The sequence below is a fragment of the Toxorhynchites rutilus genome, chromosome 3 (assembly GCF_029784135.1).
Source record: "Toxorhynchites rutilus septentrionalis strain SRP chromosome 3, ASM2978413v1, whole genome shotgun sequence".
In the NCBI taxonomy this organism is placed as follows: domain Eukaryota; kingdom Metazoa; phylum Arthropoda; class Insecta; order Diptera; family Culicidae; genus Toxorhynchites; species Toxorhynchites rutilus.
In genome coordinates, this window is record NC_073746.1 from 291,027,546 (window position 1) to 291,164,691 (window position 137,146).

General features: G+C 38.0%; 8 protein-coding genes across 11 annotated transcripts; 3 read left to right on the forward strand and 5 right to left on the reverse strand.

Annotated features, from left to right (window-relative positions):
- Positions 1-3,341: 3,341 nt before the first annotated feature.
- On the reverse strand, positions 3,342-5,189 carry LOC129774941 (uncharacterized). The gene is made up of 4 exons (XM_055779042.1): positions 4,265-5,189; positions 4,117-4,198; positions 3,895-4,049; positions 3,342-3,824 (listed from the first exon to the last, which is right to left on the reverse strand). Exons 3-4 carry the CDS (start codon positions 3,913-3,915, stop codon positions 3,396-3,398), a joined length of 450 nt encoding a protein of 149 aa, XP_055635017.1. The 5' UTR covers positions 3,916-4,049; positions 4,117-4,198; positions 4,265-5,189; the 3' UTR covers positions 3,342-3,395.
- Positions 5,190-57,862: 52,673 nt separating this feature from the next.
- On the reverse strand, positions 57,863-70,814 carry LOC129774939 (zinc finger protein 501-like). Of its 2 annotated transcripts, XM_055779039.1 has the most exons (10): positions 70,663-70,814; positions 69,547-69,908; positions 69,224-69,307; positions 69,084-69,167; positions 68,945-69,028; positions 68,805-68,888; positions 68,665-68,748; positions 58,554-58,637; positions 58,414-58,497; positions 57,863-58,361 (listed from the first exon to the last, which is right to left on the reverse strand). In XM_055779039.1, exons 1-10 carry the CDS (start codon positions 70,683-70,685, stop codon positions 58,213-58,215), a joined length of 1,122 nt encoding a protein of 373 aa, XP_055635014.1. In that variant the 5' UTR covers positions 70,686-70,814; the 3' UTR covers positions 57,863-58,212. The 2 variants fall into 2 exon arrangements, with proteins under 2 accessions (XP_055635014.1, XP_055635015.1); XM_055779040.1 differs by lacking the exon at positions 68,805-68,888.
- A 4,829-nt stretch (positions 70,815-75,643) lies between these two features.
- On the reverse strand, positions 75,644-92,584 carry LOC129775885 (muscle M-line assembly protein unc-89-like). Of its 3 annotated transcripts, none has more exons than XM_055781065.1 (3): positions 92,482-92,584; positions 77,582-78,509; positions 75,644-77,100 (listed from the first exon to the last, which is right to left on the reverse strand). In XM_055781065.1, the coding sequence occupies exons 1-3, from the start codon at positions 92,524-92,526 to the stop codon at positions 77,045-77,047; spliced, it is 1,029 nt and encodes a 342-aa protein (XP_055637040.1). In that variant the 5' UTR covers positions 92,527-92,584; the 3' UTR covers positions 75,644-77,044. The 3 variants fall into 3 exon arrangements, with proteins under 3 accessions (XP_055637040.1, XP_055637039.1, XP_055637038.1); XM_055781064.1 differs by lacking the exon at positions 92,482-92,584 and adding an exon at positions 87,743-88,014 and having other exon boundaries at positions 75,644-77,097; XM_055781063.1 differs by lacking the exon at positions 92,482-92,584 and adding an exon at positions 87,743-88,014.
- Positions 92,585-92,623: 39 nt separating this feature from the next.
- On the reverse strand, positions 92,624-94,278 carry LOC129775883 (cleavage stimulation factor subunit 1). Its single transcript, XM_055781062.1, has 2 exons — positions 94,054-94,278; positions 92,624-93,976 (listed from the first exon to the last, which is right to left on the reverse strand). Exons 1-2 carry the CDS (start codon positions 94,128-94,130, stop codon positions 92,770-92,772), a joined length of 1,284 nt encoding a protein of 427 aa, XP_055637037.1. The 5' UTR covers positions 94,131-94,278; the 3' UTR covers positions 92,624-92,769.
- Positions 94,279-96,537: 2,259 nt separating this feature from the next.
- Positions 96,538-97,515, forward strand: LOC129780301 (uncharacterized). Its single transcript, XM_055788382.1, has 2 exons — positions 96,538-96,938; positions 96,974-97,515. Exons 1-2 carry the CDS (start codon positions 96,555-96,557, stop codon positions 96,977-96,979), a joined length of 390 nt encoding a protein of 129 aa, XP_055644357.1. The 5' UTR covers positions 96,538-96,554; the 3' UTR covers positions 96,980-97,515.
- A 6,966-nt stretch (positions 97,516-104,481) lies between these two features.
- Positions 104,482-105,113, forward strand: LOC129776598 (28S ribosomal protein S33, mitochondrial). Its single transcript, XM_055782331.1, has one exon. It carries the CDS (start codon positions 104,612-104,614, stop codon positions 104,945-104,947), a length of 336 nt encoding a protein of 111 aa, XP_055638306.1. The 5' UTR covers positions 104,482-104,611; the 3' UTR covers positions 104,948-105,113.
- On the reverse strand, positions 104,527-120,665 carry LOC129776597 (eukaryotic translation initiation factor 2-alpha kinase). Its single transcript, XM_055782330.1, has 3 exons — positions 120,211-120,665; positions 105,525-108,399; positions 104,527-105,464 (listed from the first exon to the last, which is right to left on the reverse strand). The coding sequence occupies exons 1-3, from the start codon at positions 120,387-120,389 to the stop codon at positions 105,162-105,164; spliced, it is 3,357 nt and encodes a 1,118-aa protein (XP_055638305.1). The 5' UTR covers positions 120,390-120,665; the 3' UTR covers positions 104,527-105,161.
- Positions 120,666-132,178: 11,513 nt separating this feature from the next.
- LOC129776038 (general transcription factor IIF subunit 1) lies at positions 132,179-134,527 on the forward strand. The gene is made up of 3 exons (XM_055781406.1): positions 132,179-132,534; positions 132,599-134,082; positions 134,152-134,527. The coding sequence occupies exons 1-3, from the start codon at positions 132,520-132,522 to the stop codon at positions 134,360-134,362; spliced, it is 1,710 nt and encodes a 569-aa protein (XP_055637381.1). The 5' UTR covers positions 132,179-132,519; the 3' UTR covers positions 134,363-134,527.
- The last annotated feature ends 2,619 nt before the right edge of the window (positions 134,528-137,146 follow it).

Consider the following 137,146-nt stretch of genomic DNA (forward strand, 5'->3'; position numbering starts at 1 on the left):
ATCAAACTACTATAAATCATGTAAAAGGCAATTTCATTTATATGTTTCGAAACATTCGAAGGCCCTATTTGACACAGGAGCGCTGAATTAGAGCATTCAAAAAAGTGGGCAAACCTTGATCATATTTTCGACTGAACAAACCAAGATCATTTACCCTACTCGAAAAAAAATTAGAGGAACAAAGTGCGAGGTCAGAAATTTTAAGTGATTTTTGACACGATGTAACTTCGTGAAAAATCAACGCACATCGATGGGATGTACCTCATTTTTAAGCTACAACCTTCAGGTATTAAAGGGTGTGTCACATCAAATTGCATCATGGAAAAAACGCTGTAGAAATTTAATTTTTTGGAATTATATCTTCAGCTTTCGCTTATAATCAGATAAGAGTGTATAGATCACGTTGGCCATGCTTCACTGTCAATTTTTCGTAAATTTGGAAAAATGTCGTCGAACGAAAAAGAGCGTCGCGAATTAATCCTGTGCACTCATTTCGCGAATCCGGAGTTGTCACATCGGGACATCGGTAAGATGCTGGGAATCGTCCAATCCATGGTCAGCAGAGTACTAAAACGATACTTCGAGAACCTAACCATCGACCGGAAGGTGAAGAACGGCAAAAATGGATGCTCCGTCAGTGAGATAGATCACAAGCGCGTAGTTAAGCAGTTTAGACGTGATCCGAGAAGTTCGGTCCGGTCAAAGCGGACTTTCGTCAGCTGCCGGGCCTGTTGTTCTTCTCCGCAGAGGACAAATTCAGCGTTCCGGAGGAGATTCGCAAGCAGAAACTATCCAAGTTTGCCAAAAAGTACATGGTGTGGCAAGCGATCTGCTCTTGCGCAAAGCGGAGCGCCCCCTTCGTGATGACCGGCACGGTAAACGGGCAGGTTTACCTTAAGGAGTGCCTACAGAAGCGCTTATTACCACTATTGAAGCAGCACGAGGGCCCGACCATCTTCTGGCCGGATCTCGCTTCGTGCCACTATTCAAAGGACGTGTTGGAGTGGTACGAAGCCAACGGGGTCACCTTCGTGCCAAAGGAAATGAATTGAGCTTCGCCCAATAGAGAAATATTGGGCGATTATGAAGCAGGCCCTCCGGAAGAACCCAAAAGTTGTCAAATCGGAGGCGGACTTCAAGAGAAAATGGATTTCTGTTCAAAAAAAACTACAACCTGACGTTGTACAGAACCTTATGGACGGGGTAAAGAGGAAGGTGCGAGCATACGGGCTTGGGCTCGAAGTATGAATAAAAAGAAAATGCCAAAAGTTGTTTAATAGTTTTTATTTTACTGTCTAAAATTTTCAAAAGGATCGGTCTACTGGGCGAATTTCTACAGCGTTTTTTCCGTGATGCAATTTGATGTGACACACCCTTTAGTAAATTTACAAAAAGGCAAAATGAGATTGAAAACGTACTTTGGAACACCTGCTACAGAGTAAGTGCTGGTTGTTCCAGGTCTACAAGTATGAAACCGGATGATTGAAGAAAACACATTCATTGTATTAAAATAAAAAAAAATCTACTTTATTCAAGGTGTTTCCATCGCATAGCTATGCATTTTTTCCATCTCTCTGGCAATTTGTGGATGCCGCGCCAAAAGAACTGTTCATCTGTAGTAGAAAACCATTCATCAAGCCATTTTCCCACATTTTCATAAGAATTAAAGCGCTGTTCAGCAAGTGTGTGTCCCATCAATGCAAATAGGTGGTAGTCAAAAAGAGTCAAGTCTGGTGGATAAGCCACATGTGGAAACACTTCTCAACAAAAAGACTAAAACGTTTCCTTGACCGGTGTTGCAGTGTGTGATAGACCATTATCTTGCGACAAAATCACTGTGTTGAATTTTTTGGTATTCTGATCGTTTTTTACCAAAGCTCGATTCAAATTAATCAATTACTGTCAGTTGTCAGTTCAGTATTATCGGTTTCAAATAGTTTGAGCGATCGTGCAACCGATGTTGATGGTTCCTCTGGACTTACCCAAGATCTTTGACGCTTAGAATTCTCGAAATGAATGCACTTTTCATGGCCAGTCACAATCCGATGGAAATATGATTTCCTTTGGACATGGCGAGAATAATTTCACATGTGATTTTCCGGCTTTCCTGCTGTGTATCGTTTATATCGTTCAATTTCAATTTTGCAGCAGTGTTTTTTCCAGCCACAAAAGTCAGCATGTTCAAACCTATTCTGCAGAGAAAAACTTGAAAATCCACTTGAAAAAAACAGAAAATCTTTCGCTAGATGTCAAAACAAGGCAATATTGCCAACAAAGCATTATGCTGAGGATTATATTGACAATTAGCGCCTGCATCTTTCGTGATTGAAGAATCCAAAAAGAAAAAAGCACAGGAATATTGGCGAGTCAAGATTCATTAGGATGAAAAATGCCAAAGAAGGTGTTTTAACGCTAAAAACAATGGACTAGCGTGATACATACCCTTGAGCATGTAAGAATGTTTTTGCGTTACTTTCCTGTATTATGTTGGCAGCTTCGATACTCTGGAGGTTCACGTTGACGTTGACGAAGAAAACAAAACTAAACAATTGGACAAAGCTAGTTCTATTCTATATGATATAGAAAATTTATACATCATATAATATATATCATGTATTTTATATGTTATTATGCTTCCGAGAAATTCTAAATAACGATATACAGATTTCAAGTTCGGTTGATACGGAATGTGATGCCGGGTACTTAAAGCAGTTTCTGCAGTATTCCGCACGAGGTCACTCAACTTGTTGGCTGAAGAAAAACACATGGCAAACACTACCTATGTGAAACAATATGAAATCTTTTTTTTTGTTCCAGTCTGATGCTTAAAAAATGTTCTGAACTTTAAAAATATGTATTGTAATTAAAATGAACTATTGTGGCTGAAGAAATTACAAATTCAATTTATAGCAACTAATAATATCCGAGAAGAAACTTCAATGAACCACCGCAAATTCCTGTTCCATACAAATTTTATACACAAACCTTGGCATCATCTCAGATCAAAACTTATTAGCGGGATCGTCGGAAACACATTGCGTAAATCCGATGAAGGTTTAATTCACTTTACGAAAACGATTCATAACACAACTCACGTAAATGATGTCACAGTAAATTAGGACACAGTTCAAGCATACTTTACATGCTGAAGACCACCGTTTAATAGCACTAATTCCCATGAGGAAAACCTATGGAACTGATGTGACCCTGAGTACAGTTGAGAACGGTGTGTAAGGATGCTTTTAAAATTTATCATCATTGAAAGAAACCCATTCGAGACCGATGAGGCTGTATCTAAACACGAAAAACGCACTCACAACACTGTATCCTTTAACGGTGACAAATTAATTTTATTATGTTATTCTACATATTATGTGAACAAAATCTATTCTTTTTTAATAACCAACAGGGGTTCCATATGAGTCACTGACACCACTTGAAGCTTGTTCCGCGCCACCTTGCCAGTATTCGGCTACCTGGATACTTTGCTTGGGCTCGGCTAGTTCGATACCAATTACACGACCGTGTGAGCTACTACCAGCTGGAGGACCATAAGAATCTTGCGGTGCAGCACCACCACTATGTGCATTTTGGCTCGAGGACGTACTCTCGTGTTGCAGCAATAAAGTTTTAATTGACTGGAGTAACTGTGGATCCACGTTTTGACCCTCAGATGTCTGCGCACCAACAGAAACTTGTTGGTAACCCCCGCTGGTGGCTCCTATTCCGCCATGTCCGCCTCCGCCACCATTTCGTCGATTAGGGTATCCGCCAAACACAGGAGGTTCAGCTAATACTACTCCTACAACCACCAAAGTGACGCACTACACGAAACGGACGAAAATTTAAAACAAAAATCAGTTCTCGAAAACACTAACGGAACGTTCAACTCACCACCGCACTAATGCCTAACATTTTCGTTCTGTTCTGCAACTGTTGCGTCTGTCGAAGAACACAACTGAATGCTTGAGTTTAGCATTTAACCAACTAACTTTATACTAAAGGTGAAAAACAATTTCCATGGAACCCCGATTGCGATTCCACCCCCCCTAATTGGCAATGAAGATTTAGAATGAGTAAAAATTTTAATTGTTGAATTTAATTATTTCTTGTTACGATCAAAATAATTAGTCGTTAGATCCCTTGCTTAAGCCGTTTCTAGTAAATGCTGATTAATTCCTTCTAATTTTCTATCCATCTGTAAATCATCTCTTAGAATTGAGTTTTTTTTTTTTTTTGCACGATCTGAATCTGATTAACTTACCAAACACAGCTGTCTGTACTTATTTCGAGCACGTTCGTCAAATTCGCGCGGCCCCGAAATGAGGACAGTACTATAAAAACCAAAAAACATAGCGCAATTGTCTACAAGTAGCTTCCACTGTCTGACACTTTTCGTTTTGGATAGTAAGAAGCAGGGCGGAAGACGGCGGATTTCGTTAGTACATTGCTGCAAAACATAATGTTGCTAAAGCGATGCATCTCTAATGAATCACTACCATGTTTAGTCGATGCTCCAACGACAACACAACATTCGTATGCAACAAGTTGTAGGGGAACCGTAGGTACGACGGACAGGCTGTTGATCAAATGGTTTACTATTGGATTTCATGATATATAAGAGGTGCACGAAAGGACATACGGTTTGTGCTTTTTGACGTGGGACTACGTCTAACCAGAATATATGGGGGGTAAAATGAAAACCTAAACACAGAACATGCAGGGAAAAATGAAAGATTTCGAATGCTTATAACTCGAACATTTCTTACTGGATCGGAAAGATGTTTGCATCAATTGACAGGGAATATTTCTACGCATCCATCGAAATTAATAAAACGTCATTTTTCATTAGATAAATAATTGAATAACTGTAAAATATTAAGCGTTATCTAAACACCCTAACTGCCTCGTTTTAATTGGCCCGATTTACGGTTTCCCCAACACAGCCATCAAAACCAATCAGCCTCAGGGAAATCGGCATTGCAAACACATGCAAGTAAGGGGACTTTTGTTCTCACCGAAATGTGTTCCCTAACACAGACTTCAAAACCAAGCAACGTTCGGGAAATTGGCATTGCAAATTCATGCAGACACTAGAGGCGAATGAACTTTCAAGTTTAAAGCCTCCATAGTATGAAAAGTAGAAGTTGAAGTTGTCTATTCCTGCAAGCCGGGAGCACTTCTGCACCTGCATTTTTTTTTTTTGCACTTTGAAAAGTGTTTTACTAACACGGATTACAAAAATGGGTACGAAAACAAACTTGAAAACTCTTGAAACTCGGTTATTCAAGATTGTATTGAAGGATATGCCTGTCATTAAATTTACTTGTAACGAAGAACAAAATCTATCACAATGCATGAATTGGCATTTTTTCAATCTTTTTACTCACAAAGCAAATATATTTAATTCAATTGAGCTCGGAAATTATTTCATTCAATCATGGTAGGTAGTCCCACGTCAACCTTGCGGTTATATCATAGATATAACCTACCCATTTTTTGTTCATTCTCTCTGTTTACATTTTAATTGCTGGATAATGATCATAGAGTTCCGATATGACAATGAGCGATTGTTGAGTAGTTTCCACACATGAAACATCGTTTCGGCAAAATCGTCTTACCTTTCGTTCCCCTATATGTACTAGAATTTACTTCAAACGTTGTGAAGATGCACATAGTTCAAGCTGGCTAGTTGCAAAATCACGGTGGACAGATGAATCTCCGGCTTTGAGCAATATTCGTGTCCACTTGGTGCTGCCCGAGGTAGCCTTCAACTAGCCTCCACATACAAATCGTGAGGATTGTTGGGATATGCGTCAATCCATTCACTCTGTTTAATAGATGCTCCTTAGTTCCCAGCTGCAGAACTGACGTACACTCATGAAGAGATGTGTTTTTACAGATACTGAACGGTGCTGCAAACGTTATAAGCCTATAATTCACATAAAATAGATACAGAGCATTCAGTTCCGACTGCTTCTAGTTTTCGTTGTACAAATTTTCATTTTTTTGTCATTCACTTGAATGATTGAAAAAAATCAATCAATGAGTCTATGTCTATCATTTAAATGATTTTGCCAATTTCGATATGTTCACATTTGATAAAAAAAAAGATGAGTACAAGAACATGTAATTATTATTCCATTTGCACGGATGAACAATATTTATTCGATTCGCATATCACAAAAAACAAACAGCGATCCATATACGCCATAAAACATCATACGATACTGTGGAAGTTTTCGGTATGAACAAAAACCATTTATACACTGAAATTACACGTCAATAATTGTTTGAATTGCAACAATAGCGGCGCTCACACGTTTTTACACCGTGTCCAAAATTTTCTCATACAAATTCAAACTTCGTTAATTGTACATAAGATGGTAAGGTAATATTATGTTGATCATTTACAGCATATGTTTCGGAATTACATCGCCTTAACGTTCTTGACCAGCTTCAAGCGTTTTTCATCGACATTTCGTCCCAAATTCGGCCAAATTCGGAAAATCACGAAACTGGGTCAAAGTAGACACATTTTGCTCGTATACCTTCGACAGCATGTATGACCATGCGAAATAAACCAAAGGGGGTTAGATCTGGTGAACTAGGAGGCCATTAATTTTTGATCAAAAAGTCGATCAATTTTTCCCCGACACCAGTTCTGAAGCAGATTCGCAGTATGAGAAGGTGCTCCGTCCTTCTGAAACCGGTAATGATCATTCATGTACAATCTTTCCATGCTTGGTTTTATGGCATTCTGAAAAACATCAGTTTTATAATACAAAGCGTTAATTTTTAACGCATCTATATATATATATATATATATATATATATATATATATATATATATATATATATATATATATATATATATAAATGGATTTCTGTCTGTCTGTCTGATTCTTATGGACTCGGAAACTACTGAACCGATCGACATGAAAATTTGAATGTAGGGGTGTTTGTGGTCGGGGAAGGTTCTTATGATAGTTCGAGACCCATCACCCCTCTCTAAGGGGGGGCTGCCATACAAATGAACCACACATTTCTGCATTACTCGAGAATTAATCAAGCAAATGGAACGAAATTTGACATGTAGAGGTTTTAGGGTACAATAAATGATTCAATGGTGGTCAGATACTCCTCCACCCTATTTAAAGAGGGCTGCCATACAATGTAAGACAAATTTCTGCATAACTCGAAAACTAATCAAGCAAATGGAGCCAAATTTGGCATGCGAAGGTTTTAGGGGACATGAAACGTTTTTATGGTAGTTCGATACACCTACCCCCTCTTTAAGGGCATGGGGGCTGCCATACAAATGAAATTAATCGAGCAAATGGAGTCGAATTCGGGATCTGAGGGTTTTTGGGTACGAGAAATGTTTCTTTGATGGTATGACACCCCTTCCTCCTCTGGAAAGAAGAGAGGGTCCCATGAAAATGATGCACATATTTTAACCAAAATTCAATTCGCATGTGTTCTACAATTACATATTGACAAGCGTTGTTAGTCCATTTGATGTTTGCGGTAACGATCTTCGTTCGAAAGTGGAAATGGATTTTAATGTGATAAAAAGCACTCCTACATCGTCTTCTATCGAATACGTTGATAAGAGCTAAACTTGAGAAAGGAATTGTCCGATTGAGGGCTGTCTTCACTCTATCTTATTTTCAGTATAAAACATGTATAAAACATATTCCATGTAACGGAGAAACGTGTTATTTGTTGGTGGATGAAAAATCTTGCACGTGAATTGTGTCTGAAAATAATCTGATATTATAATGTCGAGTTTTGGTAGAAGTACTGAAATTTCATATTAAAAAATAATTTTAGAGGATAGATTAGAAGATCAATCAATGAATAGTTCTGCGATTGAACCCATGAACGTGCGCTTAGTAAGAAAACTTGGATTCGATAACGAAAAATTAATTTTGGGCGGGGCGAAGTTTGACGGATCAGCTAGTTTGTAAATAAAAACGAGTGGTAGTTTGCCGCGATTGCAAATACCTCCCTAAACAATCACGAATGTGGTGCTTTGGAACCGTGGAATGTTTCTGTCACTGTTTGTAATATTCCTCGAACTATAGGCTCACAATCTGTCATTTTGGATGTTGTGAGACAAATAACTTTTCATCCGAAAAGACAAAGTCTTGTCCACCGTGTCGTAATAGTAGCTTGCTCTTTAAAACTGTTCCTTCTTCGAAACTTCCAAAACTACATGAACTTCACGTTTCAAAAAAGCTCCCAGGCATCCCAGGTTATGTTTGAGCACCTTGTGCGTTGTCGATTCCGAAACACTAAGATCAGTAGTCGGATCTTCTCTGGTCATCCAACGAGGAAGTCTCACGGTTCCTCCTTATGGTTCGATGAACAAAATCACGCTTCATTACTAGGTTTTTCAAGCTTATGGAAATAGCGCCTGGACGCACTTCTTCCAGAAACTTGTTTTTTGTCACCACACCACGAACTTTGACATCATTGATGAATAGTGGACCCTGAATGAAAATAATCGAACAGATCCGTGAATGGTTTGTGTAAACATAGTGCAATATTACATCAATACTAAGATAGTGTATGCGCTGCTGTTTCACCAGTACATCGAGGTAAAAAATATGTATGAGAATACGTCGTACACGGCGTATATAGTTCTGATTAGGATTTTGAACTGCAGACTCTTGCTCACACTTCTCTTACACATTACATCATCATGAGGCTCGAAAATTCTCCTAAAACTTCCCAGAAGACAATGAATGCTGTTTCTTCTGGTCTAGTCGTAAAGCTCTTCAATATCAAGTCATAGTACAATAAGTATATCCTTTAAACGGAATTGAATCGGTAAATATCAGTAGAGTAGCCGTATATTTTGCTAATTTGTGCAAACAATTTCAAGTAAGGTAAATGATGTTGGTTTGTCCAGTCGAAAATATGATCTTGATTTGTTCACTTTTTGAATGCTCTAGATCAGGGGTTTTCAAATGGCGCTCCGCGGGAAATTTGTGCTTCGCGAATTTATAGCAAATGCTCCCACTCGAAAACCGACCTCGAAAAAAACATTCATTAATTTAATTTCACTGGGCATATAGTGATTTATCTTGTTTACTCCAGGTCAAATGTAGTGTAACTGCGACACGCAACCGAAATAGAGTGGTTTCCTGTTGGGTAATAACAATGCAAATAGGATTTGTTTTATTGATTAAAAAATTCAAGTGCTCCGTCAAATATTTTTGCTATGAAAAGTGCTCTGCCTTAAAAAAGATCTGAAAACCCCTGCTCTAGATCAGCGCACCTGTGTCAAATCAGGTATTCAAATGTTTCTAAACATATAAATAAAATTATTCATACGATATGTTTAGGGATTCACATGTTTTAATGGTTTATAAAACCCACCTCTATTAGTGTCAACGCGCACCTTATTTGAGCTAAATTTTAATCAATCTCTAGATGATTATTTGGAACGTATTCAGACCTTTTCTGGATCATAACACTTACAAAAATTGTAAACATCATGCTTGCACACCATTTGTATCAGATTTATATATCTAAATCATGTAAATAATGCATTTCGATGACTTAAATTCTGATCATGGTTTGTCCGATTCACTGATGTTGGTTTGTCCACATGATTACTATGGCGACCGCTTTGCGTGCTGCAGCTTATTTGTTTTGTGTTGTTATCCTTCACGCGGAACAGAAATAAGTGTTGATTGTTATTCACCTTTAAAATGCTCAAGAAAAGGCAACATTCTGCAGAAAGCTTCAACTATGAATGTATCAATATGATGACACACTTTTGAAGAAAATCGTTGAAAAAACATAAAAAATTGAACTATTTGAACGCCTTATGGTATTATTAGCCACTATACATGGTATGATTAAATAACGAGACTGGTTACGAAAAAGGGTTATATTTTAAAAATTATGTTACAACGATATGCTCCCCTTCAATATACTCCCCTTGGTTCCTCACACGACTTTCCATACGTTTTTTCCATTGTTCGACGCCTCTTCTACGGACTGAAATCGGGTACCTTTCAACACGGATATGATCTTGGAGAATAGAAAAAAGTTGCATGGGGCTAGATCTGGCGTGTACGGAGCATGTTCGAGCACTGGAATGCCCTTATCGGCTAAAAATTGCTTCACCGACAGCGCGTTATGGGCAGGTGCGTTGTCATTCGTGTTTTCCGTCACACATGATTTCCGACGCGCACTACAAACCACGTTCCATTCAAACCACTGCTGCTCGCAAACTACTATAGTGACAAAAACGTGTTTTCGTACGTTTATAGCAGACACTTCAAGCTACCGAACGCACTATTCGTTTCCCCCGCTACCCCTCTTGGGCGCCCTCCAGGCACGCAGTCTCGTTATTTAATAGCCATACCTCGTAGACTTGGGGATCTTCAACAAACCCTTACTCATCTTGATTACATGTGATTTTCATGAAGCATTTCCTAGTCGCGTGAAAACGCCCAAAATCGGACAAACCAACATCATTTACCTTAACAGCTTAATAGTTAATAGGTTATTTCAATAAAAAGCACTCAGCCTGGCTGATCAGCACTTTTGGTGTTATGAAGAAGTAACAAATTAAAATGTTTTGAATTGCTGATTTTTTTCAATTGTGGTCAGATTCCTTTACAACGGTTATGAATCAGCCATTCCATGCCAAACCGATATAGTGGTTTTCAGATTTTCGTGAAAAGTGATAATTTTGTTCTTTATCACAAAACATTAGACCCGTATTTTTTACATTTCATTAGAGTGATCATTTCCATTTTAGGGTGGTCCGAAAAATCTTGTTTTTTCAACTTTTTCCCAACAATGACTTTTTTCAAAAAATCATAACTTTTGAATCACTGAATCGATTCAGATGATCGACATATCAAATAGGAGCTAAAGGGTGTGTCACATCAAATTGCATCACGGAAAAAACGCTGTAGAAATTTAATTTTTAGGAATTATATCTTCAGCTTTCGCTTATAATCAGATAAGAGTGTATAGATCACGTTGGCCATGCTTCACTGTCAATTTTTCGTAAATTTGGAAAAATGTCGTCGAACGAAAAAGAGCGTCGTGAATTAATCCTGCGCACTCATTTCGAGAATCCGGAGTTGTCACATCGGGACATCGGAAAGATGCTGAGAATCGTCCAATCCACGGTCAGCAGAGTACTAAAACGATACTTCGAGAACCTAACCATCGACCGGAAGGTGAAGAACGGCAAAAATGGATGCTCCGTCAGTGAAAAAGATCACAAGCGCGTAGTTAAGCAGTTTAGACGTGATCGGAGAAGTTCGGTCCGGGATGTCGCCAATAAGCTGAATTTGTCGAGTTCATTAGTCCAGCGGACCAAGCAGCGGGAGGGCCTGCGTACATACAAGGTTCAGAAGGCTCCTAACCGCGACGAAAGGCAAAACATGGTGGGGAAGACGCGAGCCCGGAAGCTGTACACCGAAATGCTGACGAAGCCGCATTGCCTGGTAATGGACGACCTACGTTAAAGCGGACTTTCGTCAGCTGCCGGGCCTGTTGTTCTTCTCCGCAGAGGACAAATTCAGCGATCCGGAGGAGATTCGCAAGCAGAAACTATCCAAGTTTGCCAAAAAGTACATGGTGTGGCAATCGATCTGCTCTTGCGGAAAGCGGAACGCCCCCTTCGTGATGACCGGCACGGTAAACGGGCAGGTTTACCTTAAGGAGTGCCTACAGAAGCGCTTACTACCACTATTGAAGCAGCACGAGGGCCCGACCATCTTCTGGCCGGATCTCGCTTCGTGCCACTATTCAAAGGACGTGTTGGAGTGGTACGAAGTCAACGGGGTCACCTTCATGCCAAAGGAAATGAACCCGCCCAACGCGCCGGAGCTTCGCCCAATAGAGAAATATTGGGCGATTATGAAGCAGGCCCTCCGGAAGAACCCAAAAGTTGTCAAATCGGAGGTGGACTTCAAGAGAAAATGGATTTCTGTTCAAAAAAACTACAACCTGACGTTGTACAGAACCTTATGGACGGGGTAAAGAGGAAGGTGCGAGCATACGGGCTTGGGCTTGAAGTATGAATAAAAAGAAAATGCCAATAGTTGTTAAATAGTTTTTATTTTGCTGTCTAAAATTTTCAAAAGGATCGGTCTACTGGGCGAATTTCTACAGCGTTTTTTCCGTGATGCAATTTGATGTGACACACCCTTTAGTCATATCTTAACCCTCCTGTATTGCATGCAAAATCGTAACACGTATACTCGCGCACGGTGTCACAGACCGAAAATTGAACTTCTCTGTAATGTTGCCATCGTGCATTTTTCAGGCTTTAATGGCATTTATTTGAAGAAGAGAGTATGATGGAATGAAAAAACTCCAAAACATATGTTTTCTTTGCCTTTATTATGTTTTAATAGTCATCTAATTCAGCCTCATCAAAATAGAGTAATTTTAGATACTCCAACACAAATAACGAAATTCGAATTTTTCACTGTTATTAATTAAAAGTAAGCAACTGAATATAATTCATGGAAGTATAAAGAGCTATAAAATAACATAAAAACGTATTAATCGATTGTGGTTTCATTGGAGTAAGAATCAGAACATAGCATAACTGCATGCTCGAAACGAACATATTTCTTACATTTCATGCAGTTGTTGCGTGTGTTTCGGGTCTTTTATCGAAGAGAAGAATGTATAACGACCTTCTAGGTAATTAACAGATGATAAAGGTTCTGGAATATAAAATTTGCATATTTCTAGTATTCTTTGTCTCTGTTTTCTTGGTAAACTAAGAATTAATGCCTTTTTTTAGATTGGGCATAAAAAGATGATATAAAAGGATTTCTAGGAACTTCCTTTTCTTTTTCTTGTTTTCTTGTCGATATTGTACATTATAAATATCCCCGATACTGTAACTGTTAAACATTACCATAAGATACCGATTAGTTTATAGTTTACTGTTTACAATTCTTCCACAAGTGAAATTCTTTCACAAGTGTGTATATGTATGCCCTTTATATTTAGCGAATAACTATACGAAAGTCAAACATTTATATTTTGCTTATGAACGTGAATCTAGCGACGAATATATCGACGAATAGTTCATATATGGATCCGTTCAATCCTGTTACAAAAGGGACTGAAATCAAATAAGAATAGTCCGGTAATGATCTTATGCATAATATTTAATAAGCATTCCACGCCACTAACATTAGTTTAAACATTTCATTCAACAATATTCTAGAATATGAAAAAAGGCACTTGTCCAAAAAAGTTACTCCTATACTCGCGTCGGTGTGTCAGACCGTAAGTGTTAAAAAAGTGACATACGTCCCCTTTGAACCAACACATGCGATACGCTAAACGATGACGAACGACGAATAACGAAGCTAGAGAGAAACGCAAAGTCGAAGTGTTGATATTTTCTGAGAAATGAACGAATTATTGATTTCTCGGTCTGACAGACCAATGCGCGAGTATAGGAGTGTTAAAAACGAAAAAATAGCATCAAGAAAAAATAATTGACGTTGAAGCCCATTGGCTTCAATTTGATATGACGATCATCTGAAACGGTTCATTAGTTCAAAAGTTATGAATTTTTAAAAAAAGTCATTTTCGGGAAAAGTGGAAATAATTGATTTTTCGAACCACCCTAAAATGGAAGTGGTCGCCCTAACGAAAAAATAGAAAAATACTAGTCTAATGATTTGTGATAAAGAACAAAATTACCACTTTTCACGAAAATCTGAAAGCCACTATATCGGTTTGGCATGGAATGGCTGTATATATGGTTCGTTCTCGGATGTATTTCAAAATTTTACTTCTTTCTAGTAGAATTTCTGACTACTTTCTATACATACATTAAGTATCTTTGAGAGCTGAGACCGACACTGATATTGTGCGAACGCTCTTGATGCGGGCTAAATGGTAATCGCAGCAAGAAAAAATAGGGGCTCGGCGTGTTAAGTGGTTACGATTTACCAGAGTATTTATTTTGGCGAACCCAACGCGGCATCACTATATGTCAAACTTTGTTAACGCTTTCTTATAAAAATATTTGGAAAAAAATTTGATAACTCGAAATATGTCCCTTTTGACATGTTATTAGTTATAAAGTTTTTTAATATTAAATTCAGTTTTTGAGTAAAATTTTCCAATGGTATATTTAAGATGTTATTTTTACAACCTTTTTTATTTAGTTTTTCCTTCAGTTGTTCATTGATTTCCCAACAACTTTACTGTACATCATATTTACTTTACGATACGTGACGATTATTGAAAAAAATGGTGAATGATTTTGTACACGTCTTATAAAAAAAATCAGTCTTATAAAAAAAAATCAGTCGTAATGAAAAAAAGTCATCTGATAATAAAAATTGAGATTTTGGGTAGCTTCCACCTTATTCACAAGGATTAAAAAAAAAATCGGAGAGATGAAAAATTTGTTGTTTTAATTCTGATTTGACGTAAAATGTACTCTATGTACAAAATATACTGGAGTCTCTTTTTACGCGGGGGATACGTTCCGCGTAAAAGAAAACCGCGTAAATTCCAAAATCCACGTAGAAAAAACCGCGTAAATTCCAAAATCCGCGTGAAAATAAACTGGGTAATTTTCAAAATCCGTGTAAAAATCTAACAAACAGTGAATTTGTAATTTAAAATGCAACCCATATTCTAACAACTGATTACCTCCATTTTTTTGCATGCAATAATCATGCTGTTTGTATCTTCTTTTAATTCTCAGCTACTAATCAGTGATACAATACAGACTTATTTCGTGAAATGTCACATCAATTAGCATATTGAATTTTTACGCGGTTAACGCGAGCCGCGTTGAAAAAACGCGTAAATTTCGAAATCAGCGTAAAAAAAACCGAGTAAATTCCGAAATCCGCGTAAAAAACCGCGTAAATTCAGAAGTTCGCGTAAAAATAAACCGCGTAAATTCCAAAAACCGCGTAAAATAAAACCGCGTATAAAAAAACCGCGTGAAAAAGCGACTTTAGTGTACACTAATTGGTTTTGGTTTTCCAGGTGCGGCTATTAACCATAGACTACGAATTTGTTGTGTCTAGAGTGTTTTTTATGTTAAGTGTTTTGTTTTGTTTTATTTTATAGGTGTAACTACCCGTGAATAAAATTTGGTTCGTTGAATATTCATGAATAATAAATAAGATTAAATTAAAAAATAATGGATTTTCTACATTATCTAATGTTTCAAGTGAGTGGTTCATATTCAGCAACAACTCACATTACAAATCGTGATGAGCTTGATTTGATTATTTCCATAGTCAATAAATATATCAAACAACTGGAAAAGATCTCCCTAAATTATCACATAGAAAATTAGGAGAACCTGTGAAGTTCGTGATTTCATCAACGCACAATAATGTTTATGCTTGTTCAAATATTCGGCCGAGCATACCAGACAAATATAGTTAGTGTTCATTTTTAATCAGAAATGGGCATCAACGGACGGCATTTTAGCCTAAAACAACACTAAAACAACAAGGGGAACTACGAAAAGTGCAAAAAAAATTTATGTTCCGAGGATATCCCACGTTTTCTTAAACACGACATAGTGGAATTGTTTTTAAAAACATCGTGAAGCAAAACATGTGCGATGAGTGAATCTTTTCGTTTAAATTAATTTGAGTTTGTACATTGGCCGCATTACTTTCGCTTTCAATTCAGTAGCTATTTGATCCGAGCTCCATATTTGGAGCAAAGGCTGAATGTGGCCAAATTCTCACATCTTCCAGTAACCATTCAAGGTTCTTGAGGTACACGATTCGTCTTCTTGTTTATTATCAATTATGTCGGTTTTGTAGAAAAACGAGCGCTGCTTCGGGAACAAAGTTTCACTCCTTGAAGGAACATCCGGGATGAACAGAAATTTGAACACAATTTCAGTCAGCAGTGATTATGTATTGATTCTTGAACATCTTCATGATTTTGAAAAATAAATTTAATTTAAGTAATATCAAACTGCATAAGAACATTCCAAATCATTTACAAATGTTTTACGTTAGTGTTGGTACGATTTTTACAAGTTCACATCGATAGTGCCGTTCGCTAATACGGTATGTGTTTTTGCACTGTAACGCTAATGAACTACGTTTTGCTTTCAATGGCGAATCGTGCCGGCAGATATTAATCTAGTTTATAATGTCAGTGGTGAGGAGCTCAAACTGTGCGCTGAGAAATCTGCTTTCTCGGCATAATGCCATCCCCAGCACTGGGCTGGGAGAAATGTTTGACTTTCCCAGCGATTCACTTTGACTACGAAAAAAAATAAGTCGGCTCGAACCTGGCAGATTCGCTGAATGCATCGCTCACCACTGTGCCATTTTTGGTAGATATAAAGTGAACGAATGATTTGTATTCATGCACTGCGTGATCGCTGCCCATGATGTTACCGCTAGGGTAACATCCAATGCATATAGCTGCTGCTCAGTATTCCATCAATACGAGAACAAAAAACATGGTTCGTTAAAAAATGATAAAAATGTCGGAAAAAATATCACTTCCAAAACATCCTCTCAATTGATAAACGGAGCAATGGATTTGAACAGTCAGTATCAGGATTGAAGTGTATTAGTCTGCGCCAGGTTTATATGCCAAAAAAATTATGAAAGCCATTCGGAAAGTTGGAAAATTTGAAAGTCATTTTTTCGGCTAATTTTGCATATCTATATAAATAAAAATAATTTGGTGTCCGTTCCTCACGGTTTAACTCAAGAACGGAGCAACGGGTTTGAACAGTCAGTATCAGGATAAAATAAAATTGAATGTAATTGAAAAGCAATTGTGGGCGGGACGAAGTTTGTCGGGTCAGCTAATTAACAATAATAATCAGAAAAAGCTACAAACTCTTAGATGTCATCTTGAATTCTGCCCAAGCATATGTTTCGTTAGTCAAAATATATCAAATTCGATAATCAAAAACCACGAACGGGCAGTTTTATCCAAGGTCTTTTTTGTTTGGCCATATATGCCTAGCTAGTATCATTTTTTAATTGATGAATAATAATAAAACATCCAACCATATTGAACCTAGTCTGCAGCCACGACCTTTATAAATTAATCTGTGACTTCTCCGAAGCCGAAGCTGAAGCAAATGTTACAAGCTTTCAGGTGATGGGTGCGTAAACGATGACCATGTCCAAAAAGGGAGAGAGCAGACCAATGTATAACCTGTTGCCCGTAATCAACCAAAGCTACTCGATCCAATCCCACCATCACACATTTAATTGTATTGAATTCTCGTTACCAAAAGGTCATTGCCAAAGTTGAAGCACATTTTCGGTTGATTTACAACACATGGGAAGTAATGGTGACAAGTGCTGACAAAGTAGTTACTTGTTGCTTGTGTGATATGAAGCCCTCACTAAGTATTCACTCCAACATTAGAATTCTTCTTCATCCTCAATGACACTGCATCATCTTCAATCAGTTAAGTTTTCTATGCCAAAAACGCGCGAGAATACGCGTGTACCAGTGCAAGTTGATGGTGGAGCATACGGAAAACATACTCCAATGATAAAATCATGGGAGTACTGATTCAGAAGTTTTAAAACTGGTAGTTTCATATCAACGATGACGAGAAAATGGCCACAAAAACACTCTGTTTGGGAGATTTTTTTCATAGCTTTCAGATTCTTTCGGGTCGTCCGAGTTGTGTTAGATCATTATTGGGAGTGCTTTTCAAATGATGCAAACGTTTAACTAATATTTCCAATGACGTTCAATTAATGCTGTCGATTCAAGCGGCCAAACACGTTGTGGCTCACTTTCGAACTGATCCTCATCTATTCAAAAAGAGAACGTTACTTAGCTGTCTCCTATAAATTCATTCATCTTTCGCAAATGCGCACTTGTCCAGTCCTCCAACCTTTCCCTCGTGTACTTGGTGACCGTGACGATGCATCTCCACGATACGTCATCCTCAATGGAAATTGACTTAATTAAAGCAAAATGACGGACTCGGACGGACGAAAGAAAAGGTCATTACATGAAAATGCAACCGGTTACAAGCACGACAAAGCGGTTCAAGGAAATCAACACTTGACGGTACCGATGTGTCATCTCAGAAGGATTGATTACAGGTCACGATTTTCTCCAAAAATAAAAATAAATCAAGTTGAGGCTCCAATCAATCATCCGCAGGTATAATTTATATAACGACAGTTCGAAAACATCCCCTCAGATGTATTTTGTATGTGTATTACTATCCCCATTAAATAGTTATATGCGCGTACTATTTAGTCATGTGATTTCGCTATAAATTCAAACGCAACACTTGAACAATCAATGACTTTGCAGTGGAATAGAATCTCCTAAAACAATGTTATTGAATGAAAAATATCAACATATATACTTCAATCAAGCCAGCATCACGTTGAAGTAGTAAAATAACAACGAACCAACGGAAAACCATAAACGATACGCATGCCTGGAATACGAGAGAAATATGAAACCAGCGGCCTATGCACGAGTTGTGTATGCTTCTTGCCTTACACGCGCATACATAAACGTTGGGAACCAACCAATATGTGGGTTTGGCAAGGCTTCTTCGCCAATGAAACCGCCAGTCGTCCCCGACGATTAGGTATAAGATATGATCATACAAACGAATGATTTCGTAAGCAGCGTGCACCGGTCTGAATAGTTTGATCAATCATATTAGAAAGGCTCGTCCGCAGATTTTCGATGTGTTCACTGGCACGGAGAAAACGAAGATTGATTTCTGCGAACAGCGGATACATTTGAATAGGGTCTAGGATTCCAATTTACTTTCTTTGTTCCCTAGATCCAAAGCTGACGAATTTCATGTCAACTCGTCTAAGGGGCAGCAGTGGAACATGTGGAACACCACATTGAACATTGAACATTCTATAAAGAATAAGAACATCCTATCTTTCTGGCAATTTACGGATTCTGTCGCGAAAGAAGCGTTCATTTTTTGAAGCCCAGAATGAGCAATATGCGGTCGAGCGTTGTCATGAAAGAATATAATCGATTCGTGTCTGAACTGGACTTTTCCGGCAATAGCTCGCTTTGAACGGATCAATTGTTGCTTGTAGAAGTCTCCATTGATCGTTTGACCAGGTTTTGGTAGCTTATAGTGGATTACACTTTTTTGACCCCACCAAATAGAAAGCATTAATTTGACACCATGGATTTTCGCCTTCGGCGTTGATGTTCCTGATTGGCCGGGCTTTACATACGATCTTTTGCGTTTTTGATTGGCGTAATGAGTCCATTTTTCGTCCCCGGCTCGTCTCTCGCTTTCAGTGCCTATGGAACATAATTTCCTTGCTTTTAGGTGTATCTTGCGACTTCCAGTCGTTTAGAAATAGCTTGTCAAGTTACTCCCAGTGATTATGCAAGCTCTGTTTGGGTTCGACACGAATCTTGATCGAGTAATGTCTTTAATTTTTCGTCTTTTCGGCGCCACATTATGTAGAAAAAAATCAAGCTGGGCCATCTTCGCCAGCTAACGAGGACAATAGATGTTCTGCTGGAACGTTATTTGTGATGTAATTTCGCATACCAGTCGCATAGCTGTCCCGATGTTTCATTTTTGTCGCTGCACCAGTGTATGGTACTATGTGTGTTCTCTGTTGCCCGCTTGTTTGGTGCTGGTTAAATAGTGATAAACGCAAGATGTCTAGAGGTGCGCTACAACTGACGCAACAGTACAACAACGGGAAGCATGATACTTGATGCTTGCAAATATTGTCATTTTTGTTTTTTTTTCATGAGTTGCAAAGATATATTGAAGGGTTAAGGAATGTGGAATAACGGTGCTGGTGTGTCCATGTGGCCATGTGTGTCAAATTCAAAAAAAGATCACCGGGATAGCGTTCGTGATAAATACTCTGTACAATGCGTGCATTGACATAAAGAAACAAATTGCGACATATGACCAGATTGTGTATTGTTCTCGCAAAAAAAACATGAATGAATCATCAATCATCTCTCCCCAACTGCTTCCACAAAACCACGCAAGCCATTTACTCTCTACAGGATCACCGAAATATTCCAATTATATCTGAAATGATGAACAAGCAACGTAAATAAAACGATTGCGTAGTTCTACCTGAATAATGCAGTCGTGTCTTGGATACAGCACCCTCTAATTTCGCTGGAATTATTACTCATGAAAATAGAAATCCCGGGAAATGTGTAGTTTGGTGCTGTTTGTGGTCCGGAGAAATCATTGGCCCGTACTTCCTTGAAGATGAAGATTAGAACAACTTTTCTATCAATGCACAATGGTCCAGGAGATGCATTTAAGTGGAAATTACCATTTAGAGCTCGACAAAAACTGTCTTCGACAAAGTTGTTACATATGATAGAGCGCTCATTTTTATGTTATCAAAAATAGGGTGACCAAAATTGTGAATGGAATAAAAAATATAACTTTCTTATCTTTAGAGATAGAGGTTCTGATAGATATTTTGCGACGCAGAACATGTCAATATCTTAATCCTGCTCAAAGTTGTTGATGGGTTTTCATCCAAAAACTCATGATTTCAATTTTAATTTACTCAAACACAAAAAATAACATAGTTTTCAAAATCACATATTACATAGAGTGAAATCTGTTCTTTCAAATTCCGTCAACAAACATTTTTTATGTTTGCCCCAGAAAGAATGACAAACAAATGAATAGAGCGTGTTTTTGGGAAGAAATATCAATAACATTGAGTAAAGTTGAGATATTGACAAGTTCTGCATAGAAAAATGTTTGTATCAGTAAGATCTAAAAGTCTTCCGAAGACAGTTTGCATGTAAAATTTGGAATATAAATGTTAGAGCAAAAAAAATCATGGTGACCCTAACGTAACTTAGAAAAAAGGCGCTATATCGGTTATTTCAAGAGATAGAGAAAAACTTTGTTCTGCTAAGATGTCTCAAATAATTGCCAATTCACTGCTGGACTATTTTTATGGGGGTAACTTTGTTAAATCCCAACAATAAATTAATTCATTTATTTTTAAACATTTTCCTGTGTTTTTCTTTAAATTAAAAATCAAACGCTAAAAAAATCACCTTTTGTAAACAAATTTGTAAATTTGTTTTTTGATTAGAGAACGAAAACAAAGACTGGATAACAAAATTTGATTGGAGAAGTGTCACTTAAAGGGGTATTCTAGTGTAGAGACACGAATTTCGGACGTTTTTTCGAGTTACAAAAATTAAACAAAGAATATTTGACTATCCGTTATATCATTATTTGTTCGTCTATCTTTTAACAATAAAACAAAAATTAAACGTAGGAAAAATATTCATAACTAGAATAGTTAGTAGCTGATGAAGTGAGAGGGTTGAAAAAAAATTTGTACCATGGCGTACACGATTCCACCCCTCCTGGTTATCTGAAACAAAAAAAAAACCAATAGATTCTGAATCAGTAAAGATGCCGCTATCGCATGAACCTCAGATAAGTCAAAAACAACTGTTTTGACAAATTGGTGGCAGTTTAAAAAACAAAATGCAGTCCAAAACGTTTTTCTTACGTTTCACGATCGCTTAAAAATAGTAATTTTTTAAAAAAATATCGTTTTTTATAGGTTCATGCGATAGAGGGATGCCTGCAGATTGTATCCATATAAATTCGACATGAATAGGTTCAGTAGAACTTGAGATATCGTGTATGCCAGTTTGAAAAAAACTAGTTTCGAGAAAAACGCGTTTCAAGTTCATTGTTATGGCCGTAGCAGGTTAGATACCGCATCTCTAAAATGGCTCTAACTCGGTAAATAATAGAATTATCAAAAAGTCCTTTCTAGGGTATATTCTTGAAACTACAGAAATAAGCAGGTGACTAGAATACTGCCTTAAGACACCCGTCACCCGCTCACGCTTCGTCACTATTTCAACTTAAACTCATCATTATAATACAAAATCTTTATCAGACACAGTTTTCCTTTAATTATTTTCACAATTTGCGAAAAAATGTTTTGCTTTATCATATAAAGGATCATCCATCAGCGAGTTCACAGATTTGTGTCTTCGTGTGAACGAACTTTAAACCCTTTAAACATTTTTATGATCCATCAATATCCAAACGTTAGTCAAATTCAACATGTTCATCATGGTGAAGTACTCGAACGCCTTGCCGTTCATGAAATTTTACGTGATTGGATTTCTTTTTATGAGTCTATATCAAGTCGCTGGTCAATGTCAACAAGCCAGCGACTTTAGAAGACCAACATTCCGATCGAAATGCGTGGCCGAGTAGTGGAAAATAGGGTCCAACGGGGACGCTGTAAACGTGACCGTTGTGGTCATATGACCGAAATCGAATTTTATTCTTAGAATGTAAGAGTTGAACAACAACCAGAATCAATTTGAACTCAACATCTTAAAAAACCTGTGTTTGATCTAAGGGGGGGACCCCGGTCTGGAGGGTCGTCAAAATCAAATTTTATTTTTTGCATTTTTGGGAAGCTTATACCCTCAGAAATGTTGTTCTGTTGTTTTTAAAAACTCCTATATAACGCTTCAGGTATTGTCCTAAAGTTTTAAAATATGCATTGGAAATCGTTCTGCGACACGTTGCTACATAACCGATACCACCAGCAAAGTACCGATTTTCAGCCAGCATCTACGCATCCTGATGTCAATAGCGTAATGCCTGTAAATGTAAATGTAAATGTTAAAATGTAGCTTATACCTCAAAGAGTGTCAGGGCTTTCATTATTCAATTATTTATAACATTAAGGTGTAGTAAATTTACATTTCAAAATGAAGTGTTTGGAATTTGAGACTGTGCGGAATATGAGACAAAACGGTATCTTGAAATCCTGGTCACACGGTGATTCCGAGTACTGGTAATTCAGCTAAAACATTCAGCGATTTTGTAATTCACGAACAGTATTGATTGTAGCTGCAAGAAGTTCGGTTTTCCCCTATTGAATGACAGTTGACTAAGTTGATGTTCCGTCAAAAGTCGAAAAGTCGTAATCTACAAAACATAATTATGAAATAGCGTAATATACGTTATTCGTGTACTCAAAAAATGGAAAATACATCTTCAAATATACCAAATATAATCAGAATACCCGAACACTTCACTTTATTCCTAACATCCTAAAAAAAATCACAAAACTTAATTATTTTTTTACCTTCCAGACAAGGGATCCCCCCTTGGAAAAAGAGTTGACAAGTCCTTAATGAAAGATCCGTTAGAATACACATTCGATACGGAAAAGTTAATTTTTATTCATTTTTATTCTTCCTGATCATTTTTTTTTTCATTTTCGCCGTCCAAATTTGAAGACGAATCCATCAATGCCTTCAACCCGAATACCGTTTTGTCTCAAATTCCGTACACTTAAGCTTTGATGGCCATTAAACAGCGTCTCATTGCTCAAAATGGTACTTTTTCGCGAAATTGATTTGATTTTTGGATACAATAGAGCCTTCCTTTTTCATTTGACTTCAAAAATATTGATTTACAAATATATTTTCATGGTGAAAAACTAAAAATTACATTAATCACATTTGTCTCAAATTCCGAACACCATTTATGTCATTGAATCATATTCCGAAAACTTTTGTCTCAAATTGCGAACAGCAAAAATGCATTTGTTTAAAAAATTCATAACTTTTGAATTACTGGACCGATTTAGATGATTGATTGATCAAATTAAAGCAAATAAGCTAGTCTTTTGTGGAGAAATATTTTACTCGCAATAAAATAGGATTTGGTTTTCGTAATTATCGATTGTGTTCGTTTTTTCTAGTTTACATGGTTTCTGGACCAAGGGCGCTATATATTTTTATATTTTTTCTTGTAAGCTGGGGATTTTTTAACATAACATATCCAAAAATCAGAGGTGTGTTTTTTATTGTTTTTGAGCTATTATTTTTCAAAGTTAACATAATTTAGTCTTCGTTCGATATTCCTATGCGACTAGACGAGTTCTATGCGAATAGGATTCCATTTTTTTGCAAATTTAATATTTTTTCGAAGAAAACTTGCTCATTGACTTAAATTTGATATGTCGATTATCCAAATCTGTTAGGAAGTTCAAAAGTTATGAACTTTTGAAAAACGTAATTTTTGGGAAAAAAGAAACATGATTTTTAGACCATCGATTAACTTTGAAAATTTATAATTCAGAAACAAACAAAAAACACATTTCTGATTTTTGGATATGTTATGTTTCAGTTATGTTATGTTTACCTCAGCTTTAAAGAAAAAATAGAAAAAGAATATAGCGCCCTTCAAATTGCTGATGTAGTATTTTCTCAAAAAAGACCAACTAGCTGGTTTAATTTGATATGTCGATCATCTGAATCGGTCCAGTAATTCAAAAGTTATGGTTTTTTGAAAAAAAGTCATTTTTGGAAAAAAAAAATGAGAAAAAAATTAATTTTTGGACCACCCTAAAATGGAAATGGTCACCCTAACAAAAAATAAGAAAATACGGGTCTGAAATTTTGCGATGAAGAACAAAACTACCACTTTTCACGGAAATCGTAGAACCACTATATCGAGTTGGCATGGAATGGCTGTATAATCGAATCAGTATATAATCGGGTTCGACGTGTTGCTATAAACCTGGCTAAGAAAATCAATGTTACTCTCGTTGGTTTGCACCTGCGACCTGCGTTTTGCAAGGAAAGAGCTTGCAAACATTTGTTAAAACATGGCTCCAGAATTGGATTGTCCTTGTACCCCAATTTGTGAATTATCGCAAACATTTTCTTTCGGAATTAGATTCATGCGTCGAAACTTGATTCAAATTACGAACACTACTTTAACGCTAATTTTAATAAAGATTTCTGCATATTTTTTTTACAATTTATAGTAGACTAGCTAACCCGGCAAACTTCGCCCCGCCCATTTACTTGATTAATTCTCGAGTAATGCAGAAATTTGTGTTTTATTTGTATGGCAGCCACCCCTAAGAGAGGGGGGAGGGGTATCTAACCACCATAGAAACATTTATTGCACCCTAAAGTTTCCATATGCCTAATTTGGTTTAATTTGCTTGATTAATTCTCGGGTAATGCAAAAATTTGTGTTTCATTTGTACGGCAGCCCCCTCTAAGAGAGGGGGAAGGAGTATCTTAACACCATAGAAACATTTATTGCATCCTAAAACCTCCACATGCCAAATTTGGTTTCATTTGCTTGATTAATTCTCGAGTAATACAGAAATTTGTGTTTCATTTGTATGGCAGCCCCCCCTTTGAGTGGGGGAAGGACTGTCTAACCATCATAGAAACATTTATTGCACCCTAAAACTTTCACATGCCAACTTTGGTTTCGTTTGATTGATTAATTTCCGAGTAATGCAAAAAATTGTGTTTCATTTGTATGGCAGCCCCCTCTAAGAGAGGGGGAAGGAGTATCTTATCACCATAGAAACATTTATTGCATCCTAAAACCTCCACATGCCAAATTTGGTCTCATTTGCTTGATTAATTCTCGAGTAATACAGAAATTTGTGTTTCATTTGTATGGCAGCCCTTCCTTTGAGTGGGGGAAGGACTGTCTAACCATCATAGAAACATTTATTGCACCCTAAAACTTTCACATGCCAACTTTGGTTTCGTTTGCTTGGTTAATTTCCGAGTAATGCAGAAATTTGTGTTTCATTTGTATGGCAGCCCCCCCCCCTTAGAGAGGGGGAGGGGTCTCAAAATATCACAAAAACTTTCCCCGGCCCCAGAAACCCCTACATACCAATTTTCATGTCGATCGGTTCAGTAGTTTCCGAGTCTATAAGAATCAGACAGACAGACAGACATCACTCCATTTTTATATATATAGATAGATTCGTAACGAAATTCTTACCGAACGAACATATAAACAGCAATTAAAATAGTTTTAACTACAAACATTGAAAAATTCACGATGCTTGTTTTCTACGGAATTTGCTAATGCAAACATTTTATCACTGGTTTTCGATAGTCACTTTTTTGTAAATGTTTAGTATTATAAATTGTAGGCAGTATCGATACCTGTAAATGAATTTTAAAATGAAACCTATAAATAGAATGTTAGGGTTTTCATTATGCAGTTATTTATAACATCAAAGTTCAGTAAATTCCCATTTAAAAATAATGTGTTCGGGATTTGAATCAATCCTGAACTCTACTTCAATACTGATTTTGAAAAATATTTCTGCGCAAAATATAATTTTGTTCATCCATTTATAATGGTCCCTCACCTTTTGTAGCCCTTAACATGAAAACAGCAAACAAAATAGTTTCAAAAAACTACAAAAACTGAAAAATTAACGATGCTCATCTTTTTTTTTTTGTTATTGGTTTTGACTTACACTTTCTTGCAAATGCTTAATATTATGAATTATAGGCTGTATCGATACCTGTAAATGATGTGAAAATGTAGCCTATAACCCAAAAAATGTCAAGGATCTCATTATTAAACTATTTATAACATTAAAGTTCAGTAAATTTTCATTTTAAATTAAGTGTTTGGAATAAAATATCATTTTTGTTCATCCATTTATTGCAGACACCTATTCTAGCACTTAACATGAAAAAAAGCAAATAAAACAATTTAAATAACTACAAAAACTGAAAAATTAACGATGCTTGTTTTTTACGCAATTTGCTAACGCAAGCATTTTACCTTTGGTTTTGACTGTCACTTTTTTGCAAATGTTCAATATTTCAAATTATAAGTTATATCAATGCCTGTAAATGTAAATGTAAATGTTAAAATGTAGCTTATACCTCAAAGAGTGTCAGGGCTTTCATTATTCAATTATTTATAACATTAAGGTGTAGTAAATTTACATTTCAAAATGAAGTGTTTGGAATTTGAGACTGTGCGGAATATGAGACAAAACGGTATCTTGAAATCCTGGTCACACGGTGATTCCGAGTACTGGTAATTCAGCTAAAACATTCAGCGATTTTGTAATTCACGAACAGTATTGATTGTAGCTGCAAGAAGTTCGGTTTTCCCCTGTTGAATGACAGTTGACTAAGTTGATGTTCCGTCAAAAGTCGAAAAGTCGTAATCTACAAAACATAATTCGAAAAGACGTTGTGTCTTCAAACATGCTGATCTCCGCTCAACTTCAGAGTTTAAGAACCGCACTGGTGTATAATTTGTCTCCCCCCGGGGGGCATCCGACAACTGTGTATGCACAATAGTGGATAGTGGAGAGCCAGATGATGTAACCATGCCAAAGTGATGGTCGTACTATCTCTCCTGGACCAGTCGGCTGCAGCCGTGCCAATGTGATGATGAGTAAATTAACCGTTCGTGAGTACCGAACACGTTTCGTTGGTTGAATTTTGGCCAGATATCATCCGCTCCATAATCCACTACACCACACGATTGTTGCATCACCTAGTGCTCCCTTATGCTTTCCCATTCGTAGGGTCTCGAAATTTATTGGATTATATTTGTATACCAATTTAAAAGTGGAGGTTTGCAAAAAAAACGCACGTTAAAATCAATGAGCAATGAACTTATTTTGGAAGACATGATACCGAAAGTTGAATGAGCAACGAGTGAAATAATTAAATATTTAAGGGGTGATCATAAACATGATGTGTCTTCTGCAGAATACAGAAAGGAAAGTTTTTCGAAAAACGCGATGGTGGTTTTCATTCAAATCAAACGAGAACTTTCACATAGCGATCAACGAATGGAATAATGGACCGGTGAATACAAAGTCTATGAACCAAATCTGAAAGACGACCTTTGTAGGGTTCCCGCGAGTAAACCATACAGGCTCTTGGTACACATTTTGCCAACGGTTTTGGATGATGATGATGATGATGATGACGATGATGCTGATGAAGTAGGGAGTTCGCACCGCTTGATGAAAATATTGTATAACCCAAATGACTGGTAGGAAGGAAAATATACACACTAAGTGATGCCGAGCGCTTTGTACCGATTTGATGAAAATATTGTATAATATAAACCACGGGTGGGAAGGAAAATATACACACCAACTGATGACGAGTAACGGGGTTATAGACTGCTAAAACAGCATACGATGATATGAAAATAAAGGTGTCTTCATGACTCACTTGACGGTGGTATAAATTCACACCACCCCCACCTCAGGTAGAAATGAAAATTCAATGGGATGCAGCAAAAAAAGAGAAAAAATCTCACGCTGTTGTTGATTAAAACGATTTTCGGGCGAATTTTGGACCAGGTGGAATGCTTAAGCACTCTTCTCATCCGGGTTTAATTAAGTCAATTAATTTAATATTGATAGGCTACATTAAATAAGATCAGCAGAGCCGAAAATGTTTCCTTACAAAACATTGCATATCATGTTGTTCCAATATTCTTCTCGTTTTCATATAGTAACTGACTGTTGATTTCTAATTGTTATAATAAATCTCTATCTTCTAACCTCATAGAAAATAAAATTAATTTCATATGTTAGTGGTACGAGGGTCACTATTTATATTTCGGGAATAGGAACAAAAACAAATAGTTAAGCTGCGAATATATTTTTATTGTTTTTCAAAGTACTTGCCACGATGATCGATACACTTTTGCATGCGCTTAAACCAATTTTCAAAGCATTTATTCCAGTCGACACGAGCCTTTTTTTTTGAGCGATTGTCAAATTATGTGGGATCCAACGTGAACATAATTTTCGCACAACTAAGTGTTCATGTAAAATCGCATATATGCTGGTGGAACTAATGCTTAGGGATGCCTCAATCTCACAATAGGTTACATGACGATCTTGCTTAATCATTTCGTGCACAGCATCGATGTTTTCTGGCACTACAGTCGATTTTGGACGACCTTCACGAAACTCGTCGGACAGCGAACTACGACCACGATTGAATTCACTATACCAGCGATACACAGTGGTTTTTGATGGAGCTTCATCGCCAAAAGTCAAATTAAGTTGATTGACGCACTCTTGTTGTGATAATCCACGTCGAAAGTCGTAAAAAATCATCGCACGAAAATGTTCACGATTCAGTTCCATTTTTTTGCCGAGACCAAACTTTCAACTAAATATAAAATAAACAAATAGCGTCCGTATGACAAAATGTTCTGAGTACGTATATCGTCAAAAATGTCAAACTTTACGATGGAACCGTCAGATGGACTCACATGACATCAGTGTTGCCAATTCCCGAAATATAAATAGTGACCCTCGTACTTGGTAACCGTCTTGATTTTCTCGATAAAAATCCTTCATAGAGTATGAAGAAGCTTCCAATATTTATGGTGACGGATAAGGATCACATCTCTGGAGAAAACAGATGAATCAAATCATGCTCTGAAATAAATCCCACATCAACCATCAATCCACAACAATGGTTCTAATCAAATTTACATAGAAATAAAAAAATTCTCCGTTGTACAGGGGAACTTCGATATAACGTACCCTCGATATAAGGTTAAGGTTGATTTCTGTTAGAATCCGGAATTCCAGATCATTTTATACCAGCGGTCGTAGTAGGCGTATCTCGAACATTTTGACAGCAAATTGTTTGGAAACCCTGTAACATTCGACGGTAAAAAATTTCACGTTGGCCCGTATTGTCAGGTATTCAAATCGAAAGCGCTGAAGGTGACTAAATCGACAGTAAATGATTTTTTTTATTAATCCGTTTATTTTTACAGGCTCAGTTACATAAGTTTAAAGCGCCAAACTCTTAAATATATTTCTACTAGCATATATTAACATGTTTCCTTAATTCTATGGTTAATAAAATAGGAAAACGATTACTCAAGGTCGACTCGAATTTAGAAGGGTGACACATTTTCATTAGGAAAAGGATGGGATGTAAGACAGTAAATGATGAACTGGAACATTTTCATAAACGCACGTTGTTCTGATGGATCAGTGGACTGATCTTAGTGAAACATACGATCGGAAGCTGAGGTTTGAGGTAATGAGATAATTAACGCAAACTCTCGGACTACGACATCGCCACAAACACAACTTTAACCAAAGTCCATATCCGGAGAATCCATATGCGAAAAGGCAAGCCTGCAAGCAAACAAACAGGACCCTGAAGCAAAATTTGGGAGCCAAAAGACCACTTTTACCTTGAAAGTTCTACAGCAAGGTTTTGGCGAAGTACGAAGGATGCTTGCTGATGGATGACGAAATATACATAAAGATGGATTTTGGACAGCTGCCAGGCCTGATATTCTAGAAGGGCACTGCCAGACGAGACATTCCCAGCAAACTTAAGTTCGTTTTCGCTGATAAATATGCCAGTAAGTGCATGATTTTGCAAGGGATTCGTAGCTGTGGATAGGAAACCAAAAATTTCATCACAAACAAGACAATGAACTCGAGAATGTATAGGGAAGAGTGCCTTCAGAAACGTCCAGTGAAGTTTTGGCCAGATATGGTAAAATGCCGCTATAGTCCAAGGGTGCTTCAGTGATCCCCGTGACAATGGAATCGATTACATTGATAAAAGCCCCAATCCTCCCAATTGCCGCCAATTCCGCACAATCGAAAAATATTGGGCGATTGTGAAGCGCAATTGCGGAATGAGTGCCAAGGTGGCTCGCGATGCTGAAAACATGAAGAGATCGTGGAATAAAATGGCTGCTGAGGTTGACCAACAACTTTGATGAAGCGTATTCAAAGAAAAGTATGAAAATTCATCAACACTGTAAAGGAATAATTTTTAAAATAAATTATCTATATTCTGATATAGAAACCTTTTTGGTACCTTTAATCAATCCTTAGATACAATTGGTTTTATGATTCCGGATTCTAAATGAATCAAGCTTTAATCAACAGTATAATCATGAGAAAGTTTAACTTCATCTTCTAGTTGAACTTTTCCATCATTATTTATTTATCTTACCCAAACAGCAACACAAAAAAGTAATATAAACTATATTTCTTAGTTTTTTATTATGCTTCGATATAACGTACAATTCGATACAACGTACGATTTTGAAAGTAGAATGTACGTTATACCGAAGTTTCCCTGTATTCCGTTGGGCCGATTTGTGAGTTAATTGTTGTCAAAACAACTGATTATACCTTGCATCACCTTTCGCTATTCTGAACCATTAGTGTCGTTCAATTCGATTGAATTGAAATCTGTACGATTTATCCAGCTTCACATCGCTCTCAGCTTCATTTTGAAGCTAATTACCATCCACTATAACCTGATCCTCCGAACAAAAAAAATCATTTCGCTCCCGCTGCAAAATATAGAAAATTGTTTAAGAGGGGGTCTCTGATTGAAAGGTAAAATATGGCCAAAGTTTACTGCAGGTCGGTAGTAGATTCATATACAGAGTGTTAAATATATATATAAATATATATATATAAACACGTTGATATACAAAAGCGGTGAAAAACGTTCAGAAATCACAAGAAGTTTAAAAAATGTGTCATTGTATTTACAATATTTCAAAATATGTTACATCTTTGGGCCCTCGATTGAGCTTAGCAGTTAACAGAACTTGAGTGTCGTTATATTGTTAGACTCCCCCTAGAGAGATTACCCCTGTCGAGTTTCACTTTAATCTCAACACATATACTGCAATCCGTTCCTTGCAGACACCACAAAAAATTAACCCTCCGGTGTTAAGATGTATTGCGACATCATTGCATAAACGATTGGCCGATTGGAAAGGTAAGATGAAGAGTAATAGGGTTTGACCGCGCAGCAAATAACTAATTGACTAACGGGAGGATATATAACCAACTTGTTTCGATATTATTTTTTTCGGACCTATCCGCCATTCATGATTTGGTGATTAGCGGCGTCGAAGTTGTGAATCATTGTCAAGCCAGCCATTGCTGTAAGGTGACGTTAATTTCTCTTCGACACCAAACACTTTTGTTTTCCAGAAGTGAAGAAGTGACATCGTTTGTAGCGCAAGCTTTTTGGTCAATGTTTTGTCTGTGTCAAGGTCTTTTCAAATGCCCCGCAGCAACAAAAGACAAGCTATTAGTCGACCGCTGGATTGAGCTCTTCACTAATTACTAATTAATTACTAAATCCTAAGTTCTCCAATACTTTATAAAAAATATGTTTCATACTAAATTATCAGCATGGTAAATATACATTATTTTTGCAAACGCCGTAAATGGTGTTTAGGAAGTACCATCCGTCCTAATTATGTCAGATTCGTTGCTTCCACCTTGATAATAAAGCTAATAGTCAATAAAGCTGTAAAGCAATTCCACGGCAATTTTTTTTTATCTGTATTACAGTGATTTTCAACTCATTTGGCTGGTTTGTCACTTTTTACTTCCATTTTTGGAAGAATGTCGGGAGTGAGAATTGAACTCGTGACCTTTAGCGTGAGAGGCATGGATGTTACCACTACGCCAGATCGCCTCCACTCCACGGCAAATTAACTGGCCGCTGAGCCAGAGATTTTAATTATGACTGTTTTTTTATAACCTTTTTTTTTACAAAACAAAAATCAAAAGTTAAAATCCAGATGTCTGATTAAAATATGATGTACAGCAAAGTTGTTGGGAAATTAATAAACTATTTTTGAAAAATAACTTGAGAAAACAAACTATTTTTTTAAGTAATCTTTCAGTAAGGGTGTCAAATCACAAAACACGTTTGTAAAGGGTGTGTCACATCAAATTGCATCACGGAGAAAACGCTGTAGAAATTTAATTTTTAGGAATTATATCTTCAGCTTTCGCTTATAATCAGATAAGAGTGTATAGATCACGTTGGCCATGCTTCACTGTCAATTTTTCGTAAATTTGGAAAAATGTCGTCGAACGAAAAAGAGCGTCGTGAATTAATCCTGTGCACTCATTTCGAGAATCCGGAGTTGTCACATCGGGACATCGATAAGATGCTGGGAATCGTTCAATCCACGGTCAGCAGAGTACTAAAACGATACTTCGAGAACCTAACCATCGACCGGAAGGTGAAGAACGGCAAAAATGGATGCTCCGTCAGTGGAAAAGATCACAAGCGCGTATTTAAGCAGTTTAGACGTGATCCGAGAAGTTCGGTCCGGGATGTCGCCAATAAGCTGAATTTGTCAAGTTCATTCGTCCAGCGGACCAAGCAGCGGGAAGGCCTGCGTACATACAAGGTTCAGAAGGCTCCTAACCGCGACGAATGGCAAAACATGGTGGGGAAGACGCAAGCCCGGAAGCTGTACACCGAAATGCTGACGAAGCCGCATTGCCTGGTAATGGACGACGAAACCTACGTCAAAGCGGACTTTCGTCAGCTGCCGGGACTGTTGTTCTTCTCCGCAGAGGACAAATTCAACGTTCCGGGGGAGATTCACAAGCAGAAACAATCCAAGTTTGCCAAAAAGTACATGGTGTGGCAAGCGATCTGCTCTTGCGGAAAGCGGAGCGCCCCCTTCGTGATGACCGGCACGGTAAACGGGCAGGTTTACCTTAAGGAGTGCCTACAGAAGCGCTTACTACAACTATTGAAGCAGCACGAGGGCCCGACCATCTTCTGGCCGGATCTCGCTTCGTGCCACTATTCATAGGACGTGTTGGAGTGGTACGAAGCCAATGGGGTCACCTTCGTGCCAAAGGAAATGAACCCGCCCAACGCGCCGGAGCTTCGCCCAATAGAGAAATATTGGGCGATTATGAAGCAGGCCCTCCGGAAGAACCCAAAAGTTGTCAAATCGGAGGCGGACTTCAAGAGAAAATGGATTTCTGTTCAAAAAAAACTACAACCTGACGTTGTACAGAACCTTATGGACGGGGTAAAGAGGAAGGTGCGAGCATACGGGCTTGGGCTCGAAGTATGAATAAAAAGAAAATACCAAAAGTTGTTTAATAGTTTTTTTTTTTACTGTCTAAAATTTTCAAAAGGATCGGTCTACTGGGCGAATTTCTACAGCGTTTTTTCCGTGATGCAATTTGATGTGACACACCCTTTATGAAATAAAGTTAACGTTAATAGCTCTTTTCACTACAATCGAATTTCAATTATTTGAATACGAATGAATCGAAAATTCTCGAAGATTTGTTTAATATGTTTGTTGCTGCAAAAGCATATTCGCTGAAAACCCTACCTATAATTAAAGACACGTCTATCAACATCGCTCAACCGATCCAAGCCGTCAAACTCCAATGAACAATAGAAGGTTTATCCAGTACTTAGTTGAAGAAAACGTGCGTCATTAAATTTGTAGAATTACTCTCAAAATATTTTGTTAGCAAAAAAGAGTGAGAAATTTGAGAAATTTACATTAAATCAGTCTGTGTTGAGATTACAGATTTTCACACTGAAAGCCAAGTACACTGAGGTTTCTACATCAAAAGAGGCACTTGATAGTACAGGTTAGAAATAGGAATTACATGATCATGAATTTACGCTTGAAGTAAAGGGCCTGGCCGGGTAAGGAAGTAAAAAGTGCCCCCAAACCAAATCACTAGCCGTATGGCAAATATTGTAAAGGATATTAAATAAGAAATTTTGGCGGTTTATTTGAACCCCTATCTGGTTTGACGTAGGATCTATAGTGAAAAACGTACTTTTCGTTAATTTCACGCCATCCTCAAAAGATCCGAGATAAAAATTTGAAAAAAATACTGAATGTGCATCTTACTACGATGTATCAAAAAAAATTATCAAAAAAAAATTTCATCAAAAATTTTAGTACTAAAAAAAATAATGAAATCTTGAAAATTTTTTTTTTGGGATTTAGAGATTCAGTACTACTCTAATTCATATTTTAATGTGTTTCTACGGCTTTTCTAGATATGTGTGATTTTTTTCAGATTTTTTTCAGTGTTGCGCGGTATCAAAAAATTTTTTTTTTATGTTTCCAAAGAGTGGTTAGGTAAGGGAGTAAAAAGTGCCCCCAAACCAAATCACTAGCTGTATGGCAAATATTGTAAAGGATGTTAAATAAGAAATTTTGGTGGTTTATTTGAACCCCTATGTGGTTTGACGTAGGATCTATAGTGAAAAACGTACTTTTTCGTTTATTTCACGCCATCCTCAATAGATCTGAGATAAAAATTTGAAAAAAATACTGAATGTACATCCTACCATGGTGTATCAAGAAAAATTATCAAAAAAAATTTCATCAAAAATTTTTGTACTAAAAAAATATTAAAATTTTGAAAATTTTTTTTTTTGGATTTAGAGATTCAGTACTACTCTAATTCATATTCAAATGTACTCTTACGGCTTTTCTAGATTTATAAATATCTTCAAACTGTTTTTTTTTTCAAATATCTAATACTAAAAATAAAATGAAAAAAAATACACAGTACAAAAAAATGTTATAGATTTTCTGGCATTTCGAAATTTTGAAAAAAAAAATATAACTTTGAGACCCACTCCTGCTCAAATTTTTATTTAAATGCGTTCGTATGTGTCTTTTTTCTACATGTGGCGTAATTTTTCCTGAATTTTTAAGAGCATTGTGTGACACAAAATAATTTTCTTCATCGTCTGCATTATTATTTTTATTTTTTTGAAATCGATTATTTTATTGTATTCGTGGTTTTCAATTGAAAGATTAAAATAAAAAAACAAATCGAATTTGTGGTCTCAAAGTTATATTTTTTTTCAAAATTTCGAAATGCCAGAAAATCTATAACATTTTTTTGTACTGTGTATTTTTCTTTTTTATTATTTTATTTTTATTATTAGATATTTAAAAAAAAACAGCTTGACGATATTTATCAATCTAGAAAAGCCGTAAGAGCACATTTAAATATGAATTAGAGTAGTATTGAATCTCTAAATCCCAAAAAAAAATTTTCAAATTTTCATAATTTTTTTTTAATACTAAAATTTTTGATGAATTATTTTTTTGATAATTTTTCTTGATACACCGTGGTAAGATGCACATTCAGTATTTTTTTCAAATTTTTATCTCGGATCTATTGAGGATGGCGTGAAATGCACGAAAAAGTACGTTTGTCACTATAGATCCTACGTCAAACCACATAGGGGTTCAAATAAACCGCCAAAATTTCTTATTTAATATCCTTTACAATATTTGCCATACAGCTAGTGATTTGGTTTGGGGGCACTTTTTACTCCCTTACCTAACCACTCTTTGGAAACATAAAAAAAAAATTTTTTGATACCGCGCAACACTGAAAAAAATCTGAAAAAAATCACACATATCTAGAAAAGCCGTAGAAACACATTAAAATATGAATTAGAGTAGTACTGAATCTCTAAATCCCAAAAAAAAAATTTTCAAGATTTCATTATTTTTTTTAGTACTAAAATTTTTGATGAAATTTTTTTTTGATAATTTTTTTTGATACATCGTAGTAAGATGCACATTCAGTATTTTTTTCAAATTTTTATCTCGGATCTTTTGAGGATGGCGTGAAATTAACGAAAAGTACGTTTTTCACTATAGATCCTACGTCAAACCACATAGGGGTTCAAATAAACCACCAAAATTTCTTATTTAATATCCTTTACTATATTTGCCATACAGCTAGTGATTTGGTTTGGGGGCACTTTTTACTCCCTTACCCGGCCAGGCCCTTTCCGTAATTTCTGTAATGTATGTATTTTCTGTATGTAATTTACTTAACTTTAATTCATATAGGCCACAAATACGAGTTAGTGGTGTCGCGGGCTGTAAACAAAAATTAAAAAATAAGATGTCCAAGACAGAACCGCATTAGAACCGCAACATAGAACTACAAAATGATTGCCGGCGAGAACAAACATAATAATAAAACTCTTGGATATAAATATTTGTCAGTGAAGGCAAGGGCCGGTAAATGAATACTGTCACTGAATGAGGAGCGCGAACGTTTCGCCAAGCAATATTTGTTTTTGTCATTGTGAAATTAATTCTAAGCATTAACATGTACTGTTGATTGCTCGCTGCACTGAAACTAGAATACAGATCTTCTTTAATATCCAAGTAGTTTTTGAGTATCTTTTAGCAAAATTACGCAGAACGGCAACAGAAAATCAGAACCAAAACTATTGAGTGGTGACTGCGGAGGCGAAAGCAATAGCATCGGAACAAATTTACATCTTCAGTTTTCCACCGAAGAACACAACTCTCAACGCTGAATAATATCTTACTTTTAACTCGGAAATAATAATTTGAATCTCGAAAAAATTGAATGAACGATTGAAAAATATTCGCAAATAAGTCATGAACGATTTATCTGTCATCCAGCTAGCGACCGGACGACAGCAAGTCTTTCCAAATGGTATTTCTCAAGGCCTAATTGTTTAGTTGAGTTTTCCAAATTGGTTTTTTCAATGCTAGAAACGAACCAATTGAGTAAGCTTAAAGCCTCTATAATTTAAAACAACATCATTATACCAATAAAAATCCAAATATACTACTGAATTCACAGAAATTTCCTCAAGGTGAAGGTGGATGGAAGCCACAAATGGCTGCCACAATACCGCTCATTTCTTTCATCTCCCTCCCTCGCCCATCGTCTGATATGCAAAAAAACATCAATAATTTTGCGAAACAGTTTGTAGAATATGATCGTTTTCGCACAATTTCGCATCAAGTAATATCAACCAAACTCTAATCGATTACTCACAAGATATTAAATTTGCATCTGCCGTCGCAATGTACAATGAAAACCGTCGGAAAACTCGAGCTAATGCTCTGAAAGTTAAATTTTCATTTTTCAGTTCTCCGCAATGGTTTTGTTTGTATTGATGAAAGCATCGTTATTCTTTTGACACTGATGCCAGACATCATCATAACAAGCTATAAAAACCACTCAATAAAATGTTATTCCTGAGTCATAACGTTTCATGTCATGAAAATCAATAAAATAAAATTGTGTTGATATCAATACAATTATTACTTTTACGAAAATATTAAGGAATTATCAACTATAATCAACTGTTAAATAGTCTGCTTTGGTCTCCTCAAACACATTGGTTTTTTAATTTACTGATTATAATATGTATATTTAAATTTGGCGTTGCTACAGATCGCAATTCTTTTTTTGCTATTGTTATGCCCTGGACCAGATACTTTACAGTAAAACCTGTTTTTGTGCGGATTTTTTTTTTGTGCGATTTTCTGTTCTTCGATGGTTTATATGCATTTAAGTGCGGAAAAAGCATATTCGCGTCTCAATTATCCACTTCTGAAGTCATTCACCTCCTCTCATCAAATGCTCTAAGTCTAAGTTCTAAGTTCTTCTAAGTTTTTCTAAGTTTTTGCATGACATGATTTCTAACAGCAACACGTTTCGACATGCAACTAAAAGCATAAAACAGCCACGCGCAACCGAAAAGGCAAAGTGTCCCGTCGCAAAGCAAGGAAACAAAAGGAAATTGAACGGTGAATGGCGTGGATTTGAGTTATTTTTCTTGGGGGAAACTTTTTTTATGCGGTCCTTATCTATCGCACAAAAAAAAATTATTTTTTTTTCAAAATGTGTACCGAACACGATATTTTAAAGCTGCTGGTGAAGTTTGCACGATTTTTTTTATGCGACTTTTTTGTGTGGTCCCTATCCCCCGCACAAAAAAAGGTTTGCCTGTATAGATTTTTGTGATTTTTAATAATTTGCTTAAGAATCAGTTTTGAGCTAGCGAAACAATTTTTTGGGCCACTAAGTAATCATACATCTTTTATTATTCGAATGAAGTGATTAACATACCGCTTTGTTCAACCGACAAAGAGATATTAACGCTCAAAACTTTGCTCCTCAAACGAAAGGCTTGCGTTTTAGAAATTTTAACCTAACACCCCCTAACATAGATTCAAATATGATGTGATGCAAAAATACAGAGACACTCTTCATCAGACGGCATGCAATTCGACGTGGTGCCCCCACCGAACAAAATTGCCCAATATTTTGCGATATCTATCTTTCATTCCTCCTTAGACCCGAGTAAAACCGCTGTGTGTGACATTGGCATTGAGAAAGACTGCTGTCTGATAGTTGAAGCAAGACGACTTGAATGATGATGATAATGATGTTCATCGGTTAATTAGCGTCTGAACTTGAAAAAGACCGACTTGGAAAAGTAAACTAAACACTCGGCCTTAAGAAAGATCAAGCATCGCTGCCGTCTGGTCGTTAGATAACTGATGAATTGTGAATACTGTAATTTTAAATAGCGAATGGCTTGTTCATACTCAATGAATATAATATAGCGGAGCTTTGATTGCAATATTTTCTATCCACATTATCCGAAGAACGTATGTTATGCATTTCAAGTGACCGATCTACGCTCACCTGATTAGCTGTGATATTTAAAAATTGTACGTCGGTCACGGGAACACGATAGGAAAATGTGTTTTCTTTCAATTTTCGTTAAGATCAATCATAATCGAAATGTATAATGTAGAGAAAAAACTTTAGAGAATTTCCGATTGTATTGGAATTCAAACAATCACATTCTATTTTTTACTATTTTTTTAAAAAAAACTTGACCTGTTTTATAATTTGGTACTTTTACTGAAAGACGTATTTAGTATCATGCCAAAAAATAGGTAATGATTTCATATTCATATTTTCGTATCCATATTTTCATTTTTATTCACTAACGTCAACAAGATCAGCCCTGATGATCGGATTGAATATATTCAATGGATATAATATTTAATCTACTAATACCACTTAACGTGTAATAATGTGTAATGTGTATATCTCCATTATTCTCATCTTATGTTTGTTAGATGATTTCTTAAGTTTTCATGATTGTTACACATACAAAATGGAAACGGGCCAGGCGGGCCAACCAATAGAGCCCGCAGGTTGAGTATGGCTGGTATAGGCAGACTGAGAAGGTAACCTGCACTGTGTATAAGCGATATAGGACATAATCCCCTTTATTGTGCGCCGCGAGTGACGGGAGACAACAAAGTTCCTCGTTTCATTCTGGAACCTTACTTTTTAACTCCTACTTGATACCCGAGTCAATAACATATGAGGACACGATTTTAAATCTCATCCAATGAAAAACTATAGTCACGCCATTCGCCTCCGAGACTTAAGCATCTCACGTCATTCGCCGCGCGATTTTGAGCAGTATTTTAAGCACACATGAATATTCATACATGCTTGGTCATATCACTCCTGCCTGTAAACAAGTGTTCAAAGCAGTAAAGACGTCGTTACTAAATAGCTCAATGAATTATGAAGTATCGCAACATGCGCAACGATGTTCAACATGCTGCGATGTACATGCACCTACACAGGGATGTCAATCGCTCCAAAACAACAAAAGCGTTTGCTTACATGCATATACAGTCAATCGCAAAATTGAGTGTACGCATGCTATTTGACGATACTTTCCATTGCAAAATATTTTTAATATATTTATTCTTTTGATGCATATTGATTACTCATACATTTAACAAGCTATACGTGGAATGGAATTCCGCGAAAAGTTTTTTGGCCAATTATTTAACCCTACAAGATGAAAAAGTTCACTTTGAGGCATTGCAAAATTGAGTGTACACTAGAGTGCCAATGAAAATGGCCATCTCGAATGTTCAAAGCGAACTTGATTAAAAATGTTGATTCTCACGAAAAACTACCCTATGCAAAATATCAATCGGACTTCATTTACTAGTGTCGCAATGCGGTAAAAGTTTGAGTTTTTTGAAAACCGAAAAATCACCCAAGGGGGGAAATCGGGGTTTTCGGAAAAAAATTGTTGATGCCAAATGTCTTCAAATTGCATGAAACGTCGAGATCTACTGTCATCTCAAAAACTTTTTTTTGTCAAAAAATCGACGCTCTGGAAACTTGTTTTTTCGGAATACGAGGCAAAACGTATGGTTTAGGCTGCCGATGAAAATCTTCATATCGATTTCTATACGGGACTCCCTGCGAAATGTTAATTTGCACGATAAAATACCCTCTGCAAAATATTAATTCATTCGGACTTCATTTACTATTGTCGCAGATGTAAAAATTCAAGTTTTCTGAAAACCGAAAAATCACCCAAGTAAAGTAAAGGAAATCGAGGTTTTCAAAAAAGTGTTTTTGATGCCAAATGTCTTAGAATTGCATGAAACGTCGAGATTAACTGTTATCTCGAAAAAAAATTTTTGTCAAAAATTAACTTTTCGGCACTTTTTTTGTCTGAAAAGTCGATTTTTGACGAAATTTTTTTTTTCGAGATGATAGTAAATCTCGACGTTTCATACAATTCTAAGACATTTGGCATCAAAAATTTTTTTTGAAAACTCCGATTTCCTTTACTCACCCCTTGGATGATTTATCGGTTTTCAGAAAACTTAAATTTCCACAAGTCCCAGAGCATCGATTTGTGATAAAAAAAATTTTCGAGCTGACAGTAGATCTCGACGTTTCATGCATTTGAAGACATTTTCAAATTTTTTTTCGAAAACCCCGGCTTTGGTGATTTTTCGGTTTTGAAAAAACTCAAACTTTGACCACTGTGCGACACTGGTAATTAAAGTCCGATTGAGCTGATATTTTGCATAGGGTAGTTTTTCGTGGGAATCAACATTTTTAATCAAGTTCGCTTTGAAAATTCGAGGGTCACTTTTTTCCCATACATCCATTGGCACCCTAGTGTACACCTTAAATTTTTCCAAACAAACAAATCTTGTAAGAAAAATCATTGCAAATTAGCGTTCTTTTTTCGTCAAAGTGAAATGTCCCAACCACTACTTGGGCAGTGTTGGTTTTTTTATTGATGTTTGAAAACGTTTTTATCAAAATGACAAGTAAAAGAAAAGAAATACATATTGTTACACGTACAATGATGACAAGTAAGACTTGTCGAGGAAAGAGATTGCGGGAAATAGCAGCTGCTGTCGGAAGAACCCACTCTACCATAAAAAAAAAATCATATACAAGTGGAAATACGAAAGAACCATGGAAAATCTTCCGGGTAGAGGACACAAACGGATCCTGTCTTCTGATAGTGAACGGGTAATTGTGCGAACATTTCGAAAAAACCCTGAAACAAACAGTCCTAAATTGACCAACGAAGTAGCCGGCACCATTGGAAGACCCTGTTCGGAGAGTAGCATACTAGAACAATCTGAAAGGTCGTGTTGTCCGTAAAGAGTATTTCATCTCAAAGGTGAATATGAAAAAACGACTAGAGTTTGCTAAGGCATATGTGAACAGACCTAAGAAGTCCTGGAACAGTGACCAGACGTCTCACCTCAGTGCTTGCAGGCAGTTCTGGACGCCAAAGGAGACCATATCAAATACTAGAGGATTGATTTTGTTATCTGTTAACATTTCTTAACCGATTTCAATTTTCTTTTTAAGAAAACTTGAACTGTTGTTTGTTTTTCAAACATGAAGTAGAAATGTGACCATTCTATTTTGTTTTCTATCACTAGATGAGAGTAAAAAGGATCGATTTTACGATGAATATAAGTCGCTATTGATTATTTACTCTTTAACTCTGAAAAACTCAAAGATAACAAATCAACACGGGGTGTACACTCAATTTTGCGATTGACTGTATATCCATGATAATGCACCTTATTAGTCTACTATAAATATGCTAAACGTGCAAATACAATGCTTCTTTGTTGCCGTGCCGCTAAAGATGGATGCATTTATACAATATACACGGTGTTCCGTAGTACCTGTGACTTTCAATCACTTGTTTTGTTCAGATTTTATCAAAAAGCAGTCGTCATTTTATTCGCCAACAATAATACGAATAATTCTAAACGTGCACAAAATAAAAGCCCAACTCTATTATCTACGCGAAATTATGGCGAAAAGGTTCAGCTGCTACAATTTTACCTCGTCGTTCAGCGGTGTAATTAACAGATTTACAAGTCACCTTCCTGGAGGCTTAAGATCTGAATGTGTAGACACAAACAGAAAAAAAAACGTTCCATCGAGTGATTTATTATGATTGTTATGCAATTTTGAGCTGTCCGGTGTTGAAAAGATGTGGATTACGCCGACAATAACGGACGATACAAGCACCGGAATGACTGCCAGTCATAAATCGTTTTTGGTATAACATATAGTGTAAAATCAATTTTTTTATTGCAACGAGTAAATTACGCGCCAAAACCATTCATATGATTATAGTATTGTTCCACACCATTCCGATCAGCCCAAATGTGATCCCACCTCGAGAGCTACATATCGTATTCAAACCGTTCATTTCGAAACAAATTTACACAAATTGCCGTGGCGATGTTTACATCACCGCAAAGAAACCTACTTGCGCAAATTTATGATAACACGAAATTGATAAGATCACATGAACTGCAAATAGTAGCTACTACCAAGTGAACACAATGCTCACGAAAAAACTGGGTATTGGAGTGCCTCCAATCGACGTGATGTAGGATTTACTGGTGGATTGCTAATGCAGAACGTGGAGAGGGAACGAACACACGCGAATTTCACTGCCTCTGAGAAATGGCCGCTTTCGTGGACGCAGGCTGTTTGCATATGTTTTAGATACACACGTGTGCGGAATATCAAGCTACTGGTCGGCGTTACAAAGGAAACATTTAGGAAATAGTTACTAGCTTCTCGGGCGCCGCCGCTGAAAGCTATGATCATAGATATAATTAGGGATAATAAACGCTGATGATGGTTTATGTGCTCAACGGTAGCGGTCCGCAGTCGTAACAGTTTTTAAAGGTAATATACAAGAGGTTCAACACTTACCTTCTTGCATTTGTTGACATCCATCTCTCGCGGATGATCGACGTGTTTTGAATGTAGTATGATTAATAAATCGCTCAAGATGCATTTTTAGCGTAATTGAGGCAATCATTTGAAATTTCAAAATAAAATAAATAGGTCATTTGGTAGAAATACGCATTGATGCCGATTTTTCAGAATAATTGGGTACTTAGGAAGAATCGCACGACAGAAGTAAAAAGGTGTATGAACCCGTTCTTATAGGGCGCTTGCAGTGTGCATATGTATTAGTGATCTGTTGGGCAGGCAAAACAGATCGCTGCATAGGATTTATATGGATCGACAAGACTGAGCTTTGTTTAACACTCCTATACTCGCGCATTGGTCTGTCAGACCGAGAAAACAATAATTCGTTCATTCCTCAGAAAATATCAACACTACGACTTTGCGATTCTCTCTAGCTTCGTTATTCGTCGTTCGTCATCGTTTAGCGTATTGCATGTGTTGGTACGAAGGGGACGTTTGCCACTATTTTAACACTTTCGGTCTGACACACCGACGCGAGTATAGAAGTAACTTTTTTGGACAAGTGCCTTTTTTTATATTCTAGAATATTATTGAATGAAATGTATTAAATAATGTGAGTGGCGTGGAACATTTATTGAATATAATGCATAAGATCATAACAGGACTATTCTTATTTGATTTCAGTTCCTTTTGTAACTGGATTGAACGGATCTATATATTAACTATTCGTCGTTAGATGCATACGTTCAAATACAAAATATAAATGTTTGACTTTCGTATAGTTACTCGCTAAATATAATGGTCATACATATACACACTTGTGGAAGAATTGTGAACAGTAAACTATAAACTGATCGGTAGCTTATGGTTATTTTTAACAGTTACAGTTTTGGGGATATTTTTTAATAATGGACAATATCGACAAGAAAACAAAAAAAAGAAAAGGAAGTCCCTAGAAATCCTCTTATATCATCTTTTTATGCCCCATCTAAAAAAAGGCATTAATTCTTAATTTACCAAGAAAACAGAGACAAAGAATATTAGAAATATGCAAACTTTATATCCCAGAACCTTTATCGTCTGGTAATCATCTAGAAGGTCGTTATACATTCTTCTCTTCGATAAAAGACCCGAAAAACACGCAACAACTGCATAAAATGTAAAAAATATGTTTGTTTCGAGCATTCATTTATGCTATGTTCTGATTCTTACTCCAATGAAACCACAATCGATTGATACGTTTTTATGTTATTTTATAGCTCTTTATACTTCCTTGAATTATATTCAGTTGCTTACTTTTGATCAATAACAGTTAACAATTCGAAATTCGTTATTTGTGTTGGAGTATCAAAAATTACTCCATTTTGAGGAGGCTGAATGAGATGACTATTAAAAATTAATAAAGACGAAGAAAACATATTTTTTGGAGTTTTTTCATTCAATAATACCCTCTTCTTCAAATAAATGCCAATAAAGCCTGAAAAATACACAATGGCAACATTACAGAGAAGTTCAATTTTTGGTCTGTGACATCGTGCGCGAGTATACGTGTTATGATTTTGCACGCGAGTACAGGAGGGTTAAATAACTATTTTAGCGAAATAGTTATAGAAATTGTGCGTAACACTATATTATTAACATGCGAATATATGTCTCTTTACATAAAAATATTTACTTTTAGCGTCAAAGCCATATACACGGAGAAAAATAGAAATTTCTGTTATGGCTTGACCCATATCAATGGAAGCAGATTGACTTCTGACACATGAAGAATGTGGGCCTTCAATTATGTTGTATAAGCTACTGAATATGAAATGAGACTTAGAAGTTTGACTACGGAAGCAGATTGATTGTTTGAAAAGTTTCACAGAAACAATGCAAATTGCACATTGCGATTGTATAGCCGGATTGTGTGAAGTGTGTCCCATTTAGGCTTCGTGCTTTTTGCTTTAAAATGCTGATCTCGTGAATAAGTAAACTACAATGAATATTCGTGTGCATATATTCTTAATCGGTGGGTAATTTCGCCAAAAAGGCAAATGATTATGTTGAAATTAAGAACATATTCAGCCAGAAAGATCAACCAACCCTCAGATATGATTTCCGGGTACCTGAATGCTCTGCGGAGAAGTGAAATATGATTATAAGAAAATTGATCGGAAATGAAGAAAATCCATCAATTGGCTAATTCATGGAGAATACAAGGAAGCATTCGAATGTGAGCTCGAGCCTCTGTGTCTTGGATCTAAAGTCTGCTTCATTTAATATTGGAACACAAACAATTGCGTGTAGTTCAGTCATTTATTAACGAATTCATAATTTGTTTTTCATACAAATGTAGCATTTTCTTTACTCTTTCATAAAGAAAAATTTAAAAAATTATTCATTGCTGTTTCGAAGAAATTCTCGTACTTTTCCCGTAATACGGCACATTAGGCGGCGCACACCCTTTTCGTCCGCCGTTTTGGCGATTTGATTCCACCAGTTCTTCATTTGAGTCATGTTCCTAACAAGTTTTCCCTTTGCCTTAAGCCTCCGCTTCGTGTTTGCCCAGTATTTCTCTATCGGCCGGAACTGGGGGCAGTTTGGGGGGTTGAGGTCCTTCGGTATTACGCTGACCCCGTTCGTTGCGTACCATTCCATAACCGTTTTGCTGTAATGACAGCTTGCGAGGTCCGGCCAAAACATTACTGGACGGTCGTGGGCACGAATAAACGGCAGAATCCGTTTCTGTAGGCACTCTTTTTTGTAGACTTCTGATGTCATTGTCTTGTCGGTTCCCGGAATAAATCGCCACAGAAAACGACTGCAACAGAAACCACCGCTTATAAAATGTGTAGTAGGCTATAAATATTGTGGCGCGGTATTGTATTTCAAAACAAGAATTAACCGGGCAAACGTATCGCCCCAGGCAAACGTAACGCCCCGGGCAGACGTATACCGTCCGACGCTCGCTAGAGCTCGGTCGGACATTGCTAAAGGATCGTATCCTATGTTTCAAACTAACCGGGCAATCAGTGGATCCCAGGTTTGCGTGCGAGACACCGCCGCTTCCGACGGCGGGTCGGCGGTGGACTCGGATTGCGTCATCTTGGCGGCATGGGCCGCCTCGATTCCTTATCCTCGCCAAATGGGGACTTCGTCCCCATTACATTGTCCTCAGAATAAATTTCGAAAAACGAGAACAAGAGAATAAATTTATAATAGAAATGTGAGGCACATGATGTTTTTCCCGCGCCAAATATTTCTAGCCTACTACACTTTTTCTAAGCGGTTGTTTCTGTTGCAGTTGTTTACTGTGGCGATTTATTCCGGTCACCGTCTTGTCAGTGAGAAAGACTTTGGTTTTCGGTCCACAACTGCATATCCCCTGCCAAATCATGTACTTGCGGGCGAATTTATCCGCAAACACGAACTTAAATTTTGCAGGTACATCCCCCCGAGCCGTCGCCAAATAAAATTTTTGACCTGGGATTTGCCCAAAGTCCGCCTTCACGTAGGTCTCATCGTCCATCAGAATACATCCGTCGATCTTGGTCAGCACTTGGTCGTACAGCTTTCGAGCACGGATTCTGGCCACATTGTTCTGCTTCAGCGTCCGATTTGGCTGTTTGCTGGCTCGGAATGACCTTATTCCTTCCCGGAGACGAATTCGTCGCACCGTACTGTGAGCGGCCTGGAACTTATTGGCCAAATCGCGGTCTGAAAGATTGGGATTCCTCTTGACGGCCTTGATGACTTTCCCACGCAGTTTCCGGTCGACAGTTCCACTCCGACGCTTCGAATGCGGCTTCCGAGCCGTCGTCAATGTTTCCTTGTACTGCTTGATAACACGCCATACGGTATTTCTGGGCATTTTAAGCTGTTTAGCTAGCTTAGATGCCGACAACAATGGATTTTCAAGAAAACTGTGCACAATTTTATCTCTCCGTTCGGCTTCCATGGCGGTTGTTCACAAAATGCTATCGTTTGGTGTTATGACATAAATACATGGTGAAAGGTAATGAATTTCCCGACACGTGGGTGAAAAAAGTTTCCAAATCCGTCCACTAGGAGCGCCACAATGAGCAAAAGAATTTGTTCCAATATTAAATGAAGCAGACTTTAGGTCCAAACATGCTGATAATCCTTTCCTGTTATTTTTTCGATTCAAATCTAGTGGGAAAGTCGCTCTATGAACATTTTACTTCTATCTCGTATATTATGGTTTTCGTGTTTAAATACTTTTAAAAAATATTTTTTTTTTCTTTTCGCCCAACAATGGTTTGTACATAATAAATCAATTTTCAAATCCAAATCAAAAACTGCCTACCGATTTTCTCTGGGGGATTTTCTATGGTGTCATGTTGGGAAATTCAAATGGAATGCTTGGGTCAAATTACATGCTTTGAGCATTCATGTATTGACTTTCATCAGATTTCAACAATTTCAAACTCCCTACAAATCTGCTAATATAACAGGAGATCTGTGCTTTACGCCAACTCAAAATTTTGTTGATACCGCGATTTTTTCTGAAGACATTTTTCCCCAACTAGCAATAATGCATCATGAATGAACCTTATTGGTTACGATGTTGCCTCTGTGTAAAGCTTAAAAACATGATGCATATTTCTTTCTAATTTTCTTTGTTATTGCAAACATTCGTAGACTGTACCTATTTTTGTACAAATTACCAATCGTTTGTCAAACGATTGAAACATTTGTAGTAAAATTGGTATTTGTAACTTTGACGATTGTCGTTATACGATTTGATTTTTTGTCAGTGAAATCGCGTCTGCTCTCAGCAGAGAAATTTGGAGCGAAGAAAAGTGGTAACAATGCAGTTGTGTATTTCGATGTCCCCCTTCACTCTTACCAAGTGGCGTGGTCCCATCAGTACAGTTTCCTAGCAATAATAAAGTTCGGTATGTACGAGAAGCGTGTGGTCACGTTATTTAAATGCAGGAAAACGGCAAAGCAGATCTACGACCTGTTGAAACCGTTTTCTATCAATGAACGATTCGTGTTCCGTACACTACAACAGTACAAAGAAACAGCTGATGTGAGCGATAGGCCCAAAAAGAGACGTCCTAGGTCGGTACGGCTGTACAATGTTATGTTGTTCATGAACGCGTTCAACGCAATCCTCTTCGGAACAAAAGTGTTCATCAGTCGAAATGAATTGGATAAATTAATTGATGCGTACAACGATGTGTGAATCATTTATTGACGCCCAGATTGAAGCGAATATGTTTGGAACGATGCAAAAAACTATTAGAATGGTTAAAAAACGAGACTAGCAACAAACCTACCAGACTTCATCTCCGCATATGATTGGCCTTTTGCCAATCCATCGGATTATTCACTCTGGGCAAGTTGAAGGAGCGTGTCTGTGGACTTTCTCATTGGAATCACCAAACGTTTAGGAATTTTATCGAGAAGCTGCAGCGATTGACGATTAGCCTTAGCGTTTTCCACTCTGCGTAAGGAAGGAATGGTCGAATAATTTTGCCAAAAATAGTAATTCTGGATACTTTTATACCTTCAACAAAAGCTTTGGGTTTTTATCTCATTTTGTTCTCGCAGGTATTGAAATGAATGCTTTCTAATTCAAAATAAAAAGTGAGTCAAGAAAGTATACCTATATTTCACATTTCATTATGAAAAGTAGTAAGTAAAAAATCATTGCGGCCCGCAGCTATAATGGAAATTCTAATGCGGCCCGCGCCATGTCTAAACCTGGCCGCCGCTGCACAATGGTCCAGGAGATGCATTTAAGTGGAAATTAGCATCTAGAGATCGACAGTTATTTTCTAGACAAAAACTGTCTTCGACAAACTTGTTGTATATAATAGAGCGCTAATTTTAATGTTGTCAAAAATAGGATGACCAAAATTTACGATGAAATAACAATTTTAACTTTCTTATATTTATAGATAGAGGTAAACATACGAAGGTCGTTCAAAAAATAAGTTTCAGTGTCTCAGAAATCGCGGAAAAACAAAGTTGGGAAAAAAACAAGGTGATTTTCGTAATCTACGTTTTATTTTCTATTTTTCTACATAATCGCTGTAACGTTCCAACTTTTTGAAGTACCAACCAACTTTTTGAAGTAGGATGTAACTGCGTCACGAATTTCTTCAGTGTTACCTGTTTCATCGCCGGTGATAGTCGCTAAGGGTGAGGTCTGGAGAGTGAGGAGGATGCTAGAACACAGTCCATTTGATTTTTTTCAATTGCTCTTGAGTTACGTGAGCAGAATAGGACCGCGCGAATCGTGGATGAGGAACACACAGGATTAATTTACTCAAATACAAAAAATAACATAATTTTGGAAATTACACATTATGTAGAGTCAAGTATGCTCTTTCAAATGCCGTCAACGAACATTTTTTAAGTTTTCCCCAAAAAGAATGACAAGCGAATGGAGAGAGCGTATTTTTTGGGAAGAAATATCAGTAACTTTGAGTAGAGTTACGATATTGACAAGTTCTGCATCACAAAATGTTTGTCTTAGTAAGCTCTAAAAGTCTAAAAGACAGTTTGTATGTAAAATTTGCAATATAAAGAGCAAAAAACCGTTTTTTATGGTGACACTAACGCAACTTTGAAAAAAAGCGCTATATCGGTTATTTCAAGAGATAGAAAAAACATTGTTCTACAAATTTGCTTAAAATAACTTAAAAAAAAACATTGTCGGACCATGTTTACCTCTATCTATAAAGATAAGAAAGTTATATTTTTTATTTCATCGAAAATTTTGGTAACCCTATTTTAGACAACATCAAAATGAGCACTTTATCATATGTAACAAATTTGTCGAAGACAGTTTTCGTCAAAGCAGAATGGGAAGCATTAGAAATCACCGAGTACCAGAATGTGTTGGCCAATGTCGAGCCAGAACTGAACTATCAGTTCTTAAATTTTGCTTATATCGTATTTTAGATAGTTTAAATACTTAGATTGAAAAAAATAGCTCAAAAATTACCAAATAAATTCATAACAATACATACATAAAATTTTGGTTAACATAACATATTTAGGGTATATGTTGAAACAACGTTGACTCGACGCTTTATACTAGGTTATACTGGTCGATTCGACATTTGTTTACACTTTTTAGGGCGTAATATGTTGCAAAAGTTGGCTAGTCTTTGGTAGTATTTATCAAAAAAATTGTTATACACACCTGTAAGGGGAGACTGTACGGACAATTGGCAACATCTGGCAACTCTGATCCATAATGGAAAGTACACCTTGTATACATTATTGCATGCAAGTAATCATTTTTCCTTCGTATTGGCGTCATCGCACCTCCGTTGACTTGAAGCGAAAACGATGATTTTTTCACATATTATTAAATTTATGAATGAACATTTACTTTTCCGTATCAAATGAACATTGCATGTAATACAGGAACACGTTCCCTGCAAGTGACAAAAAAACATAAACGAGAATATAGCTATTAGGTCGGACAAGATTAAATCAAACTTGTTGAATAACTTTCCCGATGTACAGGGTGGCGCATAAGTCACGCAACCGATTTGCACAAAAAAAATTCGTATAAAAAAATGTCTCATGATACAAAATGAAATATAGCTTTTATTCGACTTATAACACACTGCCCTACGAACACCAGCCGATCATTAGCTGTAAGAACCCCCGCAGACTGCAGACTGACTTGTCGACCGATAGTTCGGTCGGCTTCTTAATCAGTACGGAGAGGTATGCATGTGCGCACATTACAGCGATTCAGCTGGGTCGGTTTTTGCACCAGTAGGCCAATCCGACCAAACTGTCGGCTGAAAAAAAGTCTGTAGTGTGCGGGGGCTCTAATAGAACTAGTCGGTTGAATAATTGTCGGACAATAGTATTGAGTGCTTAGTAAGACAATATGTTGAGCTATAAATTATATAAATGTCTAGTTGTATCCTGCCATGCTTTGCTGTGGCACATTGTGGTTGCATAGTTGAGCTGAATTTTTCAATTTTTCATGTTGTAACAACAATCCTAGATGTGTTTGGTTGTTTTTTAGATTGTGTCATAGTTTAAGCTTAATCGGTTCCGAACTTTCGAGTTTTTGACGCGTACACGAACGAACAGAACATTTTTTTATATATAGAGATAGATGAGTGAAATCTAAAAATCATTTCGAAACCCAATTTCAGTTCACGATTTTGTCAAACACTTGGAAAATAGATATTTCCATCGCATAGAACACATATTTAATACGGAATGGTTGATTTTCATTACAAGCTTTATTACAGAAACTCACTATGGTCATATAGAAATTATTTTTCTCCATTTTTTTTCCATTTTGACGTAGGACTACGTCTAACCTTTCAATATAGTGGCCCATTTCAATATTTCGGTGTGAAAAAGTGTACATTTTTTGAACACTAATACCTCCTCGATTAATGAATGTATTTTGGTTCCAAATACACACATTGATAGGAAATATCCTCAGCAATTATTTATATGCTACACATTACGGTTGTTCAGCTCATATAAAGTTCAAATTGATGAAAAATTGGACGAAAGAATTCCCTACTTTCCCATACATTCTGTCTGCGCTCCCGCAGCAAACAGCTATTCACACACGAACAGAACATTTATATATATATAGAGATAGATGAGGGAAATCGATAAATTTTCAATCATTTCGAAACCCAATTTCAGTTCACGGTTTTGTCAAACACTTGGAAAATAGATGTTTCCATCGCATAGAACACATATTTAATACGGAATGGTCGATTTTCATTAGAAGCATAATTTCAGAAACGCACTATAGCCATATGAAAAATAGCTTTCCTCCTATTTTTCCAATTTTGTATGCCATAACAACATTCCTTGAAATGAATGGTACATTATGTCCAACTTTGAGCTCAGTCGGTTCCGTACTTTTCGAGTTTTTGACGCGTACACAACCGAACAGAACAATTTTATATATATATATATATACAGCCATTCCATGCCAAACCGATATAGTGGTTCTCAAATTTTCGTCAAAAGTGGTGTTCTTCATCACAAATTATTAGACCAGTATTTTTTTTTGTTAAGGGTACCATTTCCATTTTAGGGTGGTCCGAAAAATCCATTTTTTAGCATTTTTGCGAAAAATTACTTTTTCCAAAAATTCATAACTTTTGAACCACTGGTCCAATTCAGATGTTCGACATATTAAATCAAAGCCAATTAGTTCTTTTTAAATACTACAGTAGCAGAAAATTTGAATTATCTTTTCGTTATTAATGTTTGTATTTGTTATTTATAGTTTTCATGGTCTCGGGACCAAAGGCGCTATATTTTTTTATATTTTTCCTGGAAAGCTGAGGATTTTTCAAATAACATATCTCGAAACCAGGAAAGCGTTTTTTTCGTTTTTGAGTTATGATTTCTCAAAGTTAACCGATGGTCCAAATAATCATTTTTCCCTATTTTCCCAAAAATGACTTTTTTCAAAAATTTATTAGATGATCGACGTATCAAATTAAAGCCTACTAGCTAGCTTTTTTTTTAAAACAACACACTTGCCAATTAATTGGATTATAGTCACATACATCCAGTCTAGTCGCATAGAAATATTGAACGAAAACCGAAAACATGTTAACTTTGAAAAATCATAACTTAAAAAGGAAAAATAACACCTCTCTGGTATTTGGATATATTAAGTGAAAAAACCTCAGCTTTCAGGAAAAAATATAAAAAAATATGGCGCCCGTGGTCCCGAAACGATGTAAGCTGTGAAAAACATGCATAATCAATAATTACGAGAACAAAATCCTTTTCTATTCAGAGCGTAATATTTTTTGAAACAAGACTAGCTCATTGGCTTTAATTTGATATGTCGATCATCTGAATCGGTGTATTAGTTCAAAAGTTATGAATTTTTCAAGTCATGAAGTAATTTTTGAAAAAAAAGAAAAAGTTGATATTTCTCGGACAACATTAAAATAGAAATGGTCACCCTAATGAAAAAAATAAAAAATACGGGTCTAATGTTTTGCGATAAGGAACAAAACTACCAATTTTCACGAAAATCTGAGAACCACTATATCGGTTTAGCATGGAATGGCTGTATAGAGAGAGATTAGGAGTACATAAAATCGGGACTTTTAAAAAAAAAGTTTGATGCCAATCGATTTAGCGACGATAATTTTAGCTCAATCGGACTTTAATTAGTAGTGCCGCAGACGTCAAAATTTGAGTTTCTTGAAACTGGCTTCGTGCCTTCCAATCTGATAGTTGGATGCTGGTGCTGGTTGGTTTGCTTTGCACAAACGATGTTTAAGCGTACGGTTCCACTGAAACAATGCTTAACAACATGTATTATGATACTTGATACTTGTATTATGATACTTGATACTTCAAATATATAACCACCTGTGGCCGAGTGAGAAAATACGAAATCGATTACAGTAATAAGATTCGCGATAAATACTCGATATTAGGGATTGTTAACCGGTTTTACCGTTACCGGTTTTATCGGTAATACCGAGTCATTTTCCATTACCGAATTGCCGGTAATTTTACAATCAATAACCGGTAATTTCGGTAATTTTTATTTTTACCCCATAAATAATATTTGCCTTTGTGCCGCTTTGAAATATAACTCGAAAATCAAATAAGATCAAAAACAAACAACTGGTAGTGTTGCGCCGATTTTACGACTTCCGAACTTCAGTTCAAAAATCACTTCTCGATTTGAAAACGAAACACAGGATAAGCTTCAACGATGAAGAACTGAGAGCGATAAAGGATTTGGTTGATGCTTTCGAACCAGTTCTGGTCGCTGTTGAACTGCTATTGCGGAAGAAATACACCCTTTTATGGAACTGACGTCAAATTGCAATTTATGCTAGAACAGCTATCGGAGCAACCATCGACATTTTCGAAGCAGCTGCTTGAAGCCCTGATTGGAAGGATTGCAGAAAGACGCTTCGTATATGCCGATTTGTTCCCGTATATGAATAATCATTCTGCTCGTGCTCGTGACACAATTAATGATGACTTTGGCGTATTCTATCAAACGTCACGGACTGCATTGTTCAAGCAGGCATTTGAAATTGTTCCTGACTTCATCAAATTTGACGATGAGGATATTGATTCAGTAGCTGGACAACATGAGGAAAAGCGTCCACTGGGCGATGCGAAACCTGCAGAACAGTTGAGCATCAAAGAAAAACTTCAACGACGATTGCAATAATCAAAGGTATCAACTTCCAGCCCAAGCTAAATGTCTAAACGGATTGATGAAATCCCTCGGACAAGAGTTTTCGTACAGAGGCAAATACATGACAATGGTATTCTATGCTCTTTGTACTGTAAGCCCAACATCATTGGACTCTGAACGTGCATTTTCCTCTTCTGGAAATTTTGTTAATGAGATCCCATCTAGACTAGAAGACGACAAAATTAACATTCTCTGAGTCCTTTAAGTATTACTTTCCCAGCAAAAACTTGCAAAATGTTTTTTGTAAACTAATCATTATATATAAAAGCCGTTTCTTTAAGAAAATGGTTTATTTTAAAGTATGTTTTTACCGGTTTTACCGGTAATGAAATTATCATTACCGAATAACCGGTTATTGAAATTTTGGCACGGTAATGCAATCCCTACTCAGTATTGATATGAATCATCAATCAACAATCTTTAACTGCTTCTACAAAATAAAACCAGAAACTTTCTACTAAATTGTCATCAATCTAAATTGTCTTCAATCTTCCCATTCAGTAAGCAACACACGGTGATTATTCAAAACGTGCTTTCGACTCCACGTGTAGAGTCAAGGCACCGGTCAGAACATTTTTTTCTTTTCTTTACTATCTGTTAGTTCAAAGAGATACATATGAGGTGGAGCAGTAGGCAGAATATATTTGTATTAGTCAACAAAATAAAGTGTTGTCATTATTTGCATTCAATATGGAATGTATATGTAAGAGACGAAACAATATTTAAGGTAGTAGCCCGGTGCGACGGGTTCAAAAAATCGATTTTTTTTGTTTACATTTTTCGGAAGAAAAACATTTTAAAAATATACTCAAAAAATTTCAGACCGAATTTTGAATATTTTTTAAAGTTATAGCTAATATAAAAGAGCGCGCCGTAGTGTGTAAGAAAGCGAGTAACAAAACTTTAAACGCGTTTTTCTCAAAAACGTTTTGTCGAAATTTCAGGGAAACACTGACTCAAAACTATTCAACCGATTTGGCTAAAAAATTTACCCGTTATTCTAGACACACATATCTAAATACGTAACCTTTAAAACATTTAATGTTTTAAGAATAAACTATTTTATTTAAACAATTTATCAAAAAAAAAATTAGTGGGTTATATCTATGATATAACCGCAAGGTTCACGTGGAACTACCTTAGCTGAGCAATCATTCGTTTGTATTGATTAAATTCTTGATTGAATGAAACAGTTTCCAAATTCAATTGAGTTCAATATATTTGCTCTGTGAGTGAAAAAAATGAACAAATGCCGTGTAAAGTCAATTCATTTATTGTGATTGATTGTTCTTCGTTACAAGTAAATTTAATGACGGACCTTTTACGTTTGGTATGATGACTAGAACAAAATATATGTACGGAAGAATTATCAAACGTTTGATGAACCAGCCTAAGGCTGAAAATCTTTCCAATAAAGACAAAAAAAATTATCAAACGATTATTTTATTTTACATTTCCCTCTGAAGTTTACATCCCAAAAGTGTGCATACTTCTCGAATCTCGAATTTGCTTGAAACTGGGAAGTTCATTCGCTTCTAGTGGCTGCACGATTTTCCCAGGTTCCTAAGTTTAGAAGATCATGTTAGGACAGACATATTCCACTCTGCACAAAGGCAAGCGAGGACAAAAGTACTCGCAGTTTGCATTTATTTGCAGAGCCGATTTTCCCAGAAACCTCGGTTTTGAAGTCTGTGTTAGGGAAACACATTTCAATCGGAACAAAAATACCCCCGATTTGTATGAATTCGCAATGCCGATTTCCCCACGCTTCATGGATTTGAAGTCTGTGTTAGGGAAACACATTCCAGTCGGAACAAAAATACCCCCGACTTGCATGAACTTAAAATACCGATTTCTCCAGGCACCTTGGTTTAGAAATCTCTATTAGGGAACACATTTCGGTGGGAACAAAAGCTCCCCCTACTTCCGTGTGTTCTTTTTCTTCTTTTTGGCTTTAAGAGGGTTTAAACTTTTCAGTTCACTCGCCTCTAGGCTCTTTCGTGTGCTTGCAATGCCGATTTCGCTGCTTGGTTTTAAAGTCTGTGTTAGGGAACATTTTTCGATGAGAACAAAAGTCCCCCTACTTTCATGTATTTGCAATGCAGATTTCCCCAAGGCTGCTTGGTTTTGATGGCTGTGTTAGGGAAACCGTAAATCGGGCCAATTAAAACGATGCAGTTAGGGCGTTTAGATAACGCCTAATATTTTACAGTTATTCAATTGTTTATCTAATGAAAAACAACATTTTGTTAGTTGCGATAGATGCGTAGAAATATTCCCTATCAAGTGATGCAAACATCTCTCCTATCCAGTACGAAATGTTCGAGCTATAAGCATTCGAAATCTTTCATTTTTTCCTGCATGTTCTGTGTTTAGGTTTTCATTTTACCCTCCATATATTCCGGTTAGACGTAGTCCCACGTCAAAAAATAGATTTTGAGAACATTTTTCACGTGTTCGCCATTTTGTTTTAGTTTTTTTGTTTTATGTATATTATAGGTTAGTTCATTAAAATAAAGTCTGCAGAATAATAATCTTTTTGAATTTTCTATTTTTTCTATTTTCAGCCTTCCAACTGTGTGCTTCCCCGAACCAGCTCATCTTCTTTTCGAGAACTCCACTCTAACGTCAAATATTAAAAATAAATTTATGTAAAATATTTTTTTTACATTTCAAAACACTAATAAAAACATGTAAAAATTTCAAAACGATCACATTTTATTTTCTTGCTAAAAAAAATTATGGAAAAACGTCGCAATTTCGGTCGTCACACCGGGCTACTACCTTAAATAACTCCCGATTTGATGATGTCATGAGCCAAAATGCTCATGAAATCTTGTAACTGATTGTTTTTCAATAGATGATAATTGTATTGCGATTTACTTCCATCATTTATGGAGCAAAAACGTCCAGAGAACAGTCGTATTCTTAGTCCTCGGAAATAGCAGAATTTTTGATGAAATGTTGCATAATTGTAAACTATTCCTCAAATCACACATACCAGTACTGGGAGCCTTCAAAATATCATCATATCATCGCGAAAATAACGAAAATTTGTTTGTGTATATGAAGGTGAGAGAGTGAAAATGACACACAAAAATATCACTTTTATTCATCTTTTCCGACATCATTTCCCAAATATCCACTGCACACTGTCACATTATACGCATATTCAGTGGGAACTCAACAAAAAGTGTTTGCAATTGATAAAAACTTGCCGCAAAAAGCGTTTTCACATGGATATGGAAGGCAATCGAATGTAAACACAAATATTGACGTCACAATGTGAAAAGTAGCTATGGTAGCGCATGTTATCCCGCACACTACGCTCGCAAATTCTGCCATCTGCTCACCTAATAATCCTTCTCACGGCTGTTAGTTGAACAACTTTTTGTCAAATTTCAGAAAACATTCCTGTTACTGATTTTATTTTACAATCGCTTCCAATGACAAAGGGATTCATCAACATTCCATTATCTCTTTCTTTGCGGTCACCAGTGATTCCTGTCTCGAGCCGCCTGTATCATTATCGTGTGTATCCAGGTGTTTTCTAAGAAGTGTAGAGCGCATGAAGGTTTCGAAACAAAACAAACATGAAAAGGGACGTTCACCTGCAAAAAAAATCTGGTGAATGGTTCATCACTATGGAACATATTTACCTACCACTATGAAGATTAATGTGCTTTTGGAACGTTCTACGATTCTTAAACGTTTCTGGACAACGTGGACAGGAAAAGGGACGTTCACCTGCAAAGGAATGACTCTTCTAATTGATTCATTGAGGATAAATATTTTTTACCAACCCATATGAGTTCCAATGTGCTGTTTGAGCGATATATTCTGCACAAATGCCTTCGGACAATGTGGACAAGAATAGGGACGTTCCCCTATAAAGGAATGATTTAGTCAATTGATACATTATAGAGCAATTCCAATTCCAAATTAGTCGAAAAAAGCCGACTTTTACACGACCCTCTCCGTTTTTTTGAGACCCTATACATAAGGTGGCAGCTACCCAAAATCATATTTTGACGTAGGATTACATCTTCCGGGAACATATTGGGGTACAATATGGAAATTGGAAATCGAAAATCAAGCACATCGTAAAAATTGTCCAATTTCAAACGCTTATTGCTCAGTCATTTCATGATGGATTGATGAAATTTTTGCGTCAATCGATTTTGGCACTCCATAACAACTTTTTATGGTGAAGAAAATAAAAAATGTCATGAAACTTACTATCGACCAATCGAAAAATCTCAACCCCTATCCTAACGGAAATACCCACTTCTGATTGGTCGAAATTGACGACACATGCGGCGGTTCCCTAACAGAGACATCAAAACCAAGCTGCCAAGAACAGGTCGTTTGGTTTAAACTGCCTGTTTTGTTGTGTTCATTTTCACCCAAGGAAAGTTCATACGGCGAAAAAAATTGAAAAAGTGAAGAAATATTAGAAAAAGTGATTTCCCATATGCTCTACATATAGTATTAGGTGCTGTTAATCCAATTAAAATTCGCATTGGGTTGAATAAAGACTCTGAAAGTAAAAGTTATAAAAGAAAACTACCTGTTCCATTTCTAGTATGTTTCCTCTATATTAAAGTACAGTAAAACCTCGATTATCCGCGAGCGGATGACCCGGGAATGCGAGTTCCTTAGTAATTCCACAAACCTTCCCGAAATTTGTCTGTGAGTGGTAGAGTCTTGCTCTTTTGTTTTGGTCATGGCTTTCACATTATCTGATCACTGATGTAAACGACCTTACAGATGGATTGTTCAACAATTTCTGTATTGATAAAACATAGTTTTCATGCTAAAATATCTTTTTTCGTGTTAGTACCTCATGTTTAGCCCTTTATTGCGTTATCCGCGATTTTGGTTATACGCGGTGATCTAGCCCGACTATTTTGCGGATAATCGGGGTTCACCTGTAACATGTTATTACTGATGAGAAAAATGATAATTGTGTTCGGTATTAGTAATTATCTTATATTACACTGGTGATTTTTTTTCTTTGGTTCATCCATACATAACATAGGAGGCATCTCGTCTAGGATTACAGAGCGGGTTTCATCATATCCCGTTCCCCCACGTTCCACGGTATCTTTTATCTGATACGCACCATCCAATGACTGTTTACCATCCTTCTGTCATCATCCCTCGATAAACACTGGTGGAGTGAACAAACAATACACAACAACCAAACAAAACAGCTCTTTTCAGTGCCACCAAATCATTATCAAAGAGTTTAACGATGTAATTCTTCAAACATATCCAAAATCAGCAGATAGCTAACGGAATCCTACGTCAACTATGCGGTCGTGTCTCGGACACAACCCTCCTGTGGCCTTTTTATCATCAGATGACCATTTGAAATTACAACTGATTCATTATATGGACGTATCCGTAATCATCGGACTTCTATTTTCAAATAATCGTTACTTGAAGGATGTCTGAATCAGATATGTCGCACAGCAAAATTAATTAACTATTTGGTAAAAATAACATTCCAAATACATCGTTAAAAAATCTACTCAATAATTGAGTTTAATATTTAAAAATGTTATTACTTAAACCACATACCTTTCGATTTTTTTTCAAATATTTTTATTAGATAACTCTTTCAGTTTAATAAAATTTGACGTGTGCCGTGTTGGATTCACCAAAATGAAAATATGAATTTATGAAAATTTGTGAAATTTCAATACTTCGCAAAATTATTACCATTTAATAGAAGAATATAAAAAATGGAATATACGGGTCCTATTATATAAATCGAATCGAGGATTCGATACAATCACTATCACATCGAGCAAAATCTCGTATTTTGTAAATCGAAACAATCTCACACCGAGCTCGAATTTCATGTGTTGCGATTGTGTATATTTAGGCGTTTCGAAAAAGGTGCTCAAAGGAAAATATCAGGGACGCAAACCAAAAAAAAATAATTCTCTGAAGGTATGCGACAAGCAAACCAAACAACTCGAAAAATTCTGAAAGCTGCACCGATAGCTATCACTCGGTCGATGCTATCGAATTGCTCGGAATCTATAATATCGGGTTGGGGAAAAAGAAATGTCGTATATTGTCATTATAAGGCAACACTTAAACATATCTTGTATTGTACTTATCGCATCGGGTCATACTATACGGCTATTTAAAGACGACAATCTGTGCTACAAGTGTCGTTTTGACAGTGTTGTGATTGTCCATTTCAGTCTCAAGTTATAGCGCGTCAAAAATGGAGTCCACCAAGCAAGAAATTCGCCAAATACGTAAAATAGTTTTTACTACCTTCGAGGTAAAACTGCAACGAAGGCGGCCGAAAAAATCGTGTAGTTTATGGACCCGATACTATAACGATTCGCACAGCACAGCGTTGGTTTGATCAATTTCGTTCTGGAGTAGTGGCTGTCGAAGATACACCCCGTACTGGAAGGCCAATCGTCGTGGAAACCGATAAAATCGTTGAAATCATCCAAGTACACCGGCATGTGAGTACTCGCTCGATTGGCCAGGAGCTGGGTATAGACCATAAAACCGTTTGGAACCATTTGCAGAAGATTGGATTCCAAAAAAGCTGGATGTATGGGTGCCACACAACTTGACGCAAAAAAAAACTTTTAGACCGAATCAACGCCTGCGATGCACTCGACCCATTTTTGAAGAAGATGGTGACTGGTGATGAGAAGTGGATCACGTACGACAACCTAAAGCGAAAAAAGTCGCGGTGAGCCGGCCCAAACCATCGCCAAGCCCGGATTGACGGCCAGGAAGGTTTTGCTGTGTGTTTGGTGGGATTGGAAGGGAATCATCCACTATGAGCTGATCAACTATGGCCAGACCCTCAACTCAGTTTTCTACTGTGAGCAGCTTGACCGTTTGAAGCAGACGATCGACCAGAAGCGGCCAGAAATGATCAATAGGAATGGTGATGTTTTCCACCAGGACAACGCTCGGCCTCACACATCTTTGATAACCCGCTAGAAGCTACGGGAGCTCGGATGGGATGTCCTATTGCACCCACCGTATAGTCCGGACCTGGTTCCATGTGATTATCATCTCTTCCGGTCCATGCAAACGCTCTTGGTGATACAAAGTTGGCCTCAAAAGAGGCTTGCGAAAACTGGCTGACTGAGTTTTTTGCAAATAAGGAGGGCGAGTGACGGGGGGGGGGGGGGGGGTTTATAAGGGGGGGATAGTGAAGTTTCCTTCTAAAGCATGGTTTAGAGTTCCCGTGAACGTGAACTTGGACAGGTGGTGGAATAGTACGATCATTTCACGGTGAACTACATTGCGAACAAACAATTCAAAAAATCGTGGTGAATAGAATGATTTTGTTCACGTTCACATTCATATTACAAGTTTGGCAGTAAACATGAAGTAAATAAACACCGATCTTCAATAAAGTAATTCGGATAAAATATACAGTTGTTCACGAATCAACCCGAAGCAACGAAGTTTTTCTACTCGCGCAGAGGTCCGATTGAATGAAATTGCATCCATATCAAAATATTCATTGAAAACTTGAAAATTGTTAAACACATCCTTTTACAGTTCACGGTGAAATAATTTTCAGAATGCCTTGGGACATTCGAACGTGAACATGAACGGGGAAATATTTTGACGTCTATATTCACCACTGTTTTCACGTTCACGTTCACCGAAGTCGGTGAACTATGGTGAGTTCACCAACATCTCGATTCCACGGTGGAAATTCAGAATCGTTGTGAAATATTGAATTAATCCACTTTTATCAATATACATTATGTTGAAACATGTTTTTCAACTAGAAAATGTTCATCCCTATCGTTTTAGGATGTTTTCCACTCGTTTTATATATGGACTGATGAATTATTGACAAAAAAGTGTTTGTCCGCGTTCACGTTCACGGGAACTCTAAACCTACCTTAAGGCCGTTTTATATTATCCAGCACGTAGCGTAAACGGCACGTACCGACACCGGCAGACAAATACATGATGTACTCATATAATCAGGCATAGCAACTTCTCTGTACGGACCAGCAGCGCAGACGGAGCGGAGAAATGCTACTGGTGATTCAACCGATGTCGTACCGAAAGGTACCGAAGAGCGACGAACGCACTCATACCACGAACTTCGACGTTTGATTTGTATGTATGGTGCTACTCGCTCGTGTAATTCGTGCCCGGCACCGGCAAAATATTCTTTTCGAGAATTCCTTCATGCATTTGTCTGAAACGTGCTGTGTATGTCCGGAGCCGTTCCGCTGTATATACGCATACACATTTGAAACACACGCAATAATATCTGTCTTGCATGAAACGTGCCATGCCGGTTACGCTACGTGCCTGATAATATAATATTACCTTTAGAGTACCCGTGAACGTGAACTTGAACAGGCGGTGGAATAGGACGATCATTTCACGGTGAACTACATTGCTAACAAACAATTCAAAAAATCGTGGTGAATAGAATGATTTTGTTCACGTTCACGTTCATTTTAAAAGTTCGACAGTGAACGTGAAGTAAATAAACATCGATCTTCAATAAAGTAACTCGGATAAAATATACAGTTGTTCACCAATCAACCCAAACCAACGAAGTTTTTTAACCCGCGCAGAGATCCGATTGATTGAAATTGCATCCATATCAAAATTTTCATTGAAAACTTGAGAATTGCTAAACATATCCTTTTACAGTTCGCGGTGAAATAATTTTCAGAATGCCTTGGGACATTCGAACGTGAACATGAACGTGGAAATATTTTGACGTCTATATTCACTACTGTTTTCACGTTCACGTTCACCGAAGTCGGTGAACTATGGTGAGTTCACCAACATCTCGATTCCACGGTGGAAATTCAGAATTGTTGTGAAATATTGAATTAATTCATTTTTATCAATATGAATTGTGTTTGAACATGTTTTTCAACTAGAAAATGTTTCTTCCTATCGTTTCAAGATGTTTTCCTCGCGTTTTATGTATGGACTGATGAATTATTAACAAAAAAGTGTTTGCCCGCGTTCACGTTCACGGGAACTCTAAACCTACCTTTAACTGGCAACAAGTTTGCGAACAAAACGGCGCATATTTGACTTAAATTGGACAATTTTAAGTATGTTAAATAAAGCGTCAAATTTCGATCAGAAATACGACATTTTTTCCCCCAACCCAATAGTAAAATAGGGCTAACGAGCAAAATTCTTACCGCCTCGGTTTCTATAATAGGGCCCTACATGCAATTCTACATAAGAAACCAATGTTTGTTGAATAATAGAAAATCCCCATTATTCAGCGCCGCGAGTAACGTGAGATAACAAAATTACTCGCTCTATTCTGGAAGCCACCTTAATTTTTAGCTCTTATTTGATACACGAGTCGATAACATATTAGGACGCCATTCTCCGTGCGGAATCGTGGAATATTGCTGCTGACGACACGACTAAGTCGGCGGTCATACTGAATGCAGCTTTGCGCGAAAATGAATCGTGTGCAATCGTGAGAAATATACAACTACATAGAATTATAAATCGCTCTTGCTGTCGGGAAAATTCAGTTTTGACGTACAATTACGTTTTCAGCAACATATAAAGAATTTCAATTAACACCTTGGCGTCCGGTGCGGTCCGGTTACAGTGGTTACGTGCGCATAGTATCTCAGTGGTCGGCGATAGCACTTTAGTATCATTTGCATTCTGTTTGGGTTTTGTTTAGGTAACAACAACTTACACACGCCAACAAATTTTATGTTTTTATAAGTAGAGGAGGTGGGGACATACGGATATATTAAGAACATCAATTATATCAGTCGAAACTCATGTTCCTCCAAACTTAAATGCAGTTTCTTACATTTCAATATACTATTTTTCGAATTAATCGGCCGAATGTTTTACTAAACAGATCGATTACCCGCATGGACATTAGGGTGCCAATGAAAATGGTCAACTCGAATTTCAAAAAGTTACCACATAAAAAATGTTCACCGCCTCGAAAAAACACCCTATGCCGAATTTCAGCTCAATCGGACTTAAGGGAGAGTGGCGCAAAGCGGTCAAAGTTTGATTTTTTTTGTAAATCGAAAAATCACCCAAGGGAGTGGAGATCTAGTGTCATCTCGAAAAAAATTTTTTTATCAAAAATCGGCATTCTGGGACTTGGTTTTTCTTCGGAGTACGAAACGAAAAGTATGGTTTTGGGTGCTAATAAAAATAGTTATCTCGATTTTTCATTCGAAACTTGCTACGAAATGTTGATCTGCACGATAATATACCCTATGCAAAATATTAGCCAATTCTGACTTCATTTACTGGTGTCACAAACGTTGAAATTTGATTTTTTTGGAAAACAAAAAAATATCTAAAATCGAGGATTTAAAAAAAAATTGATGCCAAATGTCTTAAATTTACAGTTATCTCGAACTTTTTTTGTCAAAAATCGAATTTTCAGGCGGAAAAACCGGTCCCAGAGTGCCGTTTTTTGACAAAAAAATAATTTTCGGAATGAGATCTCTACGTTTCATGCAATTTCAAAACATTTGGCATCAAAAACAAATTTTCGAAAACCCCGATTTCCTTTACTCCTCCCTCCCTTGAGCGATTTTTCGATTTTCAAAAAACTCAAACTTGGACCGCTTTGCGCCACTCTCCCTTAAGTCCGATTGTGCTGAAATTCGGCATGGGGTGTTTTTTCGAGGTGGTGAACATTTTGTATAGGGTAACTTTTTGAAATTTTAGGGTCGATTGTTTCCCATACATCCATTGGCACCCTAATAGACATATAATGGGGGGGCATGAGGACAGGTTTGTAATATTCACGTATGTATATCTTGAAAATTTCATGAAAGTAAGGGAACAGGGTTGAGAACTTATGAAAGCTAACGATTAGTTTAGTAAAACTTAACAATTTATAATTTCCCGATAATATCAAGAACGGGCGGCGACAAGCCAAGTGATCCGAATTAGCGCTGCCGGCGCCAAGCGAATATTTTTTTACGAAACGTGCGAACGTCAAAATGTTAACAACCTAGATATTGCTCGCGTCACGAAAATTGTCAAATTTTGAAGGCTTTTTGCTCAGACTATCCGTGATGTACTCAACATACTTTGGCATCAATCGATTTGTACACTCCCTAACAATTTATTGTAATATACTTTTAAAGTTTCCAATTGTTAATATGTATAAATAGCATTGAAAATAGAGCTTTAATTTCCATATATTTGTGTAGCCGCAACGCGTTTTCCTATCACGAACTAGAAAATCGGTCTAGTACTGGTTAGGAAAACACATTGCGGTCTACATGAGATAGTTAATCTAATCATAAAATTATTATTAATCATAGTTCATAAAATATTGAAGTTCTAAATCCATTGAAATAATGAACCTAGGTAGGTTCAACTAGGGCCGGAATCAAACAGTGAAAACGAACTTTAAATCATTCGAACAGCTCAATAATCAAACTTATTTTACTGTTTTAAACAAACTGAAACACCCAATTTCACCCAGTCTAATTCGGAAACTAGAACAATTCATTCCATTCCCTTGAGCAATATATAAAACATCCAGAATATTTGGCCCTATTATAGAAATCCAGTCGATAAGAATTTTGCTCGTTAGCTCTATTTTACTATTATAGATACCGAGCAAGTCGACCGAGTGATAGCTATCGGTACAGCTGTCAGAATTTTTCGAGTTGGTCGGTTTGCTTGTTTCATATCTTCGGTGAATTATTTTGTATTGGTTTGCGTTCCTGATATTTTCCTTCGGGAAACATTTCAGAAACGCTTGAATATATGCCATTGCAACAAATAAAATTCGAGCTCGGGAAGAGATTATCTCGATTTAAAAAATACGAAATTTTGCTCGATGTGATAGTGATAGTGATTGTATCAACATCTTGATTCAATTTATATTATGGGGCCCAATGCATCAAATCTAAGGTAACAGGATCAGACCTAGAATATTTTGAACAGCATCTGAAGAACCTTTATACCCCGCATCATAGAAATTTGATATATTTTAAATACCTTATATTTGTTAGAATAAGGTATTTAAAATATTTATATAACGCAATATAAACCAGCATTTTTTTTCACTACATTGTAAATGTTTGTAGCCTCCACGTAGATACCACAAACAACGTCGTATCAATAATAACTATGTCAATCAATGACACTACACCCAGGTTTTTTTTACGCGGGGGATACGTACCTCGTAAAAAAACCGCGTTAATTGGAAAATCCGCGTAAAATAAACCGCGGTAATTCGAAAATCCGCGTTAATTGGAAAATCCGCGTAAAAAAAACATGTCACCTAATGATAGATATCAAATGGGACTACCCTTACGTAGAACGGAAATTAAAAGGTGAGTGTTGCTCGCTTACGAAAACCCGTAGTTTTTTCCTGCAATTTCGTTGACACTGGTAGCTATAGTTCGGTTTTCCTCACGAATGAGGTCATCTGCTGTTGCTAGAAGATTCCCTTGTGATTTGCACACTCTGCTGCCGATGCACGTGCAGTTCCACTGTTGGACCGTTCAGAGCTAAGTAGACAGGGAAATCCATTCACGAATCGCTGCCCGTAAAAACCCCGTCCCGTTGTACAGCCCGGTGAGCTACCCGTTACCCAACACCTAAAATCCACGTAAGAATCGTGATAAGGTGCGGCACTAATTTTCCTCATAAGCGCTAAAGTCCGTTACAAGCACTAATTACCGTAATATGCTCTGAGGGAACATAAGAGAAAAATGTTTGCTGAGGGGGAGATGTGTTATTTGCACTGGTCTTTTCTTACGCGGGTACCGCGTTAATTGGAAAATCCGCGTAAAAAAAACGCGTTAATTGAAAAATCAAGGTAAAAAAAACGCGCAAGTAAAAACCGCGTAAAAAAACCTGGGTGTAAATCTATGATAATGTTTCAAAATTGGACATATAAAATTAGTAAATATCAATACAGATTTTCTGAGAAAAAACTAAGAAAAAATAATTTTAGGCCAAAAACAAAGATTTTGTAATTTCAACCCTGCCCTATGGTTCCGATCAAGACGGGTCTATGGTACTAGGTGAGGCCGTTTCGTCACTAAGTTGGTTAGGGGAGCGGTATATGAAAACAGTACGGAAGAAAGCAGAAGGGGAATTATTTGCTTGAAGCGTGAAAGAGACAGACTGATCAGGAACGAGCTTCGGCACTAGCGTATTGTGTTTTGTTTACAAACAAAACACAGTAGACTTCCAAGATGGCTGAAGAGTGGTTTTAGCAAGTTGGCCCACCTTAGGATATACTTCTAGGCGCCTTGGTTCCGATATTGCATAGATATTCCACAAACATTAATTTCGTTATAAAATATGGGTTTATCTCGAGGACTGGACTAAATGTTATATATATATATACAGTTTTTCACATGCGATTTTATGTGAAAATCTATATCTCATTTTTATATTGCTTTTCTCAAATGATAGCGCTTTCACGAAAAATTGAAATTTCTTTTTTTTTCAAATTCATGAATTCATATCATGGTGAGTCCGACAAGTCTCTGCTATAATTTTAACCATAATAAATAAAGATGTCCCTAATAAAACATTTTTTTTTTATTAGAGACCCCTAATTTAACTTGAGTAAGATATTTTAACGGTATATTTAAAATGTTATTTTAACTAAATAGTCTAAATACTAAATTTTTCAAAAACTTTGCTTTACCTTATATTTTAATCAGACATCTGGATTTCGATTATTTCTTCGATTTCTCATCCGGTATGAGGTTATAAACCCATTGGTGACACGGAATGAAGGGCAGAAACTCAGTCGTAATCGAAATGGGACACCCTAAGGTTGCTGCATCACATGTATAAAGTTAAAAAAAACGGAGAGTCAGATCGCCGGTAAGCTGAGTATGCGATGAATTGTTGGTTTGTAGTAAAACATTCTTGACCAACCCGTGTGAATTCGAATGTGTTGTTTGAGCGCCACAAGTTGCCTAAACGCCTTAGGGCATTGTGGACAAGAATGGGGACGTTCACCTGCAATGAAATGACTCTGCTGAATAGTTTATCTTACCAAACAATTCTCTACCAACCCGTATGAGTTCGAATGTGCAGTTTGAGCGATGTATTTCCTATAAACGCCTTCGGACAATGTGGACACGAATAGGGACGTTCGTCTACGAATGAAAGACTCTGCTAAATGGTTCATTGTTGTAAAACATTTTTCACCAACCCGTATGAGTTCGAATGTAGCTTGTTAGCGTTGGTCGATGCTTAAAAGCCTTCGGACAAAGTGGACAAGAATAGGGACGTTTATCTGCAAAGAAATTACCCTGCCGAAAAGTTCATTGTGGTAAACCAGTTTTACCAACCAGTATGAATTGGAATGTGACTTCGAAGCATTGAAGAACTCTTGAACGCTTTCGGGCAATGTGAACAAGCATAAGGACGTTCACCTGCAAAAGAATGATCCCGCTCTATGATTTATCGAATCGAACGTTTTCCAACCAACCTGTATGATTTCGAACGTGCACTTCGAGTGCGTATTTTGAGCGAAATGTTTTATCGCATCTTTCACAGTTTAACAATGTTTGTTCTGAAAAAGATTATTAGTCAATGTTTGCGGTGAATAACAACCCTTTCCACAAGTATGTGACCATATGTAGTCTATCATCAAGCCTTCAAACGTCAGCCTTTCTTACATTTTTAATGAACTGAGGGTGAGTGAACTTTCTCCTGTAAGGCATCCAAATTACTTGTCTTGGTATACTTGTTGTAACAACCAGAATCAATCTCAAATTGTCTCGTCTTCGTCACTGACGAAGAATACCTCACCTTTTTCTCTCTTGGTTTGCAATTCGGGTTCCTGTGGAATTGGCGCAAAGTCCGATGTTGTATCTGTCTCAAAAATGTTAGTACTATTCGACATTTCGGGGTCATCGATAATTAACTCTGGCTCTATCTTTATGGCATTCGGTTCGGCGCTGGGCAGAATATGGAAGCAGCTCTCGGAAAGATTGTGAACAATTATGAACTCTTGCCGGCATTTGTCACATATAGGATAACTACTCAACTGGGAAGTGACACTGCACACATTTTGCAGGATAGTTTTCATCTGCTGCTCTTGGTGATGAGAAGGGATCAGCGTATAACCAAATTCTTCGTTGCACACAGCAGAACAGAAGCTGCATTGTTCACTGTTGAAATGGAATGTAGTCGAACATCAATAGTTTTCAAAGCATGTAAATAATAAATTAGCAATTCCTTCCGCTTTCTTTTTTGTGATTTATGACCGAAAATAGAATAGTATTCAACAGGATATACAGTGATAGAAACTCTACTTCGTGTGCCACTATGAAGATCTCTTTTCCCTTCTTTCAAAAGTCATAAGCATGCTTTTGAATCATTCTATCATCAAAAACGACCTCAAAATCACTTGAAAAAATCTCGGAGGTAGCCTTCTGAAATGACCGAAGACAGTCACAATAAACAAGGGTTACCAAGTAAAATATTGAATCGTAACACTGATCATACTTTCGGAATCGAATTCGAATCATTTCAAATACCGTACGAATGAGTTTGAGTCAATTTCCATACATTCGCCATTCTTAGAGAAATAAAAACAATTATTCTGAAGACAGATAGCAAACCTTTTCACTCTCATATAAAACTATGACTTTACCTAAATAGAATGTTCCGAAAGCTTATTTTTGACCTTCGAAAGAAGGGAAAAGAGATCTGCATAGTGGCGTACGAATTTAAGTTTGTATCACTGTATTCTGCTATTAAAAAGCATGTAAAAAACTTGAATTGCTGTTATTATTTCCTAATTGAAACATTCTAACATTTATGTCTCAACATTTATCAACACAAGGGGGTCATATCGGCCTATTAAGTTAAACTTAGGTTCCAATTGTGCAATTCCATACAGAATTTACAAAATAAACTTACAAATTGTTGCTAACAATCGCCATCTCACTCTTGCAGCGAAATTTTAATTAATCGAATGAATTTAAAGATCAAAACTACCCAATTTTAACTTGGATGCGCTAAAATTTATCTTATATTTTGGGAGCAAACAACAAACTGTGATTTGTGGTTTGAATCTCTTAAATTTATTGACAGCTTAAGCAAATGTTAATAAACGAAAAAACTAGGGATGCCAGAAGAATTCTCCAACTATATACAGTAAGTTACATCTAATTTGACATCTAGCTAATTGGACAGACCTGCAATGCGACACGTTTCATTGGACATTTTTACCTCTAATTGGACATTTTTGTAAACATCGTGTTCGGGGCCCAAATTATGACCCCACATTGAAAGTCGACACCTTCCACTGTCATCACGAATGACCAATTACAGGTCAAAATCGCCTCCAATGCGACTCTGAGTGGTGCCTCGGCATGTCGAATTAGATGTAATTTAGTGTACAACGCACCAAGAGGAATTGAAGTATTACTACAGGTGGGCCAATATGCCAAAACCACTATGCACAACCACTTTCATAAACAAACTGCAATACATTACGATCAATTGCATGACAGACGTCTCTTCGGTAGAAGCTAGTTTGGTTTTGTTAATCTTTATTTTGATTGTAAACGAGCCGAAACAAGCGATAGTCAAAAAAAAAGCAAAGAAAATTGCAAAACACTTGCAGGCCTCCTGTTAATCTAGGGAATGTGAAATTCCCTAGATTCTTGCTTCAAGCAAGACTTTGTTCACGCAGCTGTGGTTGATAAAGAAAAAAGGGGAATTCGGCTTACCATATGCTGACCCGGCGTGAGTTGCTCCGGTGGTATATTGCCACGTTAACCTCGAGAGACGATGACCACTTGTTTTTATCCTCTTCCTTTTTGTCAGTCATTATCCTTGCTTATTTTTCAGCTTGATTTGTCTTCACATGAGGCACTATTCAATCACTTTCAATTCCCTGAACACATCAGCGCGAAATGCACACGCGCGACGGCGGAAAATATTGCTGCTGCTGCTGCTCACTGGTTTCGCTGAATAAGCGTTCACTGAAAGCCAAATGGCACCGCGGCGACAAGAACACGTGAAAATGTAACCCGAACAAAACCAACGCTGCACTACTATTACTACTGAGACACGAAACCGAAAACCTTTTTCGTTGAACTTCAAAATTAAACTGATCTTTATTAATCAAAACTTAGCCTAGCTAAATTCTAAGAGAAGGAAGAACGATCTCCCTTTCCTATTCTTTCAGATAACCAACCACGTGGTTATCTGTCTTCAAATTCTCAGCGTGGGATTTCCCCAGCTGTTTCCTTTTCAGATAACCGAAACATATCGGTTATCTGTTTACTCTATCTTGCCGCGCGGAACCTTTTTCCACTTGTTTGCGGCCCTAATCTGTTCCTTTTGCCCCTCGCGCTCTTTCCACGCGCTTCGTAAGGGGCAGACCAAAAATATACATTCTTATCACCCTTTTGGGTGGTCCATACGGCACTCTCGCCTTGTTTCTTATCCTTAAGAATTATGCTTCCCACGAAAATGGTTCAATATTGTTGCACAACATAGGTGGTTGTGAAATAATATTAAGGGTGTGTTTCAGATATTGAAATGTTGTACAATATATTGTATGATATCAAAAAAATTAGATATTTATTGTGCAACGCTTACAATATTGCATGATCTATGTGTGACGTTGTGCAATATAGTGTCAGTTAATGTCAAAGCCCATGTTTACATTTATATCGTCTCGGGTGTAAAGTGTTATCCTAAAAAATTTCACAAAATGTTTTTCGAGGACACATGTGTCGCGATGGCCATCAAAAACGCCGACTGGGACTTTATTATCAAGTTTATTGAGACTAATCATTCACTTCCGGCATTATGGGCATTATACAGTCTTGCACTATATTCAGGACCGGCTTCAATATTATCCCCAAATGATTCAATTTCGTTGCACAAATATGACTGTGACGCCATAATATTGTACGTCTGTGGACAACCTTCAATAATAATGTCAATAAATTCGTACAATAGTATTGTGCGTGTATGGGGCGCTTTACGATCGTAGCAGTCCCGCATTATCACACGCCTGAAGCATGTACAGTAAACATTCGCTAACTGGGCGAAAAGGGAAGACCAGTTATCGACATTTGCGTTTTAACTGGTCCGGCGTGTAAAACGTCGAATAAAATCGAGGGGAACTTCAATGAATTGTTTGATTCGCGTTAATCATGAAATTGGATGAACAAAAGGATTCCAATGGAAGATTCGCATTGAGTGCGACAACAGGTGTGAAATATAATTTGAAGAAATGATTTTACTGTAATTTAATCAATGTTTTTGTCATGCGAAAATAATGTCAATTTTCATAACATTCCAAATTACATTCGAATGCCCCTCACAGCAAATCTTCCATTTGAAAAAGGCGTCAATTGTTTACGATATTCGGCTTTTTAACTGGTCCAAGGACCAGTTAACGTTCGCCCTGTTAAAAAGCAGACCGGTTAAACCAGGACCAGTTAGTGAGCGATTACTGTATCCATTTCACATCGATAGACGACGAGTGAGGTTCGATGTTATACGTTCTGGCACAGTCTAATCGCCACGAGTGTGGTTCGACGTTATACGTGAAGGGGTTAAGCATCGACGGTGTTGGTTGTAGAATTTTCGAAAACCGATGCACTGGTAGTTTTTCTCTTCCTCATCAATGCACAATTTTTAGCGCAGAAGCTTTCTAGTTAATGTGAACACTTGGATGCCAATGAATGTATGGGGAAAAAAATCGACCTTAAAAGTGACGCAAACAGTCAGTTTCAGTTTTTTAAAAATCGAAAATTCACACAATCGATGTTTTATTTAGCTTCACCCGTTTGCATGTACGTTTGTAACTTTGTCTGTAGCGTTGTCCCACATTAACCCTTTAACGGGTACCGGCATCCATATTGCCACCAACGATTTTATTTTTTTCTCTTCTTTAACAATAAATTATCACTTCTAACCTTATGTGGTAACTTGTTCTCATGTCTAGCAACATGCCTGATTTTTAGCGCGAAAAAATCAAAAACTATTCATTTTGGAGCCATTTTTATGTCAATAACTCCCAATTTAGAGAGAAATTATTGAAAAACAGTCATTTGGTTGAAGTTTTCAATAAATATGAACTGTTTAGGACCTTTTATTAGTTGTTTTTCGTTGAAACTAACATAAAAATTTCAAATACTAAAACATTTTTACCATCAAGTATTTTCCGCTAGACGGTCAGGTGGCATCTATATTGCCACCAACATTTTACGCTAGCCGGGCAGTGGCAACTATATTGGCACCAATTTTTTCAATGTTTTTGATTGTTTTGCTATTGAAAAAAATGTTTTGTGTATTTTAGCATGTAAACATGTCGTTGAAATGGAGTTTGGCAATTATATTGTCATCAACATTTTACGCTAGCCGGGCAGGTGGCATCTATATTGCCATCAACATTTTACGCTAGCCGGGCTATGGCAACTATGGGCCCTATTCCAGAAATTTGTTTTTATATTCCAGAAGCTGAGCTCGACTAAAAACAGACGAGTAGCTCGTCTGGCTCGACGACCGTTTGGCCGCGCTCGTCGATGAATCAATCTGAATCGTCTAGTTTGTTTGATGTGTTCGTTCACCTTGTTGATTGAAAGCATCGGTATTCTTCTGCTCCGCCTTTATCTTCAAAAATGGTTTCACGGCTAAACTAGTAATGCATAAGCAATGTATGTTTTTAACTACAACCATCAAATTCAATTCAGTAATTGCAAGATTTTACAGATTTTCAAATAGGCTTCTTCCAAACAACACAACCAAATGTAAACATCGAACACATATCCAGGGATGCTAGATGACTGTTTTGAATGTATCAACACGGCACGAAAAGTGTCTTCACATATTGAACGAAAATGAGTTGATTAGGTGAACAAACATTGCTCCCAATAAATCCATAATAACAAAACGGCTGAGTGATAAAATCATATGCTCGAGGAAAAATATCAATGAAACCGAAAGATATATGAAACTTATTTCTTTTTGTTATGTTTTTTTTATATTTTGGCACTGATAAAATAGTATCGATTGATCAATTTTAAAACTGTTTGTTGTTTTTCTCAAAACAAAAACATGTCTTCTCATCTGACATCACCGATCATACCGAAAAAAACTGACTGAAGACTCTCCAGTCTACCAAATAAAACATTTCAATGAAACTCGTGTACTGGAATGGGATATTTTGCTCGTCTCGACAGTGACTGAAGCCGAGACGAGACGAGACGAATTGCTCGTCTCGTTTTCAGGAATAGGGCCCTATGGATGTGACTGTCCGCTGACTTATTTTGATGATGTAACCAGAACATATGATTGTTCTATATGATGTAACCATATAGAACAACGAATTTTGCTCTGTTCTGACGAGGAAAGTTTTCGCTTCATCGACGGTGTACTCAGTCGAATTCAATATTCATGTCATCCACATTCTCACTAAAATTAGATAAAGTTGAAATTCGATATGTCGATGCTGCTTCACTGTTCATCAATTTCTGGGCTGACCATTCTTCTCGCCGCTATGATAGCAAGTCCATCAATCCAACAAGATGTTCTTGTGTATCGGCTGTATTCGGTACTACGGTCATGTATTGCGAAAGAGTCAACATCGTGTGAAATGCTGATTTACACGATAAAATACCCAATTGCTAATATTTTAGCAAAATATTAACATCTAACGCTCGCAGTTTACGATTTGTAGAATATCAATCAACTGAATAAGACATTTGTTTTCTAGATGTTGAAGAGGCTAAGAACGCAGACTGTAGTAACAGATTATATTCTGCTACGTACTAATGAGACGTGTTATACACGTGCAAAAGGAACGGCTACTTCCGAGCACTATATTCACAGCCTGAAGATAGGATAGTCATCTGAAGTAACAGCCTCGCGCTAGTATTGTTTGTCCATATTTCTATATTTATCATCTCTCTTTCTCTGTCTCATCCTCGACACAATAATAAAATAACCTATACATTAGTTAAAAAGATTTATTTTTTTGTTTTTTATTCTTTTTATCCATTCTTTGTTGCATTTTACACGCGCCATAACACATCCGCGCACATGTCAATGTGTATGCGTTTTATCGGGCTTTCTGCTACAGACTGAAGTAGACGAAAATCATAAAAGGTGGTTTCCGTGAGATTTTCCATATATTTATATTTTCATGGTTTTTATACCATTAGTAAAGTAAATCCTTTTTAACGTATAAATTATATCTCTAGGATGGCAAAAGTGTTTAAGCTGAAATTTGATTCATCCGCTTCAACCCGATATAAACAAATACAAAAAATAACTAAGTTCTTTTGAAGACCCTAATCATGTTGTATGTTTGTATAAAGTAGTCGAAGAACTTCACAAAGAGACTAATTCATTTAATTTACTCATGTCTGCCGAATTCTAGCAATTATTTCCCTCTATTCTAGTATTCTTATATACGATAAGTTCAGGTATACATTTATAAGGGAAAAACCAGCGCGACCAGACGGTATTTCTGGTACAGAGCGTTACTATTGTGTGGATTGGAAATGGGGGGAATTACAGAAATCAGCAAATTATAAGTCCTACATTCAAAAGTGTTGCTCGAATGAAAGTTTGATGTTTGCGGTTGCTTACCTGTTACATGATTTTATGCTTTATGATCATCTCAAATCTTTCTATATGTTGTGTTTAGTTAATATTTAGTGTTAAATTATGTTTATCCTTCCGAACAAACAAAAAGGAAAACAAAACATCCATATTGCCTAATTCTATCAATCTGTTGCGTGTTACTTGATTTGAATTGTATTTAGTGTATATTTTACAGCTTTCTCCAAAAACAATGGCTTGCCTTTTGTATCCATTTACAGAAAAAAGGTGGTCCAAGTATATAAAAAGTTATGTAAACGAAGACTTCTCAACAATGTGTGAGAAATTTGCAAAGAAAAACTGTTCATTGTAGAGCAGCGGAAAATAATTAAGTCAATAGTCAAAATCAGTAGCAAAACCCTTAATTCAAAAGAATTTTGCGTAATGAAGCAAAAAACGAAAATCTGTAATTACGTGAGAAAATGCACATTCGTCATCTGTTGATATTTTGCCGTTTAGTTTTTCTCGTTGAGCGCTTCCCATCACCATGCGTTTGTTACTGTTGTCCGTCCGGTGTTGTTGTGGTGGTCATCGGATAATTACTGCTAGTTCGGGGCGTTTGTTTCATTTTTCTAACCCAACAGAATGACGTGAAGGAAACGATGATGTGATCAACGATTGTATCTCGGTTTAAGGTGCACTAGAGGAGCGGATCCGTTGCTTCCACTGTCTATTGTGCTGCCGTTGGTTCGACAGAAGCCTCTGAAGATACAATCTTCGGTTCTACTGGAAATAAAGATTACGGTTTGGTTCATCAGTGTCCCATATGTATCTGCCATAGAAAACTGAAAGTATTTATTTTTGTTCACAGAACTCAGTTCTCGCGGGCTAATTTATGCCTTGTTTGATAGTGGTTATCGAGAATCCATTTTTTTGGCATCGATCCTAATTGCAACAAGCGGGAAATTTGGATTCAAATCCACATGGATTGAGATACTTTTACAAAGAAAATCTTATTCGTGTAACGATAGCTACATTTATTGAAGCTCTCCACTAGACTTCAACAGAATGTACAGTATGGGAATTCTCAACTCAGTACCAGTAAAAATTTACGCGCCAATAAATGTGTTGGCCATAAGTTGCAAGTTTAGGACATCTTCGTTAATGAAAGGACCAATCATACTACTAATTTACAGTTTTGGAAAAGAAGTTATCGATCACTACCGAACCATATGACGTTACAAAAAAATATTTGAAAGATACTCACCAGAAGTCTCGAGTTTTGTTCCTTCCACGTTATTCTCAAGAGGTGCGATATCATTCGTCGATTTTTCATCCGACTCTGTGCTGCTTACATCGTTGACGGACGCCTTCTCCTCAACAGTTGCTGGAGAGTCATCCTCGGGCTTGTTTTCTTCTATAGCGTTCGTCGAACTGCAGTTTCCGTCTGTTTCAGATGCAGCAGCATCGGCTGGGTTCGATTCAACATCCTGCTTTTGTTCCTTCACAGGTGTCGTTTTTATATCCGCAGGTTCTACTGGTTTAGTCGGCTTTTCCTCGTTATCATCAACGGCAGAGGCGGATTCTGGCGTCGTCGTTTCTTCTTGTTTTGATCCTAATTTTTCTTCTGTGTGTTCATCATCAGCAGCCTCGCATTCTTCATGTGCTGGTTTTTCATTATCGTTTTCTTCCATTTTTTCGGAAGGAGCTTCCTCCGACTTTTCTTCGTTATTTGCCTCTTTCTTATTTGTGCTATTTACAACAGCGATAGTTGTGTCTGCGCCCTGTTTATCCGCCTCATCGTGCACTTCATTTGCCTCAACCTTTGATTCCTCGTTTTTCTCAGCATCTGCCTCGTCCTTGGACTCCAATGCCTCCTCATCCTCATCCATCTTCTCCTCAACTTTGTCGTCTTTACCCGGCCGTCCACGCTTCTTTGGAGTCTTGGCATCGACTTCAGGTGACTTATCCTCATCGTCATCACCCTTTTTCCCTCGGCCTCGTCGGGAAGGAGTAGCTGCAGCACGGGATTTCTTGGCCGGTGGGGTCGCCGGCGTTGAATTGACTCCACGTGTGCTGGCTCGCGTGCGCCGACGTCCGCCTTCCTCGGATGGATCCATGCCCATATTTTTCAGTAACTCCTCACTTTCTTTCTGGAATGCATCGACCTTACGTTTGGATGGCGTACGCTTGGTCTACAAAAATATACCGAGAAAAAAGGGAAAAGTAAATTGTATTAATCAGTGATGCCAATTCCCGCGTTCTTATATATGTATGTGGCGAGACCGTTCAGCGATGCATTTGCCACGAATCAAAACAATGTATCCACGAGAAGTAAGAGTAATAACCGAAAATAAGCACGCTTTTATGTTTGACCGTTGTTTTTGTTGTTATAAAACACATCGGAAAGAGATGCTACCTCACTAACATCAACTAGCAGCTCGCCAAGCAAAACATACCGATGATTGTAGGTTTTCAACCATTTATGCTGCCATGTGTTGGAGCACTTGGCTGGTATCACACAAACATGCTGGGGTTACCAAATACTTTTCTGAGACCATTTGTTGTGTACTGATATGGAACTCATCAACACATTCGAGGCATCCCTGCTTGGAAACATTCGACCAGAGAGGGCACATGGGACAAGTATTGGAGTATGGGTGCGTCTACTTCGAAGACTCATACGTATAATGACTTGTATTCAACACACACCGTTACATGAGCGTTACAAGCGGGATGAGAAAAGACAAAACATTACCAACAATTACGAGCAGTCAAGAGTTGGGAAATTTCCCTCGCTTTTTGCGCGAGAAGAGTCCGAAGCCGGCATGAAAGCAAATCAAAAAATATAATGCAAGTTTTGTATTTGTTTTCATGTAATTTTATATAAGCACTTTTGTTCAAATTATGAAACTTAAATGATATTTCAACACAAAATAATTGTAACGTTTCAGAGTGTTTGAACTTTGGAGTTCAAATCAAATCTTCTTTTGAATTACAATCTCAAGCTTTCGAAAACAGATATATAGTCATACACTTAAAAAATATCTTGATAGAAAACTACCAAATACCTTTGGTAATGCAAAGATTAGTACAATGTACACCAGGGCACGTTTATGACAAGCTAACCTGGACTCAAAGTGTATAGCGACACAATTCACTTATACACTCTCAACTATGACATCTTAGCTTTGATGAAAAGCAGCGATCGCAAAGCAATTCATAACAGGTGTTTTTGATGTAGGACTACGTCTTTCATTTCTGTACCGGGGTGTATGTTCAAAGTTTCGAAAACGAAAGAGTGACGCTGGACTCCAAGGTTTTGAACGTTAATACCTCTTTTCCGGCTGAACGGAGTGGTATGATAATCATTTCATTCGAATGACAAAATGTCCACGAGTTAAATGATTGTTAATTGTTGAACCGGAAACTTGTTTCAATAGCTTTAAAATTGCTTAGAAAACAGGTTATTGAAACCGTATAAAAAATCGCATACGCTCTGGAAATCCATTCCAACTTAAAGATGTAGAACCCTAGGTTGATCACTTGAAATGTAGTATTATATTATAATGTAAACCAAATTAAGAAATAAAAAGTGGAAATCCATTCGGTTGATGTGGCGATGTGAGATGAGGACGGTCACACTCAGACGCCTATACATTATGGTCTTCTTTTCCAATTCCATTTCTCTTCTGCAGTTGAACCGAATGGATGGGTATAAAACATGACGCTTCCTTTGCTTTCGATCAATTCTACCTAGTGATCCCCGATTTTTGAAATTAACTGTTCATCAGCTAACCGAATACTTTTCAACAGTTTGTTCTTCGATACGATTATTCGCCTCAAATAATCGATTAATCGATTAATCGTCACATTTAGAGAAATAATTACTTAGACTAATATTTCTCATTTGCTAGAAAGACATCTGGAATCAAAAAAGTGTTCATTACGCCTGAAAATCAATTATTATCCATTACGCTCTCCTAAACTCGTCAACGAAGCTCGATTCGCGTTGACGGCATTAAGCTTCATTTACGAGTTTAGGGGAGCGACTAATTTTCAGGATAAAACTGCAGCAACCGTAAGTTTTTTTTCTCTGGGTTTGGATTAATCGACTTAAATTATTCGTTAGTTTAGATTATTGGTTGCGCAGTATTCGTTCGATTAATAATCGATTTCTGTATGAAGTATTCGATTAATCGAGCGATTATCGGGTATCACTAGTTCTACCTCTACTCTCGTACCGTGAAGATTCGTTTCATTGGGACCATGCAGAGAGCTCGTAAATCTACCGGTGGTAAGACACCACGAAATCAGCTCGGAAAAGCGCACCAGCCGCAGGAGGTGTGAAGAAGCCACATCGCCACCGACCGGTAACCGTCGCTTCGCGTGAAATTCGTCGCTATCAGAAGTCGACCGATTTGCTGATCCGCAAGTTATCTTTGCAGCGTTTGGTTCGTGGAATTGCCCAGGACTTAAAAACCGACTTGCGCTTCCAAAGCTCCGCGGTTATGGTACTGCGGGAGGCCTATTCGAAGATACCAATTTGTGGCTTCTTCTCCTTCTTCAATGGCACTAACATTCCTAGAGGAACTTCGCCGTCTCAACGTAGTATTACGTGCGTCATTTTTATTAGTACTTAGTTGAGATTTCTATGCCAAATAACACGCCTTGAATGCATTCAGAGTGACAAGCTCTAGAATACGCGTGATCACAGTGCAAGTCGGAGGAAATTTCTTCGACGAAAAATTCCCCCGACCAGAACGGGAATCGAACCCGAACACCCGGCATGTTAGTTATGACGCTAACCACTCGGCCAAGGGAGCACCAATTTGTGGCTAAGCCACGCAAAACGCGTCACATCATGCCCAAGGACATCCAGCTGGTCCGTCGTATCCGAGGAGAGCGTGCTTAAACAGCCGCGCTTCCACTTTCGTCATTATTATCTTAGTACTTTAACATACAATCAACGTCCCTGAAATGACACCAAATTTGATGGATTGGAGTTCAGAAAAGTTTTTGCAGGCCGAACTGAAAGAAGCATTTAGCGAAAATCGTGGTGTCGATGATAATTCGATACCCATTGACTATGGATTTGATAATGACGAATACGAAATATATGGATATTTCACCATATAGAAGAAATCACTTTGATGAAAGCTGCGTTCTAAAATTATTTGTATACGAATGCCGCAATCAATAGTCGATTCTAATTTGCGCTTGGTATTTCCTCGGAGGACTCGATTCCTCCTTTGAGCATTAATAATCACTTTCTGGCAAAACGAAGTGGTATGATAATCACATTATTCGAAAGATAAAATTCAGAAGTTTTCTGCCAATCTCCTTTCAACCTCCAACATCTCTTTCTCCCGTTTGTCGTTTTGACGTAGAACTACGTCTTTCAGGAAAGGTGCCAAATTAGAAAACAGGTCACGTTTTTATGGAATAAAGTTAACGTTAATAACTATCTTTACTGTGAACGAATTCTCACGATTTGCATACCAATTGAATCGGAAATTCTCTAAGATTTGTTTGATATGCTATACATTACAATTCGCTAATCTCTAACGGTTTAAATTCATGAAAACTGGAAAAGCTTCCTTTTTTCCCATACATTTGCTCTGACGATTTGTGTGCTAACCCTACCAGTATTTGGAATGTTATAACTCGAACATTTCTTAACAGATGTTTGCATCAATTGATAGGAAATATTTCTACGCGTCTATCACAATTAATAAAATGTTATTTTTCATGAGATGAACAATTGAATAACTGTAAAATGTCAAGCGTTATCTAAACGCCCTAACTGCCAAATTTTTATTGTCCCGATTTACGTTTTCCCCAGCACAGACTTCAAAATCGATGTACCTGTGGAAATCCGTTTTGCAAATATACATGCAAGTCGGGGATATTTTTGCTCCCACCGAGCTGTTTCCCTAACACGGACTTCAGAATCAATGTGCCTGGGGGAATCCGCATTCAGCGAAAACCGAGGTATCGATGATAATTCGATACCGATGGGGTGCCATTGACTATGGATTTGATAGTGAAGAACACGATATGATATGGTGTAGTGGATATTATCAAAGTGGATATTATATTACATAACAATATTTGTTTACGAATGCTGTAATCGATCTTCGTTATTGGGAAGTTAGAATTGTTGGGAAGGGGGTCTTATTTTTACTGTGTAAATCCGAGGAGGAATCCATTCCTTCTCAAGTGTTAATCATCCTGCCCCGGATCAACGATGATTCCATTTGTCGTTAGTCCTACGTCCACTTTGCAGTTATATCAAAGATAAAACCCACTTCTAGTTTTTGTTGCAAATATTACGTGTTTTGCTACTTTTTTTGAAAATACGTCAACAATACATGATATAGAAGAGTTAGTTAACAATTAACGTTAAAAGCTTCTCGAAATTAGTACCCTGGATGTGCTGTTTCTGTGATGATTTTGAAACTAGTCTTTATACGGCGGCTCAACAGCGCCGGAATATATATAAAATAATTCCATTTTCAGACAACTCTATGGCTCGATGTATGGCACCCGGATGCGTGAGCGTTCATTCGTCGATGCACGGGCTGGAGACGAATTATGAAAACATCCCACAAATTATTTCATCGATTCCCGAGGGATGTGACCATTCGGAACCAATGATTCGTTCCTTCGGAGAGGACCTAAGCTGTAATACTAAAAACATGTACATTTGCTCGCTTCACTTTAGTCCAGATTGTTTCATGCTTAGTATATTTTAGTCGATAACATAAGTAAACTTAAGTTAATGTCAAGACCAAGGCGCCTCTATATATACCAGGTGAAACTAACATATGAAAATGCACTTTCAGCCATATTGGGATTGCTGTCGGTATTGTTTAAAAACTGCTACGACGCTTATTCGAACGATGCCTACTATGTTCGGCTTTCGCGAATTTATGTGAGAAAGAAGGGATGATTTTGTAGAATTTCATTTTCATCCAGTTCATCCACTACTCTTGCATGTGAAAATGCAAAAATGGCGTATCATAGCAATAACAAAACAAACAACCCTCGCTCCACAAACCGTATTCTCCTTCTTATTGAAGTGATAATGTTGTTTCACCTGTTATACATTTATAAAATCACTCTTATTCTTGGGCACGGCATGTCTGCTTTCGTTCGAACGCTCTGATTCGAACACATTCGGAGAAGATATCATTGGTTCCGTTCAAATCTGGCTGAACGAATACACATGAAAGTACTTGAATCCGATGTATGCATGAAAATTGAGGAAGGTTTAGTTTGTATTGACGTAGGACTACGTCTTTCATTTCTATACCGGGGTGTAAAATCAAAGTTTCGAAAACGAAAGCGTTACGCCGGAGACCGAGATTTTGAGTGTTAATAGCTCCTAAACAACTGAACGAAATGGTATGATAAACACTTCATTCGAAAGATAAAATGTCTACGCGTTCTATACTTGTTACTTTCTGATCCAAAAACTTGTTTTAATAGTCTTAAATTTGCTTTCAAAATAGGCTATTGAAATCACCAATCGGTATATAAGCGAGCGCCGCTCGGAAATCCACTAAGTTCTAATTGAACAGCGATTGGAGCATGTTGTCGCTGTTGTTGTGAAGCTCTTCATTTATCATGAAAGCGCGGATGAACGGTGTCACCAAGAGCCTGTTTGTGCACCTTAGGCCAGAAGGGAATCCATCAGGAGGAGAGTGATGCTACAAACGGTTCCCAGGGAAGATCTCGAAGCAGCCGCTACACACACACACATACACGCACGGAATTCTTTCCGTTTGGATCGAGAAAGATCCGGAAAATAATCTGCCAGTTCCTCTAGGAATTTAAGAATACATTCATGTGAAAGAGTTTATTTGAATGTTTTCTATCCATGTAACACTGTGACCAAATATGTTTCAATCAAGTGCTATTAACAGATGGTTATCGAGTTAGCATTAACCACTGGTGGGCTTCCAGTATCGAGGAAAATGTGGAAATATCTAATCGTTACTGAAAATAATCTGCCAGTTCCTCTGGGAATTTAAAATTACATTCATATGAAAGAGTTTATTTTAATGTTTTCTATCCATGTAACACTGTGACCAAATACATTAGGTTTTGTGATTTTTCAATCAATCGCAATCAACAGGATAACTTCTGAAGATTATTCTTCCCCATCAGTAGGATATTTCCGTATCCAATATTGGATGCATAAAACCCTGTGCCTCCAACGTAACGCTCTCGTTTTCGAAGTTCTCCAAATATTCATTCATTCAGAATGAATTCAGATTCAACTTCATACAAATGATCTCTAAATCAACGATAGTCCTACGTCACCCTTGCGGTTATACCATAGATATAACCCACTTCCTGTTTTTTTCCATGCACTTTGCGGTTATTGAAAAGCAGAATGATATATTGCAGGAATTCAAAAATGGTCAACATGAGCGTGTTGCGTGGGAAAAATTTCGATCCGTACGTGTTTATAAAACATTTATGGCCACTGACAAGCGAAATGCATTGCAAATGTCCTGCCCTATCATTGAAAACCCGGTCTAGCCTGGACTTCAGTCTGGTGTTAAATCTGGACGAAAGTTTGGTCCACTGTAGCTTGCAGTAATTGTCGGACGCTAGTTCCAAGTTTTCAGTGCTGTTCCAGGAGTGTAAATATACGGTTTCGCAGCTGTTTAAAGTTATTCTGTTTACTGCCTCGAAGCGAGTGTAATCAGCTTGATCCTGAACGACGGTTAAAACTAGAGGCGTGAAAACCAGCTCATGATGAACAGCTCAGATCAGCTCAGCTCATCCAAAAAATCCAGTGTCGACGTGTGGTGGCGACTTTCAATTTGGATTCCAAACTCGATAGTGTGATCTCTATCAGATTCGAAGACACGAAGCCAGTTTCAAAATGTTAAAATTTGAATAAAATTTTACACAATGTTGTTAAATTACTTGAAACACGTATTACCGACACTTATTTAACCATTTGTTTATGCATTTCCGACATTTTTACTGGGACTTTTCAATATAATATAAAGTTGTTTTTAAAAACAATTTTCTTATTAGATTTTTTTCATTTTTTTCAGAATCAAAACGTTTAACTAAACGATTAAATTGTATGGCTTGAAACTTGGCGATGATGATTGAGGATAGGTTAAAAACACTAAATCCATCATTGTTCAACTGCTCAACACCAAGGTGCAGCAATTCATTCAATCCTCGACGGCCAAACGATTCTCTTCGGCAGGGAAATTGTAAATATCAGCGGATGAAGAAATCACGTCTATTTATTTTTTTTTCTGCTCCTATAGAAATTTCCCGCTTTAATTTAAATAAACATTAGAGGAAATCAATTTGAGTATGTCTTTACATACCACATCGCCTGAATAAACAACAAAAACGTAAACATCGAATGAATTTTCGTCTACGCTTCATCTGATTCGCAACTCAAATGTAGCGTTTGACTGACCGATGAAGAAACACGGTCGTACGAAAACGAGAATAAAGCAATTCTTTCGATCGAATGATGTTCGAAAGTTCGAATGGATAGATTTGCTTCGTACGAAAACAAGGATACGAATGAGGGATACTTTCGAACGTTTTGTATTCGTTCGAAAACAAGAATAAGGGTGTATATTTTCCAGTGGAATTAAGACCGATTCCAGTGAATAAAACTGTTATTGGTTCAGCGCTCTTACTTTGTAGGCAGTGCTTTACACAAACATCATAATTGCACTAACGCGCTAATTATGACATGCATCTTTACGACTTTTACAGATACGCAACAGTTACTATGTTGCAAATAATCAACAACTGATTCAATATCATTTATTTTAAAAGCCGTTTTCAGTTTTTAGCTGATTTCATTCGGTCCATAGAAGCCCCAAACAGTGCGAGTAGACCTACTGCAAATAATAAATGAAAGCAGGTGTGAAAGCTGCCTTATATTAAAAAAAAAAAACACCTTCGAGAAATACGCAATTGACTTTTCATGAAAAACAAGCTTCACGGAATTATGACACTATACCGGCCCTACTATATTACACGAAACCGGAAATATTGCAATGATGGTCTCCAGAAAGATACAAAGCAGCTGAACATACACTTGAGTAAAGCCCAATACCATTTCGAATGCCGCCGTTAGTGAAAGTTCAACACTACGTGAGGTAAACAGCGAAAATAAAACCTTCAATTGCGGCATAATGCAATCTAATAATGATATGATCACCCTGCCCTGCTCGATAGTTGAAAATCGCTGAATTGTCAATGGTTAAATCGTTTTCTTGGTGTGCGTGCGCGTTCGGCACACCGTTCCGAATGAGGAAGACCACGAATTAGCAAACAGCGGAAAGTATAAGGTCATTCGCCGATATTACTTTATAATAAAATTTCAGATGCTCAGCGATATCGTCTGATAATGTACGTTGGAGTTACTTCGAGATAAGTTTAGCGTCAGCTCTAGTCATCAACGGGTTATAAAATACAGTCACTCGGGCAAATTTCAACATTTCGCATAAAATGCGCAATCAATTTACATGAATATACACGATAAAGTTTGATTCGACATACCACAAATTTGTTCGCGAAGAGGCACTTCGACTGACTAAGATAGTTTTTTGGTAAAATTACATTATATGCAGTTTAGAGAAACAGATATTTTGTCTTTTGTAAAGATACCATGTGCTTGCATGTGGAGAATTTTAATGCTATTCCGCTTCGCTCCAAAATCCTAGTAACCAACTCTGTTTTCGTATTTCCCGCACTTAACACACCCACACACACACAGTAACGTCTCCGTCCGTTACGCCAGTTCAAATAGTCCAACGGTGCGCCACACAAACACACATTGTAGCGTATCATGATCATCATTACATCGTGATAAGCGCTTTTTCTGTAAACAATGATCATTTATCGACTAGGAAGCACCTTGATTTTCTTGAGCGTCAACGTCAAGCCTACCCAGCAGAGAAGCGAAAATCCTTTCCACATCGCTCTTGAATCGATTAGCTTCGCGTCATTTGATAATTTTTCCTCATTTCATCACGCACGCACACTTGCACGATGTCGTACGGTATCACAAACACTACCCTTCACACACACGCACACTAGTCGCTGAAACCCCATTTCCAAGACGAGGGAAAAGATGGAAGCATATTAGCGCTACCGCTGAACATTCTGGGAAACGGCCCTCAAGAAAAGAAAATGCTCCGCACGGACCACTCGCGATGCCAATTCGATTACAGAAATAAGCAGGTTTTTGCTTCAATCGTAAAATAGCACACTTATCCTGGAGCGCCAATCACCACTGATAGATCTATTCTCTTCCGGGAAGCAAAGCGCAAAAAAGTCGACATTTTCTATCTCCCGCTCGAAATCCCAAGCGCGATGACGATACCGAAAAGACGGCCCAATTAGAAAGTCGCTGCGTACTTACCGGCGTTTTGGCCTCCACTTCCGCCGTAGCGGTTGGCGATTCCGTGGTATTAGAATCCGACATTCTCTCTAGTAAGTTCCGAACAGATTATTTATCTGGTATTCCTTGTCGCTTGCAGTATTTCGGGTCCGCGCTTCGCACAGGGTCAAAATAACATGAAACGTATATTCTTTCTCGCGAACGCGCTCTTCGTTGTACAGCCACCACACCACAGTAGGCAGTCGAAAGCAAACTCAGCTCCGATGTCGCTCTCACGGTTGCACACGGAAAATCGAAAGGGAAAAACGATGATGAGATATGTGCTTACTATCCTTGTTCTTCGTACGCTAGACATTCAAACTGACGGTTGCGAGAGCGAGTGAGGGATGTAGCAACAAACAAAACGCGCAAGAAATCAACGAATCCGAGGAAGGACGGATTAAAAGACGTTTTGGCGAACAAAATGGACGATAAAGCGACGCTACACGCTTGTGCTGCCCTCGCGTTAACGACAAAGTCTAGTAACGGGTATGTGACGGCTGAAAGATTTAGTTGAATTTTGAACCATTCGCGTTGACGGTAGAGATGGGCAAAACAGTTCACTTTGATGAACGGTTCACTCACTAACCGTTCATCTAAGTGAATCAGTTCTTTTGAACCGTTCTTTCGCTCATTCGTTCAGCGGTATTAAGAACAACATAGAATGTTATCTGTAACCCAACATTAATAGACAGCTATTAATTGATATCGTTGGACTGGATAGTGTACGTATGGGATTTCTATTTTTGAAATTTAGTGGGGAAAGATAAGCTGCTCCATTAAAAGTCGCAAACTGTATGTGAAAATATGTTTATCGGTCGACAAAAGTTTATGTAATAATTTGATGCGGACAAAATATGTGCAATTTTTCATATTATGTTTTTGGACAACACACAGGTTCCATGTAAGATCATATTTCATAATGTTCATTCAGAGAAAAAAATCATCACCGATTTTCACTAACAATCAATCATACAAAAAATCACGATAACACGTACACGCCAAACAATGAATTGAAAGCAACGAAAAACCTTTTTTTTTTCTCAAAATGCCCTCACTATAAAATTTTATGTTCACCTAATCCTATATCACCCCAGCTTCCTCCAGATTTTTTTCTGATAATCAGAAAGTATATGATTGTTACGCGGAATTGAAAGAATACATGAAATTGAAAATATATAGCTTGCTTTTAAAACTACGAAAATCTAATTTAATTTTTAACCCAAAATTGAGTATACATTAACAAAATAAACCCTGCGTTACATACATTTTGCTCATAAATGACAAATCGTTTTATTTTCCTTACAAGCGTTCTCGTTTTATTTATCCATTCCGTCCAGTGCAAATCAGTTCAGCTGCACTAGTTCGTTCGCTAACACTTCGTTCTCAAACAGTTCGTTCCCAAACAGTTCACTCTCAATCAGTTCTTTCCCATACAGTTCACTCGCAAACAGTTCGTTCACAAACAGTTCACTCTCCAACAGTTCACTCTCAAACAGTTCACTCGCAAACCGTTCTTACGGAATCAGCTCGTTCACAAACCGTTCGCTCGCAATCAGTTCGTGGGGAGAACTACCGTTCTTTGAAAAAGAACGACCGCTCGTTCACTCTTTTCGGCGAACTAGTTCTTTCGTACCGTTCGTGAACGGTTTGCCCATCTCTAGTTGACGGCACTGACTTCGTGTTACGCAATTTGGGAAACGAAAATGATAATGGATTTTCAGAGTTTGAAATAAAAATTATGAATGCAAGCTTATCATGCCGTACCGAATATGTATTTTATGTAATAATCTGATTGTTTCAGAAATTGTGAAAAAATATAAAAATCCCGTTTTTGATAAAGATCTTATATTATAATGGTATTTGCAAAAATATTATACTTATGACAGACATACAGTTGTACTAGCGTTGTACTTCGAAAATTTTATGTCTGTCACCATGTACAGCGCTAGAACCATGCAAGTAACTCGGTACAATCGCTGTATCTGTACCGACCTGTTTCACTGTTGTACATGGCTACAGTTGTACTGCGCGCAGCGCCATAGATGGGTAGTGGTGAGTAGTATGAAAAAACAGAGTTGCCGAGTCAAATTAGTTGGTAAACATTCTTCTCATTGACTTTCTCTTGAGTTAATAACTCAGATTGGAAACTTGTTTATTGTGTTTGATAGTTTAGACACTAAATAAAAACCTTTTTCATTGAAATATTTGTTGAAAATTGGTCAAATTTTTGATTGTCATTGACATGCGGTACAATGTACAACTAAAGTATGTGTTTAGCATGACACACAGCCCTGTACAAGTACCACGTGGTCCCTGTAGGCTGTATACGTACCACGCTAGTACAGCTGTATGTCTGTCCATGGTATTAAAAACATTATAGCAAAATGATAAGTAAAAGTCAGGCCTTTTTAAAATAATGAAACAACATGATAAGGTACAACGGGGCAAGGTGCAACGTTTTTTACGAATCACTAATTCACTAAATTGAAATCTGTTTGCTGCATATACGAGGTATGACAGATGACTTTCGATAAAAAATAAAGATTCACATTGAATGTTCCGAAAAATATAAATTTTTAAAATGTTTAGTTTTCATAATCATTGTTTCAACTCGTCTTGTGAAGCGGAGCAAGTAGAAACGCGAAATATCATGAGTTTAATGCGCGGTTTTACTTCTCGAACTATCGAACTATCTAACTATTACGTACGTAATAAGAATCATCCATATTTCGTTCCTCAGTATGTTCTACGTAATTTATGAATAAACAGACATGAGACCTAAACAGCAATACTAAAAACATGTATATTTGCTCTCTTCACTTTAATCCAGATCGTTTTGTTGCTCGTAACGCTCTGCCGTCTTAAATCGAACTGCCTGCTGTCCTCGTACAGCAAACTATCCATCCTATTCGTTGGCGGAGCATGTTTGGTCCTGGTAGCAAGAACAAACCGAATTAAAACACATTCCTTAGCACTCTGAGTTTGAATATTATCAAGTTAGTACAGGAGCTTGGACCACCTCCTTCAATTCCGGCTTTTACTCCTTTTTTTACTGTTTATGCTTTAATCGTAAATGGTTCAGCATATTCGATGAATTTCAACAAAACACCATGACGGTCAAACACATTTTTCACTGAATTTTTTGAGAAAATTGTTCTCTTTTATTCGATTATTTGATGTATTCATATTTTTATTTTCCATTATTCGATACAAAATTACTCGATTGAAAATACAGATATTCGATTATTCTAATTAATCGAACGATTAACCGACGTCTCTAAAAGCAAGCTCCATAGTAAATGTATAGGACTATTGATCCCCGATTTTTGAAATTAATCGTTCATCCACTAATCGAATTCTTTTCAGCAGTTTGTTATTCGATACGATTAATCGCACCAAATAATCGATTAATCGTCACACTGAGAGAAATAATTAGTTAGACTAATATTTCTCATTTGTTAGGAAGCCATCTGGAATCAAAAAAGAGTTCATTCCGCCTGAAAATCAATTATTATCTTTCACGCTCCCCTAAACTCGTAAACGAAGCTCATTTCGAATCGACGGCTTTGAGCTTCTTTTAGGAGTTTAGGAGAGCGTCAAAGATAATGATTGATTTTCAGGATAAAACTGCAGCGGCTATACGGTTTTTTTTTAATTTGGGTTTGGGTCGATTAATCGACGTAAATTATTCGTTCGCTTCGATTATTGGTGCAGTATTCGTTCGATTAATAATCGATTTCTGTAGGAAGTATTCGATTAATCGATTAATCGAACGATTATCGGAGATCACTATATAGGACTTCCTCAAATTTGTCAGTGGATAAGTGGCTTTTGTTTTAGTCATGGGTTTCACATTATCTGATCACTGATGTACACGACCTGGTAGATGGATACGTTAGTGATCTATGTATTGATAAAACATAGTTTTCATACTGAAACATTTTTTTTTCGTGTTTGGAGCTCATTTTTAGTCCTTTATGGCGTTATCCGCGATTTTCGTTATTCGCGGTGAGCTAGCCAGACTATTCTGCGTGTAATCGGGGTTCTACTGTACTTCTTATTCAGAGTTGATCGAAAAATATATTAAAAAGTTTTTATTACGTGCAATGTTCACGAAGAAATGATTCAAATATTTAATTGATTTGTGAAATACTGGAAAAATATACCCGTCTCTTCGGGAATAAAAGCCGAATGACTGGTGTCAAATTTAAGATGATTTCGGCCACTTACTGTGCTGCTCGATGCGCTTCATTGTCACTAGACTTGAATTCAACATAAGAACAAAAAAGGCTTTTAAAATATTCAAACTTGTATCGATATGTGAGAAGGATTAAGTGACCAGCCTATGGATGAAACGAACGAATACTCTGTAGAATGTTCAATATTTTACAGTTCACAACGCTGTTGAATCTCCATCGAATAACGCCTAATATATAGGCCCCTGTCTTGCAGTTGACCAAGCCTAATCAACAGTATCAAATTCATTTCTATTTTTTTCAGACAAAAAGCTTCACGAAACATAGAAACTACAGTACCTACGTCATGTAAAAATTAGCGGAATTACATCTCACAGTCGATTGAAACTCGTTCACGTACAATTTTAAACGGAAAAATTGCAACTTTCCATTCCCTTTCTAAAACACGAATCCCAAATATACATGCGCCTGATGAGATCCTCGTAATGCAAGCATGATACCTAAATACTCGTAAATACAAACCTGTGCAAAATTTCCCAAGACGACACGATAACTTCGCAAAAGCATGATGCCACTCGCGCACAAAAACCTCAACTATCGGAAGAACTGAAAACCCGTGATATCCGAAATATTCTTAACAATTAAAATACTAAGTCTCTAAACGTTTGTTACGCTTGCTTGATTCGCAACATAGCGCAGATAGTATTACACCTTATTTTATTCGTTTTTATTTCAGCATCATGCACATCAAAGATGCAACACGACACCGGTTAGAATTGAAATATAAAAGACGCTCTTGCATGCAATAATTTAGTGTGAGTTCGACCGTCTGACCCAGAACCGCGCTCGGTAGTCATCCGAGCAGGTCAGAAACGCCGGATGGTTCGGTGAATGGACTATGAATCGAACAGCACCATTGTGACCCAGCGACATCAGATGGCAGCGAGAGGCATTCCGAGAGTTCCAAGAGCAAAGGGAGGTGGTTACCTCGTCCGGGAAGAGCACATAATCCTCGGTGTGATTGAATACGGCTTGTGTTTGATGTTCCTGTTTGCCAGTAGTTCCGGCTCCGGTGTAAGCGATCAAGCAACGACTGGTACTTAGTTCCCATAGCTTAACCAGGGAATCTTGGCCCGACGAAAGCAGATATTTACCATTTCGGGTAAAAACTACGGAGCAGATCTCCGACCCATCATGGGCTTGAGAAAAGGTATTAATGCAGCGACCGCTGACGCCATCCCATAGTTTTATAGACCCATCCATGCTACCAGTTGCATAAACTTTCGCATTTACAGAGTATCTCACGCACGTTATAGATTCTGTATGTTGCTGGGAAGGAATTGCGCTAACAAAACATTGTCCTGTCAAAACGTCGTACACGCGAAGTACGTGATGGTCCGTACCAACTGCCATATAGTCTCCCGTTGGATGAAAAGCCAAACACCGTACCGGAACACAGTCGCTTAAAACTTTATAGGCTTTCTTAACTGATGCTTTTGAAATATCAAAAAGTTTGACGGTATGGTCTCGTGAGCCCGAAGCTAAAATTTGATCCTTGGGGTGGAATTCCAAGTAAGCCACCTCATCAGTATGATCGTACAATGTCCTGATAACTGGATGACCATGTTGTTCTCTACCGGGATCCATCTCGTCTGGTGCCGATTTTGCCAGCATTCTGTCCACATCCAGAATTTTGATACTCGCGTCCACACTACCAGTGGCAACTAGTTGACCGTCGTAACTGAAGCATCCTGCTCGGCAGGCGGCTTTATGCGACGTAACGTACGCTGTCTCGTACGACGCGGGTTCGGGTGCCATTGCAGAGCTTTCAATCTCAAACTCTAGATCCAATCCGGAAGATATTTCGTCGAAAACATTCGTTTGTTTGCTGGTATCAATTTGACATGCCTGGCGAAAAATGTTCAATAGTCGATCACTTGGCGGGCAGGCTGGATCAGCGCGTACCAAACCGGTGAGTTCCACAGCCATTTGGTGATGACCGTCATAGAATAATTGACTACAATCATAATAAAAAGGAAAAGAGTTGTGGTACTCTGCATATAATGCGATCTAGTCTCTATAGAAAATACTTACCTTATCATCAATCGGTACAGCAACTCTCGACATTTTACCACATTTTTAGGATCAACAAAATCTGTATCCTTCATCATTTCAAGCACAAAATAACTCAATTCAAGGGTTCAAATTGAGGTTGTAAATCGAATATAAACAAAATCGTCTACGAAAATCGGTCGGAAAGACGCTAATGAAATGCTCTCCGGCAAAAAGGTCTCAAACAAAAAGTAAGCAACGAGATCATGTCAAAATCCAGGTGAATAGAGAATACGAGGTGAGTCATAAACAAATCTAAAACCACGACGTCTTGAATACGGGCGGACCAACAAGTCGAAGGGGAAAAGTATACAGTAATTTACATTTTATTTACATTTAATGTAAATCACTGAAGTATTTACCTGCATTGACCGAACAAATCGTTATACAGTAATTTACATTTAATGCGACATTTGGTAATTGGACAGACCAGTAATGCAACACGTTTAGTTGGACATTTTTACCTCTAATTGGACATTTTTGTAAACATCGAGTTCGGGGCCCTAATTATGGCCCCACATTGAAAGTCGCCACCAGACGTCGACACTATCCACTGTCATCGAAAATGTCCAATTACAGGTCAAAATCGCATCCAATGCGACACTGAGTGGTGCCTCGGCATGTCGCAATAAATGTAAATTACTGTACATACCACACATCACCTTTTCATCAACTTCAAATCAGCCTATGATACAATCGATCGGGACATTTTCCGGATAAACTGACACGAATGATCAAGGCGACGATGGACCGAGTAATGTGTGTGGTTCGAGTATCGGGGATCCTCTCGAGTCCCTTCGAATTTCGGAGAGGGCTACGGAAAGGTGATGGGCTTTCCTGCTTGCTATTTAATATCGCTTTAGAAGGTGTGATCAGAAGAGCGGGGATAGACACGAGTGGCACGATTTTTTGAAAGTCAGTCCAGCTTAACGGTTTCGCAGATGACATTGACATTGAGACACGAAACTTTGAGACGATGAAGGAGACCTACATCAGACTGAAGTCTGAGCCCAGTAGGATTGGACTTGTCATCAATACGTCGAAGACAAAATACATGCGAGGAAGAGGCTCCAAGGAGACAAATGCTAGCCTCCCACTGTTACGGACAGCTGAGGCTTATCGCGAATCGAGTTAGAGATCCATAAGATAAGCACTATTTGAGATTATATTTAGAAAAGACCTCCAAGCGAGGTATAGAAACGTTTAGAAAGGACCAATGTAAGGCAATTAAAAGATGTAAGAGCTCAAGTGTTTTGTTAGGCTAGAAAACGCTTGTAGTTCGAAATTATTGCCGGTCATAAATTCAGAATGGACGAATATTTAAATAGCGTCCGGTAAACAATTTAATGCATGCATCATTTAGGATGCATTTTTATTACCCTTTTCCATCCCTAGCTGCGCTCAGCCAGATACACCAGCAGGGTGTAATAAAATAAAAGGATGTTATTTAGAGCGAAGGATGGAAAGGGGAAATCCAAGAATAAGATAGGCGCACCGACGAGGTGCTATAAACTTAAGGTATTTTCTTAGGGTAGTGCAGCCGTCTCAGACTGCACGTTACCATACGCTAGAAGAAGGGACAAGGAAGGTAGATGATCTAAACGAAACCGATATGTTATCGGTTTTCAAGAGAGAGAGAGGAGATGTTCCTCGTCAATCTTAGTTTAAGGAACCATGTATATATTGTGAAACTTTTGAATAAATTTTTAGTATTGTAACAGAACTCACGCGAAAGCGTTAAAATTTTTCTTTCAGTAGAGAAATTTTTCATGGTGGCTCCAGAGAGGAGCAAGTTTTTCCTTTTATTTAAGTACAAAATGTGTTAATTTGCGAACTCTTCTCGGCAGTGGATGCCAGAGGTGATGTTCGTGAAATCTTCTCAGCAGTGAATGCGAGAAGTGTGAATTTGTGAATTCTCAAAGGCAGTGGATGCCTAAAAAGTGCATTTCTTTCGTGAATTTTATCAAAAGGCAGTGGATGCCTAAAAAGTGTATTCGTTTCGCGAATTTTCCTAAGGCAGTGGATGCCTAAAGAGTTTATTATTTTCGCGAATTTTCCTAAGGCAGTGGATGCCTAAAGAGTGTATTATTTTCGCGAACTTTCCTAAGGCAGTGGATGCCTAAAGAGTGTATTATTTTCGCGAACTTTCCTAAGGCAGTGGATGCCTAAAGAGTGTATTATTTTCGCGAACTTTCCTAAGGCAGTGGATGCCTAAAGAGTGTATTATTTTCGCGAACTTTCCTAAGGCAGTGGATGCCTAAAGAGTGTATTATTTTCGCGAACTTTCCTAAGGCAGTGGATGCCTAAAGAGTGTATTATTTTCGCGAACTTTCCTAAGGCAGTGGATGCCTAAAGAGTGTATTATTTTCGCGAACTTTCCTAAGGCAGTGGATGCCTAAAGAGTGTATTATTTTCGCGAATTTTCCTAAGGCAGTGGATGCCTAAAGAGTGTATTCTTTTCGCGAACTTTCCTAAGGCAGTGGATGCCTAAAGAGTGTATTCGTTTCGCGAACTTTACTAAAGCAGTGGATGCTATATACACACATAAATATATGTTAATTCAAGTACCAGAAGGCAGTTATTATAAATATGACCAACTGCCGCAGCAGCACGTGGTCGTGGAGTTAGAAGCAAGAGGTAGCAGCAGTATCCTCGGCACAATCGGAGAGACCATCGCTAGAGATACCAGGAACTGTCAACCAGCGGAACCAGAAGCAAGCGGTGGCATTAGATGCAGCAGCACCAGCATTGGCACTATCAGAAGTGACAAGAACAATCCGAGCCAGAAGGTTTGGACCACTCAAGAACCAGTCGGCACCAGCAGCAGCAGTAGTATCCCAGCACCAGATGAGTTAATCGAAAAACAGGTATAGAAGCACCAGATGAGTTAATCGAAAAACAGGTATAGAATTAATCTATATTAAGAATTATAGGGGTTGCGATAGCAACCATGGGAGTTTTTAAAATAGGGGCCAAGAGAGCAAAGAAATGATAAAGGAATAAATTCGTACGGTCAAGTGAGCCAACATTAAAATATAAACAATAAAATTAGTAGGAATATGGAAAACACATACAAGATGATTACCACTAAATACTTCACACGTAATGTGAAGGGTCACTGTCACCTATGTCACGAGTCTGATGAGGAACAGATGATTTATTGTTGCGAGTGTGAGCGATGGTTCCACTTGAGTTGCACTAATCTAAAGCAAGCCCCTCTAACGGGTGATCGGTGGATCTGTGTCAAATGCACAGATCTAGAATATAATTATTCGAAGAAAGTGCGAATAAGTGACTTAATAGGAATACTCGCTACTAGCATATATCCTAGTGGGTGGGGAAATTATTATAAGGAGGATATGCCAACCAAGCCGCCTCCATTTAGGGTAATTAGTGAATTGCATAGGCGAGTAAATGGCAATTCTGAATCTGAGTTTAGAAACTCAGAGGAATGCCATCAATTAAAAATGCCTCCTCCTTGGAATCCTGATCTAGTTGATTGCAGGAGGAAAGGTAATGATTCAGATGACAAAGTATTTGAATCATCTAAAGTAACCAGATTAATTGCACCTCCTCCGTGGAACCCTAAGTTGGCTAGGTATATGAGGAGGAAAAATGACAATTCATCTGAGTCAGAAGATTCAGATGATGAAGACAAACTTGAAGTGATACAAGTTGAAATGAATGAAAAACTAGGAGATGTTAGTCCTCAGAGCGGTGAAGATGGCTGCTCATTCCCAGTGAGGAAAGAGCCATTTAAAACCATATCAGTCGCAAAACGCGAATCTGATTATGAGAATAGTTTGCCCGCAATAGGCAAAACGGGTATCATCACAGATGTATGGGCTGTGATAGAAGAAAATACGAAAACCTCCACAGAAAGAGGAATTATGGCGGAAAAGAAAAAACCATGCGTGATGCATGAAGTCAGGGCGGATGAGATATCTGCAAATAAAGAAATAGCGGATTCCAATAATGGAAACGCTAAAAATTTTAAGATAGAAAAACTATCTATCAACCTTCAAGATCCAGAATGGGAAAGGCCAGCTACTGGATTAATTAAGAATTCTGTTGCAACACTGATTGTTGAACAGAAAATAAAATACCCAACTGAAAAACGGTTTGAAGAAATAGAACCACCTGTAGCAGTAGAGGAAGTAGTCCTCAGAAATAGAACAAAAATATTAGCAAAATTTTATTTGAAGACGAAAGCCTGGCGTGAAGGTTTTAAAAAATTCCTTAGAAGTGCAAAGTTCATCCCAAAAATTGGGAGCCAATGTAAAACCAAAAGTGTTATCATCAAGATGGATGATTCATCACAAGATGCTAACATACAATTTGAAAACTCAACAAATATAGAGATTTGTGTTATTGAGCCTCCGAGGAAGGTAGCGCCAGAAATAACACCAAAGGAATTGTTTATAAATGAATCTTCATTTCTTCCAAGGAGAAATAATTCCCACAATAGAAAATCATATTCAGTCGATAATTATAGTATTGGAAATCTCGATAAATACTGTACCCCAGATTACCAGTATCCTCGACGTCGTATCAAAAACGACTTCCACTCTGTAACCGCGAGTTACACTATTGTACCATCATTAACGAAATATGATGAATATTCTATTTTGCAAAATTTGTGACATGTTGACAATATTTAGTCATAGGGCAACACATATAAAATAATGCGATCGTTATAGTTAAAAGCCATAGATTCGTATAAAATAGGACTACTTATAACCAAAAAAATTATGGCTCTGAATAACTTTCAAATCTTTAGAAGACTGTTTCCTAAGTATTAGGGGCGTCTATTTACCTGTATGACAACGAGAGCAATACATCTTGAGTTAGCGCAAGATATGAGTTCGGATTCTTTCATTATATGTTTCCGCAATTTGCAAAATTATGGCCCAGATAGGGAAATTATTACCGTAGATCAAAACTATAAACTCTCTAATATAGAGGTTGGAAAGTTTGTTTTTCAACGTTTGTAATATGTTGATATTCTTTATATCTATATAAAGTATAGAAAATCTTAAGCTTGATAAAATATAAAGACGAAAATCTTAAAATGGAAATTTAACAAAACTGTTAACTGAATTAATTAGAAAATATTTTTAGGCAAATGATTTGCTTGAAGTTCAGCAAGTGAGCTGCTGAAAGACTTTAATACAATTTAAGATACAATTGTTTCGTTATAAAATGGACCCAATAAAATGATAACTTGTAAGGTCCAAAATATCAATTAGAGCAAAAAAGAAGAGACTGTCTGGTCAAGCGTCAAGCATTTGGAATGCTCAAAACATTACTCTGATGGGTTAAAAGTATAGCAAGTATTCTGCTGAAAAATATACATTGACCACTAAAGAAAAAATTATGGCGCAGCAAGTGATATGCTGAAGCCAGTTTCTATACGAATGATTGGCTCAAAGCTCAGTAAGTGAATTGCTGAAAGGAGCGATATCAACTGTAAATTAGTTGATGGTAGAAAAAATTAAAAATACAGCTATGAAGAATTTGGAAGACTGATTTGTTAGCAAGTGGATTGCTTAACCTTCAGCAAGTGATTTGCTGAAGGGGTCAAAACCAAAAGTTTCTTTTTTAAGCAAGTGAATTGCTTAAAACTCAGCAAGTGGATTGCTGAGAGTAACAACATCACCAGTAAGTCGGTTGATGAAATACAGCATGTGAGATGCTGAAGAAAGATTTTTTAAACAAGTGGTTTGCGAAGCTCAACATGTGAGTTGCTGAGAATATGATCAATGCATTATTCAAATGAATATTAAAAGCATAGCTTCCAGTCTTAACTGAGGGAAAGATTGGAGATGGTTAACTATACAATGTAGATGACATTATGAGTTATTTGAATACAAGTAACAGGAAAAAATTGAATGAAATTTTTAAATGTATTTCAAAGTATATCACACTATGAGAGCATGAGTTGCATGCATAAAGAAAACGACTTGAAAAAGTTTATGTGAGCTACGATCAGTCGTATTATATGATTAGTCGGAACAGTTACATGAGAACTGAGGCTTTAAAATTGGATTTAGTATTCAGAGACAAACTTTAATGTTAATACTTGCTGAAGGAACGGTAATTGTACTACCAAAAGATTAGCACATTGACTAATTATTTCAAAAGGATGTTTTGAGAAAAACAATATCAGCAATGTAACAAGACAACTAGCAAAGGGATGTTGGATTCAAGATTCCTTTCTTGGCAACGAGATAACTTAGCATTAAAATAGAACGTTGTGTTTGATGAAAGAAAATCTTATAAGAGAAAAGAAAATGTAATTTGCATTTCCTTTAATGGAAAATATTATATAACACTGAACCTCAATGAATAATTTTCCAAAAAGAAACTTGAAGTTAGTTTATATAATTAACGGTTATATCAAATTACTAGTGAGAGCAATTATTCGAAATTTACGAATGTTTACGATTAGTTTGCATAACTGTATGCAGAATAAAAATGAAACAAAAAATACTATTATTAATAAAACAAATAATAAGTTATGTTTTCTAGTATAAACTTGTAAGTGTAAGTGTAAGGAAAAGATAATAATGTGAGTGAAATCAAATCACACAATAAAACACAGAATAAAGCGATACAGCTACAGATGGAAATATGTTCAAGCAAATGTATATGATTTAGAACATGTAGAACGACTATCAAAAATTTAAATTAAAATGTAGAAAAGAATGATAATACTGAAGAATTTGGTAAATCTATGTAGTAGATTTACGGAGTCCGGAATGTTACGGACAGCTGAGGCTTATCGCGAATCGAGTTAGAGATCCATAAGATAAGCACTATTTGAGATTATATTTAGAAAAGACCTCCAAGCGAGGTATAGAAACGTTTAGAAAGGACCAATGTAAGGCAATTAAAAGATGTAAGAGCTCAAGTGTTTTGTTAGGCTAGAAAACGCTTGTAGTTCGAAATTATTGCCGGTCATAAATTCAGAATGGACGAATATTTAAATAGCGTCCGGTAAACAATTTAATGCATGCATCATTTAGGATGCATTTTTATTACCCTTTTCCATCCCTAGCTGCGCTCAGCCAGATACACCAGCAGGGTGTAATAAAATAAAAGGATGTTATTTAGAGCGAAGGATGGAAAGGGGAAATCCAAGAATAAGATAGGCGCACCGACGAGGTGCTATAAACTTAAGGTATTTTCTTAGGGTAGTGCAGCCGTCTCAGACTGCACGTTACCATACGCTAGAAGAAGGGACAAGGAAGGTAGATGATCTAAACGAAACCGATATGTTATCGGTTTTCAAGAGAGAGAGAGGAGATGTTCCTCGTCAATCTTAGTTTAAGGAACCATGTATATATTGTGAAACTTTTGAATAAATTTTTAGTATTGTAACAGAACTCACGCGAAAGCGTTAAAATTTTTCTTTCAGTAGAGAAATTTTTCACCCACCAAGAATTCAGATTGGCGGTGACGAAATCGAAGTGGTAGATGAATTCGTGTTCTTGGGCTCACTGGTGACCGCCGATAATGACACCAGCAGAGAAATACAAAGACGCATTATGGCAGGAAATCGTGCTTACTTTGGACTCCGGAAGACGCTACTTTCGAGTAAAATTCGCCGCATCACGAAGTTAACCGTCTATAAAACACTGATTAGACTGGTATTCCTCTACGGCCACGAGACGCATAACCCACGCGGAGGAACAGCGCGCCCTTAGTGTATTCGAACGGAAGATGTTGCGCACCATCTACGGTGGAGTGCAGATGAATGACGGAATGTGGAGAAGGCGAACAAACCATGAGCTGCACCAATTGCTGGGAGAACCATCCATCGTTCATACCGCGAAAATCGGCCGGCTGCGTTGGGCTGGGCACGTCGTTAGAATGTCGGACGATAGCCCAGTGAAAATGGTCCTCGACAACGACTCGATACCAAGTAGAAGCCGACTTGCGGATCCTACACAGACTGCATGGCTGGCGACAAAAAGCTATGGACCGTGGTGAATGGAGACGACTTTTGTGTACAGCACAGGCCACTGGGGCCTTTTGTTGATTAAGTAAGTAACTGTACATACAGCCATACAATGCCAAACCGATATAGTGGTTCTCAGATTTTCGTCAAAAGTGGAAATGTTGTTCTTTATCGCAAAACATTGGACCCGTATTTTTTTTTATTTTTTCATTATGGAGCCCATTTCCTTTTTAGGGTGGTCCAAAAAATCAATTTTTCGCCGTTTTCCCAAAAATTACTTTATTCGAAAATTCATAACTTTTTAACTATTGAACCGAATCAGATGATCGATATATCAAATTAAAGCCAAGCTAGTCCTTTTTGGAAAAATATCAGGCTTGCCAAAAATCCGAAATTTGTTTTCGTAATCATTGATTGTATTCGTTTTTTGTTGTTTTCATGGCCAAACTAGAGGGCGCTATATTTTTTCTTGAAAGCTGAGGATTTTTTACATAACATATCCAGAAATCAGAGATGTGATGTTTTTCATTTTTAAGTTATGAATTCCCAAATTTAACCGACGGTTAAAAAATTCAAATTTTCAAGACTTTTTTTGAAAAAATCATAACTTTTGAATAACTTGATCGATTCAGATGAGATATCAAATTGAAGCCAATGATCTAGTCTTCTTCTTAAAAAAAAATTACATTTGCGATAAATTTGGATTTTCGTTTTAGTTATTATTGATAGTGTTAGTGGTTCAAAATTCTCTCGTTTGAAGATAGAGGGCGCTATACTTTTTGATATTTTTTATTGAAAGCTGAGGTTTTTTGCATAATATGTTCCGTAATATAATATTAATATTTTATTGATATTTTTTCAAAAAAAGACTAGCTTATTGATTTCAATTTTATATATCGATAATCTAAATCGGTCCAGTATTTCAAAAGTTTTTGTTTTTTTTGTAAGTCATTCTTAGAAGAAAAGTCAAAAATATGATTTTTCAAACCTGAAACCCAAAAATAAAATATCATATCTCTAAAACGAAAAAATAGCATCATATGTTATGTCAAAAAAATCCTGAGCTTTCCAAAAAAAATATAAAAAAATATAACACCCTCTATCTTTAACAAAGAAAACTATGAAAAACTAACTTAATAAATAATTATAAAAACGAAAATCCAAAAAACCGAATAGTTATAGTATTAATTCATAAGCTTCAATTTGATATGTCGGCCATCTGAATCGGTTCAGTAGTTCAAAAGTTATGAATTTTTGGGAAAAAGTGAAAAAAAAACATGATTTTTTTTTCGAACCACCCTAAAATGATACGGGTCTAATGTTTTGCAATAAGGAGCAAAATTACCATTTTTGGTGAAAATCTGAGAACCACTATATCGGTTTGGCATGGAATGGCTGTATATATATGGGGAGTGGTATATGAAAACAGTACGGAAGAAAGCAGAAGGGGAATTATTTGCTTGAAGGGTGAAAGAGACAAACTGATCAACTTTGTTTACAAACAAAAAACAGTAGACTCCCAAGATGGCTGAAGAGTGGTTTTAGCAAATTGGTCCACCTTAGGATATACTTCTAGGCGCCTTGAGTGGAATGTTAGTACCAAGGCACTTATATTAATGTATAACAGGTGAAGCAACATCATCACTTCAATAAGAAGGGGATTACGATTTGTGGAGCGGGGGTTGTTTGTTTTGTTATTGTTAGGATACGCCATTTTTGCATTTTCACATGCGAGAGTAGTTGAAATGAGAATGAAATTCCACAAAATCATCCCTTCTTTTTCACATAAATTCGCGAATGCCGAACATAGGAGGCAACCCTCGAATAAGCGTCGTAGCAGTTTGTAGAGAGCCGCCGGCAGCGTTCTGACGTTGTTTGTAAACAATACCTACAGCAATTCCAATATGGCTGAAAGTGCATTTCATATGATTGTTTCACCTGGTATATATAGAGGTGCCCAAGGCGCCTAGAAGTATATCCTAAGGTGAGGCCGTTTCGTCACTAAGTTGGTTAGGGGAGCGGTATATGAAAACAGTACGGAAGAAAGCAGAAGGGGAATTATTTGCTTGAAGCGTAAAAGAGACAGACTGATCAGGAGCGAGCTTCGGCACTAGCGTATTGTGTTTTGTTTACTAACAAAACACAATAGACTTCCAAGATGGCTGAGGAGTGCTTTTAGCAAGTTGGCCCACCTTAGGATATACTTCTAGGCGCCTTGGAGGTGCCTTGGTTAGCACTGTCTGCATATCCTTTTTCCTGTAGATGCTGGGATCCAGCCGGGTGACGTCTTTAGAGAACCCCCATTGAACTGACAGGAGCCAACATATTGGGTATCCCACTGACATTTTCCCTTTGTTTTCATATGAATTAGGTATCCCACTGACAGTTCTGCTTGAGATTTTGCTAACGATCCTAGCATCAATCATAGCACCCGGCTGCTGGGATCACTGACATGCGATGAATTCCGTATTTGTGCCGACTGAACTGATCCATTTGACAGTAGACACAAATCACACCGCTTGCAGTTACAGAACTTGGTGCAGCGAAATAGAAAATATTTTAATACAAAAATAAACAATGTCCAAGTACAAAGATCTCGCTAAATTGTCTACAACCTATGCCCGTCGGATGAACCACCTCTCGAACAGAATCTTCGGTGAAGTGACGCGACCCACCAACTCCCAATCGATGAAAGTGGTTAAAATGTTCAGCGAAGAGCCGATCCAGCGTAGAGACTACGTGGTCAACTGGTACCCGAGGCATGTCGAAACCAATTTGCTAGCACTGAAGCTGCGAGAGTACGGACTGTTCCGCGACGAACATCAGGACTTCAAAGAGGAGATGGCTCGATTGCGGGCACTGCGTGGCAAAGCTCCCCCTAAGAAAGGTGAAGGAAAACGAGCGAAGAAATAGTTTGCTTTCTTTCGTTAAGTGAAGAAACAATTTGTAAGCTAGACTCCTAGATATTAAACAAATTATTTCACCTGTTCACTGGAAGTTCACTCGAAACATTCATATGCCTAACAACTTGATTGAAGTGGAAGAACAAAAAAATAAAGTCATATTGCTTCTCTTGTCATTCAATAGTTTGAATATAAATTTATAATAGTGCATAACAAGATAACGATCAAAAGAAAGTATTATTTTGGTTGCTTCCGGAGCTGGAGCTGCCTGTTGTAGAGTAAGATCGGCTATCCTTACGTCTAGGAGGCAATTCAAAATGCCATTCGTTGTTCTCCGATGGTTCTGGGGGCATAGCAGAACCGTTGGTAGTGTTTAACTGCAGGGAATTTTCCAGCAATGGCACAGTTTGGAATTGAGGTGACGATTTGCTAGTGTGAATTCGCTTTAATGGAGGGCGCGCCTTGATGCCGAATGTAGTCAATCGTTTTTTTGGTTGGTCTGCGAGCATTAACTTTAACAGTTCGTACTAAAAAAGAGAAGAAAACATTAATAAAATGTATTTACAATTATCTTTGCCCACTCTCACCTCGTTGGAATATTCCTCTTCGAACCCATCGGGAAACTTATTCTTTCGCACGTCCTTAAGCGTGTAAATCCGTTCCATTTCTGTGCCGAAGCTAACCAGTAATTCGAAAAGAATCAGTCCCAGCGAATAAATATCTACCTTGTAGTCATACGGCAGCCCCTTCAGCTGCTCCGGAGACATGTAAAGTTGGGTTCCTACTTGGCGGGTGTGTCTGTTGTTTGTCATTTCCGGTAAATTGTTTTCTTTGTCATACTGTACATCGCCTGAATCTGTCACCAGTCCGAAGTCGCCTATTTTAACACGCCCGTCTAGCGAAAAAAATATATTGCTGGGTTTCAGGTCCCTGTGAATTAGCCCCTTAAGATGAACGTATTCTACGGCATCTACGATTTGTTCAAAAATCGGTATGATTTTATCTTGTCGTGCAGCCAAATCATTCAAAGCCAACCACTCTTTAAGAGATTGCTTCCGGCAAAGTTGCATCTGAATGTAGAGATATATTTTGAAGCTCCCGGAGCTGGTTGCGACCGAATCGATGTGATTTCCAGCAGTACTGGTCACGGCTGGAGTTCGATTAACACGTCCAGCACTGGTGAGATCGAGAGAAAGAGGCCTCCGGTGACGATTCTTTCTCAGCGTTCGATTGGCGATTGGAATCGGTTTCTGTGACGTGGTGGATGTTTCAGTTATTGATATAATGTGTTCTTTGTTGGACGTATTATTCGATGGGTCCTGAAAAACAATATCTATTGAATCTCCGCCTGCACTAGCATCGGGCTTCTCATTATCGTTATCATCATCATCATCATCATCATCATGCTTGAATTCAATCTGAAAAGAGTCGTCTTCGGTGTCGCTTCGAAACGACTTTCGTGGATCTGCTCTAAACCCGATAAATGAGCAACTACTTGAACGATCTGCATCGTTGTTAGACATCGAGAAGCTCTGCTCGGGAAGCTTCGTCAGCCACGGCTGCTGTTGGCCGGCGGAATGCTTTGGTATGTTGTACTTTTCTGGACCTGTTTTCGGAATTCCCCCTTTTTTGGTGGTAGGAATGATTTTTGAATTCGGTGGGGATGTTTCTGTGGGTGTTTCGATATCAATCGATGTGGATAAGCAGTTGCGTTCCATCCAAATCTTATCCCGACTTTCCTGCCAACCGGGAGGTGGAGTTTCTGTCCACGCGTGGAAATATCGCACTATATTGTTGTGCTCGCAGTGAGCCAATGTCTTTACCTCTCTCATCACACGATCTTTCGATTCCTGCTTATACGGCAGTACCACTCGCTTTATGGCATAGTGACAATCATCTAGCTTGTTTCTCACTTCAAATACAACGCCGAAACCGCCCTTCCCAAGACACTGTACCAATTCGAAATCCTCCTGGAATCGGGAGGTAAAGTTCTCACTGCTAGATTCTGAAAGACTTCTGGTTGAACTCCGAATCTGAGCCAATGGGGCGAATTGTTCCTCGGTAGCTTCCACAGCAATCGGGACCGGCACCTCAACTTTGCGTTCCACAAACACAACCACTTCGTTTTTGTAACGCAGCACCACGTTCAGCACGAAAGCTGTCGTGGCGGAGATCAATAGAATCTCTTTCCACCAAAACCAAATCGAGATTATGATAATCTTGACCGGGGCATCAGGATCCATCGAAAAATCGAATATTGGGCTGTCATTTCTTGAGTTCTCCGACGGCGTCTTGGAGTCATTCGAACAGAGAAGTTCGTTATCTTTCCTGTTCAAATCCTCCGGGGTAAACAAAAAGAAACCATCTCCATCAACGTAGTTTGATTGGTACAGAACCGATCGTGCAATAGCCGTCGATTCGGCATATTCGGAATCTTTTTTCCGATTTTCATCGGTTAGAAGGCCAACAGCTCGAGGTCTTGCCATAAATGGTTTCCAGGGAATAGTTGGTATTCGCTCGTTATCGGAAAGTAGTATTTTCTGAGCATTGCTACTTTGAACCATCAATGCGGTCGATTCTTGAATATACAACTGCCTCTGATGCATACCCAAATACAGCGAAGGGTTTAACATAGCCACCAGATCCGTATCAATCTGTACTGTCTGTTCATTCCAAAGCCATTCAGCACCTTTGAATAAGTTAATACTCATCAATTCGTTCTTGTCCTTCGCTCTCCAGGCGCTTACAATTGGATGCTCGAATTTGTACTTCCATAGAATCGTATTCGGTGCCGACTTACTAACCGCACAAATCAAGCCTTCCGGGATCACTACCTTCAATTCCAAATCTAAAATAGCTGAATCCAGTAGTTCCTTCGATCCTCCCCTGCAGTCTTCACTCTTCAGTATGTCCAACTCATGGTGTCCGATACTGAAGTTCCACCGCTCACTTCCGGTCCTTGATTCGACTGCTCGCACGGTTTGTGTTTGACGCCTTATGACGATCATATCATCCTGCAGGCTATCGTGATCCAGAATAGCTTCCATACCCTCACGGGGTGGTCCATTTTTTATACGATCCTCATCTATCAATTCCGTTGCGTTCCGGCAGCCATGCATGGTGCACTCGTATATCACCTGTCCGGTTCGTGTCGACACTCCGTACGAGCGGGTCTCCTTGCCGCCTGAGATAACCAAATCGTCGGAAAACTTGAAGGACGACTTAAGCAGATCTTCGGCATTGAACGGAACCGGCTCGATTGTGTCTCCGTCGAATTTGTACAGCCCTCCGCTGAGCGAGGGAATCATGCGAACCCATTTGCCATTGTTTGTCAGCTCCAACCGGTGGATGCTCGATGACAGTAGGGGCCCTGGGCCGGTTGCTACGCTCCAGCGTAGCAAACCATTGTCCATGAGATCCAGCGCAGATAGCCGCCCATCCAGAGTGGTGACGTACAGCAGTCTGTGGATCAGACAAAGAGACGTGGTGAAATCATAAATCCGTACAATGTCATTAGGTTGAAGACTAACGCGAGCTTTAAAAAAATGGACAAATTTTACCAATTTTTCATGCGTTTACCTTAACACCTGTTGATGAGACCACTTGTGCATCGTCAATCATGGTAACCCATGAGTTTTCAAACAAAATTTGACAGCGCAATCAGTTGAACTGCGAATGTTATGGCGGAAAAAGTGAAGCAATTGCGCTCCATGGTTTGCGTGTATTGGGAGCTCCATCCGGTTGCGAACAAAGTGAACATTGCCAAGTTCTTTAAGTCAGCCGGATACGTCCGTTCCGGTATCTAGAATGTCCTTACACCTCTAGAGAAGAATAAGAGCATTTAACGGAAGCCCGGCGTCCGACGGTGCTACGCGATCATAGACTGCAGTTGACATAGCGAAGATGGACATCATCATGCGGAAATGTAAGTCAAGATCGGCCGTGTCGGAACAAGCTGTGATCCAGATCCAGTAACAAAGGGCGAAAACGATGGAGAATGAAATTTTTCCGACGAAGCGGATTCAACGATGGATGGCAACCACTGGCAGTGAACCAGCTACTCTACGTCTCCCACCAAGGAGGAAGTTTCGACGTGGAGTACATTTTCCCCACCAAATTCCCAAAGGTGCTTCTGTGGCTACGGAGGAAACAGACAATAGACAAAGCTAAGAAAGAAAATTGACGAACATGTAATGTTTACGACAGAAATTGCGAAAGCTCCGGCCAAATGCCGAAAGGCTGCCCGACAGGGAAAAATCAAGTTTTGTTGGAAATTTGTGCCATTCAATTATTTTTTGGTATTTTTTATCGTCATTCGAAAATTGTTTATGTTATTAAATGTAAGCGTTTCTACTGTTACGAAGCATATTGATGAATTTTGTTTCACACAAGACATAGTCCTATTCCTGTAAAAAGGGGCTCGCACATCCACAGATTTGAATATCAATAATGACAGAACGAAATTAACTTAATATTAGGCTGTCAAAAAAGTCCTGCGGTATTTTTTTTTGAATTTTCATTTTTCAAAATATGCGCCGTTTTGTTCGATGACTTGTTCCCAACGAGATGCCAACTTCATAATACTCTCGGATAGAGCCGAAGAACAAACTACTGCTTTGGTTGAGAACACAGTTACTAATGAAAATTTTATTTCTAGGTTTAAAGTCAGCGCCTGCTGCGCATGGATATTCAAATTCAAATTCTGCACGCTAATATTATCTTACGCTAATACTCCTCCTCGTGCTAATCTTGAATTACTCCCATTTGGCTTCGTAAATCCTCCAAACGGACTCGTTGCAGTGGCTTCGTCAACATGTCAGCTAACATCGATTCCGAAGGGCAGTACTGCAGGTTGATTAGCTGTTGTTGATGGAGATCGCGAACGAAAAAGAATTTCGTTTCAATGTGTTTCGTCCTTCGCTCCAAACGGTCGCTTTCGATTACCTTGATGCAGCTCTGGTTATCTTCGTATACTGGAATTGGCTGGGTTGAAGACTCGCCGATTTCATCCATCAATCGCTTCGTCCAGATAAGCTCTTGGCATCCCTCTGCAAGTGCAACCAGTTCGGCTTCAGTTGTGCTGAGGGCCACACACGACTGCCTTCTGGAACCCCACTGGATCAGGCCTCCTCCGAACATGATCAAATGCCCAGATTTAGACTTCCGGTCCCGCTGGTCTCCTGCCCAATCCGCGTCAGCGTATAGCGACAAGCCATCGCTGTTGCATCCCAGTGCCAGCTTGAGGTGACTGCTTGTTGCTAGATATCGCAGCACTCGCTTAGCTTCATTCCAGTCTTGTTGGTTGGGGCAACTGGATTTCTGCGCCAGGATTGTCGTGCTTACTGCAATATCCGGACGAGTGTGCAGTGCCACGAAAAGCAATCCTCCAATAAGGCTAATGAATTGGTGGTTATTCGGTAGCTGGTCATGCTCCTCCTCCTTCAGCTCCAAATAGCCTGGATCGATGGGAACCTTCGACGGTTTGGCATTTTCCAAGCTGAACCTCTTGACTAGCTTCTTGATGTAAGTCTGTTGGTTCAATTTGAAGCCATTCTGGCAACGTTCTACCTCCATACCCAAGAAATGATGAAGATCTCCCAGGTTGGTAACGGCGAACTGTTGCTCTAGGTATCCCAAGATGGAGCGGAACTCTTCCTCTGACTGCGCGACGATGACCATATCATCCACGTAGATTAGGATGTATGTGAATGCTCCTCCTTTCTTCCGGATGTATAGGCATGGATCTGCCTTCGACTGGATAAACCCTATGGCCTTGAAGATAGAATCCACCTTCTTGTTCCATACTCGCGCTGACTGTTTGAGTCCGTATAGGCTCCTCCTCAAGCGGCATACGGTACCCTCATTTCCGGTATGGAAACCATCGGGTTGGCGCATATAGATGACTTCATCCAGCTCTCCGTTAAGATACGCCGTCTTGACATCTACGTGCTTCACAGTCAGATTCTTCCGTGCAGCGACGGTTAGCAACGTGCGAAACGTGACTTGCTTCGCCACAGGTGCGAAAATTTCGTCGTAATCGACACCAAACTTCTGGGTGAAGCCTTGCGCCACGATCCTGGCCTTGTGCCGCACGATGTTGCCCTTTTCGTCCTCCTTGGTTTTAAACAGCCACTTGCAACCAATTGCACGCTCACCGGGGGGTAGATCGACGAGCTCCCATGTGTTGTTCCTCACTAACGCTTGATATTCTTCGATCATTGCAGCTTTCCAAAGTTCGGCGTCTGCGAATTGTAACGCCTCCTTGAAACTACGGGGGTCACTAGCGGTGCGGCTAGCGAGACAGTTGCCCTTCTTCATACGTTGCTGCTCCGATTCGGTAGCCGATGCCGATCCAAACGACGAACCAACCGTTGGCTGAACGTTGCGCTGGCCTGAAAATTGGTAGGACGGTAGGCCTTTGCTCGGAATATAATAATCAAGGTACTTGCCTGGTAATGCGCGCTCCCTTCCGCTGCGCCTCAACACCTGTGACTCGGGTGGTTGTGAAGTTTGTCGCGGGGGGAGCGCAATGATTGTCACGTCACCGTCAGAAACATCACTTTCGCTGGTTTCGGCTTGCGAGTAGTAGTTGGATGCCTCCGAATCGTCCGAATAATCATCTGACTGCTCCTCCTCTTCTTTTTCTTCCTTAGGTGGGTGCGCCTCGATGACATCGACGACATTTGCTTGTGCTTCTTCGAAATCCAAGGACACGAATGTACGCACCTGCGTTGGCTTCCTCACTGGAGCTGATACGGTATCGGATGGTTCGTGGGACGGTTCACTAATGAAGACGACATCCCGACTCTTGAAAACCTTCTTCGTGGCGGTATCATACAAGCGGTATGCCTTGGTATCTTCATCGAAATCCACGAGAATCGATTCCTTGGACTTGGGATCCCATTTGCGCCGTTTTTGCTTGGGAATGTGTGCCATCACCTTGGCACCAATCACACGGATGTGTGACAAATCCGGCTTACGGCCACTCCAAGCCTCCTCCGGTGTTTGCTTGTGCCCTTTGGTCGGGGAACGGTTGATCAAGTGCGTTGCAGCTGCCACCGCTTCGGCCCAGAATGCCTTCGGTAGCTTCGCTTCAAACAATATGCATCGAGCCCGCTCGGAGATGGTGCGATTAACTCGCTCGGCCAGACCGTTTTGCTCCGGGGTATACTCCGTTGACGTCTGGTGCCGGATGCCCAATACTCTCAGCCGGTTCTGGAAAGACTTATTGGTGTATTCCTTACCATTGTTTGTCCGAAGAATTTTCAATTTGCATCCGGTTTGCCGCTCTGCGAGACTGTGGTAGTGGATGAACGCTCGCAGCACCTCGGCTTCGGACTTGGTCTCCAGAAAATAGATGGAAATTCGTCTCGTCTTATCGTCGGTGAAGGACACGTAGTATCGACTTCCGCCCAACGATGTCTCCTCCATCGGACCGCAAATGTCTGAATGGACGACCTCCAGCACTTGACCTGCACGATGTCCCTCCTTAGGAAAAGGTAGACGGGACTGTTTTCCCATCGCACAGACGACACAATTTCCACAAGTCGTTTCATCGAACTGTATACCAGAAGCTAGACCACCTTTCAGCTGCTTCAGGCTGCCTACATTCAGGTGACCCATTCTCCTGTGCCACGTGTCGATATTGCTTGATGTGCATGCCAGTGACGTTGCTAGTCTTTTTCGCTTCGAACCGAAACAGCCCTTTCTCGATGTCATGGCAACCCGTTGCTATGACGACGCCCGATGGGTCGATCACCTTGACTCCGGTTAGAGAAAATTGCACCACGTGTCCACGGCGAACGATTTGACTTACCGAAAGAAGGTTGTTGGACATTTCGGGGATGAATTTCACGCCGTTGACTTCTATCGGTGGGCTTTCGGGAGTACACTTCGCATCTAGCTTGACCAGGCCACTCGCAACGATATTCATCGTCACTTTGTCTGCTGCTATAACTACACCGCGTGCATCCCTCGTGTTCACCAGAAGTTTTCGGTTGTTGGTGAAATGATCCGACGCTCCTGAATCAAAATACCAAGCTTCGTCATCCGCACCGTTGTTAGTCGATAACACGGCACTAAACGCTGATCCTCGTTGATTCGCTGGGCATTCTCGGGCGATGTGGCCAAACTTCTTGCACCGCTTGCATTTGGGTTCCTTGGGCTGCTCTGCTGACCTGCTTTCGGCTGCGCTTTGCTTCTTCCTCGGTTGAGGTGTCCTTTTCCCAAAAAAAACGGTTCGGTCGGTTTGCGTTTGCACTTCTTGTAGCAATTTCGTTTTGATGCTGTCCCCTGTAATCGCAGTCCCAGAGCTTTCCAATGCCATTATCATGGGTTTGTACTCGTCCGGTAGACCTGCTAACAGCAACGTTCCGATCCATTCCTCAGAGATATCAAATCCAATGCCTCGAAGCTGGTGGGCGGTGGAAATGATCTGGGTAACGTACTGGTCCACAGAATCGCATGCGGCCATCGTTGTGGTGATGAGCTTTCGCAGGAGTCCTACTCGCCGGGTCAAACCGGTGTCTTCAAACGCTGCTTCCAGTTTCGCCCAACACTCACTTGCGGTTCTTGCGTCCTTCACGTGAACGTAGTTGATCGGATCAAGTAAAAGGATGATTTTCGCACGCGCTTTCCTATCCTTCCGTTGGTCGACGGCTGGGAAAATTCCATCAGCATTCGCTATCGGCTTCACCGCATCCCACAGGTCCTCAAGCTCCAAAAATGTTTCCACCGCAAATTTCCAAGTTGCCCAATTGTCGCGACCAGTCAGGCGTTCTATGGACGGTAGGGTTGACAAATTTTGAACTTGAGCTGCTGCTGGTACCGGTGCTGGTTCGCCGCTTCCGCTTCCTCCTGAGTTACTACCTTCAGTCGACATTTTTTCTTCACTATTCTCGAACTTTCTTCAGTTTTCCGCTGGGCCCATAACCTCTCGGATAGAGCCGAAGAACAAACTACTGCTTTGGTTGAGAACACAGTTACTAATGAAAATTTTATTTCTAGGTTTAAAGTCAGCGCCTGCTGCGCATGGATATTCAAATTCAAATTCTGCACGCTAATATTATCTTACGCTAATAAATACCCCTGTTATAGAAGCTCGCTTCCTTATTGGCAAAAAAACTCGGATAGCCAATTTTCACAGGCCTATTTTGTGGCTAACTTCTGACTACCTAGCTCGTTCGCCATGGACAAAAACAGGTGGTAGTCACTTGGTGCAAGGTCCGGACTATACGGCGGATGCAAAAGAACCTCCCATCCGAGCTCCCGGAGCTTCTTGCGCGTCACCAAAGAAGTGTGTGGCCTGGCGTTATCCTGATGGAAGACAATGAGGCCTCTGTTTATCAAAGATGGCCTCTTCTTCATGAGTGCTACCTTCAAGCGATCCAGTTGTTGGCAGTACAGGTCCGAATTGAGCGTTTGGCCATAGGGAAGCAGCTCATAATAGATTATTCCTTGACAATCCCACCAAACACACAGCAGAACCATCCTGGCCGTTAATGAGGGCTTGGCCACCGTCTGAGCCGCTTCAGCGGGCTTCGACCACGACCGTTTGCGCTTCACGTTGTCGTAAGTGACCCACTTTTCATCGCCAGTCACCATCCGCTTCAGAAACGGGTCGATTTTGTTGCGATTCAGCAGCGATTCACATGCGTCGATACGGTCAAAGATGTTTTTTTGCGTCAACGTGTGTGGCACCCATACATCGAGCTTCTTTGTGAATCCAAGCTTCTTCAAATGGTTAATAACGGTTTGATGACTTATCCCCAGCTCTTGGCCGATGCTACGGCTGCTACTATGCCGGTCTTTCTCGGCTAATTCAGCGATTTTGTCGCAATTTTCGACGACAGGCCTTCCGGAGCGTGGCGCATCTTCGACGACCTCTACACCAGAACGAAAACGTTGAAACCATCGTTGTGCGGTGGAAATGGAAACTGTATCGGGTCCATAAACTGCACAAATGTTATTGGCAGCTTGAGATGCATTTTTGCCTTTGTCATAGTAGTACTGTAAAATATGTCGGATTTTCTCTTTATTTTGCTCCATATTTGCGACACTATAACTCACGAACGACTTAACCAAACAAAACACTGTCAAGACACACTATATTATAGCGCGCAAAAATACCTTTCCAACAAGCTATAGTATGACTCGATACAATGAATACAACTAGAACTACGCGCTTACAACGACACCTTGGGGAAATACCGCAGGACTTTTTGACAGCCTAATATAATTGTAATATGTCTTTCGCGTCTGTAAACAACTGAACTAGTTATCAGATGTGATGAACAATACATTATGTATCATGTTTCGCAGGGTTATTTCATATAAAGTATTTGAATTATTGAAAGTTTAATTTCTACATTTATTCTGGTTGGATTCATGATAAATGATATTTCTCCAATTAACACGGTTCGTGGCAATCCAATCCAGCGGGCACACCGCGTTATTCAGATCCTGCTCCACTTGGTCTAACCACATTGCTCGTTGCGCTCCCCGTCGTCTCTTACCCGCCAGTTTCCCGTCCGGCAACCTCCAGTATTTAGTCCCAAACTAAAGCTGTTTAGCTATCGATGGGAGGTTGGAGTGTTTGACGAGGAAGTTCACAGTTCTGGAGACTATCGCCACTTCCACGAAAATGTCAAACGGTGGTTCTCCAGTTTCAGCGCATACCGAGGCTGCTGGTGTTGATGGTAGCAGGCCAGAGAAAATCCGCAGTGCATTGTTTTAAATCGGTGATAGAGAGATAGTAGATTAGAGTGATAGGAGATTCCGAAAAAACTTTAAGGGTTCTCAAATGAAACAAAATGGAGTTTCAAATGAAACTTGCCGCGACCAATTCGGTTCAAAAGGTTCCGAGAAAACTGAGCCGCAACATTGGTTGTCAGGTTAAGGAAAAAAGTTGCCTTTGATTGTGCTTTTTTGTAAGATTTATTTTTTCTTACTTGTTTTAATAGTAATTGTAACTATCTGATTACTATTTTAACTCGTAAAGAATCAGCAGGGTATCGTCGATGTGGGTGATAATGGTAGAAAAGTAGTTTTCGAACTTTTTGTTGAATAACTATCGTAATTTAGAGTAAAGCGCAATTCTGATTACGTAGATATGTTCCCTAATAATGAACTTACAAGTGTTCAAGGAATTGTTGAGTAATATTAATTTTTCTCTGAACTACGATTAAATAAAAGTTGACTCAATCTCACCTCTTAGAGGGGGTGACAATGGGTCAAAGTAGTGAATATTAGTTTCTATTAAGAATTATGTTTAGAAATCAAGTTCTCAATAATTTCAAGAAAATTTGACAACATGTAAGTATCTTAAATGATTATTTGGGTTACGAAAATAGTGTAAATCCACCTAGAAGTGCGATAGAAATGTTTATATATGAACATTTTTCTTAAATCCCTCCCTTCCCTGGTGACTGTAAGGACGTGGCCGGCGTCGTTATTGACCATTTAAAGCTCACCATCACCATCACCATCACCGAATATGAACAACGAGAATTATTTGCTAGTCCCAAGCGTCATTCTGTGTGTTCTTTCTGCAATTTGGTTGGTTCAGGTCAACCACGGAGAGCAACTACGAATTGTACAGTCTACCCAGGCTCAAGCTGTGAACTTGGAACATGTGCTACTTCACAGTAATGCTCCAAATTGCTCTTTTGATTGTCCTCAATATTTTTCGATTAGCGCCTTCAGCAATCCGGGAAAATGTGGCTTCTGCAAAGTTGTCACTAAGGAAACGTTTTTCTCCTTATACGTGCGAAGAAATTTCGTCCAATTCCACTTCATAGGTCCGAAAAAAGCCACGTCTAGAGGCGGTGTAATAAGTGTTGAATTTGAAGAATTGCTACTAATTGTGAGTGTATTGGTGTATTTTTGCATGTACATTGCAACTTAGTTGTATATGTTCAATTTTATGCTTGACCCATTCTCAACCTCTACTCAGCGTAAATAAGAGATTATTTCGAAAATGTTGAAATTCCAATGGAAAAACTTTTTTGATGTTCAAAATCAGTAATGACTCATCTGGCACGACTTAAAAGAATCATTCTATACAATATATAACATTATAGTAGTTCTGTATAATGCTAGGCATGAGATTTTCTTGGGGTGTTATTTGATGGCTATCTATACATCGAACTTTGATGAATTATTAAATAATAACTATTTGTACTACAGTTAAGTATTATGCATTGGAAGTAGCGAAAACATGTCTCCTATTAAACGGCTCACATCTTTCAAAATTATTCGCAATATTTGTCGAGATATTACTAACAGTAACATTCTCAGTTTTGGACCAAATCTCAACCCCATCAACTGTACCTACATTTGATTATTGAACGAGTCAAAGTACGAAGTTTTAAATTGCATTGAAGAATACCTTCCAAAATTTCAGTTTGTTTTCATCAGTACGTTTGATCAATTTCAACCCGGTGATCAATTTGCTCCAAGATACCATTTATTCCTTTCTATGAATAATTTTACTGATGAAAAATTCACGGAGCTTCTGGAAATCGATTGTCTCGGTTTATGCCAACAGCCAAAGAGGGAACCCTAATTACATTACAAAACATAGAGCTACCTTTGAAACAGCAACAAGTTATCGAAATGAAACGTAGCACATTTGACCAAAATTGGACCATTCTAACTATGCCTCATAAAGTCTAAAAGTTTATGTAGAAATAATGGATCTATTTGTCCTCAACTTAATATTTATTACATTTTTTATTACAATATAAAATGTATATCACTGTATGTAGTAGTTTGAATGGAAAAATGAAGGTCGAAACAAACCTTTGTTTTTCTGCTAAACTATGAACAGTAGAACAATATTTTACATAATTGAGACTGATTGGATGATCAGAAAACTGGATAGAAATTATCATCGCAGTTTATTTCAATTCATATATGTAATCTCTGCATTGAAAACACCTAATTTTATGATTGAGGAAAGTTTTCGTTAAGGAAAGATCAGTCATATTAATGATTTCTTTCAGTTTAGTTTAATCGATTAAAATTCAATAAAATCATCTGATGGGTGTCAGAATTTTGTATTCTAATGATGTGAAAAGAAGGGTTGCCATAGTAAAATCTGTATTTTTGGTCTCAAAAAATCTTTTTATCTGATTTATTTCTCAGAAAATCTGTATCGAAATCTGTATTAACCCTTTGCCATCGTTGGTCTGCTTTATGCAACATTGTATCAGTTCACACTTTTTCTAAATGAATTTTAATGTCTTGTGAACTTATTCACGAACCAAAACGGTGATACTGCGAATAATAGATAACGGTACTCAGTATACGCAGAAGTTGTCATCCATGCTTAACACATTAAGGACCGCACGTTATGGGGCAAACTTGTACGCTTCATTTGTTCGGATTCCACGAATGGGATCGTTTTCTTCGGTGTGGATGAGACGAAGGCGAGTCTTGTTAGATTTTTGGAAGACCAAGGTAGATAACACGGGTTATTTCATTATCCATCCGTAATAGACGGAACATGAAACACGAGAAAACTCGTGAGCGGTCCGCAATGTGTTAAGAAAAGTATTAATGGAAAACTCCATGTATTGCGGTACTGTGTAGATTAATCATTTTTGTGGTACATGTGAAATATATCACACGAAGAAGCATTATATTGAATATTTTTTAAAAATCGACATAAAATCATTGCTCAGTAAATACTTATACGAAGTTTACAAAAAATAATATAATTTTATTCATCTTTCGTATTCTCACAAATATATCTATCACTGCTTTTTCAAGTAAAAATAATTAGGACCAGTACGACACACATGTCGAAATTTGATACGATCGCAAAGGGTTGAATTTAATTTTGTTTAATTTTGAAGTATAATCTTAGTTTTAGTGTCATTGATTGGCATAGTTATTATGAATTTAAAGATGTTGATGGTATCCACATAAAATTCTCATTCACTGTGCTCCAGTAGGAAAAAAGATAAACAGTGTTATTTATTTATTGTAAAGCGAGCCGTTGACACAGACTTTTGCATCTTTTCGCCTTAGATTGAACACGAGGAAGCTGTACTTCACACTACATATGAATGCCAAAATGACCCTAATTCAGACTGATTCGAATGCTATATGAATAAAATTAATGAGTTGGGAAACATATTATTGAGATCAAGCCATAACTAATATTGGATCGTTATTTCGAAAAATCTGTATATCTGTATAAAAACTAAAAAAATCTGTAGTTTGTATCAACAGATTCTTGGTTTCAAAAAGTCTGAAAAATCTGTATAAATATAGATTATTCTGTAGACATAACCCTGGTGAAAAGTAGAGAACAAAAATGTTCAGAAGGATTACCGGCCGTATTACGTTCCCATTGCTGTGCTGTTGACTAGAGAATGCTGATCTGTTTTCCCTTCCACAGATGCATCCAGCAGTAATAGTTTGCGCGTGCTTCTCGATTCTTCTCGATTAAAATGCGCGCGATTTTCCTGCTTGTGCTAATTTAATGCGTCACCGATACTGCAGTTGTCCCAATAGTTTTATACATCATCTGATTTCAAAAGCAGTGTCCGTTCAGCTCAACCAATCGATAACAAATGAGGGTGGTTGAAATTTTGAATCACTCGCAGGTGACTTAGAGTTTTCTTTGGAGAGAGTTGATGTTAACCATCTCAGTGCGATCGAAGTTCAACCTTATTCCGCTTGAGGAGAGACGTGGGATGGCTCAACTCACAGTATTGCCGAAGATGAGTGAGTGAAGTTGTCCCTAGAAGAGATTTGAAGTCGTGTCCTCTTCTGTTATCGAGTGGGTTATAGGATAGGAGCTATATGAAAAAGCGAGGGATTCTTTTTATCTCACTCGTTGTGCAGAATAAGGAGGAATTTCTTGACCTTGGTGATAAGAATTTACACTTTATTCTGTGCAGAAAAAATGTCTTATTATTAACAAATTCAAAATGGATTAATTTGTCGATTTACGCATGCTTCATTTTTCAATTTTTCAGTTGAACAACGATTGAAAACTCAGATACTTTTTCGAACGACTCCGAACAGAATTGCATTAATACAAACAGCATATAAGGCGCCAAGCTATGTTAAAATTGAACATGATGCAATCATGTTCCAACATGAAAGCCTGTAGCCTGAGCCTGGAAAATTCGCCGGCTAGAATAGTTTTTGGGAAACACTGGTATCCCAAAGAAATCCACACTACTCTAAAGCAAATAATTCAACTTAAAATCTGGTGCTCTCATTGTAATTTTCACTAGAGAAAAAAAACCAACTTACCTATCGCTAACATCACGCACTTTTCCAATCTCCTCATCGCAGAAGGGTAGCTTATTGACGGTGATCGATGGCTGGGTGTCGGGGTTGGTAGCCTGCGCGGTCGCCGCACCTATTAGAACCATCCCGAACATCAGCAAATGCCCAATCAGCGAGTAGAACGTAGACATTTTCGACATCATTTGTCTTCGTTTGTTCTGCCAATGTTTGGATCAGAAACGGGCTTATCTAGCGTACGGGCGAGATGCATCTGTTGAGATCGAGACTGCCCTCGAATGCTGCCTTAACCATTACACAGATGGAAATGGAATAATTTTCGGCACCACAAAAGTTTGCTCAACCCTTGTGTTGATCAATACAAAGTTTAGTTTATTTTAAACTGAACGATTTTTAGCTCTTGCCAGATAGCAGCAAAACAATAATCTGATGATTCCACAGAGAAAACATCACACCTGAAGCTGTCAAAAAAAGGGGTTCGGTTGTTGCCCCGACATTAAAAAACATCGCGCGAAGAAATTGTGCACTGCAAAAATTTATCAAGCGGTATTCTAGTCTAGAAATTCGTAAAACATCGGTTTTTTTCTCTTTATGTTTCTGAACTAAGTGGTGCGGACTCAATTCACTTAATTTTCAAGCAAATCCATGCATTTTTTCAAGTGATTTCTTGCAATAAATTTTCATACCACCAGAGATGCCAGATTTACAGATATGTTTCTAAAGTCACAGACATATCTGTAAAATACTTTTAATTTTTGTTGCAGACTTTTTGGATATAATATTTCACAGGTTTATGAAAAATGAGAGGCTCTATTCATCACATCAAATATATTTTAATCACCGTATGATGTTTTTCCATAGTTTTAATAAATAAACAGTTTTCATATTTAGTTTAAATCAAAACACATGACGTTAGACCTATTTTTTGAGTCATTCATTAACACTTTACCGTCCGGCGTAACCACAGTGGTTACGTTCGCAAAATAGGTCGCACCGCAGTGATGTTGTGAGCATAGTATCGCTCATTGGCCGACGACAGTATCTTTTGCATTCTGTTGGTGTTTTGTTTGGTAACAATAACTTGTACTCGTCTACGTTTTTTATGATTTCATAAGTACTTTTGCCCTGACATCATTGCAGGGGAAAGAGACGATACGATTCTTCACGATGAATGAAAAATTGCATTCATTTACTATACATGCTATACATTTACTATACTACACTTCGAAATTTCATGACTGTGAGGGAACAGAGTCGAGAACTTATGAGAACTATCGATGAGATGGGTAAAACTTAACAGATTGTAATTGCCCGATAATGTCAAAAACGACTGGCGACAAACTAATCCGAATAAGCGCTACCGGCGCCAAGCGAATCATATTTTAGCAAACGTGTGGACGGCAACATGTGCGTCGCAAATTTCCTTAAAAATGACTCTCCTAGAGGGGTCTCTTTTGAGCAAACAACAATGAGTGGATTCTCAAAGCCCTGACTGAACATCTTTGAGTAATATTAAGATTGACTACATCCAAGCAATAACGGAGATCGTTTCATCCCAGTTCATGAGCATCCCTTCAACATCGCATTGTAAGCCTATATCTATCTATATAAATAAAAATGGAAAGCCAAATCTGTTCGTAAACGGAGAACCCGAAGAAGGGATGGCCCGATTTTAGCATTCTTTATTTTGTTGTATTTGTCTCTTCCCGTAGATCAATATAGTGGAGAGCAAAACTGAAAAAAAATCGGAAAACTCTGAAAGAATGTCGGAAAATTTGGAAAATTGAATTACCATATCACCTAAAATTACAACATGATGAGCGTTGTTAGGCCATTCGATATTTGCACTAGCGAAGTTGATCTTTGTTCGAAAGTGGAAATGGATTTTCATGCAAAACAACGCATTCCTATATCTTCTTTCCATCTATCTATATAAATAAACATTGTCAAAATGGAAGGCCAAATGTGTTGCTAATCGCAAAATCCGATGAAGGAAAGGTCTCTTTTGAGCCATCTTCATTTTGCTGTATTTGTTGTATTCTACCCATAAAGCAATGTTATGATGAGGAAAAGTTTAGAATTGGTTCTAAAGAAATCATATCAAAACAATGATTTTGGGCTGGACGAAGTTCGCCGGGTCAGCTGGTACATATATACATACAGCCATTCCATGCGTTCTCAAGGGGAAAAATTAGTTTTCGGACCACATGCTAACTTTGAAGAATCATATCTCAAAAACTAAAAAAAAGCATCTCTTAAATCGAGATATGTTATGTAAAACAGCCTCATCTTTCAAGAAAAATATAAAAAATATAACGCCCCTTAGTCCAAAGCCATGAGAACAATAAAAAAAAAACAAACGCATTCGATAATTATGAAAACAAAATCCATTTTTTTGCAAATTCGATATTTTTTAATAAAAAGCTAGCTCATTGGCTTTATTTAGATATGCCGATAATCTAAACCGGCTCAGTGGCTCTGAAATTATGAATTTTAAAAAGAAAGTCAGTTTTGGGAAAAAGTGTGAAAACAATTATTTTTTGGACCACCCTAAAATGGAAATGGTCACCCTAACGAAAAAATAAAAAAAATACGGGTCTAATCATTTGCGATAAAGAACAAAACTACCACTTTTCATCGAAATCTGAGAACCACTATATCGGTTTGGCATGGTATGGCTGTATATATACAAAATATACATATACAAAATATACAATAATATAGAAAATACAATCTTAAGTGCATCGCGATGTACAAAATATGAATGAATCTATCAAAATTAACGTTAAAAGACATTTCTACAGATCCGCACACTTTTACAGACATTTCCACATTTTAACAGACTTTCACATATTTTTACAGACTTTTTTCTAAAAATCATCTGGCCACTCTTCGTTTCACTTTTCATCGAATGTTTTCAAATCGCAGGAGTAAACATTTACGTGACTGTGACTTTGTTTGTTTTTATTTCGTTCGGAGAAATGTTATATCAGGAAAAGTGGACATTAAAAATGTGTTGCTCAGTGAAAGGCTGCCCGAATATGAGTGAAAATGTTCGCGTTAGCTTTTATCGTATACCCTCGGAAACGTATTTACAGTCGCGCTGGTTTGATTTTTGCGGAGACGACAAACTACTTCCGAATAAGGGTTCCCGTATCTGTGGAGTAAGTACGATGTTTCAATTATTGAAAACCAAAAGTGTAGCAAACCTTTCAAACATATTTACAGGTTACAAATACGTCATTACATTTCAACCGGAAAAGAAACCTCGTGAGAAACCGTAATGCCTTCTCCACAATTAAGCCGGTAGTTGACTCAGAAGATAACGTCCATCATCAACACGAAGCGCTGAATGCTTTAGCGGTATATTCATCACCAGGACTAGCGGATCATAATTAAGCGGATTTCATTCGGTTAACTTCATTAGCAAAGCTGTTTTCACCGACGTTAGAAAATAACGCCTTCAAAACATTTCACTTTTGCTATGTATGTATGTATCGAAATTCGCCGATGTTGAATTTTGCTCCCACATTAAAATCTTGGAATGAACTAAGCGTTATTCGTAGCTTGTTTATATTCTGTCAGGTTCTGATACCTTGCAATATAAGATGTTCTTTCAGAGATGCAATGGTCAATTGAAAAATTGACGGAAAAATGTAGTTAGTTCATTTTATAAGTTTAACTATTTTTGCCTCTGATAACAATACCTTTTTCATAGTGTTGATTATCATAAGAAAAGTAACACTCCTGATCATTAGATCTTTTTTGACATTTCAATTGGATCTTTTTTGACAACCGTTTTGATTCAGTCCGCACTACCTAGTTTCTAAAGTAAAGACATTGAAGAATATGCCATAGAAAGGACTATTCAAAAATATCATTATTCACCGAGTTATACCCATTTCAGTGATGCGGTATCTAATCTAGTACGGAAAAATACTTCAAATGCGTTTTTCTCGATACGAATTTTTTCAAGCTGCCGTACACGATATCTCATGTTCCAAATTTGACGTGAATGACATCTCTCTATCGCATGAATCAATAAAAAAATATTGTGTTTAAATCTTCCTATTTAAAAAAATTAAAATCGTGCTAAAAAGCCATTTTCAATTTCAAATGGCCTCCATTTGGTCAACAACAATTTTTTCTAATTTATCCGAGGCTTTTACCCAGTTTTCAGAAAACAAACGCAGCGCTGCGCTTGAGTTTAATTTTGATCAGCGCGCGCTCAAAGAAAACTTGTGTTCTCTCTTGGTGCGAAGAGCACAAAATTCATAAGAACGACAGCACAAAATGTACCCGGCGCAGAACTCAGATACTAAACATTTCTTCTCACTTGTGTGATGTGCGCCTCATTCTATAGACACACACATACACATCAAATTCTAGCGCCCGCTTTGTCTTCGTTCGTTCTAAGCAAAGCATAAAAACAACAGCGCGCCCCCATTTGAACTGTATAGGCTTGTGTGAAGAAAAATACCACAACAGGGAGAGCAATCCAGTTTCAAGCGCGCAGTATAGAAATACGGCGCAAGCACGGTGCAAATTTCAGCCTAAAGCTCAGCTTAAAACTGGGCGCAAATCTCTGCGTAAGAACGGCGCTGACAACCAAACATTTCATCTGTATTTCGGAGCCTGCTCATTCGCCAGAGCGCATTTGCGCGCAGGAGCTCAACTGGGTACAAAAATCTTGTTACACATCAGCACCGGGTTGCATTCTGAAGACTGCTCATACCATAGCGACATCTTATTGATTTAGAATCGGTTTGATTTTTATTGTTTCGGATGATAAGAAGGGCTAGAATCATGTACGCCATGGCACACCTTTTTGACGTAGGATTACGTCTTTCGGGAACATATTGGGGTAAAAATTGAAAATCTAAAATCGAGCACATCGCGAAAATTGTCCAATTTCAAACGCTTATTGCTCAGTCATTTCATGATGGATTGATGATATTTTTGCGTCAATCGATTTGGGCACTCCATAACAATTTTTTATATTGAATAAAATAATTTTTCATGACATAAACTAACTATCAAACAATTAAAAAATCTCAACCCCTATCCTAACGGAAATATCCACTTCTAGTTGGTCGAAATTGACGATACATGCGGTGGTTCCCTAACAGAGACATCAAAACCAAGCTGCCTGGGGGAAATCGGTATTGCAAATACATAAAAGTAGGGGTAGCTTTCGTTCCCACCGAAATGTGTTCCCTAATAGAGACATCGAAACCCAGGTGCCCTAGGGATATCGGCATTGCAAATATATGTAAGTCGAGAGTATTTTTTATATTGCAAGTAGGGTGAGTGATACAATGAATTCTAGCAAATAAAATTTAAATTTGTAATTTTAATGTTGGTTGCTTCGTGAAATTTCATATCAGTGACCGATCGTGTATTGTGAAAAATTTAGCACAAGAGTAATTGTAAAATTGTATATGGTAGCAGTTGTGTTGACTTGATATATGAAACGATTCATTTCAATTTCCATAAATGAAAACCAACGTGTGTTCCCGCTCGAGAACGGGTCGTTCGGTTTAAGCTGTCTTTTTTGTTGCGTTCATTTTCGCCCAAGGAAAGTTCATGCGGCGAGAAAAAATTGGAAAAATGAAGAAATATTCGAAAAAGTGATTTCCCATATGCTCTACATATAGTATCAGGTGTTTTTAGTCCAATTAAAATTCACATTGGGTTGAATAAATACTCAGAAAGTAAGAATTATAAAACAAAATTACCTTTTCCATTTCAAATATGTTTTCTCTGAATTAAAGTAACATGTTTTTACTGATGAGAAAAATTGATAATTGTGTTCGGTGTTAGGAATTTTCTTATATTACATTGGTGAGTTTTTTTTGCTTTATTTCATCCATACATAATACAGGAGGCATCTCGTCTAGGGTCGAAGAGAGCGGTTTTCATCATATGTCATTCAACTTCGGCATCTTCTATCTGATACGCACCGCTCAACGACTGTTTACCATACTTCTTCCATACTTCACTCGGTAAACATTGGTGGAGTGAACAAACAATACCCAACAACCAAATAAAACTGCCTTTTTCAGAGCCACCAAATCATTATCAAAGCGTTTAACGATGTTATTCTTCAACATATCCAAAATCAACAGATAGTCTAACGGAATCCTGCGTCAACTATGCGGTCGTGTCTCGGACACAACCCTCCTGTGACTTTTTTAACCTCTTACATTGCCAGCTTGAAATCTGGGTCATGCGGAGTCGATAAAATTTATTTCTAATGTTCATTTAGCTTGAAAAAAAAATTCTTGCACCTTTTCTCCCCATGCCGTCTTTTTTCCGCATGCTGTCAGATGTTTCTCCTATAAAGTGCGAATCACATACAACATCTGTGCTGCCTTGGCCGAGTGGTTAGCGTCATAACTAACATGCCGGGTGTTCGGGTTCGATTCCCGTTCTGGTCGGGGGAATTTTTCGTCAAAGAAATTTCCTCCGACTTGCACTGTGATCACGCGTATTCTAGAGCTTGCCACTCAGAATGCATTCAAGGCGTGTTATTTGGCATAGAAATCGTGAACGTGGATGTTGTATGTGAATCGCGCTTAAAAGAAGCATCCGTTTTCGAGACTCGGGCTTTGTTTATTCACCTTTTTGACCGAACCAGAATTGATATAAATGTTGTGTTTTGTGTATTTCGTATTTTTTAGTCGTTTTAATGAGAGAAAAAAGTTCAAATAATATAATTCTATCGTGCAGAATTATAAACACTCACCATTTGGTGAGAAGTAGAATTGAATTATATTTAATTTTATATTTGTTTAGAAATCAATATTACTGAAATTTCAATATCTGCCAAAATGTCAATTGGACCGTCATGATTTGAAACGCTAGCATTAATTGATGATAAAATATAGTTCGTTCATTCTTATTGTTTATTTTTATTTTATTTATTATTTACACCTTTAATAACTTTAAATACTTTCTCTATGTAGTGGATTATTATAAGAAAAGTAACACTTTTTTCTCCTCCTTATAATTGGATCTCTTTTGACATTAATATTGGAATCTTTTTGGCAACCGATTTGATTCCATCCGCATGACCCAGCTTGAAACTGTTCTAATTTTTAATGTTTTTTTTTCATTTAGTCTTTGTTGTATTGTTTAAATATAAAGAAACAGATAATGCAATAACGGATAGTATAACGTCCGAAATTCGTGCGTCTACACTAGAATATCCCCTTGAAGTGCGCTCCCGGATTTATTGTGACGACGTCACAGTTGCCGTTGATGGTGTATGTGAATGCTACCATACGACTTGACGTTTCATTCCTTTACGTTGACTTCACGGTGACGGGACGTTGTATGTGTATCGCACTTGAAGCTAGTTTAATTTTGATGTACAGTAAGTCAACTCTCATTTGACATCTAGCTAATTGGACAGACCAGTAATGCGACACTAATAATTGGACATTCATGCTTCTAATTGGAATTTTTGTAAATATCGAGTTTGGGACCCAAATTATGACTCCAGATTAAAAGTCGCCACCAGACGTCGACACTGTACCACCGTCATCGCGAATGGCCATTTTTATTGGCGATCTAACATACAAATCTACACCTAGGCAGCGCTGCGGTGAAAGTGATGATAGTTTTAAATTTTTCCATGTGAGTTTATAAGAAGTTTGTAGTTCTTTCCATAAATTACAATGTTATAATCTTAAAAGATTATTTGATTGCGATGAGTTTGGAAGAATTTAATCCTGCGCCATTTTATATATAACATGTTATTTTCTTACCTCTTTCAGTAGTGAAAACTGTATAATTGTTGACAATGGTTGAATCAAAAAAGGAAATTCGAGAGCACAATCAAAAACAAGTTGAAAAATGCATGGTTCCTGCATGTGAGAACTACCTTGGAATGTCCGGAAGTAAAATGTACGTGATTTGTTTTTGAGTTTTAGGTTAAATTATCATCATTTTCTTAGTTACAAAACAAAATCCAGATGTCTCATCGATCGTTTTGCGTTAGATCGCCAATTGTTGCCATATGGCAATACGGAAGTATAATAAGGATATGTTTTTAATACGTGCATTTTCGGCGGGAAAATGTAGCCGATATTGAGCTTACGATCTATAATGGTTCTGCATGACATATATGTTTATTAGTAAGGTAGAAAATGTCTGTAGGTTGGTAGCATTTACCAAAAAAATTATATTTACTAATTATTTCTCTCAGTGTAGCGTTCAAAGTTATAAGGACCTAGATGGAATTTTAGAAAGAACTGAAAATTCAGTATTATTGAGATGTTCTAAAATTTAGCGACCATTTTTGTGCGATTTTGTTATTAAATCAAAATTTGGATCGTACAAACCAATCGAAAAAAAACTATAAAATCGTACAGGAAGGATCGCACAAAACAGGTTTGTCTGTATTTCAGACTTTCAAGATGGTCGCAGAGTGATTTGAATCAAGGTGCGTAGAAGTATATCCTAAGGTGGGCCAACTTGCTAAAACCACTCTTCAGTCATCTTGGAAGTCTACTGTGTTTTGTTTGTAAACAAAACACAATACGCTAGTGCCGAAGCTCGTTCCTGATCAGTCTGTCTCTTTCACGCTTCAAGGAAATAATTCCCCTTCTACTTTCTTCCGTACTGTTTTCATATACCGCTCCCCTAACCAACTTAAGCCGGGTTCAGACGGTGCGAGTAAGCATACGAGTCGATCTAGTCAGTTACTGCAGTGCAGCTACTCACACCGTGTGAACACATCATGCCAGTTAGTGTCATGTGTGATTCGGCGTGCGAGCTACTTCAAAGTTTTTTGAATTTACTCGCACTCGCATCCCTCAAAACGTCAAAAAACAGAATTTAGCGTTCGAATCAGGGATGCCAAATGTAAACAAATGTCTCTATTTTTAAGATATTTGAAAATATGCGAAGATATTTATAGACTTGAAAAATATTGGAAAAACAAATAAAACCCTAATAGTTTCTAAACGGAATCGTTGTTATTTTGTTTGGCACACTGGCGGGGCACGTTTTCTTATTGAGACAGTTTTATTGGGAATCTAAATATAAAATCATCATCGGGCACAATTTTCATTCAAAATTCACTCACAACTTGCAAAAAAAAGTATTGTTCTAAGAAACAGAATACATATTCGATTTGAAAAAAGTATATTTTCATTCATTATTTTAGTTTTTGAGACGTATTTATTCCTCCGGCGAATCTACTATCATTTTCATTTCACAAATTGGTACACGAAGCTGCTGTCAACGCGAAGTAAATCAAATTTTGAAAAATCTTTTAGACTGCCATTTGTAGCACCACATACTTTCGGAATTAATTAAGCTATGGATGCTTTCGAGGTTCTAAAAAATAGCGACAATAATCTGATATATATTCCATATTCCAGAAGAAAGGCACATCATTTCTAGTTTCACTCATGAGTGTATATTGGCGTTGTATTTGTGGAGCAATTAAATCCAACAGTTTTTTCACTTTTTCAGGTGTTATTTCCAACACTGCTCTGTACTCTCGGGGATCATCATCGTGGAGTTACTCCAGTATTGTATTTGTTACTCCTTTTCTTTGCATCCAATTCCTGGCCCGAATCCTTTTTTCTTTCTGCTTTTTTCGGATAGTACCCTCAGTTCAAAGAAATTCAGCACAAAGTATTTGTAAACACGGCCAGCGTGTGTCTCGCGATAAAATTTAAAATTGTGTAATGATAAATTCAACTGAAAACCTAAGCCGAAAACAGCCAATAAATAAGTTGATTTCGGATCAATCATCTGTCAAATTCGGACCTGATTGCTGTTTCTGACTATTTGATGGACATTTGAAAAATCGTCTGGCATCTCTGGTAAACCCGTACTTAGTATCTAGTTTCTTGTCAGCAGCTCACATTGTGTGAACGGACAAGGCGAGTCAACCATTTAAGCCGGCTTAAAGCCGGGTTCAGACGGTGCGAGTAAGCATACGAGTCGGTCTAGTCAGTTACTGCAGTGCAGCTACTCACACCGTGTGAACACATCATGCCAGTTATTGTCATGTGTGATCCGGCGTGCGAGCTACTTCAAAGTTTTTTGAATTTACTCGCACTTGCATGCTTCACAACGTCAAAAACAGAATTTAGCGTTCGAATCAGTGATGCCAAATGTAATGAAATGTCTCTATTTTTAAGATATTTGAAAATATGTGAAGATATTTATAGACTTGAAAATTATTGGAAAAACAAATAAAACCCTCATAGTTTCTAAACGAAATAATTGTTATTTCGTTTTGCACGCTGGCGGGGCACGCTTTCTTTTTGAGATAGTTTTCTTGAGAATCTCTAATATAGAATCATTATCAGATCACAACTTACAAAAAAAAGTATTGTTCTAAGAAACAGAATACATATTCGATTTAAAAAAGTACATTTTCATTCATTATTAAAATTTTTGAAGCGTATTTATTGCACCTGCAAATCGACTATCATTTTCATTTCACAAAATAAATAAAATTAAAAAAAAAATCTTTTAGACTACCATTTATAACATCACATCCTTTCGGAATTATCTGAGCTATGGATGTTTTCGAGATTCTAAAAAATATCGACAACAATCCCAACGATATTCCAAAACAAAGGCACATCAATGTCATTTCTAATTTAACTCTTGCAGGTACAGCATCCCTCATGACTGTATCTTGGCGTTGTATTCGTGGAGCAATTAAATCCAACAGTTTTTTCACTTGTTCAGGTGTTATTATCAACACTGCTCTGTAATCTCGGGGATCCTCATCGTAGAGTTCCTTCAATATTGTATTTGTTGCTCCTTTTCTTTGCATCTAATTCCTGGCCCGAATCCTTTTCTCTTTCTGCTTTTTCGGATAGTACCTTCAGTTCAAAGAAATTCAGCACAAAGTATGTATTTTTAAACACGATCAGCGTTTGTTTTGCTATAAAATTGTGTGATGATACATTCAACTGAAAACCTAAGATGAAAACTGCCAATAAAGAAGTCGATTTTGGACCAATCATTTGACAAATTCGGACCTGATTGCTGTTTCTGACTATTTGATGGACATTTGAAAAGTCGCCTGGCATCCCTGGTAAACCCGTGCCGTAGTATCTAGTTTCTCGCCAGCAGCTCACACTGTGTGAACGGACAAGGCGAGTCAACCAATTGTCAAGCGAGTCCACCGGGTCAGTAGCTGCTCATTGTCAAGTCAGCTACTAGCAACGTATAAATGGGCCTTTAGTGACGAAACGGCCTCACCTAGTACCATAGACCCGAGATGGAAAATGAAAGGTGGGAAGATTTTTTAAATCTGTGACGTCACAGATTTTGTTTATGTATGTTACTTTTCTTATAATAGCCCACTACATAGGAAAAGTGTTGTTATTAGAAGTAAAAATAAGCAAATGAAATGAACGATCTATTTTTTTTCCATTCTATTTTTTTCCCATTCATTCATTCTAACAGAAACTAAAATTTCAATATTTTTGAAGTGTTCTAAACTTAATTTCAATTCAATTTTACTTCTCATTACGTCGACCAAAAACGTTAACGAACAAAGTCAGAGTTACACAGTCTTTTGTTCCTTTGACGGATAAACATTTGACAGAGCATGGGAAAAAGGTTGCAAGTTATTTCATGTAAAATGAACTTGAAAAATAAATTTGATTGACTCCGTATAACTTAGATTGAGACAAAAAGTTTTCCGCTTGCGTCTTAGTTTTAGACGACTGAAGTTTTCAGCACCCTAATTGTGAAGAAGTAATTACAATTGCTGACAAAAGTCAAACTTCCATGAAGTTACTCTTGAATCCATACATAGTAGACATTAGAATACTATTTCTGAAATCAAAGAAAAAATTAAACATTTTAGTTCGTGATATGTTCTGATTTTTTCCATAATGCGAAAAATATGAATTGGAAATTTGTAATTAGCTTTTGTATATCCTCTTTCAACGTTATTCGATGACACATTCAATTTTGTACCATTTGAGTAACAGACTGGTATGTCTGGTATGTGAACTTCCTATCTTCCTGGCTACTAACACAATCAAAATTTAACACAACCAAAACCCGTGAATCTTCCCACCTTCTATTCTTCATCTCGCCATAGACCCGTCTTGATTTGAATGAGCTGGCCCACCAATTTTATACCCACCATGATGTTAAGGGTACCCAAAATGTCTCAGCCCAGAATATAAACATCGTGATCGAGCGTTCGTCATCAGACTTCCACTTGGTGCCATTCAAAACACAAAACAAATAGTTGATGCATAAAACTGTTTGTATTTTCATAGCTTTTGCAGTGTACGTAGACAAAAACATAAAATCATCATGAGCGGACCATCGGTATGTATTATTTTCATAAACAGTCATTAAGTTAATTACTTAATCGTTTTTTGTCATTTTGCAGAATCAGCCATCCGGAAGTGGTCCTGGAGGAAGCGGGTCTGGAGCTCCAGTATCTGTGCAAGAATTTACGATTCGTGTACCGAAGCACCTTAAGAAAAAGTATCACGTAATGCGTTTCAACGCGACGTTGAATGTGGATTTCACCCAATGGCGAACAGTCAAAATGGAACGAGAGAATAATCTGAAGGAATTCAAAGGAATAGACGAGGATATGCCAAAATTTGGCGCTGGATCAGAATTCAATAGGGATCTCAGAGAGGAGGCACGCAGGAAGCGCTATGGCATTATCGCTAAGAAGTATCGACCGGAAGCGCAGCCATGGATTTTGAAGGCTGGTGGAAAGAAGGATGGTAAGAAGTTTCGCGGAATTCGCGAGGGAGGTGTGGGTGAGAATGCTGCTTTCTATGTGTTCACACACGCTCCGGATGGGGCGATTGAAGCCTACCCGCTGCATGAATGGTATAACTTCCAACCTATCCAACGATACAAGGCACTGTCGGCGGAAGAGGCCGAGCAAGAGTTCGGGCGTCGAAAAAAAGTCATGAACTACTTTTCTCTGATGTTGAGGAAACGCATGAAGGGCGATGATGCCAATACGGAGGAGCAAGAGGAAACCAAAGGTAAAAAGGGCAGTGGCGGTGGCAAAGCGAAAGACTTGAAGATAAGTGACATGGATGAGTGGATTGATTCCGACGATGCAAGTTCATCGGATGAGGAGGACGAAGGGAAACCCAAGGAAAAGGATAGCGACGATGAGGGCGATAAGAAAACTAAGAATAAGAAAAAAGCGTTGGCCGAAAGTAAGAAGAAAAAACGGGATGTTGACGAGGAAGCGTTTGAAGAATCTGATGATGGCGATGAAGAAGGTCGTGAACTGGACTATATTTCCGATTCATCGGAAAGTGAATCCGAGCCGGAAACAAAAGCAAACAAAGAGCTTAAATCTGTCGCGGAAGAAGACGCCCTCCGCAAGCTGCTAACCTCTGATGAGGATTCGGAGGATGAGGAGAATAAATCGGACGAAGATGAAGGCAAGAAAGATGAGGAGAAAAATGGCAAGTCCAAAGACAAGGACAAAGACACTAAAGAGAAGGATTCAAAGGAGACAAAGAAAAAGAAGAAAACCAAGAAGAAGAAGAAAACTGACAACGACAAAAAAGATTCTTCGAGTGGATCATCCTCGGATAGTTCCGATTCCGAAGGAGAAAACAGTAACTCCAAACAAAAAAAGAAACACAAAAAGGACAAGGAAGGTATCAGTTCAAACCTGTCCAGTGCTAATAATTCACGATCCGCTTCGCCGAGTATGTCACAACTGGAAGGGAATAAACGAAAATTGGCTGGTTCGAATATGCCCACGACAGATCTAACCGGATCGGACAACAGCAACAGCCCGATGTCGACACCGGCTAAGAAAGCTAAGATGGATTCAGCACTCGCACTTCCGCCAACCTTTACTGGCCTGGTCAGTTCTAAGAATATAGAGTGAGTACAATGCATTTTCTACATGAGGAACATATTTTAAATGTTTGTTTTTTTCTCTTCTTATTGCAGCGATTACGGAATCACAGAAGAAGCTGTTAGACGTTATCTGATGCGCAAGCCGATGACCACGACTGAATTGTTGACCAAGTTCAAGAACAAGAAAACTGGTGTTTCTAGTGAGAAGCTTGTTGAAACGATGACAGCTATTCTTAAAAAAATAAATCCCGTGAAGCAGACAATTCAGGGTAAGATGTATCTCAGCATCAAAGTGAACAAATAAATATATAACGTTTACAACTAATTGATATACTCCGATTGAGAAATTTAACTGACATATTCGTTATTGTTTTACCAACTATAGGTAATTAAATCAATATTTAAGATAGCGTGTATCAAAATTTTTGAATTCATTTGGAGAATAAACATTATTTTGGGGTATACGACGTACGATATCCTTTGAGAACATTGGTACAATTGTTTTCTTTTTTGTTTCCAGAGTGAAAAATAAGGAAAAAATAGTTTTAAGTTAAACGGTTTCATTGTGATTAAACATAATAATAATACAGATAATGTACTAAAAGCTAAAAAGCAATTAGGCAAGTAGCAGTTAGCAGTTATCACCTCCTTTCATTCAATAATCTATGGGCAGCGATCAGGGCTCGGCAAAGTTATATTCAACTGAGGATAGTCAGGGGACTATGAAGAAATCCACCTTCGTATTCAATTGCAAATGAGTTTTGGCTTCTTCCAGCAGTTTCTTCGTCAACATGACTCAACAGCAAGGCTCGACAATTTCGAAACTAAAAGATGAAAATGATTTTTTACTTCTTCCTTTCTCTTCATCCAATTTCTATTTCAATTGTGTTTATTCGCTACGCATACTGAAACATCGATGCTTCTATTTCGTTTTCGTTTTGCTGTCGTTTCCTTTGAAGCAGACGCTTTCACACGACGATTGGAACTGCCCTATTTATCATCATTTGAATGGGCTAAATGTCACTTTCAGTTTCACATGTAAAAGGATGATCATGGATTGGATTGGATTGGATGCTTTCAATTGAAAGTATCATTCGATTTTATTTCTCAAAATTAGATTTTGCCGGACCGTTTTTCAAAAAAAAGTGGAATTAAAAGGGGCATATGAGGGTATATTAGTCTTACAACTAGATCCGATAAATGATAACGCCTGCATATTATGTTGCATAATCTATCATATAGTCATTTCGATTACTTTTAGTGAATACGATTCGAGCTCCAATGAAATTTTCATTCGAAATAAGACATTTTCATTCGATATAAGAAGCTTTTCTTTTCATTTGACGATTTTATAATTCCGCTTCAGTATGATGGATGAAGGAAATGAACGTGCAATGAAACGTGACTGTACGAAGTTGAAGTGATATTCTCTTGATTGAGCGTCAAGAGAGAATAGCACTATTGTGAAATTGTAAGGCCCCGCTAATGATAATCAAATCGAGACGCTGATCAAGAATAATCCTCAGTACACGACACATGAATTAGTAGCTTCATTACAAATATAGTAGAACTCCGATTATCCGTGAAATAGTCTGGCAAGGTCACCGCTAATAACGAAAATCGCGGATAACGCGTTAATGGTAAAAATGAGGTGCAAACACGAGATAAAAATATTTCAGCAGAAAACATTTAATGGATCGTTTTTCCGTCATCTCGTATTTCCAAACACACAGTTTTGAAGCAAATTGTGACTGGTGATACAAAATCTAAGCATTTATAACAATATTGAGTGAAAAAAAAATCTTTGAGCTAACAAAATGACCTCCGTCAGCTATCCTTGAAGCAACCAGGAGAAAGTCTTTTTTAGAGGCGAATGAACTGCATAAGTTTAAAGCCTCTTAAAAACAAAGAATGAAGAAGAAGAAAGTCTTTCTTTTCAGATATTGCATCTTCAGATTATCATTTGTTCGGGCCGGTGGAAAAGCTAATTAAAGGACAAGAATTTCGATTTATTGGATGAAAGCTCTCTATTCGCTCTACAATTTGTTCTACGACACCCCAACTTCTATCTTTCTTAATTTCGCTGATGAAAATACAAGCAAAAATTTTTAAAAATCACGTTTTTCCTCACCACTTAAATTTCACTTTAACGTTGAAAGGTTTCATTTTTTCTTGAAATAAATCATATTCGAAATATAAAAAAACAGGAAGTGGGTTATATCTATGGTATAACTGCAAGGGTGACGTAGGACTATCGTTGATTTAGAGATCATTTGTATGAAGTTGAATCTGAATTCATTCTGAATGAATGAATATTTGGAGAACTTCGAAAACGAGAGCGTTACGTTGGAGGCACAAGGTTTTATGTATCCAATATTGGATACGGAAATATCCTACTGATGGGGAAGAATAATCTTCAGAAGCTATCCTGTTGATTGCGATTGATTGAAAAATCACAAAACCAAATGTATTTGGTCACAGTGTTACATGGATAGAAAACATTAAAATAAACTCTTTCATATGAATGTAATTTTAAATTCCCAGAGGAACTGGCAGATTATTTTCAGTAACGATTAGATATTTCCACATTTTCCTCGATACTGGAAGCCCACCAGTGGTTAATGCTAACTCGATAACCATCTGTTAATAGCACTTGATTGAAACATATTTGGTCACAGTGTTACATGGATAGAAAACATTCAAATAAACTCTTTCACATGAATGTATTTTTAAATTTCTAGAGGAACTGGCAGATTATTTTCCGGATCTTTCTCGATCCAAACGGAAAGAATTCCGTGCGTGTATGTGTGTGTGTGTAGCGGCTGCTTCGAGATCTTCCCGGGGAACCGTTTGTAGCATCACTCTCTTCCTGATGGATTCCCTTCTGGCCTAAGGTGCACAAACAGGCTCTTGGTGACACCGTTCATCCACGCTTTCATGATAAATGAAGAGCTTCACCACAACAGCGACAACATGCTCCAATCGCTGTTCAATTTGAACTGAGTGGATTTCCGAGCGGCGCTCGCTTATATACCGATTGGTGATTTCAATAGCCTATTTTGAAAGCAAATTTAAGACTATTGAAACA

Excerpts from the sequence above, each read along its gene's own strand:
- LOC129774941 (XM_055779042.1), bottom strand. The coding sequence starts at position 3,915 with ATGTTAGGCATTAGTGCGGTG. Across the intron at positions 3,825-3,894 it reads TGTTAGGCATTAGTGCGGTG|TGCGTCACTTTGGTGGTTGT; the intron begins GTGAGTTGAACG and ends CGTTTCGTGTAG.
- LOC129774939 (XM_055779039.1), bottom strand. The coding sequence starts at position 70,685 with ATGGCGATTGTTAGCAACAATTT. Across the intron at positions 69,308-69,546 it reads GCAAACCAAGAGAGAAAAAG|AACAAACATTGTTAAACTGT; the intron begins GTGAGGTATTCT and ends AATCTTTTTCAG. Across the intron at positions 58,638-68,664 it reads ACACATTCGAATTCACACGG|GGGAACGTCCCTATTCTTGT; the intron begins GTTGGTCAAGAA and ends ATTCCTTTATAG.
- LOC129775885 (XM_055781063.1), bottom strand. The coding sequence starts at position 87,805 with ATGTCGGATTCTAATACCACGGAATCGCCAACCGCTACGGCGGAAGTG. Across the intron at positions 78,510-87,742 it reads AAGTGGAGGCCAAAACGCCG|ACCAAGCGTACGCCATCCAA; the intron begins GTAAGTACGCAG and ends ATATTTTTGTAG. Across the intron at positions 77,101-77,581 it reads AACAAAACTCGAGACTTCTG|TAGAACCGAAGATTGTATCT; the intron begins GTGAGTATCTTT and ends CTTTATTTCCAG.
- LOC129775883 (XM_055781062.1), bottom strand. The coding sequence starts at position 94,130 with ATGATGAAGGATACAGATTTTGTTGATCCTAAAAATGTGGTAAAATGT. Across the intron at positions 93,977-94,053 it reads CTGTACCGATTGATGATAAG|TCAATTATTCTATGACGGTC; the intron begins GTAAGTATTTTC and ends TTATGATTGTAG.
- LOC129780301 (XM_055788382.1), top strand. The coding sequence starts at position 96,555 with ATGCCTAAAGAGTGTATTCGTTTCGCGAACTTTACTAAAGCAGTGGAT.
- LOC129776598 (XM_055782331.1), top strand. The coding sequence starts at position 104,612 with ATGTCCAAGTACAAAGATCTCGCTAAATTGTCTACAACCTATGCCCGT.
- LOC129776597 (XM_055782330.1), bottom strand. The coding sequence starts at position 120,389 with ATGATGTCGAAAATGTCTACGTTCTACTCGCTGATTGGGCATTTGCTG. Across the intron at positions 108,400-120,210 it reads GTGCGTGATGTTAGCGATAG|ACTGCTGTACGTCACCACTC; the intron begins GTAAGTTGGTTT and ends TCTGATCCACAG. Across the intron at positions 105,465-105,524 it reads AAGAGGAATATTCCAACGAG|TACGAACTGTTAAAGTTAAT; the intron begins GTGAGAGTGGGC and ends TCTCTTTTTTAG.
- LOC129776038 (XM_055781406.1), top strand. Across the intron at positions 134,083-134,151 it reads GTCAGTTCTAAGAATATAGA|CGATTACGGAATCACAGAAG; the intron begins GTGAGTACAATG and ends TTCTTATTGCAG.